The following is a 115,350-nucleotide window of genomic DNA, read 5'->3' as shown; positions in this document are numbered from 1 at the left end:
CACCATTTTTATGAGATTCGAGGACGCTATAGTCTGGGATTTCAAATCCCATGAAATTCAATTGGGTTTTAAATTCTTGTAAGTTATAATCCGCTACATGAAATTTGAGTCAATTTCAATTTCATGCTACCTTATGCTGCATTTGGTAGAGGTTCATAAAGCATCAATGGAATCGGAGTACCGGTCAGAACCGAACAGAACCAGTGCTTCAATTTCGATTCCTCAACGATTTAGTTCCGGTTCTGGTTTCAGAAATGAGGAGTCGTTGAATTTCAGTACAGTTCCAGTTTCAGACCTTTCAAAACCGAACCGAATTAAACCGATTCCGTTACATATATAATTGACGTAGTGATAAGCACTGAATATTGCATATTCGAGTCCTTAAATATACGCATGTTAAGACCTAAAATGACATTTCTATCAATTGTTAGACTCATTTATGTGTATTTCGTGTTTTTAGGTACTTTCCAAAGAAACAGTTAAAACCGAGCTTTTATGATAAAAAGAATGATAAAGAAGTTTACCGAGTTATTGCTGGTCAATCAAGGCAAGCCGAGAGTTAAAATGGTGAATTTTGGAGAGTTTCAAGTTCAAAAGCTCAAGCCTCAGCTCTATGGCTCGAGCTTAGCAGAAAAAGACAAGAAATTCCAAATGTAAGAACGCTCAAGCCCTGATCTTTAGAGCTCAAGCCCAACTTAAGAGTGATCGAGCCTTTGCCTAAAAGCTCGAGCACACGATGCGTCAGAATTGAAAAGTTGATCCAAGCTCCCAGGACCTCGTGCCAAGCCTCAAGGATCGAGCACTAACACCTAGAGCTCGAGCCCACAGCCCTAGAGCTCGAGCCCAACACCTTGGGATCGAGCACCATAAAGAGATGATCGAGCACCATCAATAAAAAGACGTTTCGGACAAATTTTGCTCCCATAGCTCAAGCCTAGGCTTCAAAACTCGAGCTCAACTCAGAAAGCTCGAGCACAACCACTCAGGGCTCGAGCATTACTGAAAACTCTGGACTTGCTTCAGTATTTTGAGCATAACTTTTGACTCGAAACTCCAAATTGAGTAAACTCAGTGATTCTATAAATAAGACTCGAGGCCCGATGTTTTGTCTCTAATAGCCATCTCGAGATTCGCGCTCTAAATGTGTCAAAATCGCGTTACAACATCATAACAAGTTGCTGACAGGTTAAACTAGAGCCCTAACTCCAGATCTCGAGCTCTAACGTCTTGGAGGTTAAAAATACATGCGGGAATTATATATTTTGACTTCTCTTTGTTTCCTTATTGGCCAAATTGTTACAAAAAGCTGTAAAACCAATCTAAAGGGGATTGAGACTTGTTCTCCACTATAAAACAAGAGGAGAAGACACATTAAGGGATCCATCCATCAATTTCATCATCCATTAATCTCTCTCTCATGGCGGCTTTTAGGGTTTTAAAGGGAAGTCCCCAAGAGAGAAGTACAGACCTTTACAATAAAGACTACGCCAACACAAATGATATACAGCATCATCATGAGTGGCTAGTTCCTCTCTTATGGCATTGACGTAACCCGATCCGATTACTATGATTTGATTGTTTATCTGTTGGGAATTTAACAATTTATATACTTTGATTATATGATTTTAAGCCATTGAGCCAATTCAATTGGTATTTTAATGAATTAATAATTTCTGAATAGTTATTACCTTGTATTAGATATAATTGTTCATGAACTGTTCTCAATCCATTCTTATTGGACGGTATTTGGCGAAGCCCTACCGGATATAAGAATGGAGATCATGTAATGGTGTTCAAACATTTTTTGTGAATGAATGTTTTCATAGTCTTTGCCTAAGGAAGACGAGTTATACTGCAAAATTAGTTAGAAATAGGTATGTAGATAATTCGTGCAAACCGAATATAGGTTATTATTAACTGAAATTCATAAAACATCTTTCTTTAAATCCGAATTAAATGAATGTTATTGAGTTTAATTCATATGGTTTATAAATTGCTGAAATCCCAAGGTTGAATAGTCGACCATAATAGGAGAATCGCGGTGAAGTCAATCCCTAAATACCTCTACCCTTGATCGTTTCTTTTTTACTTTATTTATTTTCTATTTATGTTATTGCAACACAACAAATCAAATCATCTTTCTAAATTAAAATAGTATTAATTGAAGACTTGATAAACCACCACAGTCCCTGAGTTCGACACTCTCAACATATGTAATACCCCTAATTTCAAAATGATAGTCCTGGTATTTAATTTATGTCCCCACGATTTCAATTTATGTTTTAATTGACTTTTTAATTGTTTAATTGTTTTTGAATTATTTGACTTACTTGACTTATTTGTATTATTTGAATTAATTATTTGGTTTACTTGTTTTCTTTGATTTATTAAATTGTTGAATTCTTAGATTTATTTAGCTTACATTAATTGCTGCATTTTTGTGACTGGATTTATTACCTGTTTAATTGTTAATATTGCTTAAATTGTTTTATTTAATTTTGTTGATTTTTTTTAATTGATTTATTTGTAATTGGTTTAATTATTTTAAAGGCAACTTAACTGTTTTAAATTATTAGGGTTTTGTTAATTTCATCGTGTTTTAGTCTGAGCCGACCTGTAGGTGGGTTAGGATTAAGGTTAGGGTTTCAACTTAAGCCTATAAATACATATGTTTACATCTGCTAAGGGTTTTTGTAAACCCTATTCACCATAGTCACGTATATAGTGATACAGAGGGTTGTGAGGGCAGAGAAACAGAGAGTGAGTAATTTACAGAGAGGGCTTAGGAAGGCAGAGCAAGGAAAACTAAAACTCAGAGATGTGGATTTAGTGTTTCAACTTTAAACTTAAAAGCAAGTTCTGTTCTATTATTTTCCGTTAATTCGTGTTCTGTGCATGCTTAGGAAGAATCCAGGGATTAAACTAATGCTTAAACAATCTATTATGCATGTTTAAACTAATAATTAACTTCGTTGAATGAAACGGTTATACCAAAATTCTTTAGGTTTCTGTTAGTTGGTTTCTCCTATGACATGTTTATTTTTCTTGTTCAATTGAGATCAACGATTTATATGGTTGCCTAGTAATTAATCTATGACTAAGTTTGAACTCTAGAACAGGTGCTTAGAACAGTATTTAATTGCATCAAATTAATCCGTCGCAGCTTGCTTAAAATTGGTTAACAGAGGTGTTGTGATTGTTGCTTTAAAACTTATGTTCCTACGCATGTTAGGATTGGATCTCAGTGGTTTAATCTTATTTAGGACTAATATTGAACCTAGAATAATAATTAAAACACACCACAGAGGCTCTGTAATCACCGGAGTCGGAGAAGATGAAGCTGGAACGGGCAACAGGCTGCTAAAGGGGATAAAGTAGGCTCCAAAACACAAAGGAGCCGGCTCATAGGCAAAGGAGCCGGCTCTATTCGAGTTTGGAGCCGGCTCAATGCTAAAGGAGCCGGCTCTAACCTAAAAATGGAGCAGGCTCAATGTTTTAATTGAGCCTGCTTTTTCTTGAAACGCACTGAAATGAGTTTTAAGGGCTGTTTGGGCTGCACAGTGTTTTCTAAGGCTGTTTAAAAGCTACTGTGAGATGTAATTAAATGTTAGGGACTTAAATAAATATTGAAAACATTTAATACAATAATGGTTTAGGGAAAGGAGTAATGAACAACTCAAATAATGGCTATACGTTGCACTGTTTTTGCTAAGTTTATATGACTGGAACTTGGCAAAGTTTTTATATATAATTCAATTATATATAATCCTATATTTTTATAGTGTTATAAGTATGGTGAATTAATTATATTTAACTATACTTAATTTGGATTTAATTGATATTTAATTTGTATCAATTTGTCGGTTGTTTTGGAGGATTTAAACGCTATGATTTATTTTAGCAATTTAAATGATTGGAGCATGATATTTAGGTTTTTAATGAATACCTAATATTGATATATGTATGAATTTATACAAATGCATATTCTGGAGTATGGTTGTTGATAAACGCCGAATATTGCATATTCAAGCGCCCTAAATTGCATTAGTTAAGTCCATTATTTGATTTTATTATGTATATTATCTTCATTTGTGCATTTTTGTTTATTTTCAGGTTCATTGGTTTACAAGAAGCAAGAATGATGTTTTTGTTGAAATTTTGAATGCAAATTGCTCAATGCTGAAGCTTGGCAGCAGTGGAACCTGACTTTTGTTGCCATTTTTGACCTAGCAAACTCAAGAACTGGACTTCTATCATAACATGAAAGATTTAGAGCTCTGAATCAGCTTTCCAAATCTTCAAGCGGTTCGTCATTCGGAGTTCGGAGCAGAGAGTTATGATCTTCTTATTAGAGGTGCTTAGAACTGCCTGACAGCAATGAGTTTCTGCCTTGATCTTCAATTTTGACCAACCAGACTTGAGAATTGGATCTCCACCAAAACATAAAGTTTTTATAGCTCTAAATCAGCTTTCTAAATCTTCAAATGGTTTGTCATTTGGAATTCAGAGCACAAAGTTATAGCCATTTTACCAAAGTAGGTATGAGCGAAGCAAAACAAGCATGGAGCAATCTGCTCTATTTTCGAGTGCTCGAGGCCTTATTTCAAGCACTCGAAATTCAGGCAGAATGCAGCTCGAGACTCCTCATTTTCAACCACTTGCTTCATTGGTTTCCTCAATTTGAATCTCCCTCTTTTATGAAGTGGTTGGGAATGTTTTTGGAGGAGATAGAGGGCTTTGTTGGAGGAGAGAAGGCAACCAAAGGCCACATATATCCTATCCTTCATGTTTAGAAGATTAGAGGAGAGAGAAGAGAGCAAAGAGGGTGGTGTTCTTGAGTGCTACAGTAGGAGCTCGAAAATGGAGATGGAGGCTTCTTCTTCTTCTTCATTCCTTGTAGTCATGGGTAACTAAACCACACCTAGGGAGGTGATGAAGCCTCCCCTTGTTGTTCATGTTTTAGATTAGGCTATGTTGGGGATTATGATGTATACTTTTGGCATTTTCATAGTTAGAGCATATCATCTCATGTAATGAACTCTAACTCTTTTAAATGATTAATGCGAGTTTCTTTTGCTTGTTTTAATGATCTTTGTATTAATCTTATTGCTTGCATTCTCATAGTGACAATGGGAATCAAACTATGATTTGTTTTCAAGGCATGTTGTTAGAAAAATGGATAGTCCATTGCTTAGGAATTTCCTTTGATGGGTTATGCTAGTTTCCTACCTCATGTGATTTATCATTTGGTTATAAACTTGATAGTTCTTGCTTGAGTGAATATGTTGAGGGCTACACTTTAGTTTAGGTAGCTCAAATGTATGAATTTTTGAGGGATTATTCTTGTTTAATGATTTAATGAACTTTTCCAAGAGTGTATGGTAACATAGTGTTGCTATATATTCCATGACCATTTTATACATTGTACCTCCCCAATTTAGCCTTAGTCTAGCATGTACTTAGGGTGTAGTGTGGATTCATCTTCCTAGTATTTTCTACTTGTATCTCACTTCCTTTAATTTAATTGCAATTTATTGTTTTATGCATTTCAATTTCTTAGTTTAGTAACAAACACACAAACCTTTTATAAACCTCCTTCATCATTCTAGAATGATTCTAGACATTTAGGTTGTATTAGACTAGCGCAGTCCCAGTGGTTCGACTTACCCGACCAATAGCCCTATTTTATAATGATTCGTGCTATTGCGAAGGTTGATGTTAATTGACCAACCGATCAGTTGTTAATTATATAGTGTTGTTTTAATAACCATGCTATATGGAGGATTTGTATGTACCGGTATGGGACGCTGACATACTAAGTATGGATTAGTCAAACACTAAATCCTACCTAATTTAGATTGAGGTATGGCTTAACCCTATGAGTTAAGTCCATCACCTACTTGTGTCATATCAACAAAATAGTTGAATGACTTAATATGGTTTCAGGACGGATGGATATACATATACCAGATCACTACACAGATGGATGGTATTTTGTACTAGGAGGGGTATGACTTTATATATTTATTTTATGTGTCATGGTATGAGCTCGAGTTTTAGGACCATGGTTAGGGTGCGTATATCGCCTAGGATGGATAGCTGGACAGAGGTATTGTTCCCTGGTAGGTCTAGATACACAAGACCACAGTATGTGCGATTTGCATGGTATCTCTATTCAGGTCGAGACAAACCTTTTTGGACCAGTGAGCGTCCTATAGTGTGTATTATATACATATATGGACTACTCTAGATATTGTTGAGTCTTCTTATGATGTATCTGCGTATCGGATTACTGTTTGGATTGTAGTAGATCAAGACTTGCATGTGGGCCTGACCCACTTCTTTATTTTTCAGGTGCTCGTCAGTTCCAGGGTTAGAGTTTGGACGTGCATAACATATACAGCTATTCATTCCTCCGATTATGTAGGAATCTTCTATATGTTAGCTTTGAATTTTATTTTTATTATTATTTCAGTATCTTTTGGAGAATTTTAATAAGGGGTCCAATGGATAGATTCCCGAGTTGTAAACTTATGGAGTTTTGGATTATTAGGTTTTAAGTATTTAATTATAAAGGATTTTATTTCTAGATTCTTTCAGCTTATTATTTTTATTTCTTATTTTATCTTGTATTCTGTGTTCAGTTACATATTAATTGTTTGATATTCCTCGGGTTTGGGCTTGGGCCTGATCAACCCGTGTTTCGAAATTGAGGGGTATCACAACATACCCCTATCCTGCAAGGATTCGTTCTATTGCGAGTGATATTTTATTATTGATAAATAAAAACACACATCAATTTTTAGCGCCGTTGCCGTTGACTGTGTCACGGATTTGTTGAGTTTTAAATTATTTCTAGTTTAATTTATAGTTTTAGGATTTTGTAATATCTCACCTTTTTCTTTTTCTTTTTTTCTTTTCAAGTGCAAGAATCTAGCAGCAAAGACGAAGATGGCTAAGGAATAGATGCTTCGGTTTTAAGACCTTTTGTGAGTTTTTGTTGTTTTTCTTCACTTGAAATTTTTCTTTTTGTTACTACTTGTTACCATAAAACTTAGCTTAAATTGTTAAGAGAATTATCTAAATCAGATATGGCTAATGATGGTGATATCCCAATGGGGCATATGTGCCACAAGCACCTGTTCCTCCACCACAATCACAATTGAGGGATCACTTCATTCCCACCTCGTATACATCCCCTTGCTATTTTCAATTTCCACAATCTGATGCAACCCACTTTGAGATCAAGCCAGCTATAATCCAAATGCTTCCAACTTTCCATGGGTTTTCTACTGAAGATCCCTATAAGCACATAAATGAATTTCTAGAATTGTGTTCAACTACCAAGTTGTTCACTATCTTTGATGATGTTTTTAGGATGATATTCTTCCAATTTTCTCTCAAAGATAAAGCTAGAACTTGGTTGCACTCCCTACCTCATAATTCCACGAGCACATGGGATAAGTTGCAATAAGAGTTCTTTAAAAAATACTACACTGTGTGTAAAACCATACAAATGAAAAGAGAGATCACGGCGTTCTCCCAATCCTGGGTGAACAACTTCATAATACTTGGGAGAGATACAATGATATTATGAGAAAGTGTCCACACTATGATATTGCTAAATGACATTTGATGCAATTCTTCTATGATGGATTAAATGATCCACATAGGAACATGGTAGATGCTTCTAGTAATGGTGGTTTATTGCATAAGAGCCCATATGACGTTTGGGAACTGATTGAGGCCCTAAGTGAAAATTTTGTACAACATGCTTATTCCTCTAGGTCTAGGTCCACTTCTGGTGTCCTTCAAGTTGAAAGTTGGTATAAGGACGAGAAAACTAGAGAGATAGCCACTCAAAATGGAAGTATTGAATCGAAAGTTTGACCAAGTCTTATCAATTGTTAGTACTCTAAGTTCTTCTCAGCACTCCTCTTTGCCAAATGAGGTGTATTCAGTCTATGCTAGTCTATCTCATTATGTTGACAGTTGTCCTCTATTGGGTCACTCTTTCGAAAATCCACAAATGCAAGCCGATGATGCATTCTCCAGTTCGAGTTATAATCCAAATTCCAATACTTATAACCCTGGCTAGAGAGATCATTTCAATATATCATGGCATAATCAAAGCCAAGGTAATACTGTTCCCTAATCTCAGGGATAGTACCATAATTTTTTTAATCCTCTGTAAAATAATTCTTTCAATTAATCTTCCATCTACTGTCCTTCTCAATTAGAAACCAAGCTAATCTAGATTCTCCTCCTCCTAAGTACTTGTCTGGATTTGAAGAGAAGGTTTTGGCTGCAATTAATGACTTTAATTCCACCGCTCAACTGGTACATTCCCATTTCCAATCTATAGCCAAGATAGGACTCAAGTTGGGCAAATAGTTAAAGTGTTGACTCGAAGAGATAAAAAGAACAATGCCAGGTCAGCCAATTGCAAATCCAAAAAGGCAAATTTACATGATTGATGAGACTACTCCTTCAAGTTCTCGTCATGAGCAAGTTAACGCCATCACTACTTCGAGGAGCAGAAAGATCATTGATAATCAAATTGAGGAAAAAGTGATAGAAAAAAATAAGCACATGATTCCCATTAATCCCATTTTTCCAATTCTACCTCCCACAGATGTTCCCTCACATCCTACTTCATCAAGCTCCAGAGGAGTTGAAGGTGAAGTTATTTATTCATCTACTCCCAACCTTGAGACAGCTTATGAGCCATGAGCGCCTTTTTTTGAACTTCTCAAGGGACCCTGTTACTTTGGTAATCAATGAGAGAAAATCCAAGATATGATGAATGTCTTTAAATAGGTAAAAGTCAATATTCCTCTCCTAAATACTATCAATCAAATCCCTGCTTATGCTAAATTTCTGAAAGACTTGTGCACTCAAAAGAGAAAATAAAAAAGCCAAGTCTCTTAGAAAATCTATCTCACTGAGCAAGCCAGTGCAATCATTCAGCACAACACTCCTCCTAGGTTTAAAGATCCTGGTACTCCTACCATTTCGTGTATCATTGGAAATAATGTGATAGACCGAGCACTTCTTGATCTTGGAGCGAGTGTTAATCTTTTTTCTTACTCGGTGTATGAGCAATTAGGCTTGGGAGAGCTTAAACCCACGTCAATGGTGTTGCAACTTGCTGATCGATCTATGAAGCAACCACGTGACATCATTGAAGATGTTCTCATTAAAGTAGACAAGTTATATTTTCCGGTTGACTTTCTTATCCTGGATACATAACCCGTCCATGATCCTAATTGATGCACTCTCGTAATCCTCTGTTGTCCATTATTGGCTACAGCGAATGCCAACATTAACTGTAGGACTAGGGCTATGGAGATTTCTTTTGGGAACACGAAGCTCAAATTAAACATTTTCAATGCCACTCCATATTCCTCAGAGAAAGATGAGTACTTATTTCTTGATGTCATTGATGATGATTCAGTTACCATCTTTTCAACAAAAGATCCTCCTCATTTTATTTCGAATCTTTCTTGTCCTTCTTGTGAGTCTTTTTACAAACTTGAGCCTAAGCCACCACCGGATAAGCTTGAGTATTATTTCTTAGGTTTTGATGGAACCACACTGGTTCTTTCTGTTTCGAATTTCATAATCACGCATAGGACTGGTTTTGGGATGAGGGAGGCAGTTGAGTTTTTGGATACAGGCTAAGGAGTGGCCTAACCTCGAGCTATCGACGTTAAACTTAGCATGTTGTCGAGCTATCGATGTTAAACTTAGCACTTGTAGGTTTGTACTTTAGTTTGATTTGATTTATTTTCTTCAGATTATTTTATTTTCTAGGTTTTTAGTTTATTTGTATATTTTTATTTTATTTTAAGATTATGTTAGTTTAGGTTTGTTTTGATTGCAAAAAAAAAAAAACTTGTGCATGATATTGATATATCTGTTTTACTCAATATGAAACCTTATGCATTGTAGACTAACCCTGATTTAATACCGAATAATATCTTCAGTTAGGAACCGCCCTTAATTGTAGCCTAATGTTCGGAATAATATCTTATCCTAATCCAAGTTAAAAGTTTAAATTCCCAAACACTTGTTTTAAAACAACTATACACAAACTCAACATACCTACTTGTGTCTCCATTGTACTATCCTATTACCACCTAACCATAAATTAATATATATATATATATATATATATATATATATATATATATATTTACACACACACACACACACACACAATATATATAGTTACACATAAAATATCCTAATTACAAAAATATTAGGTGTTACATATATTGTGTGTGTGTGTGTATTTATATAGAGGACTACCAAATATATATATATACATATATATATATATATATATATATATATATATATATAAATACAACCCATTTAAAAAATAATAATAATTTTCAGGCCTATTTCTTGCCGATTTGTCATGCCTATTAATTTTTATCCTTTGATACTAGTTGTCGCTACCCAAATCTTTTCCTTGTTTTATTATTTTTGAACTTTAGATTTTTTTTCCACTTATATATAAATATATATTGACAGTATGATATTAGTGTGGAGAGAGACAAAGAGAGAGGGGCCTAACTCATTGGAAAAAAGAAAAAAAGAAAAAAAAAAGGGTTAACCCAGACAACCCGACCGACCCGAAAACATTTGGGTTGGGTTTCATGGATTGAAGCCTGAATTTGAGTTACCTTGGGCCAGCCCAACCCAAACCGAAGCCGGGTTGGGCTAAGTTGGGCCAGCCCAAGTTGCACCCATAGTTTGAATAGATGGAAAAAGAAACGTAATGATTTTTTTTTTTTCTAGCCTATTTTCTTCCAATTTTTCGCGTGTAAGGAGCCTTTTTATTTGACATTTCTATTTTACCTAATTAATTTAATCGTGCAAAACTTCTTTCTTTGTTGGACAAGACTTACCTACTAGTAAGTCATCCCAGCTCACCGCACAAAAATAATATGTAATTACAAAATCAAGAAAGTGATGAATATGGACAATCAATTTTTTTTAGAATAAATTCACTTACCCTCTCTAATTTTTTTATTTATCACTTTCTTAATTTTATAATTGCATATTTGTAATTGGACCACATGAGCAGTGAGTAGGCAAATCTGGTCCTTCTTTATTTATTTACTTTTTACTGGATTTCAAATAGGCAAGTTCTCTGCAAAACAACTTTTTATTTGTTTTCCCACAAGTTCATATATAATTGACAATCAAATCTCTCTCAAAAAGTAGTCTTGCCATCCGTTTCTTTACCTCCGTATATATATTTTTTTAAGTTTCGTTTCCTTAAACTAATAATTAGTTCTACTTCTATCTAAGAAAATATTATAAAGTCTTATTTTAAATATAAAAAATATATATTATTAAATACAATAATCCATCATTTTACTATTTCTTTATTATAAATAGAGATCATCAAATACAAATTTATTTATTTTTTAGTATTTAAAACCATAAGGGTAATTTTTGATATGTTCAGTCACTTGCTTTTCACTTTCATGCTATTCAAAATAACAAATTAAAATTTTCCTATAATTTTTTTAAATAAATTTTTATGCTAACCAAATTTCACTTAACTTTTTTTTTTTCATTTCACTTAACTTTTTCTTTTTTTTTTTTTCATTTCATTTCTTTCTTATTTCTATGTAACCAGAGCTCAAGGGTATTTTGAATTTTTTAAAAAAATTTAGTCGAAATTGATGGATATTTGCTCCAAATATTGATAATACAAAGATTTATATACAAAAAATAAAAAATACGGGTACTTTTTGCACATGTTTTGTATAGCTGTTTGTTGTTTTTTTGTTTTGTTTTGGTTTTTTTTTTTTTTTTTCACTTTACCCTTTAACATAAAAGATGATTTTTGTCTTAATTCCATGTGCATACCAATTTCATGTACTGATACTTGAATACTACTGTGATAGAATACTAGTGTGATAAAAATTGTGTAGCATTTTCTCAGATTTTGTGCGTGCGATACATATTTGAACAACACTTTCGGTTAGTTTGTCGAAGCTCTATCTCTGTTCATAGAAATCTCCGGAACTGTTGCTGCAATTGGGTCGTCTCGCTGATTTTGTCACTGCAATTGGCCGTCAAGAGCTCAAGTTTCTCACCGGTGTTGTTGCTGGAAAGAGAGACTTTCACCGTTCTGCCATTGTTGCCGGAGTTGTGTCTCTGCAACTTCACTAGAGCTCATGGGTCTATGAAGGTGAAGCTGGCCGGACCTGTTCACGTTGATGAAGGAAGTTGTAGCTCTCATTGAAATTCACGATGAACACGCTTCCTGGTCTCGACGGTAGGTCTCGTCGGTTTTTGCTGGTCTGATTCGGTTGAGGAGTTCCGGCTACGGATGGGTCTTCAATGCTGTTCCGGCCATGGGTAGTCGCCGTCCTCATCGCCGTTGATGCTATATGACTGTTATTGGAGGGCCGATGCGGCAGAGTAAATTGTGTATTGTGTAAGGTATTATTTGTCAGTAAATTGTGTATTGTGTAAGGTATTGTTTGGCAATAAAATGATAAGGGCAATTTCATAATATAGTATTTCCGGTTAGCTCCGGTGCCGGAAAATTTGAATTTTGCCCTTAAATGCACAATTTAAATAGTTTAGGGGGCCACTACTTAGTTGAGGGGAAGGGGAGGGGAAGAAGAATAGAGTGGTTGTCAGCTCCACTAGCAGCACACCACCACAACCACCATCACCATGGCGCCCCATGTCAAACACCAAACATGACCAGTGGCGGCATACAACCAGAACCACCATAGCCCCATGTGCAACACCAAACATGACCACTCCAAAGTACGCCGGCCAATTCCCCTCCATCAACAATCAATTGGACACCCTGATTACCTAAAAAAAATTCTCAATCCAATATATACCCACCAAAACACGTAATTCATCATCTTCAACCTCGATTCCCTGCAACCCATTGAAAACTCCCACCAATGCAAAACACCCTGAATCGCTGATCAACGATTCGCAAATCATCAAACACCAAAGTGACCACTGCAATTAAAGGCCTAAGTTGCCAACATCAAACGCCGAAACCGTAAGTGGCTACTGCAACCTTCTTTGTCGCCGTCAACAACACCAGTGCTCACCAACTGATATACACAGAGGCGGTAGTGGTTAGTCGACTCCGGAGAGTGGGGGTTGAAGATGGCCATGAAAACCCAATTGCCGGCACGTCGGATTTTGAGAGTGACGATTGCGAGAATGATGATGTAGCGTTTGCGAACAATGAACTCTCCAAGCCAACCTCAATCTTCGGGCTCAGACTACGACTATGGGTGGTGATTGAAATATTCATCGGATCGAAGCAACCATCATTCCTCCTCTCTGCGCATCACCTCTCGCGGCCGCAAATCCTTGAATAAAATATATAGTATATATACACACAGAGAACCCTACCCTTGTTGGACTCTTCTGGATCGGATGGAGTGAAATCGGCGGTGAGCAACGACGCATTGGCGGAGAAGTAGCGTGAACCAAGGAGAAATTGGGATCCGACGGTTGAGAATCCGCAACTGGGTACCGACACTATAGTGAGTGGAGAGAGAAAAATTAAGAACCGGGTGGTAGTGTTGGAGGTGGAGGTTGTGGTGGCGGCGGCGTGAGTTGTGTCGATGGTGGGTTGGAGGATATTGACCTTAGAGAGGGAAAGTAGGTAGGTGAGTTAATTTTTTATTTTTTAAAAAAGAAAAAAGAAAAAAAAAGGCATTTAGGTAATTTAACGGTTCTGATATTTTGGATTAAGTGTGAATAAAATATTAAAGGGTAATGTAGGCATTTTACTTCCTTTTAGGATTTATTTAGATGAAAAAATTAATTTGTTTTTTGATTGACATCAACTGCTTAAATTTCAACGTGTGCTCTTTTGTACGGCATTATTATAGTATCATAATATATATTAATTATACATGTTTAAAAATATCAAAAAGAATATTACAAATAAATCATACATTTATTATTAAGAAAAATTAATTTATTTATTACGAATAAATAATTATAAATATATTTAAATCATAAATATATTTACATTTGGAAATATATTATTAAAAAAAAATTTCAACTAAAAAATATTACAAATAAATCATACATCTATTAATAGTAAGAAAAGTTAATTTATTTATTACAAATAAATAACTCTGTTGCTCTATATTGTTGTTAAAAGATCCATTATTGTTGTGGTATCAAAGCCATATGTAGGCTTAAATTTATATTGTTAATGTTTTAAGTTTCTGGTAGCATGATCATTATCATAATTATGTAACGAATAATGAGACTACTATCTTGTCTAGATTCTGTTTAAATCACCTTCTATTATGGGGCGTCCAAAAGTCGCGTTGGAATTCTAGACCAATTTTTGCATTAAATTGCTCAACAAGTCGTTATTTCCAGTAAACCGTTGACAGACAAGTAATAGGGCATTTCTTAAGCAGTACACCGATATAATAGTAACTTACTATTCATTACATAATGTTATAATGATTATCCTATTCAGATCTTAAGCATTAACAATATTTAACAGTCATGTTAAATCCATCTTCAGCATGGAAGACTAGGATTTACAGGATTCTGAATTTATCAAGAATTCGGAATTAATTGAATTTACAGATGTTTAAAATAAATTGAACAAGTGGACTATTTCTCCAATAAATGCAAGCAACATTTACAAAATTGTGATGCTCCAAAGCTGGATACTGATCGTCTATTAGTGGTATAACTACTTTGGCTTTTGCCTTGCCTTTGCCACGGCCTTTTGTGGTATTACCACGGCCCTGCCTATTATGGGGCTGATTCATGAACTCTGTAAAAATTCATGGGTTAAAAAGTCAGATAAAGAGTTAGAACTACCTTTAATATGTTCAATTGAAAAATCAAAAGCAGATAAATCAGCTTGCCAACCAGCAAATATTTGTTTGGAAACTAAATTTTTGACATCCTTTTCCAGGACTTGTTTAACAGCACTACAATCAATGCGTAACAAGAATTTCTGATTAATTAAATCATCTTGGAATTTATAAATGCATTTAACTAAAGAAAGAATTTCTTTCTTAATAGTGGAATAATTTAATTGTGCATTTTTCCAAGTTCCTGAAGTGAAGCGCACAAGCTTCTCTGTTCCTGTTTTTGGATTCTTCTGTTTAAGAATACCACCATATCCAATGTTGGATGCATCTGTTTCAACAATTTTAAACCATAAAGAATTTGCAAGATCCAAGCAAGGAATTTGTTTAGCTTTCAATTTAATCTTCTTGACTGTTTTGGTATGTTCCAAAGTCTAAGGAGAAGGTGATTTCCTCAACCTTGTATACAAAATTGATGTATTCTGTGCAAGATTCTTGTAATGGTTACGAGTATAATTCAGACTATCAATAAATCCTTGAAGTTGAGTTTTGTCTTTAATCTCATTAGAGAATTTAAAGGCAAACTCAATATTGCGATCAATAGGTCTAATTTTCCTAGCACAAATTTCTTGACCCAAAAATTTTACTCGAGTGAGGAAAATTTTCAGTTTAGGAGTAGAAACTGCTAAACCACTTCTGTAAATAACATCTTTGAAAATTTTCAAATTTTATAATGTTGATTTATTGATTTTGAAAATATTAAAATATCATCAATATAAATAATATAAAATTTGCTTCTGGTAAAATATCCAGATCTGGTCAAAATATGGCCCACCAGGGAATAACCCAATTTGGGAACTCAACCTTAATGGATTGAGGGCATATCTTAAAAAACCAAGAATGCTTGTGCTTGGGATTCTGATAAAAGAACGAATATGTCCAGGCTGAGATATAATCCTAGTAATTGTAACTGTATCCAAAAGCAAACTTTCGAGATAGGTTGGGATTTAATCCCCAATCAGAAGGCCTCGTAAGTCTCTTAAAGATAGTTTTACTATAAGTAAGAGGACCATATTTGGAATTAGGAAATTGTTTCGTGTGGGTGAATTCCACAGAGGAAGTTTCAGTAAGCATGGCTTCATAAACATATCTATGGCGCCCATCTGGTACTGCATATTGCTGTGTTTGGAAATATCTGGATTTTACTTTCCAAGGGTCCGGCATCTATTGTTCATCCTGGGAATCCAGAACCAATATTGTTTGAATATACCTTGCATTAGGTATCCATGGAATTTATGTTATAAGAACATCTTTCATTGTTTTCTTCTGTGAGCTTTTTCCTTTATTGGGAGTGCGAAGCAAATAAGAGGATGCTCCAAAGTTGGATACTGATCGTCTGTTAGTGGCATAACCAATTTGGCTTTTGCCTTGCCTTTGCCACGGCCTTTTGTTGTCAAAGAAAATATTTATAAAGTATACAAATAAATCATACATCTATTATTGAGAAAAGTTAATTTATTTATTACGAATAAATAATTATAAATATATTTAAATCATAAATATATTTACATTTGGAAATATATTATTAAAAAAAATTTCAACTAAAAAATATTACAAATAAATCATACATCTATTAATAATAAGAAAAGTTAATTTATTTATTACAAATAAATAATCATAAATATATTTACATCTGAATTTAAATAAATAAAAAAATATAAAATATATATGTCATGCCCTCATATAATTTTTGCTTTCGCTCCACTTTTGTGAGTTAGGTCGTGACCGTAATTATTCTTTTTATTTTTTATTTTTATATGCGAAATAATTAATCTAATAATAGTTTTATATGGAGTAATTTATTTATTTTTTTGCTTCTTGTTGCAGTAGCAACGAAAAGAAGCGGCGAGAAGGAGTGCTACAAAAAGAAGATCTCAGGTGAATCGGCGCAACTCGTATAACTGGAGGAGTACTTCATTTCCGCATCGGGGCATGGGCTTGGGACGCGACGTGAAGGACAGCCGGAGCTTCCGCACAGAAAACCTTTCCAAACCCGCATAGTTGTATCCAGATTAGGAATAACCAAATTAAAGAATTTCTTCTAAATTTTTGAAACGATTTGGCGCCAAACAGTATATGATTTCAATATCTTGCGCTCTTTTTGGGTAAGTTCCCTTACCTATTAGTTCTTTTTCGATTCTCTCTAGAACCTTCTAATTATCTGGTCAACTTTTTTTTAATTTAATTTATTTTATTTTATTTTTTTGGAAATCTCTCGAACATTCCTTTTTAATATATTAGATTTTAAATTTGAAGGGTTGTTTTGGGAAGTAAAAGTTTTTTGTGCCGTATCACTTCTTTGGCCACCTATTTAAGCGTTGGGCAAGGGGTTTACCGGTGGATGTGTTTTTCGTGGATCTTTTTGAGAGTAGATGTAGGCCTTTTATCGTCAAGTTGAAGTTGATTTATCGTCTTCCATATCACCAGGTAAGTTAGAATAGTGATTCTTTTGTGGTGGTTTCTCCATTCTTTTTTATGTTCTTTATGTTAACACGAAGTATCTAAATTGTTCTCCTAATGATTAGCCATGTTATTTTTTATTAATTTTTTTTTTTTTTCAACAAATTTAATCTCAATTCCAATTCCAATTTCAATTCCAAGTCACCAATTTTATACTTCCTCATTGAATTTTTTTTTTGGAAACAAAGATCATGACGAGGGATGGTAATAGGCGGATATTGCTATGATAAACATCCCAAAATGCCAAGAACACTATCTTGAAAAGATCGGTAAAGGGATTTGATTTAGTGTGTTGGGGTAATTTAGGATTATAGTAATTTAAAACTTCTATAAAAATCTCAATTGTTTTCTCTCATTTCTTTTACCCATATTTGAAAGAATGAAAATTTGTAAAGGAGAAAGGATGATTCATCCATCCTATTAACCTTACTCTCTTTTGTCCATATTTAGAAGAATGAAAATTTGTAAAGGAGGAAGGATGATTCTTCCATCCTATCAACCTTTCTCTCTTTTGCCCATATTTGGAAGAATGAAAATTTGTAAAGGAGGAAGGATGAATCATCCATCCTACTATCCTTACTGTAATACCCCCACATTTCCACGTGTAGGCTGGCCAGGCCCACACCCGAAAATGCGAGAATATCAAAACAATATAGTATTTAAACGAACACAGAATACAAGAGGAATAAAAAAAAAAATGATTAAATCGCTGAATGGAATTCTATTAATAAAATTAAATCTCTTTTACAAAAATATTTCCATGAGTTTCAAATTCTGAAAATATTATACAACTCGGGAATCACATACGTTAAGGACCCCTAAACCAAAATCTTATAAACCACCAGTTTATACAAAACATTTAACAATAATTAACTATACTAATTAAAGGTAAACAAGATGAGTAGATGAATGACAGTCTCCCAGCTGTGGATCCTCAACCTCGAGACTGGAACTTCTAATAACCTGAAAAATAAATCGTGGGTTAGACCCACGAGCAAGTTCCCTCTACCAAACCTCTGAAAACCAATAAATAAAGCATCTCTAACCAACATCATCCTAATTAAAGTTTTAACCTTTAATATAAGATGTTACAAATATATATAAAAACTTTTATATAAAACAGTAATCCTATCAATTAATAGGTTCACTAATTTGATTAAACCATTCACCAACGATTAATTCTTAATCATCCCTAGACCAAAACCATCATTTATAAATATTTAAATCACACAACTAGGCTTTGACAAATCATCCATGTCACCACCAGTAATATTTTGTTAACATGTATAAAATAATATACTATCCTGAAAATATTAGACTATTCTAATTTAAGAATATCTAATTAATCATAATCAACCTATACATGCAGTAACCATAGATGATATATTTTAATCATCTAACACATAGCAATAATTGAACTTTGGCAAATCAACCATGCCATTAAAAATATATTTATTTATATATTGACAATTCAACCATGCCTTCTTTAAGTATATTTATTTATACCTTTGGCAAATCACCCATGCCTCCTTTAAGTATATTTATTTATACCTTTGGCAATTTAACCATGCCTCTTTTAAATATATTTATTTATACATGTGGCAATTCAACCATGCCTCTTCTAAGTATATATATTTATACTAATAACCTAGCAACTCATCCATGCTTCCGATGTATATATTTTTATTCATACAAATACCTAGGCAATATAATTACGCCTATGGCAACTTATCCATGTACAAATTGTAAGTTTAACAATAACTAATTTATACATAGATATCCCCTACTGATTATAAGCACATACCTAATTTAATAACCAGTCTATCCAAATATATCAAATAAGAAAGAATAATACTAATAATCTTAATTCACATACATATATATACACATATTTAATATAATATATATGTGTATAATCTTTCCCTAATAACCCTTGGTTATTTCAATCCTATATATATATATATACATCCTTCCTTCCTTACTAATCATAACTTAATAAAATCCCTTTTATACACACATATAGGTAATTATATATATATACTTATATATACATATATACATATCCTTCCATAACAATATAATAAATTATTATATTCACTCAAAAGAAATGCTACTAATCCTCGTAGTAACACTCTATGGTTTTCAGAATACCAAGACACCTCCTCTAGTGGTTGTTTTCAACCCCAATAAGCTTAAAACAAATTCTGAAAATTCACCGGACCTCACAGGACCTTAATGGAACCCTAAACAGTATCTCACGCGCCCCCACGCGCCACTACAAGCTCCTAAACACATCCCACGCGCTTCCACGCGCAACCACTAGCTGGCAGCTTCCTTCACGCGCTCCCACGCGCCTCTTACTTCTCTCTGACTGATGTGGCACACCTGCATTCGCTGGATGCATTCTTCTTTATGCAGCGCGATGCACAGGATCGGCCGCCCTTCTTCAGCTAAATCTAACCGCCATATCCGCATGTGTACCATCTTCCTATGAACCGTACCACACTGAATCATCCCACACCCATCTACTTTAATCAACAGCCCAGATCAGCGATTGCAACCTTTCCCATGTATACGCTAACACTGGATTATTCGTTGGTCATCATGACCATCCCATGGTCTTTATTTGAGGCGCACTGAAGTTCTTTATACCGCACCACACCAGATCCCTCTCCCTATGATCAAACCGCATCCAAGGGTCAGATCCGCGGCACACCATAGTTCTTTGTACCGCGCCGCACTGGATCACACTCTCTTTTGAGGCACCGATTCTACAGATGCCGCCTCCAGTGTATACAGTGTATATATATATATAATAATACACATAAATAATTATATATATAATTTCTAAAATATCAGAAAAATATAAATAAAATCCAGAAAAATATAGAAAAATTTCCAGAAATCCTAGAAAAATTCCAGAAATTATAATTAACCCTCTTGGTTCACAAATCAAACCTATACTTAATTTTAAACAATATGCACACATATATACATAATTAAAATCCAACGAATCCACAAATTAAATATAATAATTTACGTTTTTTTTTTTTTTTATTTCGATCTAACATGATTTCATTAATGATTTTAAACTAAATTCTGGCACCCAAGGTGATAAATTTATGGGTCCTAAGAGAAGAGTTAGAGACAGCTTGCCTGAAGATTTCGAAACGAAATCGAAGCTTTAACCTTTGATTGTCTCTTCCAATTTCGGTATCCGCTTTCTCAGATCCGGCCTACTCCTTGTCCGTTCTCTCTTCTTCTTCCCTCTTTGTCTCTTCTATTTTTCTAACATGAAAACTTCTTAACCCTAAACCTTATGTGTATATTTATACACATTAAACCCTAAATCCTATTCCTAGTAGGATTACAAAATAAAATAATAAACTAATATTATTTAAATAATATAATATATATATATAAACATATATTATATTACTTATGCATATATATATCTCCCATAATTAACCATCGGTTAATTAAATCCTAAATCCTATATATATATATCCATAAATCTATATCCTTCTGTAACACTTATCAATTAATTATATTTATATATAATTAAATCAATAAAAATGATTATTTAAATAATCAAATACCCATTGGCCTTTATTAATTAACCCATCAAGGCTTCATCCAAGCCCAAGACCATATCCTTTGGTCCAACATTCCTTAAGCCCAAACCAATTAATCTAAATAAATAAAATAATTAAATAAATACTTAAATTAAAATACGAATTACATAAAACACATAAACAAATAAGAATTTACAACTAAGTCACATCATATCAATACGCCACAATTCAATCAATAATTAAATACACACACATCAATCATCATATCAATTCAATAAATATATAATCACAAAATAAAATTTAACTAAAATGAGACAATTAATCTAAACACTCAATTAAATAAAATAAATCATTTAAAAATAAAATAAAATTCATTAATCCCAATTAATAAATCTTTTAAATTATCGGGGTATTACACTTACTCCTTATCTCCTCTTTACCAAATGAAGGAGATTTGTTCCATCCTTCATATCATCCCTCCATACATCTTCCTTTCTTCCTACTTAACAGAGCATACAAGTTCTTAAACTCTCAATCCTTGTCTTTCTTTTGTTCGGCTTTCTGTGTTATCTCATACCATTGTGAGAGTATAATTTGTATGTTGGAAATTTTCATGAGCAAGAGGTTGTATGTGTATGTGTATGTTAGACGCCACATAGGCGACACATGCACGTTGAGTATGATGCTGCATGGTGTCTGCATGGCAAGTGTATGGAGTATGTATCTAGAGGCTTCTGGAGGTGTGTGAGTACTCTAGAATAGTGTAGTAATGTATAGATTGTTGTAGTAGTGTATAGAAGTGTTAAGAAGTTGGGAGAGAATTATAGAGAGATGATCTCCACTGTAATGCATTCTAGCTAGGGCTGCAACTCGGGCGAGTTTGAGGTATGACTTGAGTCCAACCCACCATATGAATTGCTAAACCCAAGTCCAACCCTAACCGTATCCTCAACCTTAATTACTCAACCCGAGCCCAACCCATCTTTTTACTTTTAAACTCGGGCTTAGAATTCGGGATTAAAATTTCGGGTTACTCATATAGCTAATTTTTATACCGAAAATTTAATATGATATTGAATTAGTTTTAGATTAAACTTTTTGTAGATTTTTAATAAATTACAAACAAATTTTAAGAAAATTAATTCTCCTAAATGTTAACATACAATAAGTTAAGATTTAACAAAAAAAATTTGAAAAGAAAAAAAATAATCATAGTTTAAATATTATATATAATGTATTTAAAAGTAAAAATGTATATGAAAATAATATTAGAAATCGGGTTTGGTTTAGCTCGGGTTGCTAGCATTTAACCCAAAGCCCAACCCTAATTAAGTTTCGGGTTGAGATTTTTCAACCCAAGGCCAACCCTAATTGTAAAAATGATTGTCCAAATCCGTAAAAAGTCGGGCTGGGTTCAGGTTACCCAACCCAAGTTGCACTTCTAATCCTAGCCATTCGTTAGGGAGGGGATGTTTATAAATTAGGGGTGCAACTTCGGCAACCTGAGCCCAGTGGGGATAGCCCAACCTGTTTGCTAAAAGAATAGAATAATCCAAACCCAGGACAAGACTTAGGATATCGAAGAATATGATATACTGCATCCATATGAGTTGTACAAGGAGCATACATAAACCGGCTCACAACACTAACCGCAAAAGCCAAATCAGGAAGGGTGTTGGTAAGATAAATCAATCTTCCTACCAAACGCTGATACTGCGAGGGATCAGAAAGGAGATCTCCGGATTCAACCGAGATCTCCACATTAGGATCCATAGGAGTGGAAGTAGGTTTACACCCAAGCATACTTGTGTCTCGAATAAGATCCAAGACATACTTCCTTTGCGATAAAGAGATGCATTGCTTAAATCTAGCAACCTCAATTCCCAAGAAATATCTAAGCTGCCCAAGCTCTTTCACATCAAAAGCTTTAGCCAATTGAAGCTTTAGTTGAGCAATCCCAGGGATGTCATTGCCAGTAATGATGATATCATTAACATAGACAAGAAAAATGATACATCAACTAGTGGAAGAACAGTGGATAAAACATATATGGTCAGAATGGCATCTAACAAACTCCATGGATAGAATTACATCACTAAAGCGGTTGAACCAAGCTCTGTGAGACTGTTTTAATCCATACAAAGACTTTGCAATCGATAGACCTTTCAAGCATACTCCCCCTCAACCTGAAAATCGGGTGGCTGATCCATGTAAAATCATAAATAGTCTTAAGCTACGTCACATAAAGCGGGAGCAAGAGCGAGAGCGAAAGCGAATTCGAGAATGGGAGTGGCTAAATTAAGTTATAAATAGGGAGAATTTGAGTCAAAACGTGCGCAGAGCATAAGAACGGGAGTGCGCTCGGAGCGTGAGAGCAACACCCGTTGAGAAGGATTATGTGACTTAGGTCTTAAGAAGATCACTGTTAAGGAAAACATTCTTCACATCAAGGCTGATGAAGAGGCCAATTGTGAGAGGTAGTCAGGGAGACAAGCAAATGAACTAGGTTAATTTAGTCACTAGAGTGAAGGTATTATTAAACTCTTTACCAGGAATCTGAGTAAACCCTTTGGCCACCAAACAGGCCTTATATCGATTAATAGAGCCATCACCCAGATATTTAACACTGAATACCCATTTGCAACCAACAGTCTTTTCACCAGGAGGGAGGGATACAAGCTCACATGTTTCATTATGCTGCAAAGCATCTATTTCTACCTTCATAGCAGATATCCAATTGGAATTCTGGAGAGCCATAGACACATTTCTGGGAATGAAAATGGAATTAAGTTTGCCTAGAAAGGCTCGGTAAGATCCTAAAAGACCATCAGAAGAGATATACTGCGAAATAGGATGATTAGTACTACAAGCGAATCCAAATCGAGCAGGGGGTTTGTGGTCCCGAGTGGGATACCGAGACTCAGGAACAAGGTTAGGGCAATGTAAAGGAGAGGGAGATGTACTTGAACCTGAATTTGAGGACGATGCAAGCAGTGGAGGCGGAGCACGAGGGCAACGAGAATAAACTTGCAAAGGGGGTGAGGAAACCATAAGAGAAGACTTTTCTTGAAAAATAGGAAGAGGACGGGCAAGAGGAGAAGCCTCTTGATCGAGAGTAGAAGTTTCTTGCCAGATAGTGTTAGAACTATAAAAAGGGTTATGCTCATGAAATTTGATATCAAGAGAGTGATACATGTGTTTGTGTACTGGATCATAACACTGGTAACCTTTTGACATGGAAGAGTATCCTAAAAAGATACATTTAATGGCCTTGTCATTAAGTTTAGTATGAGAAGGGTTACGATTCTAAACAAAACATGTACATCTAAACACCCGAGGCATGATGGAAAAAAGAGTAATATCAAGCTGAAGCGCTTATAAGTGGGCCTTACCATTTAAGACTCTACTATGGGTACAATTAATGAGAAAAGTAGCTGTAAGAACCGCCATGTGCTAGTATAACTCTGGCACATTCATTCCACTTAAAAAACATCGAATAACTGACATTTGTTGGCAGTTTTTAGCTTTACCACACCATTCTGTTTAGGGGTATATGGGCAGGTAAGTTGATGAAGAATACCCTATTGGTTAAGTTGAGACCGAAATTCAATCAAAACATATTCACGACCACCTAATATTCCTAACAACAGTTTTATATTGAGTTTTGATCATTTGGAGGAATTGAGTGAACAAGGGAAAAACTTCAGATTTCTTTTTAAGTAATTTATCCATGTACTTATATAAAAAAAAAAGTAAATATATCCATGTGCAGCGGGAATAATAACGATGCCCCGAAAAAGCAGCAACAGGAGAAGGACCCCACGCATCAGAATGTATGAGATCAAACATACTAGGTGCACGATGCATATGAGAAATATAACTGGTTCTAGTATGTTTAGAAAGCTCACAAATCTCACATTGAAACTTAGTATCCTTACAAGCCGTTATTAATGAAAGGAAAACCAGTCATGTGATCATTGGCCTCGGAATCCAGAACCTAAGTAGGTTTTCCCGCTTTAATATAAAAAGCAGAAGGAGTACTTGTAGCTATAGTAGCCATGGGAGAAAAAGAGCTAGCCCTGGTAGATAAAGCTTTGAATTGCTCCTGAAGCTGACTAATTTGGGACTGTAACTGATTGAAGTTCTGAAAAGATGGTCTGGGAGGAGTTGAAGCAGGGGGGACAACAATTTGTGGAGTAGTATTGCCGACTGCGGCAGTACGGCCACAGCCCGAAGAAAAAGTGCCTTTTTGGCTACCAGAATCACTCATAGTACCAAAATAAGGTTGGTCCACACGTCAAAGAGGGAGGAAAGAGAAAAACAAGGCCGAAAAAATCGGTGTTTTCCTCTAAATATGTTGCCGAACAAACACCGGCAGCCTACAAAGGGAAAAAAACCACCCGAAGAACCCTTAGGTCATAAACAAACCTAAGGGAATTCTCCTAAAAAAGGAGTCAAAAACAGAGGGTTAGCCCTCTGTTGTGTGCGCAAGCCCCTGTTGTGGTTGTCGCACCAAAAGAGAGAGAGTGAGGGGTCCGACGCAAGGGCTGGGAGGAGATGGAGGTGCGCCGGAGGTGAGGGAAATCAAAGAGAGGGAGAGAGAAGGTGGCGGCATTGGGGAGGGAAGATGAGGAGGCCTTTTGTTTTAGCTCTGATACCAAAAAGAAATTGTTTTGGGTTTTGGCTTATTCAAACCGAGAGCCAAGAGCTATATTCATATACAAGAATAGGGTACAAAGAAAAGAAACCAAATCAAAGAAAAATATAAAATATACCAAAATTTACGTGATCCCATAATTACGGGAATTTTATTTACGTGATCCCATGATTACGGGATCTTTTCTATGTGATCACGTGATTATAAGGATCTTATATAAAATACCTAATAGAAGGCCAAAAACATCTAGTAAAAATAAAAAAAATAATAATAAAGATATTTCAACACGTTTTATTTGCGTAAAATTAGGTGAGGAGAATTTTTGTTAGGTTGTGATTTAGTGCTCATGGTTTTACCCTTGTGAATCATAACATCATTTTTTATTTTTATGTTTTGTGTGGAGAAGTTGCTTTGATAGCAGGAATATCTTTGATGCAACTACAAGTTGTTTGAGATCCATCATGAACAAGGATGTCCTTCTGCCTTTTGAGGTTGGACAAGTGGCTGAATCAAGATCATTTCAGTCAGGGTATCGTGGTGCGTGGTTCCGATGCAAGGTAATCTTCAATGCAACTACGATAATATATTTAGATTATATTCTTAATTCTTCTGGTGCTGACTTCTGAGATGTTTAATCTTACATTGAATTTGGCTATATTTATCATAGAATAATGTTGGCTGTACTTAAATGCTATTGAGGTATACTTGAATGACAAGATAAGGGATGAACGATTTGTTATGGTAGAATCCATAGCTTTTTTAGTGCTTTGAATTTTTTCTTAGTACAACATTATACGTTTATTTACAGTAAAACATATAGTTCGAATGTCAGAATATCTTCGGATCATTATTGAAATATGCTTTAATCTCCATTTTATATCTGGAGTTGCTTGGTTTTCTGGTGATTTAGTAGCATCATCCACTTAATTAGGCTGTGAAATTTTAATATTTCATCACATGTACCGGTACATCTGAAAGTAAGTAACGAAGTCCATGCCCCTGAAATCCAGCGCCCGACTCCCAGAAAAGTTTTTGAATTTGAGTGATACGAGAGATCATGTTTGTCCAGTTCAGTCCCCTTTTTGTTTTTTAACTATTTTTTTTTTGAGGCTCTGGATCATTCAGGATAGGATTTTTTACTTTCGATCCGCTCCTTGGTTCACATGATTAATCTACACTAAATTTGCTGCTTCTCTCTAAGTGCTTCATGTGCGTGGAAGCTTAGAGATTGATGATAGTCTGACCAAGATAAATGCAAAATCTGATGTTGAACATTGGCTGGATAGAAATGATTGATCTTGCTACATTTGCTTTGCTGTTGAGGATCTCCTTTTTCCTTTAAATGAGATCTCAAAGCAGGCTACTTTTGATGGAATGGTGGTCTCAAGGTACTAGGGGGTATGAACTGTCATCATGGCCTCCGAGAGATTTAAAAGGTGAAATGTTTGACGAGGCACCTGGCTTGCAGTTCTCATATCTCCGCACTCGGGCTCTATGTATACTAGATAAGAAAAAGGAGACGATAGAAAGTGGAAGACGCTGTTCTTAACCTTGATGGATTCTCTCTCTTGGATTGTTATTTGTTACTCAGAGTAGTATACAAATTAAATAATCCCTCATTTACCGGGAAAAAAAAATGATACTCTTTGTTGTAAATAATGAAATAGAAGTGTAGAGAGAAATGAAAGAAGACGAACACGTATATTACGTGGTTCTGCCACTAGGGCCTAATAGCACAAAGAGACTAAAGGTCTATATCACTTTTATAATTTGTTGATTAGCACTTCATCTGAGAGAAAATCATCGCTAGTCAGATTTGCACTCCATTTGTCACAAGCTCTCAATAACAAGATTGTTTTTGAGAATGCATTGTCCAAGTTGGGTGTTTCAAATATCCACGCACCAACTTGAGGGGGAGTGTTAGCAAATATGATAGCCATGATTTATGTAATGACTTACCGTATTAATAGAGATTTGATTGTGCTATAGAATATGTCATAGAATATGTTATGATTTGATTTAATTTCTTTTCTTGTAATAGGAGCATGTACTTTTTTTATTTGTAAATACTAGAGTTGTGAATGAGTGATTTATCGCATTCAAGTCTTTTTATATTTCTACTTGTTAGCAAATATGATAGCCACGATTTATGGAATGACTTACCGTATTAACAGAGATTTGATTATGCTATAGAATATGCCATATAATATGCTGTGATTTGATTGACTTACCGTATTAACAGAGATTTGATTATGCTATAGAATATGCTGCGATTTGATTTAATTTCCTTTCTTGTAATATGAGCATGTACTCTTTTTATCTATAAATACTAGAGATGTGAATGCGTGATTTATCTTATTCAAGTCTTTATACAATTCTCTCATTTCTCTTCTTTTTATATTTCTACTTGGTATAAGAGCCTAATTTCTCTTCCTAAGTTCGGACCTCTATTTTGGGGTATTCCCTTAGCATTTGAAATGTTGCTAAGGGTTTTCTCGTGCTATTTGTGACTTGTTTGGGCTGCCATTGTGTTCGGTAGCATTGTTCTTTGCCTTTGTCGTGTCTCCGACAGTTTTTATTGACTTGTTTGCTGTGTCTCCGGCAGTTGTTTGTTGAATTGTTTGGACTGCCGATGTGTTCGGTAGCATTGCTCTTCACGTTCTATTTTCATCATTCACACTTGTTGCTAATCGTCATCTCAATGGCAAGTTGGGCATTCATGCTCCAACTTGATGGGGAGTATTGAAGATTTGATGGAGGAATGACTGGAGGAAAATCTTCTAGTAATTTATGTTGTTTCCTATTATTGAAGATTTATTGTTACTATATGAATGAGTGGAGAAAAATTCTCCTTGTTTCCTATTTTATATTTCTTTCCATTCTCATCAGTTATTCTCCTATATAAAGGAGCCTCCACTATTGTAGTGCGTATGAGTTGAGAGAGCATTATAATTAACAGTGTCTCCTCAGACCATAAACAACCAATCATGTCTCCTTAGACCGTAAACAACCAATAATGTCTCCTCACACCATTTCCCTTCATACACATGTTTAAAACATGTAGATGGAAGAATCAACAATGTCTCCTCAGACCATTCCCCTTCATACATATGTTTAAACTATAATCAGACCATAAAAAGAAACAATTATGTCTCCTCAGACCATTTCTGAATAGGTAGTGCCAAACTAACAATGCCCTCATTGAGGTCGGACCAATCTGCCCACCCGACACCTTCCGGATGGGCGATGTCACCTTAGACCATTCTCGAATGGGTGGTGCCGGACTCGCAATGCCGTCATTGCAGTCGGACCACCCTAGCTCTGATACATATATTACGTGGTTCAGCCACTAGGGCCTAACGGCACAAAGAGCTTGAAGGACTACATCACTTTTATAATGCTCTCTCAAATTATACACAAAACAATAGTGGATGCTTCTTTATTTAGGAGAATAAATGATGAGAATGGAAAGAAATATTAAAAAGGAAACAAGGAGGATTTTTCTCCATTGATTCATCAAGTAACAGTAAATCTTTAATAATAGGAAACAACATAAATTACTAGAATATTTTCCTCCACCGATTCCTCCATAAAATCTTTAATACTCTCTCATATTCTGGTTTTGATCACTCAGATTAGCAAGCAAACGTGGATATGTTTTTGCTAATTTGCTGCAAAATCCAATCTGTGCATTTCCTACCTTAACATTTTTTGAAACTAATACCTTGTGAATGTTGCTGAACAACCAGGATGTCGGAAGATATAAAAGTTGATGAGAGAAATTAAAACATGAAGAAAACACGAATATAATGTGGTTCAAGACTTACATCTACGGCACACAAAGCCTAAAGGGCTACATCTCTTTCATTACATTCTCTCTTAATTTTGTTTACAATAACCACCTCTATTTATAGGTGAACTGGGGAAGACTTGTAGCTAGAGAATAGAAATTTCTTGCTCTACAAGTATTTTGTAATAAAGGAATTATACAGAAAGTCAAATAGAAATATGGTAACAACTTTTTGCCCAATATAACAACTTTAACATTTTGTCAACGCTTAAATCACTCCTATAATTATTCTCCAACACACCCCCTCAAGTTGTACAAGGAGATTTAACTCAAGTGTCCAACTTGAAACTAAATATGAAGTTGTCGAGATTTGAGACGAGACGAGTTGATCCGGAGATCCGAGACAAGTTGATCCAAAGATCCGAGACGAGTAGCATATAGAGCAGGGTATGATAAACCTGCTATGATACTATCTTGTAAACAATGAAATAGAAGTGAAGAGAGAAATGAAACAATAACACATATATTACGTGGTTCAGCCACTAGGCCTTACGTCCATGGCATAAAGAGCCCAAAGGGCTACATCGTTTTTATAATGCTCTCTCAACTCATATACAATACACTAGTGGAGGCTCCTTCGTATAGGAGAATAAATGATGAGAATACAAAGAGATATAAAATAGGAAACTAGGAGGATTTTTCTCCATCGATTCATTTAGTAACAATAAATCTTCATGTTCGATAATAGGAAACAATATAAATTACTAGAAGATTTTTCTCTACTGATTCCTCCATCAAATCTTCAATACTCCCCCTCAAGTTGGAGCATGAAAGCCCAACTTGCCATTAAGATGACGAGTAGCAACAAGTGTGAATGATGAAAAGAGAACGCGAAGAGCAATGGTACCGAACAATTCAACAAACAACTACTGGAGACACGACAAAGGCGAAGACAATGCTACTGAATACACCGACAGCCGAAACAAGTCAATAAAAATGCAAGAGACACGGGAAAGGCGAAGACAATGCTACCGAACACATCGGTAGCCCAAACAAGTCAATAAAAACTGCTGGAGACATGGCAAAGGTGAAGAACAATGCTACCGAACACAATGGCAGCCCAAACAAGTCACGAATAGTACGAGAAACCCTTAGCAACATTTCAAATGCTAAAGGAATACACCAAAATAGAGGTCCGAATTTAGGAAGGAGAAATTAGGCCCTGATACCATGTTAGAAGATATAAAAGTTGAAGAGAGAAATTAGAACATGAAAAAAAAAAGAATATAACATGGTTCAGGGCTTACATCCACGACACACAAAGCCCAAAGGGCTACATCTCTTTCATTACATTCTCTCTTAATTTTGTTTACAATAACCACCTCTATTTATAGGTGAATTGGGGAAGACTTGTAGCTAGAGAACAAAAATTTCTTGCTCTATAAGTATTTTGTAATAAAGGAATTACACAGAAAGTCAAATACAAATATGGCAACAACTTGTTGCCCAATAACATTCTGTCAACGCTTAAATCATTCATATAATTATTCTCCAACATAGGGAAATGGTACTCTATAAATATTGTCCTAAATTCTTTAAGTTGTCTATCCTCTATAGCAAAGTCAGAGAATAACTCAACATAGCTTGCTGGATAACTCTTTTCCTAACTGTATCTTCAATCTAACATAGCCATTTTCCTAACGAGTGTTCTTCACGTTTACTGGTGGAAGCATCTCTTGGATTCCTTCCATTCTTCCCTTACAAGCGCTTTCTTAATAACCAAATGATAACTAAGCTAATATTTTCTTCTATTGAGAAGGGAGTTCCCAAGACTTTTTAGGATTGCTGTGGATAGAAATACTTTGGTAGCAGACTGTTTTCGGCTTGATAGCAGTAGGCTTACTTCGGATGTGCGATTTCAGCGATCCTTTCAGGATTAGGAGCTCAACAATGTTTCTCGCTAGCTGTGGACCTTTTGTAGAGACGGGAGGTGGATGGTATAGGTTCAGATTCCTTGATTTGGGGGCCTTCTTCTCATGGGAGGTTTCAAGTCCGTTCCTTGTTCCTCTGCCTCTCCGGGTTTCTTGGTTCCAACTTCTCGTGGAAAACGGTTCATCGCCCGAAGGCTCGTCACAGGGTGGCCTTTTTTGGATTGCAGTTTGGGGCAAGATTCTGACCTTGGAGAATATGAGAAAGGGAAGACAAATAACAGTGAATTGGTGTTGTCTGTGTAAAAATGATGGAGAGTCCGTGGATCACCTTCTTTTGCATTACCCGGTGACTCATGATTGCTGGAGTCTTATTTTTGGTCTGTTTGGTGTTCAACGTTCATTGTGTTATGCCTAGGTCCTCAAGGGATTTGATAGACGTTTGGAGGGCTACAGTGTGGGGGCACACGCTCATGATTTTTGGAGGGCGACCCCCTCTATGTTTAGTGGTGTATTTGGAAAGAGAGGAATAAACGATCTTTTGATAGGAATCCTCCATTGGTATGCTGAAATTTTCTGTTATTAGTTCTCTTTTTAGTTGGGTGATGGGGAGAAATTGTATATCTTTAGATGAAATTGTGATTTTTTTGGGTTCTATGGGTCATTGGACTGGCTTCGGCCCTTGCATAGCTTTTGGGATGCTTTCCCCTTTTGAACACTTTAAATTTTTTTTTTTTTTGTTACATTAAAGTGATTGTGTTTTTGTTTTATGGAAATCAAAACTACTTGTAACATTTCGATCATTTTTTTTCTTTCATTTCTTTCTCAATTTTCTCTACACATAATAAATGATATCAATTTGGAGTAACTTGATCTTTTTCCTTTAAGGGAGGTTATCTTGATAAGATAATTCTTTTACATTTACATCTATATTTTCCATTAGATAAAAGAGATTGGCTGGAGACAAGGGCATATTGGGCATGCCTTGGAATTTGTTGATTTCCCCGATGAAAGTAAGTAAGATCTTTGTATGACTTCTTTAAAGGTTCAGGTTATTGCTTTTGAATATATGATGTTTCTTCTTTTAGGTCATGTTATTTTTTTTTTAACATTTCAAAACTAGTACTTTGATCTTTTTCAACCTGCCATGTTTAATATTTTTCCACGTGAACTTTTTTATTCTAGTCATGAACGTGCTGGAATAAAATTGTAATGCAACATTTGAATGCTACGTCATATTTTTCAAAGTAGAATTAATTTACTTACCAAGTCTTAGGGTACATGGGCATGGGCATACAAGTTAATATCAACACGATTATATGCGGAGAGGATCATGATCTGAGATCAAGCGTCCTTTGGCTTGCGATTCTCATAATAATAAATAAAGAAAAAACATGTCAAACATTTTGCAAAAATTATCAAATTCAAAATCCATGGGCGATAGCGAGTTGATTGGTTCCAGTGAGAATTGGCTCTTTAATGAGTTCCCACATCTGTTCAGCAAAAGAATTTTTTTGTCGAATAGTTGTTATGCCAACTATTCTATATGGTTCGGAGTGTTGTGCATTTAAATGGAGGAACAACAAATTCATGAAGCAGAAATGAGGATGTTAACACAGGATGACTAGAAAAGATAGGGTTAGTAATCAAAATGTGTTGGAGAAATTAGGAGTGACGCCTATTACTAATAAGAAGTAGACTTAAGTGGTATTGGCATATCCAAAGAAGATCTATAGATGCTCCGGTAAGAAGATGGAGACTAATTTGCATAGAAGGTCAGAGACAAAGAGGACGACCAAAGTTAACATGGGATGAAATCATTAGAAATGAATTAAAAAAGTTATATATTATAGGAGAGATGACTTGCAATGGAACAAAACCAAGAAGAAAGGAACTTATGTGGCCGGCCCTATTCATATGGTTGTAAGGCAAGGATGATAATGATGATGATTTCGCTAACTTATGCTGCCGACCCTATTCATATGGGAGTATGGCAAGGATGATAATGATGATGATTTGGCTCCAGATAAAACCTACCTTCTGGTCTCTATCATTCTCCAGCTTGAAAGGCCTCCATGTGCTCCTCTCCTTCACGATAGTAGATGAAATAAAAGTTGTGGATCTATGCTGAAAATGCGAAAGAAATTTTGTAGGCTTTATGAATGGGAATGGTTTATTGTTGGACAAGCTTTGACGCTTTTTGATTGCTGGTAATTAAGGTCAAAATGCTGTTAGAATTGCTGCACAACCTCCTTTATGCGGGTATTAAGTGTTAGGGAAGGTTATGCAGTTAGGCTTTCGGATTTGATATACGAAGAAATTGGTGGCTATTCCAGGGCTGCAAATTTTAGCCTGTGAACAGCAATCTTGGCTGGTTTGTGTTGTTTTGTGTCGTTGATTTGTTGAAAAAAGAGGGATTAATGCTAGTAAAATAGGATTTTTAATTATAGAAAGGAGATTGACAAGTGTCAAGGTATAGTTATGGATTATAGAAACAGAAGCATTATGTGCATAGTCTTGTAGGAATAATAGGTTGAGAAACCCAAGCCCAGGACCGGAGCGGACCAAACCAGACCGAACAGCTGGGTCGGGTCGTGCCCTCACACTTGTGTGTGTTTGATTGGGTTGGAAAAAACTTGGGTAGGTTCCTCCCCATTCCACAAAATTGCGGTGCCCTTTGGGGCCACACCTAGGATTGTATTTGTTATCACATCACCATAAAGAGCCTCAAGAGGTATTTTAAAATTCTCTAAACTTGTTCTCCCTTTAATTGAAAGCATTACACAGTTATATTGAAACCTTCAAGTGTCATTTATTTTTCTTTCTTTCTGATGAAACCATCCTCCTCCTCTACTTCACTGAAGAACTTCATATGATGATTGAAGACGGGCTCCTTGAAGATGAAGACAAAGGGAGGGATAAAACTCACCCAAATATAGTGATACAGAGGATAAGAGTTCTTCCACTAAGATGCTTGATGCAGCCAAGCCAAGGAGGCCAGTCGGCTCCCTCCCAATCTGGATGAAGATTCATGGTTTGAGTTATCAAAAAATGAAGCCCTTAAGGGATGTTTGGCCCAGTTTACTTCGACTATAGAGAGAGAGAGAGAGAGAGAGAGAGAGAGAGAGAGAGAGAGAGAGAGAGAAAAAAGAAGGAAAGTGAGATGTACTGTAAAGAGGGATGAGGGTTTTAAATGACAAGTCATTGTGTCTTCTTTTGAAGTGGCTGCTTCTGCGTGTTTTGACAATTTGAAAACTGTAACTCCAAAACTCTCAAAACACCTTGTACTAATTTTCTAAAAATCCATATTTTTGTCACTTAATTTTCTAAAAACAAAATTTCAGAGGTTCATAGCAAGGGCCAGAAGCTGACTGGGCTTATCCATTCATGAAAAAGGGGAAAGCTACAATCCAAATTTTCGATTAAAAGAGCTTTTTCGCTTAATCAGTTACTGTTCTGCATCATTCCCCTCTACTTCAGAAGAACTCTTCCTCGAGGATGATATTCGAATAAGTCTGCCCCATTAAGGTATTAGAAATTGTCTTGTTCTCGGGAAGCTTTACCACGTAAGCGTTGTCATTTATCTTTTGCTTAATGCGAAGTGGTCCATACATCTTGCTTGTCAACTTGCCATACATTCCAGCAGGAAATCTGGTTTTGCACAAGTGTACCATCACGAGATCTGTCGCTTAATTTTTAAAAAAAATTTCAAAAACTTTTCCTATCAGTTTCAAAGGAGTTTTCTGAATTTTTGTCGCTAGATTGAAGTGTTTTTTTTTTTTGATAAGTAAAAATAACATTAAAAAAAGGCGTTCAAGAGGGGAACGCTTCCCAATTACAAAAGTGGAACCGGAACTAAGCCCCCAAAGAATCCAAAAAAGTAATTAAATCATATGAAGAAGAACAAAAGCTCCTCTCACATAATTGAAGAGAGAACGAAGAATGTAAAGTTTGACTGTTTCCGTAGGCGACTCTTTTCCTTCGAACATTCTGCTGTTTCTCTCCTTCCAAATGCACCACCATACGCAATGTGGTACAATTCTCCAGAAATCGCGAACGTCTCTTCTCACTCGACAATCTCTCTAAACATGAATCAATTCCTTAGTAGATCGTGGCATAACCCAACACATGCCAAACAACCCAACAATAAGATTCCAACAATCGCCACAGGGCAATGCAAAAGGAGGTGATTAACGGACTCCTCATCATCCTTGCATAGACAACTGCGATTAACTATACAATTGCCCCTTTTTCTCAAATTATCAATTGTCAGAATCTTTCCCCACACAGCAGTCCAAACAAAGAAAGCCACCCTAGTTGGAGCCATAGACCACCAAATAGTTTTCCACGGGAAGTATTGATTAACAAAATTTGACAAACATAAGAACAAAGATCTAACTTCGAAACGACCATGAGAAGAGGGAACCCAACTTAAAACATCATTACCTCTGCCAACGCCCTCCTGTCGATACAGAAGATCCAAAAAAACACATACTTCGTCCATCTCCCAATTCTGAAAAGAGCGCCGAAAATGCACATCCCATATAATCCCGCTGCTATCAAGCTGATAGCAGTCGACTATGTAGGCGTGTTTATTAACAGCAATACTATATAATCTTGGAAAAGTACGAGAAAGTGACTGATCCCCACACCAGAGATCTTCCCAAAACCGAATGCAACGTTCGTCATGGAGTTTGAATCTGATATGAGCCGAAAAAACATCCCATCCCTTCCGAATAGCCTTCCACATCCCTACTCCTCCCACTAGGGTAACCGGACGCGTAGACCAACCTCCAGCCTCTTCGCTAAACCGACAAGAGACTAACCTGCGCCATGGTCGATGTCTTTCCCTCCCATATCTCCATAACCACTTACCCAAGAGAGCTTGATTGAAAGGAACTAAACGTCTTATACCAAGTCCACCCAATTTCACAGGCTTACAAACTTCCTCCCATCTGACAAGGTGGTACTTGAACTCATCGCCCTTACCACCCCAAAGGAAATTCCTTTGAATTTTTTCAATCCTGTCTGCAATGGAACAAGGGATTTGGAACATAGAAAGAAAATAAGTGGGGAGGCTCGACAAGGTGCTCTTGATAAGAGTAACTTTACCCCCTTTTGACAAGTATTGCTTCTTCCAACTTGCTAATCTCTTCGTATACCTGTCAATCACAGAATCCCAACTCCCCACTAAACTTGAAGAGACCCCTAGGGGCAAACCCAAATAAGGAATAGGGAATGAGCTCACCCTGCATCCAAGGACTGCAGCCAAAGAGGAAATATCCGAAACATTCCCTACTGGGACAAGCACACTCTTTGCCACATTGACCTTTAGCCCGGAAACTGCCTGAAAACAAGTCAGAACACACCTCAAGTGTCGAAGTTGAGACACATCAGCATCACAGAAAACCAGGGTGTCATCTGCAAAGAGTAAATGGGAAATCTCCATCTGATGGTCTAAATCTCTACCCACTCTGAAACCCAAGTTGAAGTGTTCCTATGAGGAGTTGTTAATGGTTTTCAATAATATGATGGTTATTATATAATTACTTGAAACTTATTGGGTTATAAAACAATTTTATATTAAACAACCAGATATCTATGCATATATTTAGTTCAAAGGTTCAAATACTTGCATATTTATGTTTCTTTGTTTTCTCCTCTTTCCCCTGGCAAAGCACAATATTTTTTTCATTATTAGGTTGATAAAAAATAATATTACTCTTAATTTCTTAATGTACAACATCATGTGTGTATATATATATATATATATATATATATATATAAATATATAAAAATTTATTAATCACCATGTCCCCGTTGTATCCGTATCCAAATTGTTTAGGATTTGCCGTGTCGCCGTGTCCGTGTCGCATCGTATCTGTGCTAGTGCTTATATAGGTAACTAAGTAGTCTAGAATCTGGATAGGGTCGGTCTTGTGGTTATAAGGGCAAGTAGGTAGCTTCACCTCATAACTTGAGCTTTTGGGTTGAATGGCAGCGCCTAGCCCATTGCAAGTGGAATCAGAGCTAGGTTCAATCCTTGATCCAGTGCCACGACAAGCGCTTACTCAGGTCCGGGTCCTCCCATCGTTAGGGTGGACGGGTAGGTAGGATCGTTTAACTGTAACGAGGGGGTTGCGAGTTCGGGTGGAGGAGAATGTTAGAGGGTTCTTGTCCCACATCTGATCTGGATAGGGATGGTCTTGGGCTTATAAGGGCGGTTATGCAGTTCCGCCTAATAGTTTAATCTTTTGGGTTGGATGGCAAACATCTGGCCCGATGATTACTTGATGGATCAAAGTTTTTTGTAGGTTTATACTTGGAAACATTTCAATAAGGAAGTTCCTAAAACATTTTTCATGCAATATTAAAAACAGTTAAGGGAATCAAAGTAAGATTGAAATATGAAATTTAGAAACCCTAGATTAGCATGCATAAACCCTAATTTTGTGAGTGTATCACTGTGTTAATTTACCTTTATATCCCTATAGATGAAGATTACCAAATTACCCTTTAATGTAGCATGCATTCCATCTTTGACCTTGGGAGGTGTTGCATGATGTTATTTTTGGAAAATATCATTATAGGAGTGATACAGGAGGTAAATAGCACCAACTAAATTTTTAAAATTCTAACCTTCACTAGGAATTGAAATAAAAGTTACTGACTCTAGTTTAATTTACGAAATTTGTCAACATATGTTATGATGACTTAACACATTCTTTTTGAGTAGATATAAACACACTCTTTTTAAATTTTTTTTAGTTTTTTTTTTTTTTTATTTTATTTTTTGAAAAAAATAAACACACTCTTTTTGAGTAGATATACTAATATGAATTGGGCTTCATATTAGAAATTAAGTGACTTTAATTAGTATAATCCTAAGAAGTATGGACATGGACACGATACAACACGAATACGCTGACACGTCAAATTCTAAAAAGTAGGACATGGATACTGCGTGAACATGACTAATGTAAATATATATTTTTCGCTAGCATTCTTAAAACTCTTTTTTTTTTGTTTTTTTTTTTTTTAATTTTTTTTATATCTATTGAGTAAGAAAATTATAGAATTTTAGTTACTTTATAATTTTTATACTAAAGTTAGAAGGTGAAAATATTTGAATATCACAAAGAATATATCATATTATATGTGTGTTATATAGCTATTATATCTTGTCATTGTAGTTATGTTTTTGTTCATATTACACACTATGACATGTATTTAGTGTCATTTTTTTATTTATAAAAGGTTAAACACTTTGATATATGTTTATAATGTTGTTTCTAGGATTGCCAAGTCTGCCATATGTTCTTTTTATATAAGACTAGAATATGTTATATAGTGTTTGGAATGTGTCGACCAAGTGTCTGAGATGTGTCAATCAAGTGTCTGAAATAATAAAAATTATTTTCAAATTATGGACATGCTCATGAAGCTTTGGAAACCTATCCGGGAGTGTCCATGAAGTATCCGTGTCCAACACGGACACGACACCTCATAGAAGTGTCCGTGCTCCTTAGGTATAATCCATATGAACTTATTAAAGTCTAAAGATAAATACACAATAGGACAATTTCACAGAAAATACGATTCAAAGATTGTTTTACTTCCTATGTCCAGTAAAATTAAAAAAATAATTTTGATTCCTAAAACATAAAAAATAGAGATAAGACTAAACTTGCGGCAATCTAGCTTCAAAATAAAAATAAAATTTGACTTGTAATTGTTAGGGAAATGGATATTTTCAAAAATTAGAAGAGGGCTTTTCATCAAATGATCTTGATCCATCTCTAGGAGCTACTTTAATGCATGAAGAAGATGATGATACAATCATTAGATTTAGTAAACTTAGAGGCTTGAGTAAGCCTCCAAATCATCCACAAAGGGAATGTTCTCCCTTATGAAGATCACTTTAGCTCCTTTCTTCCTCATTAGGTCACCACCTTCATCATGGTAGTCTTGCCTTTAGGAATCACCTATATGCTTCACTGAAAGACCTTGGATGCATAGCTTATGGGAGCCTCCATTGGATGAGAACACAATTCCTAAAATTGTAGAGAGAAATATTTATCTCCACACACTAATGATGCCCAAAAGCCTACTAATCAATACATAGTTACATGTATATATACTCATATGGTGTGTCAAATGTAATTCTCAATCCCTACTATTAAAGTGCTATCTCTAATCTAATGGGCCTCTAATATCAAGTTGGGCTATAGGTGAGAATCCTTTGGGCTTACTATTTTCTTGGCTCTAATGAATTAATAATTGACCCGATCCATTATACCATGTACCTAATTCAATTAATTCATAAATTAATTTCTACTGCCCAAAAAAAAAAATTAATTGACCTCCAATCAAATAGTAAATAACCACTAAGTCAATATTGCACTTTTATCCTTCTATGCATAATTAGCTATCGCATAATTGAATCCATCAATCAAACCACACAATTAATATATTTATTTTGGTTCCTCTATGCATAATTAGCTATCACATTATTGGCTTGATAACAATAAAACATTTGTTTGACAAAAATAATAATTTAGTAAATAAATACATTAAAACCATTTGACCTAAACACATGAATGCCTTGGAATTTACTTTGTGATCGACCATAATCAACACAAAATAAATATAAGTAGCAACGATGCAATTATTGAGAATATAACCCTCTAACTATTAATTACATAACTATCCTAAGTGTCGGTAGGTTCCGCTAAACAAATTAAAGTAATTATTAATTAATAAAAAGTCTATACTTCATGCCATGAAGATGATAGGGAGCAATTGCATACGATGGCTCTCGCAATATATCTCAACCTATCGCGGATTCGGTTCAAGTCTTAGTTAATTAAGTGTCCATCCTTAATTACCGACTATTAACTATTTATGATTGCTATTTACATTCTAATATTGATTGCCATCACATACATATAAATATATCTTGCAACCAAGTGGACATATTCAATCCCATCATGAATCGAAAATATAATACATTAACATTCACCAATTTTATAATACATAAATCTCATTTCAGATAAGGAACAATGCCTCTGTAATCCAAGTATGATTTTGCTATGCCAGGGCATACAAATCCCTACAGTAATGCCATCACGTTAGGAATAATCATGCTTAGCTATCGCTACGGGCAAGTATATTAGTGGGAGTGAAATTGATAGTTGTATAGGTTGTTAAGGACCACGCTGGTCTTATATACATCATTATGGTCTATTATAGTGTCTTCATTGCCATTACAGACTGTTAGGACCAATTATAGTATTTTAATTTGATAGTAACCTTAAAATATGCTTAATCTTATAGGATAATCATCATTTAAGAACTTTTACTTTGTCAAAATCCTCTGAGCTCTGAAGAAATTCTTATGCTTTTTTAATGAAGATTGAAATAAAGGAAGTGGAGATTGACCAATAAACTTCTTCTTTTTCTTAGTGTTGAATGGAGTTTCTAACTCTCATGGACATATTCGTTTTTATTATGGCAAATGCTGTGAATCAAAAACAAATCACGAAACACGTCGAAAAAGTAAACATGCCACACACAAAGAACACAGTTTTTAGTGTGGTTCGACAGAAGTTGTGTAAACCCTAAAAGATTATATATATCGGGCTACAAGACAGGACTAAACTGGGTCCACGACCATCAAGCAAAAAAAAGGGCAAAATATATATATATGTTTTGTTGGGGGGTGAGGGCACACAAAGCTCAATCATCATTTCGAAACCGGGTTGCAATGCGACCCGGAACCTAATTTGGGCCACAACATCACAGTTTTCCAAACACACAATTATCATCCTCTTTTGACAAGGAAAATATCGCTTGATTATTTCCACCTCACACCAATTATCTAAGCAAGAGAAAATTTTCATCTTGGGATAAATGTAGTTTGGGTGTTGGAAAAAATACGAGAGGACAGTATTCAATTTCGATGCTAAATTTTTTAAAAATATTATGCAATGCCTTCCAAGCAAATTATTTAGATCAGAGTTATACGGGCCATCCTGCCTTATCTTATTGCAAAGCGAATGAAGATGGCTTTAGCACTCTGAAAATAGCAAAGTGCTGAATTTAACCATTTCGTGTTATTTATTTATTTATTTTTGAGTGACAGGCAAAAGATTTTTGGTGTTGGAGCTTTATGACTCTTCAAAGAGGGTGTCACAACCATGCTTCCTTAGCACAGCCGATAAACAATAGCAGTGTGCCACATCCAATTGTTTAAAGTCCTGTTGTCACATTTGTTACTGCTTATCTCTTGCAAAGTTAAACCAGTTACCCTTTTCCTGTTGCTCAACATTCTTATGTGAATTTCATGAAAGAGTTCATGTTTCCTTCCACAGAACTCAAAATCATCACCTTACCCCATACGTTGATACCCCCCTTATGGTGTGGAGTTTACGTTTTACTATTTCCACCTCCACCCCCTCAACACACCACCACCACCACCACCACATGTAAAACTTAGGGAGTTGGATAATTTGAACCTTGTTTGCTGCTTAAAGTTGAATGCCAATAGAACTTGTTTTTAGTGACATCTAATCGTTCCTTGCATTTTTTAATCATTTGCCATCTTATTCAGTGTTAGTTATTGTGCTCTCGCAACAGTAAATAGGACAAAGATATAAAGTCCTCAACCCATAGAAGTAAGAGGAAATTGGAAGGCAATTGAAGTGGGTCATGGCTTTCTTTACTTTTTATGGTTTTAGTTTATAGAATCTGTTGTACTTCAAATATTCTTTGATTTTAAAGATATAATAAATTAAATGTCCACTGCTGTAGAGTTCAGTTGTTGGAAGAAGACTTGGGTAGCCCTGATTCAGGTCAATTTTGCATTTAATTCATACTATGAGATGATATAACTTGCTTGAAGTACCAAGGATTTGTGGAATGCAGCAAAGGTCAAAAGGGAGAGAGGGCTACCTTGAGGTTTTAATTTTCATATATAACGACTCAGTTAATCATGGTCCTGGTTTGATTTTTCACATTTTGTGCTAGAAGAGTTCAGTGGATGATGATTGTTGTTCTGTTTCTTTAAATATGAATATTTGTTATCTATTTAACCTAAATTGCATATATGCAGAAATAAATTGGACAAGGTTATATCAAGTTCCCCCAACTAATGGTAGGAAGTCAAAGGTGATAAAAAGGCAACTGATGGTGCGTCCACGGTATCCTCCTATCATCTATCATGAAAGTGAAATTCCTAATGTCAAGACCGATTCAGAAGTGGCAGTTATCGTTGATGGTGCCTGGAAAGTAGGGGACTTAATTGATTGGTGGACTACTGATTGTTATTGGTGTGGACGAGTGACTCAAATTTTGGGCAACGACAAGGTTCAGGTAATACTTCTAAACTGTTCCAACTCATACACACTGCCATTCAGTTAGCCAGTTTGAACCTCTTATGATGTTAATGTCTTTTTGTTGTAAATTATGAAATAGAAGTGAAGAGAGAAATGAAACAAGAAGAACACATATATTACGTCGTTCAGCCACTTGGGCCTATGTCCACGGCACAAAGAGCCGAAAGGGCTACACCACTTTTATAATTGCTCTCTCAACTCATTCACAATACAATAGTGGAGGCTCCTTCATTTAGGAGAATAAATGATGAGAATGGAAAGAGATAAAATAGGAAACAAGGAGGATTTTTCTCCACTAATTCATCTAGTAACAGTAAATCTTCAATAATAGGAAATAACTTAAATTACTAGAAGGTTTTCCTCCACTGATTTCTCCATCAAATCTTCAATACTTTTACATCATGTGGATGCGGTGTTTAACATATAAAGATTTCATGATGTTTCTTAATATTTAATTTATGACCTTTTTTGAATATTTACTCAAGTAAAATAAACCACTTTTTACTTCTTTATTTATTTATTTCATTTTATTGCGTCATGTATTTTGCACTCTCGAAGCTACTTCATATTTTGACCATTTTATTTTGAGTACTTGCTATCAATTATATTTGTACATATGCATAGAGATCTAGATTATGATAACAAGTCCTCGTAGAAGAATTGATGATGCTGAATGTCCTCTTGATATATATATGCCCTCTCTCCGGAAATTGTATCAAGTGTTCTGCCAAGGTCACTAGAGTGAATATTTTTCCTCATTTCTTTAATCTCTCATTTAATGTTAGATGAAAAGGTAGTTTTGATGACCGATTTTCTTGTAAGCTTGCGTTAATTCGGCCCTCTTTATTCTTGTTAATATCTTAATATAACTTAGAAAATCCAGGTGTGACTACATCGGGGCATTTAAGTTGCTTTTAGAAGTTCTTTTTATTTTTGTACAGATTCTCCTCAATTGAAGCATCAATTCTATATAACATCGACAAAACTCATGAATTGTCACTTGTTAGTAAATACAACAATTGTACTTGGAGATTGGGTAACTTGTTCATAAATACCAACCTGGAGACTGGGTGTGGTAATGTCGTGATTAAAAGAGATTGTTCTGTCTTGGATCCTATGAGATATTAATTCCTGAGATATATTTAATACTGAAATCAGAATTTGCTTGTACTGTTCATTATTTTTAGTTTTTGTATGATCGTGCAAGTGTGGAAAATGGTGGCAGCAGCCAGTCTTCTTTAACTTCATGTTTTGTATATAAGAGTGATTTTTCTCATAACCAAGGATTCGCCCATGTCACCATATGAGCATGAGTAGGAATTGACCATTTTATAGAGAATAAATCATCTTCTAGTCTTTTTATTGCTTATAATGTTCTGCGAGTTCATGCAAGGTACTTGTATAAAAGATATAGGTTTATTAATATCGTATTTATATTTATAATTTTTGTAGCCTTATTTCTCTAGATTTATTTGCTACCGCCTCCTCTGGGTGAAGGTTTATCATATGAAGTTTTCTGCAAGGATCTACGCCCATCCTTGGATTGGTCTCCAGAATGTGGTTGGACAGTGCCTACTCCAATGGTAGCTCCCTTTGTTCCTCTGTTTGCATATTTGTATCTACGTGTTTTTTCCTTTTTTCTTTAATTCAATCTTAATTTCAATGTTTTGTATTTTCTGTTGTTATTCTACTTGCACATTGTTCTGTTAGTATTCTACATAATCAATACTTTTGTGACGACCACTATGGGCGGGTGTGATGTAGGCGAGTACTGGCAGGCTATAGGGTGTCATGATTCCACATCGCTTGGGAAAGGTGAAGTGCTATATGTATGTTCTACACCCTTCTTTTAACATAACACGTTTTAAAGCCGTGTTGGCCATGAACCCATCACGGAGTTAAGCATGCTTAACCTGGAGTAGTACCAGGATGGGTGACCCTCTGAGAAGTCTTTGGTCCAAGGGAACCAAAAGCGGACAATATTGTGTCTGGATTAGGTGAGGATTGCTACAAATGGTATCAGAGCAGGAACCTCGCCGGAAGTGTGGCTGGGAGGACGTTGGGCCCATTTGCCCGGGGGGGGGGGGGGGGGGTTGATTGTGAAGACCTATGTGGGCGGGTGTGATGTAGGCTACAGGGTGTCATGATCCCACATCGCCTGGGAAAGGTGAAGTGGTATTTGTAGGTTTTGTTGACTTTGAGAATGATCAAATCAAGAGTAAATTATAAGAAGAAGAAGGAGGATAAGAGAAAAGGAGAAAGAGATGGGGAAAGATAAAAAGAATACTTTCATCTTTCCACCACATTCTATTTATACTAACAAGTTTCAGAAATTACACATAAGCCCCAATATGATATAAGTAATAACAAATAAACCCTTGACAACACAACCCCTCAAGCCGGTGCAAAGATATCTACTATACCCAGCTTGACTAACATATTTTCCAAGCAAGTCTTGCTCACACCCTTAGTCAAAACATCAGCAACCTGATCATGTGTGTTGACGTATGGAGTACAAATCAGCCCAAGATGAAGCTTTTCCTTGATGAAGTGTCGATCGACTTCAATGTGCATTGTCCTGTTATGTTGAACTGGATTGTGGGCAATGCTAATAGCAGCCTTATTGTCACAATACAACTTCATTGATTCGCAAACAGGATAATCCAACTCACCTAACATCGTTCTTAGCAATAACAACTCACAAACTCCTCCATGTGCCATGGATCTGAACTCCGCCTGTGCACTAGATTTGTTTCTTGATTCGCCATGAAACAAGATTACCTGCAACAAACGCGCAATATCCTGAAGTAAATCATCGATTTGTCATAGACCCTTCCCAATCAGCATCAGTATAGGCTTCAATACGCAAGTGGCCATGATGACCAAATAATATCCCCTTACCAGGTGAACCCTTGAGGTAGCAAAGAACATGATGAGCTGCCTCAAGGTGAGGTGTACGTGGAGTATGCATAAACTGACTAATTACACTAACAACGTAGGTAATATCCGGGCGCGTGAGAGATCGGTAAATCAGTCTCCCAACCAATCGTTGAAATCTTCCCACATCATCTAATGGGTCTCTATCTACATCATTAAGCTTATAAATTAATTTCTCCAAAATAGAATAACCATTCTCATTGCTGTGTTTGATTAGATCAAATAAAAAGCTGGAATGGAATGATTTATAAATTAATTTCTCCAAAATACCCTTACTTGTAATATATCAGTTATATTAAAACATATTCTTATTATATAATAAAAGTAGCTTATACCAATTGATGCTTGTGCCGTTGACTAAAGATGGTATGACTGACAGTTGGTGGGTGATGTTATAGGTAGTGTTTATAGATATATGTGTATATTTAAATTGATATACGAAGTATATGTTTATATATTGTATATACATTTATATATATATATGTATATCTGCAAGTGAATCAGCGGGTAGAGCCGAACAAAAAAAAATCCATAAAAAAAGAGAGCAGCTAGCAACAGTGCAGATGGCATAATCTAGCGACCAAACGCGGGTGAACCTCTTATATTCTTTTCTATCTTTGGTTTTTCATCTATTCCATTCTTCGAACACTCTTTTTTTTATTTTTATTTTTTATTTTTAATCCCATGGCAAGACGGTTGATTCCTTTGATTCAAAATATCAATCTTACAGAAGCAGAAAAAAGCAAAGAATGGTTGCAGATGGCCCCATTCAAAATATCGACAGCCCTGCGCCACTTTCTAATAAAGAGAAAATCAGGGTTTCGGTGGGAACAAATTGCAAAGCACAAACTGCAAATAGAGAGCGAGATATATATATATATATATATATATATATATATTCTCCATGGTATACAATGTAGTGTGAAGAGATAAAGAGGAGAGAGAGAGAGAGGGTGTATAGTCACAGTGATAGAGGAGATATGGAGAGAGTCTGCCAGAACTGTAGAAAAGAATGCATATGGGTTTTTTTGTCTTTGCATTTTATTATTTTAATTTAGTGGGAATGGAATGCCATTCCACAAGTCCAAAAGAGGAATGGTTATTCCATCTAAAAGCTAGAATGAGCATTCCAAGGGAATGGCCATTCCACTTTTAAAGTGGCAGTGCTTCTTGATGAAGAGAGTATGATGTGCCTGACTCTGTGTGTACTTTACTCTTTTCACAGAAGTGCTGAACCTCTCAAACCAAGCACATGGCGACTTTTTTAAGCCATACAAGGCTTTATTTAGCTTGCACACCAAATTCTGACCATTTAAAAGCTTAAACCCCGATGGCATAGTCGTATACATCTCTTCCTCCAAGTCACCATGAAGGAAAGAATTCTTTACATCCAACTGATGTAAAAACCAATTCAAATTAGCTGCCAAAGAAAGGAGGACACGTATAGAGTTCATCTTGGCAACTGGAGCAAATATTTCTAGATAATTAGTCCTATAGGTTTTTTTTTTTTTTTTTTGATAAGTAAAATGTATAAAAGGCGTTCAAAAGGGGAACGCGTCCCAAGCTATACAAAAAACTGAAACTATGATCTCAAGGAGCCCACAAAGTCCACAATATCCTCAATGGAGGAAAAATCTCTCCCCCAACCCTAACAAAAAAGAGTACAAATAATAGAGAATTTCAACACCCTAATGGAGGCCTCCTTCCCATCAAAAGATCTTTTATTCCGCTCTTTCCAAATGCAATCAGTCCCATAGGTTTGAGTGAAGCCCTTTGCAACTAACCGGGCTTTATATCTCTCAGTTGTTCCTTCTGCATGATACTTTATTGTGTAGACCCATTTGCAGCCTACTGGTTTCTTACCCCTAGGTAATGAAACAATATCTCAATTACCATTCTTCTCAAGGGCCTTCATCTCTTCAATCATAGCTTCCTTCCATGGAGTTTGATTGAGAGCATCTGAAACACTAGAAGGAACAGATACAGAGGAGATACACGAAGTGAAAACACAATATGTTGGAGATAAGGCATCATAGAATACAAACTGAGATATGGAATGTTTTGTACAACTACGAACACCCTTATGATAGGCAATAGGGACATCAAGATCAACAAAAATGCTATTGGGAAAAGAATCAGGAGTATCAATGTCAACTGAGGAATTACCTGGATCGAGGGAGACTTTTTGGTCCTGGGGTGAGTCAATGACTTGTTTTGCCCTCCTAGTGTAGGCAATTGGCTGCTTTCCTTGCTGCAAATCATTATTGTTACGAGGACTTGATGTAGGCACCTTAGTTAGAAGCTCCCCCTGAATGGGAAAAGGCAAAGGAAGGGGGCATTCCCTCTGAATGGACAACATATTCTCTACCTGTATAGTAGTCTCCCCCAGTAGAGAATCCCGAGCAGTGGAAAAAAAAAAGGAACAGACTCAAAGAATGTAACATCCATGGAGACAAAGCGACGACTAGTGGCAGGGTTATAACACCGATACCCTTTCTGAGTGGCAGAGTATCCAAGAAAGACACATCGGATTGCCTTATGGTCCATTTTGTCCTTGCGATGATGAATGTGAACATAACAAACACAACTAAACACTTTCGGTATGTGTGGATGTGATTAACACTACTTCCTTGCAAACAAATCCCATCTTGGAATTTCTTCAAAACCCTTCACACCCACTAGGGTTTACACAAACTTGCCCTAAGGTTTCAACTACACACCTAGAGCTTTACAAACCAAGCTCTGATACCATGTTGACTTTAAGATATAATCAAATCAAGAGTAAAGTATAAGAAGAAGAATAAAAAGAGTAGTAGGAGGAGGATAAGAGAGAGAGAGAGAGAGTAAACTATGCATATTTGTATCTCCCTGTTTTTTCATTTTTTCTTTCATTCAATCTTAATTTCAATGTTGTGTATATTCTGTTGTTATTCTACTTGCAGATTATTCTGTTATTATTCTACTTAATCGGTACTTTTGTATCCCATTACCAATCTAAATTATGAACGTAGCTTATAAAAGAAGGAAACAAGATAGTACCAATGGTGGTCCTTTGAATTGCCGTATGGGTCTCGGTTGTTCTCCACAAAATTGTGATATTCCCATAGGTTGCCATTTTCTATTGCCGCTGGTTATGCACGATTTCATTAGATTTTTTTATTTTATTTTGTTTACAAGTAAGATTCTATTAAAGTTGCTGAAGAGGGGAGCGCTCCCAAGAGAATACACAAATAGCCGAAAATGGTTTAACAATAATTTATTCCTTACAGTAGTTGTAATGCTTTAACAATAATTTATTCATTAAAGGTGCTTAAGAGGGGAGCGCTCCCAAGAGGGGATGTTGTAATGCTTTTGGATAGCAAAATTTTGGTAATACACTTGACCACACTTTGAGCTTGACAACTTTTTGGAGACAAATAATCATTCTTCAATATCCATTGTTTGTTTAGTATTGGCCTGACTTTTTACTTGGTTGTTGATGCATAGCCATATAACAAGAGAACATAATGGGAGAACTTAAACAAAATATCGGAACTCCCTTGTTTGCTGTTTTGGAATTTAACTCTAGATTGCTGGCATTTTGTTGTAATCTCTATTTTGACTTGACAACTTTGCCTTGGAGTAAATTTTTGACTCAGCTTACCCTTTAATCACTCATGTAATTTGACTGGCTTTATGATTATGCATACCAATTGCAATTTCCAAACAAGTACTTGCTAGTTGTTGAAGGCTTCGAACTTTTGATTAAAAAAAAAGATATCTTTTGAATAGAATTTGAAGGATCGAGACTTGTGTTCAGTTCTAAGTTATATAAACCTAATAGTTATTTTTGCTCATCTTTCATTATTACTGATAATAATCCTATTTTCTCGAGTCCTTTGGCAGCTGCTTAATGATACAGACAGCAACTTTTACTTGCTACTATTATCTGTACCTTGTCTATTTGTATTTCTACCTTTGTTTATTATGTAATTGGGATGCTTCTTCTGCCTTGTCATTGCTAGAAACGTTTTTTGTCTTTTGATGTTGCACAATATTTACATGGCATTGATTCTCTCTTTATCATGTGCTGATCAGGCTCGGCTGATTCAGGATGATGAAAACTTTCATCCTTGTGCTCGGCTGATTCAGCTGGTGAATCAAGGTAAGATATGAAGCAATCTAAACATTTATGGTGCAAGTTTTTTTTTAAAACTTAGTTTCTTTTATCTGAATTGGATTCAGTTCAATTAAATTAGCGATCAGGCTCTCTAGAAACTGATTGAAATATATCAAGTTCTGAATTTGGCAGAGGTAAACAGTCTCTTTAGTTGGGAGACCATTTTTAGGCTGGTATACCATTTATAATGTCTATGACTAACAAAAATCTAGATACTGATTAGATACTACTCAGCATTGAAGTCTGGCATCACTCTTCTTTAGTGGGAAATTTGGTAACATCTTGAATGGATCCTTCATCTGCTTATTTCTGTGCATTTTGTCATTGGTGCTTTGAGAGTTTAACGTATAGTACAGCATACTAGTATCTCTTTTCAAATGAAAGGTCGAGAGTTCAATCCCCCCCCCCGCCCTCCCCCTTTTTTTTTTTTGGGGGGGGGGGGGGGGGGGGGGGAGGGGGGTTTGGGGTTTGTTTGAGTGACTTGCATACCAAATATATACACATATTATAGCATCAGTTGCGGTCCTTTTTCCCTAGTTCATCAGATGCAGTATTAGGCTGGATTGTCATTTAATGATTCCTCTTTTAATCATATTTCAGAGAAGTCATTACCAGCTCTGGATGAAGCAAAGCTGTCTGTACCAAGGGACGTGCTGAAACAACCGTTAAGCATCCCTGTTTCCAAGGAGGCGATGCACATGCCAGAAACAAATACGGAAACTGAAGGGCATGCTGGGGAAGACCTTTATTATCGCGAGGATTCCTCAAAGAAGATGAGAACTGGTGGAAGCATTTCCATAAATTCTATGTGCTCTGACACTTTAGAAGCCGCAATTATGGATTTGGAGGAACTTGCAAATAGGGTCAAATGGCTTAGGAGCATTCTAGAATTTGGAATTCCTTTGTCCAATGCCGTGAGACCTCCATGGAAGTTTGTGGAACACCGTGCATCATCTGCACCAAAATGAGTGATTAAAGAAACGCAAGTATGTATATTTCTTGGCTCTTGAGATGTGATTTATATTTGTGTGGATTGGTACACCATATTCTATGCCATATTTTTGACACTTCAATCTTACCATTATTTCTATCATTTTTTACTAGGTTGCATTGCTAATTCACCTTGGGTTGCATGTAATTCATCTTTTTGTGTTTTATGAGAATATAATGATCTGAACAGTTCCTTGTTCATGGTGTATGCTCGTGTAAAATAATGCAACACAACATTACAAATTAAGATCTGCATTATGGAAAATTCTATAAGGTGCTGTTTGATAAAACTGAAAATTAAGTGCTGAAAATTTCAAGAGTTAAATTTTAAGTGCTAATATAAATTGAGAATTTCTTTAATACTACTACAAATTTTAAGTGTTCAGTGACAAGTGAAGCCCCCCTCACTTGAAAATTTACCCCAATTTTTATTGCAAAAGTAGGAGCCACACTGCGTTATCAAACACTTTAAAGTACTTTTGTATTGAGAATTAAGTACTAAACTAAGTCATCAAACGGATATTAAATCTGGATTATCATTTTGTATAACATCGAATCAGGAAGTAAAAATCTTATGTCGTCGTCGCTATCATCATCATCCTTGCCTTTATCCCGTACAAAGGGGGTTGGCCACATGGATTCTCATTATCCACTCTTTTCTATCTTAAGCCATATATGCTACTAGACATAATTTTTTATAATCATTTCTTATCACTTCATTCCATGTTAGTTTTGGTCGACCTCTTTTTCTCTTACCCTCTATGAAAATCAATCTCTCTCCTCTCGGGTGCATCTATAGAATATGTCCATACCACCCACGAGAGTTAAATAACCTAATTATATAATCTCTTCAACCACAAATTTAATGTCAGAAGATTAAAGAAAATTTTGGAGAGAATTGAAATGTACCTACTAGTAGCCATGGTATGAGCTTCCTGTTGTATATGTGCATAGCTATTTACTCAAATTTCCTAGATGCTTCCCACGTGTGGATATATTTGTGTATATTGCACATGTTCATAAATATGGATCTTTTTAAACCTTCCTTTAAACTGTTTTCTGGGGCAGGTTAATTATTTACCTACGTTTGGCTGGAGGAAGTTTCCTTTTTTTTTTTGTTTTTTGTTTATTTTTTTAATTAAAAAAACTTGTGATTGAGGTCTTTGTGGTCATTTAACATGAAAACTAATTTCTCCTTTTTCTGCTCTTTGATCCTTTTAGAAGTTTTCCTGGGATTTTGAATTATGCAGCTCGTTATCCCATGTGAAACAGATCCGTTATGATCTACAACCTAGTCTATCTTGAAGCAATGAATATAGGTTTATGAGACGGTAAAGGGTACACACGGGTGGGTTGTGTGCATTTTTTATATCTTTCAACATGATATCAGAGTAGGTTTATCTGTTGAAAAAGAGATATTTGGTTTTAATAAGACCATGTTTTAGGGGATATGATAGGCGTGTAAATATAGATAGTCAATGACCAGATTTTAGGGGATATTTTAGTGTATAACCTATAGCTTCTATTAGTGCACAGCCTGTAGCTTCTGTTAGTATACAGCCTGTAGTTTGCTGTCACAGCTTGTAGTCAGCTTGTAGTTTCCTATTTTTAGCCCCTTGTATGTCCTATTTAACTAAAGCATTGTAAACCATTCAAAGGAAGGCAATATACAGATTTTCTTTCAATCTTGAAATCGCCTATTTGGTATCAGAGCATCTTACCGATTCTTCTGAAAAAAAAACCCCTAGCTGTTCCTTTTTTTTTTTCTCTTCCAAACAACTCTAATCACCATGTCTGATGACATACCCGAGTCCAAGACCAAGACCTTTGAGTCCCAAGTCCAAAACTCTCAGACACACTCGGTCCAGATTACCACAATTCGGCTAAATGGTGAAAACTTCCTTCGCAAATCCCATGGGCGAGTGCTCTGAACTCGGCTTTTGCACTACTCCTCGCTACTACATTTTGTTTCTTGCTTCGCCACGTGACTAAAGTTATCAAATGGTGCTGTTGAGACCTCTGCCTTGGTCGCATCTGAAGCGAATATTGGCAGGAAACATAATGAAAAGCCCCGTCTTTGGTGTGACCACTGCAACAAGCCTCACCATACCCGTGAAACCTGCTGGAAAATTCATGGTAAACCAGCGAATTGGAAGAGTAAGCAGGAAGGCAGATTCAACCAGGAAGGCAGATTCAACCGAGCCCCATCAGCTTATGAAGCCGAGGCACTTCCCTTCAGCAAAGAACAGATGGGTCATCTTCTAAAATTGCTGAAATTCAATTCCTCATCTGGTACTCCTAATGTTTCTCTTGCTCAAACAGGTAACAACCCGAAGGCCTTATCTTGTCGTTCAAATTCCAGTGTTACCCCATGGATCATTGATTCAGGGGCTTCTGACCATATGACAAGTTGTTCTCATTTATTTCAAACTTATTCACCCTGTTCTGGCTCTGAAAAAAAAATCAGAATAGCTGATGGTTCTTATTCTCCTATTGCAGGCAAAGGTTTAGTGAAACTTTCAAAAATTATTGATCTTAAGTCTATCCTTCATGTCCTTAAGCTTGCTTGTAACCTTTTATCAGTTAGTAAATTGTCCAAAGACTCTAATTGTCGTGTTATCTGTTTTGAATCCTATTGTGAATTTCAGGACCAGAGCTTGGGGAAGACGATTGGCAGTGCTAAGATGATAGATGGTCTCTACTATTTTGAAGATGATATTTCAAGTAATAAAAAGGCTCAAGGTTTGAGTAGTTTTCGTTCTATCCCTGTTAGAGAACAAATAATGCTATGGCATTTTAGACTAGGGCATCCTAGTTTCCCTTATCTTAAAAAATTATTTCCTTCTTTGTTTAAAGGATTGGATTGTTCATCTTTTTATTGTGAGAATTGTTTTTTATCAAAGAGTCATCGTACTACGTATTCTCCTAAACCTTACCAAACATCAAAACCATTTTATTTAATCCATAGCGATGTTTGGGGCCCTTCTAGGATCACAACTCTTTCTTGAAAAAAATGGTTTGTGACTTTTATTGATGATCATACACGTTTGTGTTGGGTGTATTTAATGAATGAAAAATCTGAAGTTGAAAAATTATTCAAGGATTTTTATATGATGATTGAAAATCAATTTCAAACAAAAATTGGCATTCTTCATACTGATAACGGCACCGAATACTTTAATGAAGTTTTAGGAAGTTTTTTAACAGAAAAAGGAATTTTTCACCAATCCACTTGTGTTGACACACCCCAACAAAACGGAATTGCTGAAAGAAAGAATAAACATTTACTTGAAGTTTCTCGTGCCATCATGTTTTCAATGAATGTTCCTAAGTATTTGTGGGGTGAAGCCGTTTTAACAGCAACATATTTGATTAACAGGATGCCTACTCGTGTTCTTAACTATTTTACACCCCTTGAAAGCCTTAAAAAATCTTTTCCTGAAACTCGGATTTATTCAAACCTGCCTTTGAAAGTATTTGGGTGCACTGTCTTTGTCCATTTACCTAGTAGACTTCGATCTAAATTGGATCCTCGGGCTGAAAAATGTGTATTTGTTGGGTATGCCCCGAATAAAAAGGGGTACAAATGCTTCAATCCGACAACAAAAAAAATGTTTATCAGTATGGATGTTTTTTTTTTCTAGAAAATCATCCTTATTTTCAGAAAACTTTTCTTCAGGGGGAGAAAGAGAGTGAAGAAAATTTTTGGGAGATTTCTACTAATATTCCCTTACCTAAAACTATTGTCTCACACTCTATTACTACAAACACTGATCTTTTTAAACAAGAAAATGATGTTCTAGAATCAGGAAACCCGGGGCCTCCTAGTCCTAATCTGCCGAGCCTTACTGTATCTCCAATAGGGGGAGAAATCCTACCAACGGTTCCAAAAAAACCGAATCCTGAGCTTCTGGTTTATAACAGAAAAAAGACTCATCAAAAGAGTAGAGAGCCTATTATTGTACCTGAGCAAGGCCAATCAGAGGTCTCGAGCAATGACTCCCTGAACACTCAAGGTACTCTAAATCCTAACTTGTCTACAGTTGTCCCTACTATTTCTAATCGTACAGAGACACCTAGCCAAGTTCCTGTAGACCTTGATATCCCTATAGCTGTTAGAAAAGGAATCCGAACCTGTACCCAGCATCCCATTGCCAAATACTTGTCTTATGATAAACTTTCCCATAAACATAGGGCCTTTACTTCAAATATTTCTCACTTGTTTGTTCCAATAAACATTCAGGAAGCACTAGATGATCCGAATTGGAAATCAGCAGTGTTAGAGGAGATGAATGCTCTTAAAAGGAGTGGAACGTGGGAGATAGTTGACTTACCCAAAGGAAAGAAAACTGTTGGGTGTAAATGGGTTTTCACTATTAAGTGTAAAGCTGATGGTAGTGTGGAAAGGAAAAAGGCAAGACTTGTGGCGAAAGGTTTTACGCAAACGTACGGCATTGATTACCAAGAGACGTTTGCTCCTGTAGCAAAAATAAATTCTATCCGAGTCTTATTGTCATTGGCAGTCAATTCTAATTGGCCATTACATCAATTGGACATAAAAAATGCCTTTTTAAATGGAGACTTGGAAGAAGAAGTGTTTATGAGCTTGCCACCTGGGTTCGAAGGAAAACACAGTCAGAGCAAAGTCTGTAAACTCAAAAAATCCCTGTACGGTTTGAAACAGTCTCCAAGAGCGTGGTTTGAACGTTTTGGAAAGGCTGTGAAGAGTCATGGGTATCATCAGAGTCAGGCAGACCATACCATGTTCTACAAACACGGTGAGGAAGGGAAAATTGCCATTTTAATTGTGTATGTGGATGATATAATTTTGACAGGTGATGACATTGAAGAGTTGACCAGACTGAAGAAGAAACTTGCTAAAGATTTTGAAGTCAAAGATCTGGGAGCATTAAAATACTTCCTTGGAATGGAATTTGCCAAGTCAAGAGAAGGAATTTTCGTGAATCAACGAAAATATGTACTTGATTTGCTTAATGAGACAGGACTACTCGGGTGTAAAGCTGCCGACACTCCAATTGAAGTCAACCTGAAGTTAGAAGCTGCCGAACCCGAGAATATGGTTGATCGTGAAAGATATCAGAGATTGGTGGGAGGACTAATTTACTTATCTCACACACGCCCAGATATAGCATTTGCAGTCAGTATGGTGAGTCAGTTCATGCACTCTCCTGGACAGGAACACTTTGAAGCAGTGTACAGGATTCTGAGGTACTTAAAGGGCTCACTAGGTAAAGGACTTATGTTCAAGAAACAAGGTCATTTACAAGTGGAGGTGTACACAGATGCTGATTGGGTAGGCAGTATAGTTGATAGACGATCTACCTCAGGATATTGCACCTTCGTTGGAGGAAACTTAGTCACGTGGCGAAGCAAGAAACAAAATGTAGTAGCGAGGAGTAGTGCAAAAGCCGACTTCAGAGCACTCGCCCATGGGATTTGCGAAGCTATATGGTTAAAAAGACTCCTTGAAGATTTGAAGGTTATTGTTTCTCCTCCAATGAGAGTCTACTGTGACAACAAAGTTGCCATTTCAATTGCTCATAATCCAGTCCTCCACGACAGAACCAAACATGTGGAAGTTGACAAACACTTTATTAAGGAAAAGCTTGACTGTGGTATGATTTGCATTCCTTATGTCTCTACTACTGAACAAGCTGCAGACATCCTTACCAAAGGACTACACAAGAAACAGTTTGAAGTTTTAAGAAGCAAGCTAGCAATGGAAGACATCTACAAGCTAGCTGGAGGGGGAGTGTTGAAAAAGAGATATTTGGTTTTAATAAGACCATATTTTAGGGGATATGATAGGCGTGTAAATATAGATAGTCAATGACCAGATTTTAGGGGATATTTTAGTGTATAACCTATAGCTTCTATTAGTGCACAGCCTGTAGCTTCTGTTAGTATACAGCCTGTAATTACAGCCTGTAGTTTGCTGTCACAGCTTGTAGTCAGCTTGTAGTTTCCTTTTTTTAGCCCCTTGTATGTCCTATTTAACTAAAGCATTGTAAACCATTCAAAGGAAGGCAATATACAGATTTTCTTTCAATCTTGAAATCGCCTATTTTATCATACCCTACTTTATACTCTCCTTGTTTCAGATCTTCGAATCAACTCGTCTTGGATCTTCGGATCAACTCATTTTCGGATCTCCGGATCAACTCGCCTCGGATCTTTGGATCAACTTGTCTTGGATATTCAGATCAACTCGTCTCAGACTCTCGACAACTCCTATTTAGTTTCAAGTTGGACACTTGAGTTAAAATATCCTTGTACCAACTTGGGTGGGGGGGGGGGGGGGGGGTGTTGGAGAATATCATAGGGGTGATTTTAGCTTATTATAGAATATTGATTGGAGTGATTTATGTAATTGATTTTAGGAATCCTCCATCATTGTATTTCCATATTTATCACTTGTATTTTTTCATTCACCTGTAAATAGAGGTGCTGATTGTAAACAAGATTAAGAGATAATATAACAAAAGTGATGTAGCCATTTGGGCTTTGTGTGTTGTGTTCTTCATGTATAATTTCTCTCTTCAAATTTTATATCTTTCAACAAGGGTTATATGCATTCTGCACCAAACAGAAAATGAAGGCGGCCCACTTACTACTGTTGAGGAAGACTATGATTACTTCAATCTGCGTTGAAGCCTAGATTCTAATGGAGAATTTGGGAGAATTTTGGGAAATTATTATTAAAATGATAATATATAAAAATTATATTGATAGACTTGTTGCGGCAGATTAAAGGGGCTGTTCTTTTATAATACAATCAATAATGTATAGTCTTTCTTTGGCGGACTTTAGAATCTCCATTCAGCTTTAATAACACCTTTTTAGTTTCCTAAATAATAACTTAGTAATTCAAAGCAAGCTTAATTACTACTTGTTCAAATAAAAAATGACTATTATACTTCTTCAACAAACTTTCTAAGACAGGATTAATTATTTGCACAACACATATATACATATGTAATTATGTAGGTATGTGTATATATTGTATAGGGCACTCATGTATGAGCATATATTTGAATGCTTTTACATGAATATGAATACAAATATTTTGACATTATTCTGTATGCATCTATGCATGTGTATTATGCACATATTGTTGACTTTAAGAGATAATCAAATCATTCAAAGATTTTTCAAATGTGCCATGAGAATAAAAATCCTGAAAAGTACTCATCACCTCCTCTCGCACCACCTCCCAACTCTCCTTAAAAAAGCGCATAGTAAATCCGTCTGGCCCTGGTGCTTTGTCCCCGTTGCAACTAGAAAGTGCCTTAAGCACTTCCTCTTCCGTGAATGGAATCTCAATACTATCCCTATCCATCGCAGAAATAGTATTAAATGGAAGACCATCAAGAGTAGGTCTTCGATCCAAAGTTTCAGTGTAAAGCTGCTGGTAAAAAGAAGCAATTCCTCCGCGCACATCTTCTTCTCTCCACAAATCAAAACCATTAACCCGAATACTTCCGATATGATTACACCTTCTGTGAGCATTGGCCAGTCTATGAAAGAATTTTGTATTCCGATCACCATCTTTTAACCACAAAGCCCGAGACTTTTGACGCCACGAAATCTCCTCCATATGAGCAATCTCAGCAAAAACCGCTTGACAAGAGGCTCTTTGAGAGCGTAAAGACTCCCTACTCTGTCCCACCTCAGCTAAACGATCAAGCTCAGCAATATCAGCAAGGGCTCTATTCTTTTTCCATTCAAGATTCCCAAAAACTTCTTTATTCCATCTCTTAAGCTCAGTTTTAAGAAACTGAAGCTTTCTAGCTAACACATAACTAGCAGAGCCTGTGAAAGACCCTTTTTGCCACCAAGACTGAACCTTCCCTTGAAAGTCTTCAGATCTAAGCCACATGTTTTCGAATTTGAAAGGAGTGCGTCTAGACCTCAAACCACCACAATCCAAAACAAGAGGTACATGATCAGATGTGACTCTAACCAACACAGCCTGAGAGACATCCGGGAAATGCTCTTCCCAAGCCCCAGAAATCAGGAAACGATCCAATCGAGAAAAAGTAACCGGTTCCCTACCATTAGACCAAGTAAAAGCCGCTCCTTCCAACGGAAGATCGATAAGAAAATTATTGTCAATAAATTCTGAAAACATGGTCATTTTTGAAGACCACCTACCTCCTGTGGATCTCTCAAATGGGGATCTAACAGAGTTAAAATCCCCACCTAAGCACCAAGGCAATGACCATAAATCCTTAACAAAGCAAAGCTCTTCCCACAGGACTGGTTTATCACTATCAGTAACAGGCCCATACACACCTGAAAACGTCCATTTGAAATTGTCTTCTTCCATCTGAAACATGCATGACACCGAGAAAATACCCTTCCAACAGTTCAAACTTGACAACCATCTACGATCCCACATGAGGAGAATACCACCTGAAGTGCCTGTTGCATTTAAAACTTCAAAGTCCACAAACCTACATCCCCAAAGACTCCTGACAATCTCAACAGTAATATCAGCCAATTTAGTTTTTTGTAAGCAGACAACATGAGCACTCCACTTCCTCAATATAAGCTTATTGCCAAGGTTCTTGTTTCCAGGATGAGTAAAGTGTTGGATGGTCTTATCTTAGAATCGCAGAACGCTTTTGTTGGTGGAAGGCAGATTTTGGATTCTGTTCTTATTGCTGGGGAATGTGTTGACTCTAGATTAAGAAGCGGGGTTCCTGGCGTTTTGTGTAAGCTTGATATCGAGAAAGCTTATGATCATGTTAATTGGAAGTTTGTTTTATATCTTCTTCGGAGGATGGGATTTGGTGATAGATGGATAAAATGGATTGACACTTGTATCTCATCAGTTATGTTTTCTGTTCTTGTGAATGGCTCTCCTGCGGGTTTTTTTGCTAGCTCACGTGGTCTGCGACAAGGTGATCCATTATCTTCTTTTCTTTTTCTCATCGTTATGGAAGGTCTGACTAGATTAATGAGAAAAGCGGAAGATTTGGGTTACATTAGGGGGTTCAGAGTTGGCAGAGATGTTGATCATCAGATCCAGATTTCCCATCTTTTATTTGCTGATGATACTTTGGTATTTTGTGATGCTGATATTTCTCAACTCAGATATCTGAGGTGCACTCTTGCTTGCTTCCAAGCAGTTTCTGGGCTTAAGATTAATGTCGGAAAGAGTGTGCTTGTTCCAGTGGGGGATGTTCCAGATATTTCCTCCTTAGCTGCTGTTTTAGGGTGCTGAGTTGGTTCTTTTCCTCTTCCTTATTTAGGATTGCCTTTGGGAGTTTCTTCTACTCTGGTTGGGAATTGGGACTCAGTGATTAATAGATATGAGAAAAGATTAGCAGGATGGAAAAAGCAGTATCTATCTAAGGGTGGGAAAGTCACACTTATAAAGAGTACTCTTTCATCCCTTCCTACCTATTTTTTATCTTTGTTTCAAATTCCATGTTCTGTTGCTGATAGAATTGAAAAAATTCAGAGGGATTTTCTGTGGGGTGGAAGGGGAGAGGAGTTTAAGTATCATCTTGTTAATTGGGATCAAGTTTGCCAACCATTGAGATTCGGAGGGTTAGGCATTCGAAAAATTGTTCCTTTTAATCGTGCTCTCTTAGGAAAGTGGTTATGGCGATTTGGAAGGGAACGACATCATCACTGGAGAAGAGTTGTCTCGTGTCGTTTTGGTGAGGGGAGTGGGGGTTGGTCATCTCTTCCAGTCACTATTACGGGAGGCGTTGGTTTGTGGAAATTTATTCGGAAGGGATGGGATGTTTTCTCTACTCTTATTAGATTCAAAGTTCGTAATGGCAGGCATGTTCGTTTTTGGGAGGATCTTTGGTGTGGCGACCAGTTGCTTTCACACTCATTTCCTAGGCTTTATAGCATTGCAACTAATAAGCATGTTTTCGTGATTGATTGTTATCATCTTGATAACAATGGAGTTACGTGGGATGTGCGGTTTAGGCGGTCTTTTCAGGATTGGGAAATGGAGGAAGTTTATGCTTTTTTGGATATTTTGTATAGGCAGAAGGATATTGGCAGAGGGTGTGATGATATTTTGTGGGTTCCTTTGGCTCATGGTCGGTATGATGTCCGCTCTATGTTTATTCATTTATCCAATTTCGTTGGTTCCGAGTTTCCTTGGAAGTCCGTGTGGTGTTCTAAAGCCCCTCTTCGAATCGCGTTCTTCGTTTGGACAGCCACATTGGGGAAGATTTGACTTTGGACAATTTGAGAAAGAGAGGCAACATCATTGTTAATTGGTGTTGTTTATGCAAAGATGATAGTGAATCCGTGGATCACATTCTTTTGCATTGTCCTGTGGCGTTTGGTTGTTGGAGTTTTATTTTCAGCATTTTCGGCATTTTTTGGGTAATGCCTAAGCACTCCTCTCAATTGATTAACGCTTGAAAAAGCTGTCCTGTTAAGAAACAAGCTCGTGCTTATTGGAAGATTGCTCCTCATTGTGTCTAGTGGTGTTTGTGGCGTGAGAGAAATAACAGATCCTTTGAAGGAAAAGAATCGTCCTTAGCTAATTTAAAAATTCATATTCTTCGTTCTTTATTCTTTTATGTTAGAGGAAGTACATGCTCCTCGATTGATGATTTCTTTGATCTCTTGGATTCTATTGGTCCTTAGATCTTTTCTCTTGTATTAGGGATGCGTTCCCCTTTTGAACGTTTTTCTAATATATTTTTACTTATCAAAAAAAAAAAAGAAGAGATAATCAAATCAAGAGTAAAGTATAAGAAGAAGAATAAATAAAGAAGAAAGAGGATGAGAGAAAAAGAGAGAGATGGGGAAAGAGAGGAAGAATGAAAGAATACTTTCATCCTTCCACCACATTCTATTTATGCTAGCAAGTTTCAGAAATTACACATAATCCCCAATATTATATAAGTAATAACAAATAAGCCCTTGACAACACTCCCCCTCAAGCTGGTGCAAAGATATCTATCATGCCCATCTTGACTTACATATTTTGCAAGCAAGTCTTGCTCACACCCTTAGTTAAAACATCAGCAACTTGATCATGTGTGTTGACGTATGGAGTACAAATCAGCCCAAGACGAAGCTTTTCCTTGATGAAGTGTCGATCGACTTCAATGTGCTTTGTCCTGTCTTGTTGAACTGGATTGTGGGCAAGGCTAATAGCAGCTTTATTGTCACAATACAACTTCATTGATTCGCAAACAAGATAGCCCAACTCACCTAACATCGTTCTTAGCAATAACAACTCACAAACTCCTCCATGTGCCATGGATCTGAACTCCGCCTCTGCACTAAATCTAGCTACTATAGACAATTTCTTGCTTTGCCATGAATCAAGATTACCTCCAACAAACATGTAATATCTTGAAGTAGATAGTCGATCTGTCACAAACCTTACCCAATCAGCATCAGTATAGGCTTTAACACGCAGGTGTCCATGATGGCCAAATAATATCCCCTTACCAGGTGAACCCTTGAGGTAGCGAAGAACATGATGGGCTGCCTCAAGGTAGGGTGTATGTGGAGTATGCATAAACTGACTAATATGCATAAACTGACTAATCACACTCACTTGGCAATATCCAGACGCATGAGAGAGAGGTAAATCAGTCTCCCAACCAATTGTTGAAATCTTCCCACATCATCTAATGGGTCTCCATCTACATCATTAAGCCTATGGTTCTGCTAATGGGAATATCAATAGGTTTAGCTCCAAGCTTGCCTGTTTCAGCCAACAAATCTAACACATACTTTCGTTGAGAAATGAACACCCCTTTCTTCGATATGCACACCTCGATGCGAAGAAAGTATCTCAATAATCCGAGGTCTTTAACCTCGAACTCTATCCCCAAGAATGACTTCTGTACACAAAGTTGAAAAAGAATAAATTATGGTATTCTCTTTTTATATATCATATTTTAGTTTACAGGCCTATATATATAGGAAGTGTATTACAAATTCTATCTAAGGAAAAGATATATACAAATCATAATTTAAAAAAAGTCAACTATCTAACTATGGATAATTCCTAAAAATCCTCCCTAACTAATTTTCTAACAATTCAGCCTAGATCTTTCCACACTTCCCCCTCAAGCTGGCTCGAAAAAATATCTTGCATTCCGAGCTTGCATATAAGATTGTCAAATTTCCCCTTCGGTAATCCTTTAGTGAGGATATCTGCTACTTCTTCCTTTGTAGGAATATAGGGCGTACATATCATTCCTTCCAATTTCTCCTTAATAAAATGTCGATCAACTTCCACATGCTTAGTCCAATCATGTTGGACAGGATTGTGAGCTATGTTGATTGCAACTTTATTATTAGAGTAAAGCTTCATAGGCATCGGACTTGAGATTTTAAGATCTTCAGGTAATCTTTCCAGCCACAAAAGTTCACAAATTCCATGTGCAACTGCTCTGAACTCAGCTTTTGCACTACTCCTTGCTACAACGGTTTGTTCCTTGCTCCTCCAAGTTACCAAGTTTCCACCAACATAAGTACAGTAACCTGAAGTAGACCTTCTATTTGTTACACTACCTGCCCAATCAGCATCGGTATAGGCTTCAATCTTTAGATGGCTGTGGTTTTCAAACAACAAACCTCTTCCAGGGGATCCCTTTAGGTATTTGAGAATCCGGTAGACTGCCTCAAAGTGTTCTTCTCCTTGTGAGTGCATAAATGACTCACTACACTCACGGCAAAGAATATCTGGCCAAGTGTGTGAAAGATAAATGAGTCTGCCAACCAGCCCTTGGAATTGCTTTCGGTTCACCACTTTTTCTGCACTTGCTGCCTTCCACTCAGAATGATTCAAGGCCTCATCTCTTCCATAAGTTTTGATCTTATCAAGAGCCCTCATCTCTTCCATACCTGCTACCTTCCACTCAGCATGATTCAAGGCCTCCTGTATAGTTCTAGGAATTGAAACACTAGAGAGATTAGTGGTAAAAGCTCTATAATTTGGAGACAATCTATGGTAGGACACATATTTAGCAATAGGATGCATGGTACAAGAGCCCGTACCCTTTCTAAGTGCAATAGGAAAATCAAGGTCACGAGAAAGGCCCTCTTCATTGCTGGTTTCAGGAATTAAAGATGGAATACCTATTTCATTCAAGTTGCCTTTATTCGGAGAATTTTTTTGGCAATTTGCTGGTTTTCCATGTAGTTTCCAGCATGTTTCTCGCGTGTGCCTTGGTTTTTTACAGAAATCACACCAGATCTTGGTTTTCTCTTCAATCTTCTGATGTGGGTGATTTGTTGGTTTCGGATTAACTGCAGCTGCTGCCATTTCAGTGGTTGTTACATTGAGTGTAGAGTTCTCACTATGAGTGCTAGAAGATTTCTTTCCCATCATCACCAACCTGCGGTTCTCTTCCCTCCTAACTTCCGAGAAAACTTCTTTAGTGGTAGGCAGTGGCTCTTTGCCTAGAATACGTCCTCTCACTTTGTCTAACTCAGCATTGAGTCGAGCCAAAAATTCAAAAACAAGGTTGTTCTCAACTTTTTTTTTGAACTGGGCACTATCACCTGCACATTTCCATTCAAAATCATAAAACAGGTCAAGTTCTTGCCACAAACCTTGTAATATGTTGTAATACTTTGTAACAGTATGATCTCCTTGTCTTGTTTCTCGGATCCTTGTTTTAATTTCGTAGACTTGTGCGGAATTGCCTAAGTATGTGTATGTCTCACTCACTGTGTCCCACAATTCTTTGGGAGTGGAGAGATACATAAATGTCTGGCCTATCTCCGATTCTATGGAGTTCACTAGCCATGACATAATCATGGAATTTTCTGCATCCCAAACGGCGTATGCTGGATCATCTTCCTTTGGGCCCTACTTTGCACTAGTTAAATAACCAATCTTCCCCTGCCCCCAGACGAACAACTTTACGGATTGAGACCACCGTAGAGAATTCTGTCCATTCAGCCGATGAGTGGTAATTTGGAGGATTGGGTTGTCATATAAACCAAATGAAGTGATTTGGGATTTCTGAGCATTTGAAGAATCGGCCAAAACTTCCTCAGTGGAGATTCCAGACATCGCGGATTTAACCAAAGAAATGATCCAGAAACGACGAAGAGAAATATAAGAATAAGTCTTCTATAATTCTAGTATAAACGATCAGAATTAACGATGAATATTTGCTAATTTTATCAGATAATCAGCAGAACAATGCAGTAATTTACTGTCCTAATGAGGGCGGCTTTGATACCATGAACACAAAGGTGAAAAAGAATAAGTTCTGATATTCTCATTTCATATATCATATGTTAGTTTACAGGCCTATATATATAGAAGTATATTACAAATTCAATCTAAGCAAAAGATATATACAGATGATAATTTTAAAAAAGTCAATTATCTAACTATGGATAATTCCTAAAAATCCTCCCTAATTAATTTCCTAACAATTCAGCCTAGATCTTTCCACATCTTCATTCAATGAATCTCTTCTGGATCATTTCCAGTGGTAACAATATCATCAACATATACAATAAGGGCAGTGGTGCAACCCAGGTGCTTCTTTTGATGAAGAGAGTATGATCTGCATGACTCTGTGTGTACCCTACTCTTTTCACAGCAGTGTTGAATCTCTCAAACCAAGCACGTGGCGACTTCTTTAAGCCATGCAAGGCTTTATTTAGCTTGCACACTAAATTCTGACCTTGTGGCATAGTTATATTCACCTCTTCCTCCAAGTCACCTTGAAGGAAAGCATTCTTTACATTCAGTTGATGTAAAAGCCAATTCAAATTAGCTGCCAAAGAAAGAAGGACACATATAGAGTTCATCTTGGCAACTGGATCAAATGTTTCCGAATAATCAATCCCATAGGTCTGAGTGAAGCCCTTTGCAACTAACCGGGCTTTATATCTCTCAATTGTTCCGTCTGCATGATACTTTATTGTGTAGACCCATTTGCAGCCTACTGGTTTCTTACCCCTAGGTAATGGAACAATATCCCAAGTACTATTATTCTCAAAGGCCTTCATCTCTTCAAGCATGGCTCCCTTCCATAGAGTTTGACTGAGAGCATCTGAAACACTAGAAGGAATAGATATAGAGGATATACACAAAGGGAAAGCACAATATGTTGGAGATAAGGCATCATAGGATACAAACTGGGATATGAGATGTTTTGTAAAACTATTAACACCCTTACTATAGGCAATAGGGACATTAAGAGCAACAAGAATGCTATTGGGAAAAACAATAGGAGTATCAATGTTAACTCAGGAATTACCTAGATCGAGAGAGACTTTTTGGTCTTGGGGTGAGTTAATGACTTGTTTTACCCTCCTAGTGTAGACAATTGGCTGCTTTCCCTGCTGCAAATCATTTGTGTTAGGATGACTTGACGTAGGCACCTCAGTATGAAGTTCCCCCTTAATGGGAACAGGCAAAGGAAGGGGGCATTCTCTCTGAATGGACGGCATATTCTTTACCTGTATAGTAGTCTCCCCTTGTAGAGAATCCTGAGTAGTGGGAAAAAAACAGGAACAAATTCAAATAATGTAACATCCATGGAGACAAAGTGATGACGAGTGGTAGGGTTATAACACCGATAAGCTTTTTGAGTGGCGGAGTATCCAAGAAAGACACAACAGATTGCCTTAGGGTCCATTTTGTCCTTGCGATGATGAATGTGAACATAACAAAGACAATTGAACACTTTCGGAGGGACATTAAGCAAGGCAGTGTTATGGTGTAAGAAAGAGAAGGGGGATTGATAGCCAAGATCCTTAGAAGGCATGCGATTGAAAATGTATGTAGCTGTTAAGGTTGCATCAGCCAAATAACTTTTGGGCACTCCCATCCCAATTAGAAGAGAACGGGTTGTTAACTTTAAGATATAATCAAATCAAGAGTAAGTGATAAAAAAGAAGAAGAAAAAGAGAAGAAAGCATATGAGAGAAAAAAAGAGAGAGAGATAGTGAAAGAGAAAGAATGAAAGAATACTTTCATCCTTACACCACATTCTATTTATAATAACAAGTTTCAAAAATTACACATAAGCCCCAACATTATATAAGTAATAACAAATAAGCCCCTGACAACACTCCCCCTCAAGCTGGTGCAAAGATATTTATCATGCCCAGCTTGACTAACATAATCATCAAGTAAGTCTTCCTCACACTCTTAGTCAAAACATTAGGTCATGTATGTTGACGTATGGAGTATAAATCAGCCCAAGGCGAAGCTTTTCCTTGATGATGTGTCGATCGACTTCAATATGCTTTGTCCTTTCATGTTGAATTGGATCGTAGGCAATGCTAATGGCAGCCTTGTTGTCACAATACAACTTCATTGACTCACGAACAGGATAACTCAACTCACTTTACATCGTACGTACCCATAACAACTCACAAACTCTATGTGCCTTGGATCTGAACTTAGCCTCCGCACTAGATCTAGCTACTATAGACTGTTTCTTGCTTCGCCATAAAACAAGATTACCTCCAACAAATGTGCAATATTCTAAAGTAGATCGTCGATGTGTCACAGACCCTGCCCAATCAACATCAATATAGGCTTCAACACGCAAGTGGCAATGATTGCCAAATAATAGCCCTTTACCAGGTGAACCCTTGAGGTAGCGAAGAACATGATGAGCTGCCTTAAGGTGAGGTGTACGTGGAGCATGCATAAACCGACTAATCACACTAACAACGTTGGCAATATCTGGGCGCAAGAAAGATAAGTAAATCAGTCTCCCAACCGATCGCTGAAATCTTCCCACATCATCTAACGGGTCTTCGTCTACATCATTAAGCCTGTGGTTCTACTAAATGGGAATATCAATAGGTCTAGCTCAAAGCCTACCTGTTTCAGCCAATAAATCTAACACATACCTTCGTTTAGAAATGAACACCCCTTTCTTCGATATGCACACCTCGATGCAAAGTATCTCAATAATCTGAGGTCTTTAACCTCGAACTATGTCCCCAAGAATGACTTCATTCGACAAATCTCTTCTGAATCATTTCCAGTGATAACAATATCATCAACATATACAATAAGGGCAGTGGTGCAGCCCTGGTGCTTCTTGATGAAGTGAGTATGATTTGTTTGACTCTGTGTGTACCTTATTCTTTTCACAGCGGGGTTTAACCTCTCAAACCAAGCACGCGGCGACTGCTTTAACCCATACAAGGCTTTATTTAGCTTGCACACTAAATTCTGACCGTTAACAAGTTTAAACCCCGGTGGCATAGTCATAAACACCTGTTCCTCCAAGTCACCATGAAGGAAAGCATTCTTTACATCTAACTGATGTAAGGGCCAATTCAAATTAGCTGCCAAAGAAAGAAGAACACGTATAGAGTTCATCTTGGCAACTGTAGCAAATGTTTTCAGATAATCAATTCCATAGGTCTAAGTGAAGCCCTTTGCAACTAACTGAGCTTTATATCTCTCAATTGTTCCGTCTGCATGATACTTTATTGTGTAGACCCATTTGCAACCTACTGGTTTCTTAACCCTAGGTAATGGAACAATATCTCATGTACCATTCTTCTCAAGGGCCTTTATTTCTTCAAGCATTGCTTTCTTTCATGGAGTTTGACTGAGAGCATCTGAAACACTATAAGGAACAGATACAAAGGAGATACACGATATGTTGGAGATAAGGCATCATAGGATACGAGCTGAGATATGGGATGTTTTGTACAACTACAAACACCCTTACGATAGGCAATAGGGACATTAAGATCAATAGGAATGCTATTAGGAAAAGAATCAGGAGTATCAATGTCAACTAAGGAATTACCTGGATCGAGGGAGACTTCTTGGTCTTGGGGTGTGTCAATGACTTGTTTTGCCCTCCTAGTGTAGACAATTGGCTGCTTTCCCTGTTGCAAATTATTAGTGTTATGAGGACTAGACATAGGGACCTCACTAAGAAGCTCCCCTTGAATAGGAACAGGCAAAGGAAAGGGGCATTCCCTCTGAATGGACAACAGATTCTCTACCTGTATAGTAGTCTCCCCTTGTAGAGAATCCGGAGCAGTGGAAAAAAAAGAAACAGACTCAAAGAATATAACATCCATGGAGACAAAGCGACGAGGAGTGGTAGGGTTATAACACCGATACCCTTTCTGAGTGGCAGAGTATCCAAAAAAGACACATCGGATTGCCTTAGGGTATATTTTGTCCTTGCGATAATGAATTTGAACATAACAAACACAACCAAACACTTTCGGAGAGACAGTAAACAAGGCAGTGTCATGGTGTAAGATATAGAAAGGGGGATTGATAGCCAAGAACCTTAGAAGGCATGCAATTAATACGGTATGTAGCTGTTAAGGTTGCGTTGACCCAATAACTTTTAGGCACTCCCATCCCAATTAGAAGAGAATGGGTCACCTCCGTAATATGATGGTGTTTTCTTTCAGCTAAACCGTTCTGTTTTGGTGTATTGACACAAGATGTTTGATGGACAATCCACTATACATAAACTCACCTCCATTATCAGATCGAAGGATTTTGAGGCGACAACCAAACTGAGTACATACCATCTTATGAAAGGTTTTAAAAATGGAATGAACTTCATCTTTGGTTTTCATAAGATAAAGCCAAGTATATCGACTGAAGTCATTAACAAACACAACAAACTGAACAAAGTAACGAAAACCAAGTAACGAAGTATAGATTTAGGACCCCACACATCAGAATGAACAAGATGCAAAGGAGCTGTACTTTTATTAATACTAGTAGGATAAGAAACACGACATTGTTTGGCTAGAACGCATGTTTCACAATTTTACTCAAAAGATTCAACAGAAGCAAACTGGGGAAGCACATGCTTCAAAACAGGAAGGGCTAAATGACCTAGTCTATTATGCGATCGCATTAACATATCTTTATTGACATTACTATTCCTAACACTAGATTGATTTGCAACATAATAAGAAGAAGTTGGCCTCGCGTTCAGCAAATACAAGCCATTGTCCTCATGTTCACTTCCAATCGTTTTCCCTGTGTCCAAGTCCTGTAACACACAATGAGATGGAAAAAAGGTTACACTACAATTCAAGCCTTTTGTAATGTGATTGACAGAAAGGAGGTTATTGGTAAACTTTGGGACACGAAGAACAGAGGATATAGTAAGATTAGGAGAGGCAGAAAGTGTGCCCTTCCCCGCAATGGAGGTGAAAGTGCCATTAGCCGCTCTAACCTTATCCTTACCAGAACATAGATTGTATGAAGAAAATCAGATGCCATACCAGTCATGTGATCAGTGGCTCCTGAATCAATGATCCAGGGTGGCCCACCAGATAATGTGGAAACCTGATGTGCCGAATGAGAGGTACCTGTTTGAGTGAAGTTAGAGGTCGAAATGGAGGCATGTTGTGTTAGTAGATGTCGGAGAGCATCAGTTCAGCCCAGACAAAGAACTCGGTGGCCCTGAGGAGGCATGACCAGTAGAAGCAGTCTCACGCTCTGCAGTATGTGTCGTAGATAACCCCTTAAATGGACTGGGCCTAGCATTCGCATGAGTAGGAGCTAGAGTAGGGTGACCGTGTAGATTCCAACATGTTTCCCTAATGTGGTGCGTACGCCCACAGTGGTCACACCTCAACTTATTCTTGTCATCTTGCTTCCCTCCTTTTGGAGGACTGGGCTTGTTCCATTGTTGTGTGGCAAGAGCAAACCTCTTAGACAATGGTACTTCTAGCTCAGGCTTAGTGTATTCAAGTGCATACATAACCTTCATTCTACTCTCCTTAACCTGGATATACGAAAACACATATCTAACAAAAGTAGGGGCTAGATACCTGCCTAACACTTGTACCCTAGCATGCTCATATCTAGGATGCAACCACCCAAGAACTCATAGATTCGATTCCTTTCTACCATAGCATGAAATGCTTTAACATCAACTACACACAGGTATGTAGTCTTGGTAGTGATCTAACTCTTCCCATTTACCACTTAGAGTGGTAATATGTGGCAAGAGTTTGGTTTTTCTTGCTTGAATTTTGAAATCTGTTGTTGGAGTTCATACAATTTTGCAAAATTACCAAGGAACGCGTCTCTTCCACAGTCGTCTATAGCTCTTTAGCTGCTTTCACAAACAGAATCCCTTTGCTGATCTGTGGTTGCATTGACTGCAACAACCACGTCATAACTAGTGCATTATTTTCACTCCACTCTTTGAATTTAGGATCACTCTTGGAGGGATACGTGACAGTCCCTTCGATATGGTTGATCATCGTACGACCAGTGATATGCATACGAGCAGATTTAGCCCACTCCATGTAATTCGTCTCATCCAGTTGCAATACAAAGGCTTGGATGGTGATCACTACTACCTCCCAATACTGGAGTCAGACTAGGAGAAGACCCAGCTTCTTTTGAAGTCACCTCTGAGCGTCTTCTAGGTATACAATTAGGGGTGGCAATTCGTGTTCGTGGGTCGTAATCATGTCGTGTCAACTTAAGGGTATTATACTAAACATCTTAACCCGAACACGACCTGTTTAATAATCGTGTCAGGAACTCTCAACATTAACCCGACCTGTTTATTAAACGGGTTACATGTGTAACCCGTTTAATGACCTATTTACCAATATATATATATATATATATATATATATATATAATTTAAATTATTAATAATACTCAATTACAAAAAAATACTAAAAAAAATATAAGTTTTAATCAGCCAAATTACTAAACAGTTTATAGTTTATAAAATATTAAATTATAAGATACAAGTTTATATAATAATTTTAGAACTTAAATAGAAATTTATTTACGACATATATAGTTAAACGTGTATAAACGAGTTATATGAATTGAACCCCTCAACCCAAACACAACACGATTAACTAAATGGGTTAATCGTGTCGACTCATTTATGACCCGAACCCGTTTAAGGTCAACCCAAACCTGTTTAACTCGTGTCGTGTTGGCAGGTCATGTCAACTTTTGCCACCCTTATATAAAATCCCCAGAAACAAAAGCAATAACAAAATATATAAAGAACCACAACTAAAGATTATCGTCTTCTGAGATGCATAAAAAAAGCGACCACGCAGTCACCGCACAAATCCTAGAAAGCAACAAAGTAGACCATACCAGAATCATGAATGACGAAGAAAAAGCCGTTGTTACAGAATCACGCGAACACAAAAAAAAACCAATCGAGAATGCAACAGATCAAAAACACTACTTCCTTGCAAACAAATCCCATATTGGAATATCTTCAAAACCCTTCACACCCACTAGGGTTTACACAAACTTGCCCTAGGGTTTTAACTACACACCTAGAGCTTTACAAGCAATGCTTTGAAACCATGTTGACTTTAAGAGATAATCAAATTAAAGTATAAGAAGAAGGAAAAAAAGAAGAAGAAAGAGGATGAGGAAAAGAGAGAGAGATGGGGAAAGAGAGAGAGAATGAAAGAATACTTTCATTCTTCCACCACATTTTATTTATATCATAAAGTTTCAGAAATTACACCTAAGCCCCAATATTATATAAATAATAACAAATAAGCCCCTGACAACACATATACATATGCATTTGTGTGGTATATCAATCGATAGGTTAATTTGTTTATCTAGAAAGCCAGAAAAATAAGATAAAATTCATTGCTTGTTCCTGGATTCAAATGGGACTTTCTTTTTCAGTTTAGAAAACTTTAAATTTTTTTTTTTTTTTTGATAAGTAATAATTAAATAAAAAGGCGTTCAAGAGGGGAACGCGTCCCTTATACGAAAGTGGAACCGGGGTCTAAGGCCCAAAGAATCCAAAAAAATGATTAAATCATCGGAAGAGGAACATGACTTCCTCTTCACGTAACAGAAAAGAGTGAATGATGTGAAGTTTCAGCGTCGCTGTGGACGACTCTTTCCCTTTGAACATTCTTCTATTCCTCTTCTTCTATATGCACCACCAAACCAAACACAATGTGGTACAATTTTCCAATAATTGCGTACACCACTTCTCACACGACATCTTCTCCAAGCATGAATCAAATCTTTAGAAAAACGAGGCATTACCCAACGCATACCAAACAGACCAAAAATAAGATTCCAACAGTCGCTCGCCACGGGGCAATGCAGATTATATGATCAATTGACTCACCATCTTGTTTGCATAGGCAACACTAGTTAAGAAAACAGTTACCCCTGTTCCTTAAATTATCAATCGTCAGGATCTTACCCCATATAGCAGTCCATACAAAGAATGCCACCCTAGTTTAAGCAATAGAGCGCCAGATGGTCTTCCACGGAATCAACGAAATTAAAATTAGATAGGCATAAGAATAAGGAATGAACTTCGAAGCGACCATGGGAAGAGGGAATCCATGTCAAATCGTTACTACCTCTACCAACTGCCTCCTGTCGATACAACAAATCCAGGAAAACACATACCTCGTCCAACTCCCAATCCTGAAAAGAACGCCGAAAGTGCACGTGCCACGTAATCCCACTACTATCAAGCTGATAACAATCAGCTACGTAGGCATGTCTATCAACTGCAATACTGTATAATCTGGGAAATATACGAAATAAAGGCTGGTCTGCACACCAAAGATCCTCCTAGAAACGAACACATCTGCTATCACGAACTTTGAATCTGATGTGAGAAGAGAACGCATCCCATCCCTTCCGAATGGATTTCCGTGCCCCAACTCCTCTTACGAGAGAAACTGGACGAGTAGACCAACCACCACTCTCTTCCCTATACTGGCATGAAACTAGCCTACGCCAAGGGCGATGTCTTTCCCTCTTGTACCTCCACAGCCATTTACCCAAGAGAGCTTGATTAAAGGGAACTAATCTTTTGATGCCAAGACCACCCAACTTCATGGGCTTGCAAACTTGTTCCCATCTGACAAGGTGATACTTAAACTCTTCGCACCTTCCGCGCCAAAGGAAATCTCTTTGAATTTTTTCAATCGTAGCTGCAACAGAGTATGGAATTTGGAACATAGATAAAAAAAATATGTGGGAAGGCTCGATAAAGTGCTCTTTATAAGCGTAACTTTTCCCCCCTTAGACAAGTATTGCTTTTTCTATCCTGCCAATCTCTTCACATACCTATCAATCACAGGGTCCCTCCCCACTATCCTAGAGGAAACCCCTAGGGGCAAATCCAAATACGGAATGGGGAAAGAACTCACCCTACACCCAAGGACTGCAGCTAAAGAGGAGATATCTTGAACATCCCCTACCGGAACAAGCACGCTTTTAGCCATGTTGACTTTCAGACCCGAAATAGCCTAAAAACAGGCCAAGATGCACCTCAAGTATTTAAGTTGAGACACATCAGCATCACAGAAAACCAGGGTGTCGTCCGTAAAAAGTAAATGAGAGATCTCCATATGATGGACTAGATCTCTTCCCACCATAAAGCCCTTAATAAGACCAAGATCCTCTGCCCTTCACATAAGTCTACTTGAACCCTCCATAACAATAAGAAAAAAGAAAGATGACAAGGGATCTCCTTGTCTTAAACCCCGAGTGCACCAAAAGAAACCAGCAGGAGACTCGTTCACAAGAACAGAGAACTTGACAGACGAAAGACATGTCTCAATCCATTTCCTCGATTTACTTCCAAACCCCATTCTTTGTAGCAAATATAACAAGAAATTCCAATTCACATGATCAGACGCTTACTCAATGTCAAGTTTGCATAAGACTCCGGGAACACCACTTCGCAACCTATAATTCACACATTCGCCTGCAATAAGAATTGAATCAAGAATTTGCCGTCCTCCGACAAAAGCATTCTGGGAATCAGAAATAATCCCCGTCCATTACTCCCCTCATCCTAAGAGCAAGAACCTTAGCTATGAGTTAGAGATACAACCCACTAAGCTAATAGGTCTAAAGTCTTTAATGTCAGAAGCACCTCCCTTCTCAAGGATAAGGGCAGAAAACTTCATTTTAAAATAGTTTGAGCCTTGATTACCTTTTTTACCCCCATAAATTTGCTATCATTTAGGAATCAAGAGTTGTACAATCTTAAGCTAGGAAGCACATGCACGTCTATAAGTGTGTAGTATCTGTGTCTATCATGTGTTAGACACGTGTGAAATGTTTCTTGTCTTTTGTTTCTTAGTCTCTTCTAAAGATTTGACATGTGATGGGCATGCAGAAGACACGAGAGATAAGATGGTGTAATTTAAAATGGATGAAGCAAAAGCTTGAAAATAACAAAACTCTAGAATGAGAAGTAAACTTCCTCCCCAAATCGGACAACATTTAAAGAGGGAGGGAGAGAGATAATCCCAGACTCTGAACCTGATTCGAGTTAATCCAAACCATACTCTCTAATTTGAATCAATTGTTTTTCTTACCCAGTAACATCTACCTTCGTTATCACCTGTATCAGCCACAATCGCCACCACCCCTATAGTACACCATCACAAATATATCCCAACCTTGCTGTATTCTATACATGTTAAAGTATATATCAGTATAAATATAAAAAGAAGAAATTGGAGAGAATTGTGTGAAGTCTTGAATGAGATAAATCACTCATTCACAGCTCTAGTATTTATTGATAAAAAAAGCATATGCTCGTATTACAAGAAAGGAAATTAAATCAAATCTAAATCGAATCACAATATATTCTATGGCTATCAAATCTCTGCTAATATTGTATGTCATCCCATAAATCATGGCTATTATATCTGTTGACTTTAAGATATAATCAAATCGAAAGCAAGTGATAAAGAAGAAGAAGAAAAAGAGAAGAAAGCGGATGAGAGAAAAAGAGAGAGAGATGGGGAAAGAGAGAGAGAATGAAAAGAATACTTTCATTCTTCCACCACATTCTATTTATAATAATAAGTTTCAGAAATTACACATATGCCCCAACATTATATAAGTAATAACAAATGAGCCCCTGACAACACTCCTCCTTAAGCTTTTCCTTGATGAAGTGTCGATTGACTTCAATGTGCTTTGTCCTGTCATGTTGAACTGGATTGTGGGCAATGTTAATAACAGCCTTGTTGTCACAAAACAACTTCATTGACTCGCGAATCGGATAACCTAACTCACCCAACATCGTACGTAGCCATAACAACTCACAAACTCCATGTGCCATGGATCTGAACTCAGCCTCTGCACTAGATCTACAGACTGTTTCTTGCTTCGCCATGAAACAAGATTACCTCCAACGAATGTCTAATATCCTGAAGTAAATCGTCTATTTGTCACAAACCCTGCCCAATCAGCGTCAGTATAGGCTTCAACATGCAAGTGGCTATGACTGCCAAACAATATCCCCTTACCAGGTGAACCCTTGAGGTAGCGAAGAACATGATGAGCTGCCTCAAGGTGAGGTGTACATGGATCATGCATAAACTGACTAATCACACTAATAGCGTAGGCAATATCCGGGCGTGAGAGATAAGTAAATCAGTCTCCCAACCAATCATTGAAATCTTCCCACATCATCTAATGGATCTCCATCTACATCATTAAGCTTATGGTTCTGCTCAATGGGAATAGCAATAGGTCTAGCTCCAAGCCTGCCTGTTTCAGCTAACAAATCTAACACATACTTCTGTTGAGAAATGAACACCCATTTCTTCGATCTGCACACCTCGATGCCAGGAAAGTATCTCAATGATCCAAGGTCTTTAACCTCGAACTCTATCCCCAAGAATGACTTCATTCAACGAATCTCTTCCGAATCATTTCTAGTGATAACAATATCATCAACATATACAATAAGGGCAGTGGTGCAGCCCTGGTGCTTCTTGATGAAGAGAGTATGATCTGCCTGACTCTGTGTGTACCCTACTCTTTTCATAGCAGTGCTGAACCTCTCAAACCAAGTATGTGGCGACTGCTTTAACCCATACAAAGCTTTATTTAGCTTGCACACTAAATGCTGACCATTAGCAAGCGTAAACCCTGGTGGCATAGTCATATACGCCTCTTCCTCCAAGTCACCATGAAGGAAAGTATTCTTTACATCCTGCTGATGTAAGGGCCAATTTAAATTAGCTGCCAACGAAAGAAGAACACGTATAGAGTTCATCTTGGCAACTTGAGCAAATGGTTCCAGATAATCAATTCCATAGGTCTGGGTGAAGCCCTTTGCAACTAACCATTTATATCTCTCAATTGTTCTGTCTGCATGATACTTTGTTGTGTAGACCCATTTGTAATCTACTGGTTTCTTACCCTTAGGTAATGGAACAATATCCCAAGTACCATTCTTCTCAAGGGCCTTCATTTCTTCAAGCATAGTTTTCTTCCATGGAGTTTGACTGAGAGCATCTGGAACACTAGAAGGAACAGATACAGAGGAGATACATGAAGTGAAAGCACGATATGTTGGAGATAAGGCATCATAGGATACAAACTAAGATATGGGATGCTTTGTACAACTACGAACTCCCTTACAATAGGCAATAGGGACATCAAGATCAACAGGAATGCTATTGGGAAAAGAATCAGGAAAGGAATTACCTGGATCGATGGAGACCTCTTGGTCCTGGGGTGAGTCAATAACTTGTTTTGCCCTCCTAGTGTAGACAATTGGCTGTTTTCCCTGCTGCAAATCATTATTGTTAGGAGGACTAGACATAGGCACCTCAGTGAGAAGCTCCCCCTGAATGGGAATAGACATAGGAAGGTGGCATTCCCTCTGAATAGACAACGGATTCTCTACCTGTATAGTAGTCTCCTCCTGTAGAGAATCCCGGGCAATGGAAAAAAAAAGGAACAGACTCAATGAATGTAACATCCATGGAGACAAAGCGATGATGAGTGGTAGGGTTATAACACCGATACCCTTTCTGAGTGGCAGAGTATCCAAGAAAGACAAATCGGATTGCCTTAGGGTCCATTTTGTCCTTGCGATGATGAATGTGAACATAACAAACACAACCAAACACTTTCGGAGGGACAGTCAACAAGGCAGTGTCATGGTGTAAGACAGAGAAGGGGGATTGATAGCCAAAAACCTTAGAAGGCATTCGATTTACAAGGTATGTAGTTGTAAAGGTTGCATCAGCCCAATAACTTTTAGGCACTCCCATCCCAATTAGAAGAGAACGGGTCACCTCAGTAATATGATGGTGTTTTCTTTCAGCTACACCTTTCTGTTGTGGTGTATCGACATAAGACCTTTGATGGATAATCCCGTTATCAGCAAAAAATGAGGCAAGACCACCATACATAAACTCTCCTCCATTATTAGATTGAAGGATTTTGAGGGGACAACCAAATTGAGTATATACCATCATATGAAAGGTTTTAAAAATGGAATGAACTTCATCTTTGGTTTTCATAAGATAAAAGCCAAGTATATAGACTAAAATCATCAACAAACACATCAAAGTAACGAAAACCAAGTAATGAAGTAGTAGATTCAGGACCCCACACATCAGAATGAACAAGCTGCAAAGGAGCTGTATTTTTATTAATACTAGTACGATAAGAAACACTACATTTTTTGGCAAGATCGCATGTTTCACAATTTAACTCAAAAGATTCAACAGAAGCAAACTGGGGAATCAGACCCTTTAAAACAGGAAGAAATGACCTAGTCTATTATGCCATCGCATTAACAGATCTTTATTGACATTATTATGCCTAACACTAGATTGATTTGCAACATAATAAGAATTTGGCCTTGCTTTCAGCAAATACAAGACACTGTCCTCACGTCCACTTCCAATCGTATTCCCCGTGTCCAAGTCCTGAAACACATAGTGAGATGGAAAAAAGGTTACACTACAATTCAAGCCTTTTGTAATGTGACTGACAGAAAGGAGGTTATTGGTTAACTTTGGGACGTGAAGAACAGAGGATAAGGTAAGATTAGGAGAGGCAGAAACAGTGCCCTTCCCCGCAATGGAGGTGAAGGTGCCATCAGCCACTCTAACCTTATCCTTACTAGAATATAAATTGTACGAAGAAAAATCATATGCCATACCAGTCATGTGATTAGTGGCTCCTGAATCAATGATCTAGGGTGGTCCACCAAATAATGTGGAAGCTTGATGTGCCGAATGAGAGGTACCTGTCTGAGCGAAGTTAGAGGTGGAGACGAAGGAATGTTGTGCTAGTAGATGTCAAAAAGCATTAAGTGCAGCCCCGGACAAAGAACTCAGTGGCCTTGGGGAGGCATGACCAGTAGAAGCAGTCTCACGCTCTGCAGTATGTGCCGTGGCTAACCCCCCAAATGGACTAGGCCTTGGCCTAGCATTCGCATCAGCAGGAGCTGGAGTAGGGCGACTGTGTAAATTCTAGCATGTTTCCCTAATGTGCCGCGTACGCCTACACTGATCACACCTCAACTTGCTTTTGTCATCCTGTTTCCCTCCTTTTGGAGGATTGGGCTTGTTCCATTGTTGTGTGGCAAGAGCAAGCCTCTCAGACAATGGTACTTCTGGCTCAGGCTTAGTGTATACAGGTGCAGACATAGCCTTCATTCTACTCTCCTAAGCCTGGATATATGAAAACACATCTCTAACAGAAGTAGGGGCTGGATACATGCGTAACACTTGTACCCTGGCATACTCCTATCTCGGATGCAAACTACCCAAGAACTCATAGATTTGATTCCTTTCTACCACAGCATTAAATGCTTTAACATCAGCTGCACACACAGGTATGTAGTCTAGGTAGTGATCTAACTCTTCCCATTTACCACGTAGAGTGTGGTAATATGTAGCAAGAGTTTGGTCTTTTTGCTTGAATCTTGAAATTTGTTGTTGGAGTCTATACAGTTTTGCAAAATTACCAACCGAGGAATACGTCTCTTCCACAGTCGTTCATAGCTCTTTAGCTGTTTTCACAAACAAAAACCCTTTGCTGATCTATGGTTGCATGGACTGCGACAACCACGTCATAACTAGTGCATTATTTGCACTCCACTCTTTGAATTCAGGATTGCTCTTGGAGGGATACGTGATAGTCCCTTCGATATGGTCGATCATCCTACGACCAGTGATTTGCATGCAAGCAGATTGAGCCCACTCCATATAGTTCATCTCATCCAGCATAATAGTCGTAATACAATAGTCGTAATACAAAGGCCTAGATGGTGATCACTACTACCTCCCAATACTGGAGTCAGACTAGGAGAAGACCCAGCTGCTTTTGAAGTCACCTCTGAGCCAGACATTTTATCAAACAATTTCTGGATATACAATCCTTAGAAACAAAAACAGCAACAAAATACGTAGAGAATCACCTTTCTAACACAAACTTCAACTAAAAATATTACTGTCTTCTGAGATACATAAAAAGGCGACCACACAGTCACCACACAAACTCTAGAAAGCAACAAAGTAGACCATATCAGAATCGTGAACGACGAAGAAAAAATCGCTATTGCAGAACCTCGCGAACACAAAAAAAAAACACCGATCAAGATTGCAATAGCTATAAAAAAAATCCCATCTTGGAATCTCTCCAAAACCCTTCACACCCACTAGGGCTTACACAAACTTGCCCTAGGGTTTCAACTACAAACCTAGAGCTTTATAAACCATTCTCTGATACTATGTTGACTTTTAGATATAATGAAATCGAAAGTGAGTGATAAAGAAGAAGAAGAAAAAGAGAATAAAGCAGATGAGAGGAAGAGAGAGAGAGAGATGGGGAAAGAGAGAAAGAATGAAAAGAATACTTTCATCCTTCCACTACATTCTATTTATAATAATAAGTTTCAGAAATTACACATAAGCCCCAACGTTATATAAGTAATAACAAATAAGCCAGTAACAACAATATCTGCTAACACTCCCCTTCAAGTTGGTGCGTGGATATCTGAGACGCCCAACTTGGACAATGCATCTTCAAACACGGTCTTGTTAGCACCCTTCTTCAGAATCTACAAGTTGTAGAGGGCAAATCCGAATAGCGATGATTTTCTCTCAAATGAAGTGCTGATTTACAATTAAAAAATGTCTCCTCAAACTATAAACAATTAACAATGTTTCCTTAGACCATAAACAACTAATCATGTCTCCTCAGACCATAAACAATTGACAATGTCTTCTCAGATCATTTCCCTTCATATACATGTTTAAAACATATAGATGGAAGAATCAACAATGTCCTCCTCAAACCATTTCCCTTTATATATATGTTTAAACAATATAGATGAAAGAATCAACACAGTCTCCTCAAACTATAAAAAGAAACACTTATGTCTCCTTAGACCATTTCTGAATAGGTGGTGGCAAACTCACAACAAGTGTGAATGATAAAGAGAGAAGATGAAAAATCATGCTACCGAACACACCGACTACCCAAACAAGTCAACAAAAAATTGTCGGGGACACAGTATAGGCGAGGACAATGCTACCAAACACACCGGCAGCCCAAACAAGTCGATAAAAATTGTCGGAGACATGGCAAAGAAGAAGACAATGCTACCAAACACACTGGTAACTCAAACAAGTCAATAAAATTTTTTGGAGACACGGCAAAGGCGAAGAACATTACTGCCGAACAAACCGGCAACCCAAACAAGTCACAAATAATACCGAGAAACCCTTTGCAACATTTCAGATGCTAAGGGAACACCCCCAAAATAGGGGTCTGAACCTAAGAAGAGAAATTAGGCTTTGATATCATGTTGTAAATAATAAAATAGAAGTGAAGAGAGAAATTAAACAAGAAGAACACATATATTACGTGGTTCAGCCACTGAGGCCTACATCCATGACACAAAGAGCCCAAAGGGTTACATCACTTTTATAATACTCTCTCAATTCATACACAATACAATGGTGGAAGCTCCTTTATATAGGAGAAGAAATTATGAGAATGGAAAGAATTAGATAATAGGAAACGAGGAGGATTTTTCTCCACTGATTCCTCTAGTAACACCAAATCTTCAATAATAGGAATCAACATCAATTACTGAAAGATTTTCCTCCACTGATTCCTCCATTAAATCCTCTATAATACTCCGTATAAAAATACGTATATTTATTTTGAGTCGTGTTGCCACCATATCTATGTCCTTTTGTGTTGAGAACTTTTGTGATGATGTGTCCTTGGCACCTTGCCATGTCATATCTACATTCCTTATCATCTTCGTTTCTTGGACCTTAAGAGTGACAGTGCTGGAGACGTGTAACCTTAAATCTGTCTGATTTAAATCCATACTCAAAAGTGGAATAGGTAAAATATGAAGTGCCTGCCCCTTTCTGTGGTTTAGGATGTCTACATTTTCTACGATATTGACATAAGTGAAAGTTTGCTTCATAATAATCTAGCTGCCGCTATATTTTTTGTGTTTTTATCACAACCAGAGGGGGAACGCCTGTAGTTAAAAATGAAATTTGAATTTTTTTTTTACTTTCTATTCTTTGTAGCATTTGGCCTTTGACCCGTAGCGAAGTTTGGCTTGCCAATTTGTTGGAACCCAAAGTTTACATCCTACATATTGATGCCTAGAGTGGCCATCCAATGCATGGATGTTTGGATAGATTATATTCAATGCAATGAAACTTTTATATATTTTTTTCTTCAAAAAACCTTTTTATTGCTTCAGAATTGGGACTATTATTTGTTTGTGATTCAATCTTTCAAGTTAAGAGCTTAAATAAAACTTGTATGCATGATGCATGAAAAATTGGAGAGATCTTTTAATTCTTTCACATTTCAGTGCTTTAAAGTTTCCAAACATGTATATTAATTAATTTAATAAAGTTCCGTTGTTACCTTTCACTGAATATTAGTTTGTGTGTGTGTGTATATATATATATGTGTGCTATTTCATGCTTCTTAGGTGGTGTTTGATAAATTAAAAGTTAAAAAGTACTGGAAATTTAAGTGCTGAAGTTTTAAGCTGTAATTATAAACTCAGATTTTTATTTAATTTTTTTTTTTTTGCTCCTTTTTTTTTTTTTTTTTTTTTTTTTTGCTCTTTTAAGTGTTCAAAACATTCACTGATAAGTGAAGTCATCGTCTAAGTGATTTAAAATGCGTTATCAAACTCAGTTAATCGGATAAACACTTAATCCATTCAGAATTAAGTGATTAGGTTATCAAAAAACATTTCAATCGCTCTGTTTTGTGATGTCAACTTCCAAAGTCATGGATTAACCACTCCCTTTAGTAATATTATGTTTACCATGAAATCCTCTGTACAATATCTGCGGCTGTTTTTATTACAATATGTGGTAAACGTTTGAAAGGGAAGGTTTATATATATCTGGTTGTGATAGGCATATTTGGTTTCATATGGATAGTATGACTGGAGAGCATGCATCAGTTTGACCAAACCATTGCATCCAGACTTGTTTCTCTTGCTCATATGTTTTTGCTTTCGGACCTAGCAATTAGAAAATAATGTGATTGAAAGTTTGATAAAGTTTGTTATCATGATGTTTGCTTCTAGTTACTTATTAAAAGAAAAAAAAAAAAATAATGTTTGCTTCTAGTTGAAGTACAGTTAGAAATATGCGAATTATACAGTGCCATCTTCAACCCTGATGTCATTGACTGTCAATTGAATTTTTCAGGCCTCCAGCAACATCTTGGTTCTCTGGTCAAGCAAGCAATCTCTCTCCTCTGCTTAGTATTTCATAAACCTTTTGTGGTGGTGTTGGTTGGATTTCTGATTTGATTGAAGTAGGTTTTGTTTTTTTTTTTTTTTGTTTTCTTTTGGTTGTTTTTATTTTCTTTCCCTCCCCTCTTTTGCTTCTTATTTCAATAAATATCATGCATATAAGTATGACAAATATGCTAACATTTATATTTCTGGTTATTATATTGTTTACAGGAGATTACTGGACGCAGCATCGTCTACTGAAAGAATGTTCCAGTTGTGCATGGGGAGAACCTTACAGATGTATCATGATTCTGATTGAAAAGTATGTCATTTCTTGTAGCTACTTCTGTGCAGTCAGACTTGTGAGTGCTCTATTTCAGTCTGGTATCACTTCCTTTTTCATTTTTTTTTTCCCTTTTAAAATTTCCTTGTGTAAGCTCCACGTGTCAATGTGCAAAATTGTATCTAAGGGTTCTTATTTCGGATTCAGTCAAAAATTGCTACGTGGGACTTGTACTGAATTCTATAGTGCCATTTTAGCATGAAGTTCTAAAATAATGGCACTTGAGGGTTTCAAATATGGCCTCTATTGATTCTTCTAATGTAGTATTACCAAAATTTCCATTGATCCCTGTATGTTGTGGATGGATTCTTTATTTGTACAAAATTAAGCTGATCTTTGAATGTGCCATTGCAGATTTAGATTGAAATGTCTAAATTATAGTTGGTCAAACCAAGTAATGTTGTAAAGTGTGCTTTAGAAGTACATTTTTCTTGGTCTTTAGACTTCTACTTTCAGTGGGCTTTAAAATTGTATTCAGGGGCAGTTTGATATCTGATTAATCTGAGTCTGGATCTACTAAAATCAGCTAAAATGATCATGTTAGTCAGCAGTTGGGTATGGCAACCTGTTCATACATCAATGCAAATAAAATTTTGTGAAAGGTCTGCTTGGTTTGTAACTTTGAGAACAGTTTTTTGTTTTTCAGAAAACTGTTCAAAAATTCTGTTTGGTTCAGTTTTTTTAAAACTCTGTAATAAAAAGGCAGTTATCTTAAAACAGTTTCCTGTTCTCTGAATTTTTGAGAACTTTTTTCAGAGTTACAAACCAAATAGGTCCTCATTTTTCGCTTGAGTGGATTCTTTTGATATGGAGAACAGAAAAATGTGTTGTCGCTTTTGATATGAAGAACAGAAAAATGGGTCGAAGACAGAGACATCAAATTGGTATGAGGCGTGTTCTCTTTTCTCTTTGTTTGTTTGAGGGAAGGTAGTGGATGGGGCTGACACCCTCATTTGTTTGGTAGGAGTGGTCTTTTCCATTTGTTTGGTATCCGTATCTAGTTTTCTTGACATTTGTCGTATTGCTATGTTTTAACAATTGGTTGAGCAAACCAAATGGTGTTAATATGTAACCAAATCTTTGAGGAGGAGTGAACGTTGAGTGAGCACATAGTATGATATTTTGCTTTGGGCCTGAGCCCGACAAGTTATATAACTTCTTTACGTTTACCTTATTCAGACGATGTGGATTGCAAGAGTAGCTCTTTTAGTGTCTCAACATAGGTCGTCACAATGAGTGTTTCCAATTGATAAAGAAGATGATGCTATTGTCAAACTATTTTGATATGGTGGCAAAACAATCATTCCTGATGAATGAAAATAAAGCTGACTTGGTGATCAAGCCAGTGATAGATCAACAAAAGATATTCGGATAGGGGTGGTGGTTGTGGTGGTGCTAACTAGCGTGAAACGAAAAGAAATCCAAGTTGGTGATAGTGATGGATCAAAAGATGTTTTGATTGGGGTGGTGACGCTGAAATTGGTGGTGCTACGGAGAGAATGGGGAGGTGACTGAATTGGAGGAGAAATTTTGAAATGGAGATGAACAACTTTCAATAATCTTAGTAATTTCGTCATTTTATAGTGAATGTGGAAAGCATATTTTAGTTTTAATAACGTGAAATTACAAATTAATTAAATTTATTTATTTATTTTTTTCTTCAAGAAACTAGGTATTTACTGATATTAAGAAACCTAAAAATCCAAATATCATTGCAAATGAAATTCTGTGAAAAGTAACTGATTATTAATAGTATTAATAATCAGTATTAATATGTAATCAAATTGGAGTGAATGCTGCGTGAGCACATGGTATGATATTTTGCTTTGGGTTTTAGTCTGACAACACATATAATTTTTTCACTTTTAAAATATTTAGATTAATGTGGGATTGTACGTGTAGCTTGTCTAGTGTCTCACGTCTGTCCAAATAGGTCGCCATAATGAGTGTTTCCAACTGATAAAGAAGATGATATTGCCGAACTACCTGATTTGGTGGCGAATAATCATTAAAAAAATAAAAACCTATAGACCATACATGTAGTATATGCATGCTCAAAAGAGGAAATATCAGCTTTGAAATTTTAGATACTGTTGCAATTCTGTATATTTTCCTCACCAAACAGTTTTCGAGCAAGGCGGTGAGCCTCAAACAAGTTAACTCCTCTTTTATTTCTGTTAGTTTCCTGCAATACCGTATGGATTCGATTCGATTCTATCATTTTGATGGAAAGTTAAAAACAAGAAAATGTATTCTATAGCTTAAATTGATATTTAACTAACATGCATGATACTTGCCGAAAAAATCATGGATGATCAGTGTGATGATTTTGATGAATCACATTGAAATGTTCAAGCTCAAATTTGATGCTCTAAATAAGAAAATGTAAGATTAAAGTAATGTGTATGAGCAGTGTGATGATTTGATCACAGTAATCACACTTGATCACATAGTACATGTTAGAACTCCCCCTATACATAATTTGGGTTTGGGTTAGAACAAAACGGGCAAGGCTTTTCTTACAAGTTCGCTATAAATAATTTTCTTTGTAGTTCAAAAAAGATGAGTTGGGTTCATGAACCAGAATTAGGTGTATATATATCACATGGTAAAAATAGAGGAAGAACAGGATAATCTATTACCAACTACTGCTTCTTAGTGAAACGCAATTATAGTAATTGCTAGTAGATCATTGTGTTTTAGCTACTTCCAAAACACTAAATTTGCAGCTAATCAGTTCATGAGTCACAAAATAAGAAATCAAACAGAAACTCTCACGTTTTTGTATGAAAAATCAAGTCTATTTGAAAGGCTTAAAAATTTTAAAAAGAACATTCACAACAAAAAAGAATATTCTTTTCGGTCTCTAATTCAAAAGAATGCAATGGTTGAGATAATAATCACAACTAAAAAAATTATAGGGCTTAGCGAGAGATGAGATGTGCAAGCTTTGATTTCGTGAAGCGGTGAGATAGATGTGAAGAGAGAGGGAGGGGGTGCTTTTTCACCATCTCCCTCCACTCGCGCGGGTTTTCACTATACATAAGTTTCCATTGCCGCCCAAAATCAGTTAAGCATGCCCCCATAACAATTTGGAAACCAACGGGTCAGGCTGCGATAGGGACTTTGTTGCAATTTTGACCCAAAAAAAAAACAAAAAACAAAAACTTTGCAAGCAATTCAAGAACTTATGAAGGTCATAAACTATGTTTTTAGAATCAATCTGGATTTAAAAGTTCATGAAAATGTTCACAAAACTTTACCAGTGTTTCACAATTCTGACAATTAAGTTATATTAAAATTGTAATAATATTTAAAACCAAATTCTAAGATTTTTAAAGAGACTTGAAAAGTAACATGGAGAAGTGAAAATCTCCCTAAAAATTGTAGTAAACCATGGATCTTCTTACAATATAAAAATTTGTTAACGATTTTGGAACACGGGTTGATCAGGTCTGTTCATGATATCGAGAGATAATCAAACAATTAATGCAATAAACAAACACGGATTACAAAAGATAAATAAATAATAAATAATAAAACTGAAAGAAAATTAATATTAAATTTTCCAAAATAATATCCCAATAAAATAATCCTCCAAATACTTTGATACAAATAATCCTCTAGATTACAACTCGGAAATCCATAATGTGGACCCTTAATAAAATCTTAACTAAATCAATAACTGAAATAAACAACTAAATCCAAGTCTAAAAGCATAAAATAGAATCCTAGTAGATAATCAGAAGAGTGATGAAGACTAGTCGCTTTACACAAACAATCTCTACACCTGACGAACACCTGAAAAAAATAATAGTGGGTCAGGCCTATGAACAAGTTCTACTCTACTATATCCCAAACAGAGACCCGATAAACATATGCATCATAGTCAACTCATACAATAACCACATAGTCCGTATATATATAGATACATATTAAAAGACTCTCACTAGACTATAAGGCGACCTCAACTGAATAATGGGCAACATGCAATACGCACACATAGTGGGCATGAGTACTAAAATCTACCAGGGCACTCAACTATCCACTATATCTAGCTATGCATCCCGGGCAATATACGCCCCCTAAATCCTGAGAACTCAAGCTCACATTGTGGTACATATCTATATATATATATATATATATATATATATATATATATATATATATATATATATATCTGTATCGTATCCAAAACTTAAAATAAACTATCCGCTATAGTCCTTCAGTGGCATGTCATCCACATAGTTCCGTGACCTAACACGAATAGATGAGACTTAACTTATTAGCTAGTCTATCCATAATATGCCCATATATCCTAATAATGGTACGTTAATCCATAACCAAACAATGGTTTCCACACAATCCAATAATTGATCCAAACAAATATATATACATCAAATAATTCAAAAATAAAACATGATATAAATTATATAGATATCTGTTGCATTTATTTAAGCAATATAAACAATTTAAATAGCATGTAGTTAACTTACATCACAAGTAATTAACCTATATCTCACTTTAAATAATATAAACCTCCATAGTCAATATTATAATTATTTAAATAACCTTTTTTAAATGTTAAATAATTTAAATCCATATAATCATCCATTAAACAACTTATAAGTTATTTAAAATTCCATATTGTCCAATTCCTTAACATATTAAGGTATATTATACATTCTGGGAATTTACTAAGCCTATTTAATCCATTAAAATTAAATAAATTAGGTTAAAATCAATTCTGGGCATTCAAAACGTCGTACCCAAGTTCCAGCCTAACTAAGTCATCTCCTTCTCAGAAGAAATCGACTCAGTTCCAACTGAGTTGACTCGTTTAGCAATTGAGCCGACTTAGTTGGAACTAAGTCGAATCGTTCCTGCTGCAAGTCGTTTTCTCCAACTCCAGTGACCTCTGCTCGCTCCGATCTCCTCCGTTAAGGGTCCTATGTGTTTGCACTAAGTCCCATACAATCCATAATAATTATTTTAAGCCATTATGCATTACTAGAACAAATTAAAACAAGTTTTCATACATCAAAGTTCAAAATCAAACAAACATAAACACATAAACATATATATATTGTTTTTAATCCGTTTAAGCATGCAAACATGGTCGATTTTAATATTTAATTATCCTGGAATTGACCTAGGCATGTATAGAACACGTGATCAAATCAGAAGAGTTAGAAGAAGAACTTGCCTTAAAGATTTCGGATTGAAAACCTTAAACCTCCTTTTCTGCGTTCTTCCTCTGATTCTGGGGACCTTTGGTTGCCTTCACAGTCCTCTGTTGCTTTTGGTCCAACCCATGAGCAACCCTTCTTCCTCCTTCGGGTTCGGCCTTCCCTCCTTGGCCGGCCTTTCTTTCCTTCCTCTCTTCCTCGCTCACGTTCTCTCTCTCTGCCTCTACATATTATGCACGTAAAAACCAAAACCCCTTGCAAACTTATACGTACATACATATATATATATATATAATCTACTAAACTTACCCTAATCCTAATCCTACCCCAAGTGCTCTGCCTTAATGGAAAAGAAAAGAAAAAGGAAAAATAAAATAGAAAAGGAAACTATATATATATACACACAATTGACTGTCCATAATATTATTATTAATACTAATAATAATAACAACAGTACTGCTAATCTGATATACATATATACCCATATATATATATATATAACTAATATTCATAAGTAATTAAACATACCCATCAAAACTTCTTATCCAAGTAGTCTATGAGACCCATTTGGTTGGTCCATTACAACTATCCAAATCCAATCCTGTTAAAATTAAAATTAAAAATAATATAAAAGAATCAAATCATTTAAACCCTAACAATTAAATGCAAATAAATACACAACATTTAAACAATCAAATAAACATATAAACAATTACAATTAAATACAAATAAATACACAATATTTAAATAATCAAATAAACAGATAAATAATTAACCACGTAGTCAAATAATTAATTAAAAATGCAATAAAATAAATAATTAAATTCCAATTATATCCTTTCAAGATTAAGGGTATTACAGATGTTGATTGATGTCAGGCATAAACTAGAATTGAGAAAGAATTTGATTTCCCTCATCGGGTGCACTTACGAGGCTGGAGGTGAAGTCATTCGGGTTTTCAAGGGTGCTCTTGTGGTGATGAAGGGACCGAAGAAGCATGTTCATATGCTCTGCAGGGTAGCATAATCACGGGTTCAGTTATTGTATCATCCTCGGATCCAGATTCAGATACTACCAGATTGTGGCATATGCGGCTTGGGCATATAAGTGAAAGGGGGATGGATGTTTTGAGTAAGTAGAGTTTGCTTAGTGGTCAGAAAATTGGGAAGCTAGATTTCTGTGAGCATTGCGTCTTTGGGAAGCAGTGCAGAGTGAAGTTCAATACAGGAATTCACATGACCAAGGGTACGGTGGATTATATTCATGTTGATCTTTGGGTTACTTCAAATGGTTGTGGTAGATATATGATGACACTTATTGATGAATTTTCTAGAAAAGTTTATGTTTATATTCTGAAGCACAAGAATGAGACTTTTGTTATATTCAAGCAATGGAAGACCTTGTTTAAAAGCAGACAGGAAAATAAGTCAAGCGCTTGAGGACAAACAATGGCTTGGAATTTTGTGATAGAGAATTTAATGACTTCTGCAAGACTCACGGGATTATGAGACATCACACAGTGAGAAAGACTCTGTAGTAGAATGGAGTTGCAGAACGGATGAACATAATGCCATTGGAGAGGGCACGGTGTATATTGTCCAATGTAGGGGTAGATAAAGTGTTTTGGGCTGAAACTTTTTCTATAGCTAATTACTTGGTGAATCGATCTCCATCAACTGCTATCGACTGTAAGACTCCAGAGGAGGTATGGTTTGGTCCTCCTTCTAGTTACAGTAATATGAGAATATTTGGGTGCCCAAAGTATGCTCACGTGAATGAGGGGAAGCTTAAACCGAGGGCTAAGAAATGCATATTTCTTGGTTATCAGCTTGAGGTCAAGGGATACAGATTATGGTGCCCAGAGGCTTCGGGAGAGAAGATACATGTTAGCAAGGATGTGACCTTTCATGAATCTGTGATGGTTACTCCATAAAAGGACGTAGTTGATTCAGGGAAAGCTCAAGGTGTCAATGAGTAGGTTAAACATGTAGAGGTTTAGTTAGAGGATAGTCCTATTCGGTCGACTCATAAACATGTGTAGTTTCAGGCTAAGGGAGATGCCCAGTTGCAGTAGTATAGTATGGCTAGAGACAGGCTTAGTTGGGATATTATGCCACTTAAGAAGTATGGGTTTTCACATGTTGATTCGGTTGCTTATGCACTTAGTGTGGCAGAGGATATTGATGAGTCGTGTACTTATCATGAGGCCATCACAGGTGGGAGAGTCAGCACAGTGGTTTGTTGCCATAAGCGAGGAGATTGAGTCTCTTCATAAGAACCAAACTTGGAAGCTAGTTAAGAAACCTAAGGACCAGAAAATTGTGGGCTATAAATGGGTCTTCAAGAAGAAAGAAGGAATTCCAGGGGTGGAAAATGCGAGGTGTAAGGTACACTTGGTGGCAAAAGACTATACACAGAGGGAAGGGGTGGACTTCAATAAAGTGTTTTCTCCTGTGGTGAAACATAGCTCAATACGGGAGTTACTTGCTATGGTCGTTCTGTATGGCTTGGAGCTTGAGCAGTGTGATGTTTCGCACTTTTTCCATTTTAAAGATATTCTACGATTTTTTGAATTAATTTTTTTTGCACCTCGGTTTGCGTGCCACGCACCGGTTAGCATACCACAAGGGTTCCGAGAGTGATTTGGGGTATTTCTTTGAGTTTAGAACTCTTAATAATGCATTTGGGAGATTTTGCCATTTTTCAAATTTTAGGCTCGGGAAGCCCATGTGGGTCCCACACCCGGATTTTTGGATCACAAAATTATTTTCCAACGATAATTAACTGTTTTGTATATTATTTGTTCACTATGTGAGGGTAAAATGGACTTTTGATATAGATAGGCATTGTTGTGAATTAGTAACATTGGAGTGGTATTTTAGTCTTTTACATGGTCAACATTTGACTATGCATGTGTGTTTGTAATGTCCTAAATTTTTTATGGGTTTTTTTTTTTCAAATTTTTATTTATTTATTTTTTGTGCATCATTTTACATGTCACGCGGGCCTCGAAGGTCGTTTTGGTCATTTGCTTGAGTCGAGAGCTTAGAAATGTATTTTTATTTATTTTAAGACAATTAGAGGCGATGGAATAATTTTTAGAATTTTTTGAAGTAGGGACGACTTTTGCGCACAGGAACTTCTCCTGGTTTCCTCATTTCATTTGAGGGGCATTGTTGGTATTTTGCGCACACACACACAAGTTTATATGAGTTAGTGGAGTGTGATTTTTATTGGAACATGTGTGGTATTGTTGTGATGAGGAGGGTAGTTTAGTATTTGGCTTGGTCAAAGATGGAAAAATCATTTTGGGCCACTCATTTTGGGAGGCTAGGATTAAGCCTTGGGATTATTACATCACCCACCTCACTCATTTCCCCTTCATTTTTCATCATTCTCTCTCTCTCCTCCATCTTCTTTTCTTCTTTCTTTCTCTATAATCCTCCCCATTCCCCATTCTCTCTAGAATTTCTCTATGTTAGAGAAAGAATTGTAAGGAGCTGTAGTTATAGAAATTGTAGATCTCAGTGAGGGCAACGTTTTAGCACCGACCTTGTAAGCATTTGGTAAGATTTAAGTTCGGGAGCTAGGAGCTTGGGTAGCTTTCTTGAGGTAAGGAGGTCTAACTCATTATACTTTGCCTTCTTTTTGAGTTTAATATTTTGATTTCTTGAAAGGTATGATCTATGTACTTATGTGATAAAATTATATGTGAAGGTGATGTTAATTGTGTATTTGAAGGTAAATTGTTGAGAAACATGTTATGTGTATAAGTGTTTTCTTGAGAACATGTTTGTGATGATGTTGATGATGATAATTGTGATGAGCATGTTAGCTTAAATTAATAGAATTGCAAAGCATGTAAATTATTAATATTGAATATGTATGATTTCATTCATGGCATGGACATGGTTGGGGAATTGGGGAGGAAATATTACACGATTTGTGTTGAAAAATTTTGTGGAAAGAAAGAATGTTTTAAACGTTTTGAAAGGAAAAAAGATTTTGGGAAAAAAATGGTTTTGTGAAAGGTACCAGATTTTGCGAGTCCGAGGTTAATTCGACTTAAAGGGAGCGCGTGCCAGATTTAGATGTATAATATTGATTACTAGGCCCCAAATGACCGTTGGATTTGGAGCCAGGGATAGTTAATCAATCTCGTCTCAGTAAAGTCGGTTAACGGTTTTCGGTGTGAGTTTGGACGGGGTGGGACCGTGTCGCGATGGTGTTGTATTTATGTCATTAGTGTATTTATATGCATGGTTTAGTCTTGTAAAGAATGTGTTGTGAATGAATTATATTGATTGTAGTTTTGACATCCCAATTAATGATCCCGACTTCTTTCCTTCCCATTTCTTGTCGACTCAAGGGAGTCCAAAACCGGTACTTTAGGCACTTTTTATTGAGCTGTTGAGCTCACTTCTTATTTTAACATTTTCAGGAAAACTGGAGAAGATTTTGCGTAAGGCTTGCATTTACGGACTTAGACAACGCTAAGATTTTTATTGTATTATAATGTTGTATTTACATCCATGGCGGCCTCAATTATGTACTTAAGCCCCTTTGAAATGGTGTAAAGATGATTTGTATAATTTGATTCTTAAAGATGTATAAAGTGACGATTTTGATGGGTATAAACATGTTGATTTTGCATATTTTGATGATTACGGACTTTAATTATCGATGATGAATGTATGAGGTCATTTTGTTAATTTAACATGATGTTTGCATGTTATATAATAATCTTGAGACTTACTTTCATGTTGGGATGCCTTGGGAGTGCTTTGGGAAGGCTTGGAGAAGTGATCTAATCGATCACATTAGAGCATCTCCAATGCTAAAAGCCATTTTCGCATGCTAAATCTATATTTTGACAGGTGGTACAGTGTCAAAATGCTACATTTTAGCAATTCTGCTCCAATGGTGCATTTCATGCAAAATGCTATTTTTTGACACAACCACCATTCTTTTTCAACTAGCATTCCCACCATTCATATTTGCATCATCTTTTTATTTTTTCTATTTTATCCTTAAATTCTAATAGTAAAATGCTTGCTTAATATGCATGTCATGTGAGTCTTTACTCTGTAATTGCAGTCAAATGAATTTGCATGTCATGTTCAGACCCTTGTTTTGCTTCATTGTGGTTTCATCCATTACTGAAAATTCCTTAGTACTGCTTGCCGTAGGAGTCTTAGTTGTGTCTCAGTCCTAGATGGGTATGATGTTTTCATTTGTACAATAGCGATAATTCAATTCACAATTATTTTGTTTTGTTTGCTTATAATTCAGTTATCTTTTTCTATGATTGGTTTACAGAGCCAGAGGTCATGTCACAATAATTCTTCTTAGTGGTGTGGTTGCTTTTGTTCAATGCACACTAGTTGTACATTGTTATTAGTGGTTCAATGCAACTGTGATATGGCCTAAGAATAAGGTTGAAGTTTCCATAAATTTTATATAATAATAATAATAATAATAATAATAATAATAATAATAATAATTTAAAAATGGTGGGTGTCTCCATTTATTTGAGAAATCAAGTAAATACAAGAGATTGAAAGAGTGAGAAATAACAAGCAATATGTACAATGACATTACAACAATCAAAGCTATTGAACTGATGAGTTCTATAAAAAGTCTGTAATACAAGAAATGGGGGAAGAGGAACAAATTCATATGTATGTATTGGAACATTAAATAGGAAATCATGCATATCCTACTAAAAAAAAAAAAATGGCATGCTTTAAGTAAAAATTGAGTTGCCTTAAAACATTGAATCCATTTACACAAAAGATTTATTTTTGACAGCCCATTTACACAAAAGATTAGCAACTAACTGCAAAAGTCTCAACTTCACGTGTCCTTCATGGTGGAGATGGGGGAAGAGGAACATAATAATCAAAGTTTGTTGAGCGTGTTTGTAGTTTGACAAGAATCTCATCCTTGCGCAGCTGGTATTAAACTTTCGCCTGAGGGTCCATGTTGGAAAGGTCCATCATCATAATCTTATCATTTCTCTCTCTTTTTCCTTGGTTTCTTTCTTTTCTTGATCCCTTTGATTCATTTGCTCCATTACTTTAACTTTTCTTTCTTTTATTTCAAACTTTTTCATTCTACTCTCAGCTATATTTTCGTTAAATTTTTCTATCAAATCACAAAAACGAGGGTCTGAAGTATCTGCTATCTTGCTTTTCCTATGTGCTTCTTTTGCAGCTTTCCTTCCACTAGGCATTTTGGTTCTTGGGGATTCAACAGATTTTTCGGTTCGATCTTGATCGAAATAGAGAATAATGGGCATCTCAGGAATTTCGGATGCGGAAGAGGAAAATGGGGAAGAGAAATATGGTGTCATTGCAGGAGACTTTGACTTTTTGGAGGATCCCAATCTTCCCATTTAATGGCATGTTCCAAGATCGCCCAATAGTGATCCAAAGAAAAATGTTTCTTCTCATTTGTATAATACAAACTTTTTGCTTGAAAAACCTAGAAAATGATATGAAACAAAATTAGATGTATAAAAATTAAAATTACAACTAACAAGAAAAGTAGAAATCTCACCTTATCTGTTTCATTGATTCCACTTTGTTGCTTATTTTCAATTTGTCTGAGGCACCTACTATATTTACCGCAACACTTCATGATTATGCCTCAACGAGATTGGATAGAAACTTGTGTTCTACCATTTTCGTCATTGCTGTGATCAAGATAATTTTGGAATATCCGATTCCAAAACTTACTTTGTGATTGCGAGTTACCAACAATTGGATCTTGGGTGATGCTCAACCAAGCATTGCAAATTGCTATATCTTGATCCGGCGTGAATGCCTTTCCCCGCTTTGTTGATGATTGAGAGACTTCCATTGATAGTTATCAATATGCCAAATCAAAGCAAGGGTCTGTGAACAAAAATGAACCTAAAATTAAACCTAATTTGGCTATGATAACTATTTCAATTTAGCTATGAACCTACTGATATTTTATATAGTAGAAAAATAGTCCGTAACAACATATAACATTGTAACCTAAACCAACTTTTTCTATGTTTCATCTAAACAAAAATATTAAAGTTTGAAAATTCTATAATTCTAGAAATTGTACCATTTTTTTTCTATTAAGAAAAAGTGACTCATTATATTAATCAAGATAGTTTCAAATATACATACACACATGCATACAATTTTTTTCTCTGGGTAGCAGATTGATTGTTATGGTAAAATGTACAATTAGCACTAGCACAAAATAAAATTAATTCGGGAACTAGCATACAGATGAAATAAGAGCAGGGAAAAATCAAATTAACACTAGTTTCTTTCCTTGTTTGTCAATCAAGGGTTCAACACACAAGGTTTAAGTAGAATCACCTAATAATAGTTTTTGACACAATGCAGATAAATGGAGCAGCCAACACAAGAGCCAAATATCAATTAAAATTAAAATCTGCACCAACAATTTCGGGAATGAATTTTCCATTCACATGAGAAAATGAATTTCCAAATAGATGAATATCATAACTAACAATTGAGTGAAATAATTGGGGAATATTTAAACAAATGAATGTGTAAACAACACATGAATTGAAATAATCTCACTGTAAACTAATGACAACTTAATTGACTGAAATTATCACCACATAGTAACATTTATAGAGAGACTCTACAATTTTATAGGGGAAGGTAGAGATGAAAAAGAAATTAGAAAATAGTACCTGGGTTTATGTTGCTTGACTATAGTATTCAGAGGCCCAAGCCATTAGAAAATTTGTAAACACAGTAATAATTAAATTTCAAGAAGAAATGAACAGTAACCAAAATCATTGAGCACGAACAAGAAAATACCCTCAAAAATTTAAAATCATGCCCACAAACAACAAAGTAGGCCGGAGAAGAATATGGCTTATATGTGGAGAAATGTGAAATCAAAGAGAAAAAGAAGGAGAAAGATGGAGAGAGCCTATCGAGGAACGACAGAAACGAAGAAAGAGTAAATACCCCTGGCCGCCGTTCTCTTCTCTCTAGTTCGCTGGTTGCCCCTTGCTGCCGTTATCTTCTCTATCTCTCTTGCCCTAGCGAAAGAGGAGCTGACCCCTTCTATTTCTCTAGCCCTAAAGAAATAGCAATTGCTATTTCTTCTGCCACAATTGGCGTAAGAATTAGCAAAGGCAAAAATTAACAGCCCAATTGATATTGCATTGGAGAGCCCAATTTGAAGCCCACCTGCTATTTTTTAAAAATAGCAGCCCATTTGACATTGGATTGGAGATGGTCTAAGGTTTGGATCCCATCTAATCAAGTAGATGGGCCATCTACTCGATTAAATTAGATCTAGGAGGCCATCTAATCGATTAGATGGATCATTTACTCTATTAGATCAGGATTTAGGTGGTGTGTCTCGTCGTGCCAATGCACCAAATTGCAATGAAGTGTGGCCAAGTTTGAATTTATAAAATGCCGCTACTACCTCTAACTTCTAATATAGTTAGGGTGAGTAGGGATCATCCCAAGGGATTAGTTGCGTATTTGAAATGGAAACAAGGTTGGATTAGTAAGTCAAATGATCAAAAGATGGTTTGATTGGTTAATTAAACTACAATGTAAATAAATTCAATACAAAGCAACTAAGTAAATAAAGAGTAGAGAACAAGAAAAAGGGATCTTGGGATTTAGAGGTTACCACTAAACATTACCATTCTAGATACTCAATGTATAATGAATGAGGGGAAATATGTGTTACAATACAAAGAGGTGTGATTGATTGAATCAACAAACATGGATGACTAATTAAGTATATATTATCTAGACAACCTAGTGAATATCACAATATATCAAACTAAGCCATTATTCCTTCATTTAAGCTCACAATTAACACACTAACAAGTTAGAGAATTATATTACTTGTATTCATAAGCATGGAACATCAAACAAGAAGCATGGATTGCCCTCACATCTAAGAAAGTAAAGCAACTACACTACATCTAAGCTAAGGACATGAAAATTAAACTAAGGTAGAGGCACAATCCATCAAGATATGAGTATAAACTATCAAACAAATTACAAGAGTATTCTATTTAAGCACTATGCCTTGACAATCTCTAGATTCATAGCATCAACACACATAGACATGCATCAATATCACAAAACCAAGAGATAAACACATGAACATCTATTCTAGCATATATAGACATATGAATAGAATGAAATGATCAATTGGAAGTATTAAACAACACAAATCATTGTAAAAACAAGATTCATATATAAATCAAATGTTAAGACAAGATTACAACACAAATTCCCTCAAAATACAAAACATCAAGATTTAAAAGGCATGCTTAGGGTTAACTAACATCAAGATCTAAAAGGCATGATTAGGGTTAACTTTAGCTCCAAGAAGATGTTTAGCCACTCATTGATGTAGTCATCCAACCCTCAAGGGCCATCTCCATGGTAGGAATGATCTTTTTCTTGATGGAAACCTTAGATGAATGAAAGAACTCCTAAATGGTGTGTATCTCTCTAATCTCTAGCCTCCTCTCTAAGATTGTAAAAATATCTATCTATTCATTCTTTTATGTAAAATGGCTCAAAATCCTTATATATGTAGCTCAAGTGTCACACCCAATGGTTAGGTCTCGTGCACTAGGGCCCTCTCAATGATTGCACCACGAGCCATCTTTTAATGAGCTGGACTCTATTTTATTTTGGACTTGAGGAGGTTCAATCGATCGAATTCTGATGAGATCGATCGAACTCTGGCCAGATTAATCGAAGTATGACCAGATCGATCAATCCTTGGTGGCGCCTTTTTGGAATACGACAAATCTGAGATATTTTTGGGATATTTTGGGGAAAAAGACAAAAGTGGTAGGTGGGGATAAGATCAAAGAAGTTCGATCGATCTGAAGGAAAGTTGGATCGATCGAAGATGGAAATTCTTGGGGATAAGGACAAGGGTTTTGATCCATCTTGGCAAGGCTGGATTGATCACTGTGAGATCGATCGAAAATATGTCTGATCGATCGAAGCTTGCTGTTTTCCACCACTTTGCTTCCACTTTGCTCCTTTCTTCTATTTAGCTTGAGATTACTTCTTTTATGCTTTAATTTGGCTGAATTGACTTATTTTGGGGATGAGTGCCTGAAAAGAGCAATAACATGAAATTAGTCTAAAACGAGAAAATAAGATAGATAAAGATCCTAGAATACTCGAGCTTAAGGGGTTTAAATGCGCATTTTTCAGCGCTCATCATTAGGAACCATCTGATTAATTACATGGGGTATGTACTTGATTAGATGGCTTGGGCAGTGAGTTGGGATTTCTAGGTTTGGTCATCTAATCGAGTAAATGGGACATCTACTCGGTTAGATGAGTATTGAATCGATTAGATGGATTATCTACTCGATTAGATGGTCCTCTATTTGTATATTGATCCCAAACGTTGGTATAATTACACAATTACCTCCAGACTTCAACTAAAACATATAATGGACATAGAAAATGACATTTCTACCCCTGAAGTGTCTAGAAGCTACAATTTATGTAGTAAATGACTATTTTGCCCCTTTAAGTTTCAAAATCCTTAAATGACCATGGTAGAGGACTATTTTACCCTTTTTGGGGTTTGAGGCATTATTTGACTATGTCAAATGACAATTTTGCCCTTATGGGCTCTAGACCCACTATGACGTTGTAGAATGACTTTATTGCCCTAAACCTCATATTAATCATCGAATGACCTTCGTAAATGACTATACTACACTTTTTAAGCCTTGAACTTTTATAAGTGAGTTAGAATGACTGTTTTACCCTCGGTGGGTCTTAAGGTATTATTTTTAAGGTGAATTGATTATAGTGCCCTTATGTAACCTCGGGTTCGGGTAAGGACCTAGGTAGCGATCCGAACCCCCGAGTTTGGGTTGTTACAGTGTTGACACCTATACATATAGATGGCTATACTTCCTCAATGTTTTGACTAAACTTTTGATAGCATGCATCAGTTTTCCTTCTTCCTTTTTTCTTTTTATTTTTCTTTCTTCTTCCTCCTTAGCTTTATTTCTTCTTCCATTGTTGCCCCTTTTTAAGCTTAGTTTTGAAGGCTTTTTAGGAGGATTTTGGGGTTGCCATAAGAACATAAAATATTCCTTAGAGAGATGGTATCCATTGATGTAAAAATCAGACCCATCCCTTCAATCTTAATTTTTCAAAATTCCCTTTGGCATGGGAATTTGGTTGGGCTTCAAGAGAAGATTTTACTCCTCTTGTTTTCCTCTTCACATTGGTGCTTATTGGCTGCCATTACGTGATCTTTGGAGTATGAATTTTGGGGCTGTTTTTGTGTGTTTGGCTTGGCTTGGCTTGAGGTAGGGGTTGTCTTATTCCACAATTCCTTTATCTCTTGTGAATTAATTTCTTAAGTTTTGAACTATTACATGCCTAGTATTGAAAGTTTTAGAAGCATGCTTATGTGTTTCAAATATGAAATTTGTAGCTTATATATTAATGATGTTTTAAGTGATTTAAATGCTGAAATTTAGCTCCTCTAAATATTGGTTGCTTTTATGTTCACAAAACTGAGAAATTGATAATTGTAATGATGGTACCAAGCTAATTTAACTCAACTATATAACTGTTTTGAGGTGAGCTTGTTATTATTATTGTTATGTTTCAAAAACTAAAATTTTGGCTTCTAGGATGGTGCCTATTATGAGCTTAAAAAATTGAAATTTAAGCTTCCTAAATGTTGGTTTCGTTATGTGTTTAAAATTGAAAATATTTTACTCACTTGTGTTGTGTAAAGTAGCATGAACGCTGAAATCAATACTTGTTGCTTCCGTTTAAATCACCTTAGTTGTACCGCTGATTTCTACAAGAATGACTGTATTGTTGTGTTTTAAAAATTGACATGCTAGTTGTTATCATGGCATAACTTATAATCGTAGTGTTTAAAGTTGAAATTATTATGTTTACAAGATATTGAAGTCATGTAAGGGTCATACATTACATTGGGTATGAAATGGGCAAAAATAAATTTTTGAAATGAAAGAAGTTAAGTTTTGAAAAGATAGAAGACTGATTTTTGGGAAAACTGATTGAGGCGTTAGATGGAATTTTGAAAAATGGGGAGAGTCATTGGCACCTCATTAACATTGAAATCCATTGTATTCGCGGGATTGCATTATATGACGACTATTAATTCCCAAATAAGCATGAACCCTTTCCTTGTCGCTATTCTTTGTTTGGATTTACGGAAGTATTAAGGAGTGCGTTTTAGGCATCTCCTATCGAGCCGTTGTGCTCACTCTTTACTATTTCTCAGGTCATGGAAAGGAGGTTATCGAATACATTTCTCCACAAGCATAGACGAAACTAGAGATTACTAGTTGTGACATCTTTGTTGTATAAATGTTTATATTCTTGACTTATGCTATGTAAGAACTATATGAACTTTGGTTTTGTAATGTAATGAAGTATCTTTAAGACTTGTAATCATGGACACTAGAAACTCTATGTTTTGAATATATAATGGGACAATGAATGCATGATAATGCAAGTTCATTTTGAATCTTTAAGTATTTGATTTTTTTAATTTATAATGATGTCATGTGGTTATAAACCTTGGATTATATGTTTAGGACAGGTTTAAGGGGTTTGAGATGGACTTATAACCAAAGGGGTACCCTAGAAACCAAGCCAAGGCCAAAGTATGGCTTTGTGCTCGAGCACAGGACCTAAAATGGTGAAATCCCGAGAGTAATTTTCTGCACTTTGACCCGAATTTCAAATGACCATAACTCCTTTATTTTAAACCCAAATTGGGTCGTTCTTGAGTCTAAACTGATAGGCTCGAAGTCAGTTTTCCAATGGTACTTCCCAGCCATAGATTCTATTTGTGGAGATAGTTATGGCTTTTTAGTGCAGACTACTCCAAAAATCTTTGAAACCAAAAGGTACAATTGTGTGAAACCATCATTCGTATGTCTTGAACTTTGTGACATGAGCCCAAATGACCAATTAGACTTATGTTGATCTTGTATGACTTACTTAGAGTCATCTCATTCACTTTCATACATTGAGTTAACCATTTTACCCTTGGGTGTTTTCGGATTCGGGTAAGGACCTGGTTAGCATTTCAGACCTTGGGTTTGGGTCGTGACAAATGTGGTATCAGAGTTTTAGGATCAAAAACTTAAGGACGACGGGTAGGGTTGACCTAGGTGGCATTAGAATTGTCTTTGATGACATTGCATGCTTATGTGGTTATTGTTTATCTAGTTCAAATGCATAATTTGTTATTATGCGCTTACATGTAAATTAATTATAAGATTTATGAAACAATGATTGAATTTAAGCATGCTAAATGGTAATATGCTTATTGTTCTTAAGTTATTGTTTAGTGTATGTGAAAGCATGCTCAAGTGTTTAAAGTTAAATGCTTATGCACAATTATTTATATGATTAATGACATGATTAAAATTTGCTTCAAACATGCTTCACCACTAAATGCACATATGTTTAAATGCTAGTAGATGTATGTCATGGCCATGATTATTAAATGCTTACGTGTTTGTTGTTTATTGAGTTGTTGTTTATTGGATGTGATAGCATACAGAACTGTTAAATAAATATATGTAAATTAGATGCGTAATCCATGAAATGAGTAAATTTGTTTAAAGCATGCTCAATTGACTATGTATTTAACTGTTAAGTTTTTATTATATATAAAAACATGTATGCATGATATTATTGCAAGTGATCGAGCATGATATATATAATTCTATTTTTTGACTTAGTTACCTATTTAGAGTCACGATGTGGTCACTTGTTCATTAGTGACACTATTTCATTTTGGCGAGTGTGGGTTATTGACGACGGGTAGATGTTTTTAGCGACGTTATTTCTTTTAGTGCGATTTGTCATATCCCGTGTATGCATGGGATTTGACAGTTTTTGAGCCAGACGTGTTTTGGTTCTTATCGAACTAATAGTGTGAGTACCATAGCTCGTGAATTGAGCTATGCCATATGTCCTTGTTTTGATCGTATTGCTGCTTTTGTAGTACCGCGCTTAAGGACTACATGAGGAGATAGATCCTAATGGAGTAAGAGAGCAAACGGATGAAGGGCTATCCCAACCAAATAGGGTTTCATTGGGACATGACCAAAATAGAGAAGTGGGTGGTAATCCACAGGTACTGGTGGACGAAGTTTTATTAGTAAGGACTGTAACAACAACTTTTCAGAATTTCATACGTACTACAGCTTCTCAATAGGTACCACCACTGATTAATAGACCACAGGAGTCGGGGATGGATTGAAATCTTTAGTATCTCATTCAGTTTGACAAGCTTATGAAAGTAGCATTTGAAGGAGGTCCAGATCCGTTGGTTACGGAGACTGGTTTGATCAAGTTGAAAAGAATTTTAGGGTAATAGTTGTGCCCGATAACAAGTTGAAGATTACTTAAGACACGTATAAGTTTGTTAGCAATGCGGCAGTATGGTGGAAGATGATGAGCGCTGAATATTGCATATTTGAGCCCCTAAATACACATATGTTAAGACCTAAAGTGATATATCTATCCTGTTTTATATTGATTTATGTTTATTTCATGTTTTTAGGTGTTTCCCAAAGAAATGGTTAAAATCGGGCTTTTACGATGAAAAGAATGATAAAAAAGTTTACACAGTCATTGTCGGCCATTCAGAGCAAGCCGAGAGCTTAAATGGTGAAGTTTGGAAGAAGTCAGAATCCAAAGCTCGAGCCTAAACAAAGGTTGCTCGAGCCTGAACAAAGGATGCTCGAGCCTGACCATAGGATGCTCAAGCCTTGACCTTTCAGCTCGAGTACAAGGCATCGAAATTTGAAGGAATTGATTTCCAAGCTCCAAGACCTCGTGCCAGACCTCAGGGATCGAACACTAACACCAAATGCTCGAGCCTGAACCCAAATGCTCAAGCCTGGGACTCTAAGGCTCGAGCCTGGACGTCCTAGAAGTCGTAAATACATGCGGGAATGACCAAAAATCATATTTCTTTATTTCCTTATGGGCCTAATTGTTACCAAAAGCAGTAAAACCAATCCAAAAGGGATTGGAACTTGTTCTCCACTATAAAAGAAGAGGAGAAGGCCACAGAAAATCATCCGATCTTTCTCATATCTTTTTCTCACGGCGGCTTTTAGGGTTTTGAAGGGAAATCCCTAAGAGATAAAAACAGACCTTGACGATGAAGACTACACCAACACTGATGATATCTAGCATCGTTATAAGTGGCTAATTCCTCTCTTAGGGTATTTGTGATGGCCCAAGTTTTTCAACCCGGTGCGTCCGTGATGAACCGAAAGTTGATCCGATAACAGATCCGAAATGCGGAAGCAAAAGATGAAACCAAAGTATTTAGAGATATAAACCATCTCTAAGACACCAATGTGACCTTCCATGAAGCCATAAAGCTCAAAGAAGACGAAGGCAGAAATAAAGGTCAAAACGGCCAAAAACCGTGAACCAAGGGGCAAAATGATCAACTCACAATTAAAAGGATAAATATGACTCTAAATAAGTCAAACAAGGTGAAAACAACCTAATTTATTCATTTAATAACTTTTCTAGAAGTTCTAAGAACATTGGACAAGAATGCCACAAAACGCCCTTTCTTGGTTTAAGCGAAAACCGACACCCTCTCACTAAATTGTGAATAACTCCCACTGTGATTAGAATCTAAGAATGGAATTGGTACCATTGGAAATCTGACTCAAAATCCATGAATTTAGGCTCAAGAATCACCGTATTTGGATTTAAAACGAAGGAGTTATGGTCATTTGAAGTCGGAAGAACAGTGCTGAAACTGGACTGAAGCTACTCTTTGGATCTAGCTATTTCGATCGACCGAAATGAGCCATCGGATGACCGAAATGAACAAAATTTATGCTGAAAACATGTTTTTGAGGTGTGGTTACTTCGGTAGACCGAAATGAACCATCGGTCGACTGAAATGGCCCTTAACAACACTTTTGGCTACTGGAAATGGGTTTTTGAAGTTCAAATAAAAGCCAAAGGCCATCGGTCAACTGAAATGAAGCTTCAGACAACCGAAATGGCTCGAAAACATACTGAATGGCCTGTTATGAACCAAAAACATTAAGGCTTAACCCAAGCCTTGAACCCCTATATGAATATAGATTAAAAACAAGATTTTAAGCTATATGAGCATGCTCGCAAGTGTACTTTACATAATGAACTGTGTTACAATGGCTCATGGCCTCATTACATGTCATTTACTCAAATTCATATGTCAAACCTCAAAGTTGGAAAAGTTTATATTTCAAAGACAAAACTTGGAATTTAAGTACATACATTTGAAATTTAAAGTCTATGGCCCTTAGTTTCTTGTCATATATATCAAATAGATCCCAAGTAGTGTATCTAAATACACCTTACACATAAAAGGGCAAAAAGAGCATGTTAAACCTAACGAAGTGTTATAACATCAAAAGTAAGACTTAAACATGCTAACACTTGCATGTGAACAAGAATGCTTTGAAAGAAACTTCAAATCTCCAAACCATCAAAGATAAATGCCAATCTCCATATCTTGTAACCTGTACCTGAAATATGCCCCAGTGACTTAGGGGTGAGCAACATAAAGCTACTTGTAGGAAATGAACATACATCGACCTACGTTTTACAACTTCATCACCTTAAGGTGAAACATGCTAAAGGGGTACGTCAAGTGAGATTCAGGGAGCATCCTAAGGTACTCATGCAATTGAAATGAACAACGACAGACAAGTATACATAATGAAGTCCGATTGTACAAATCAAATGTACGATGCGTAAGTATACTATCTAGGGTTTAGATACACAACCAAAGATACATGTCCAAGCATGGTACATGAGATCTAATTACACAAGACAAGTATACAGTTTCAAGTATACTAAATAAGATCTAAATACAAGGAGCAAGTATACAGTTTCAAGTATACAAAATAGGATTCAAATACCCAAAGTAAGCATCAATTCTTAAGCTACAAGTAATCCATGATTAACAACTTGAAATTAAATGTGAAATCAAGTAGTGGAAAGACTAGGATCCGTGGTTGCAGACCAATCGAGTTATTCCGGGTTACTAGCCCGCAAGGTACTACCTAGTGCGCACGTGTATAAGTTATTCCGGGTAATTACGACCCATAAGGTATTACCTACTGCGTACTTCATATAACTTAGGAAACTCACGAATCCGTACTAGGGTCAAACCCTAGCCATCACATGAACATGATCCTTACAAGCCTCTAAAGACAATAAGTTCAAAACTTATGCAAAATCAATAAGTTAAACCAAACTTATACATTCAAATAATGTCTAGGAATCAATTTACATGCACAAGTAAGGTTGAAACCACGCAATCCATGCCTTAGGATTCAAATTCTAAAATGGCATACATAATCTCAACACCAAGTGCACAATTCATTACACAAGTCAATCATATATTCAATATTGGAAACAAGTTCTCATGAATATAAATTTAACAACAAGGTACTCAATGCTTAAAACATAATCAAGTGAATACTCAACAAGTCCAAATCCATGATCTCAACATAGAAGCAACTTCTAAAACATGATTAAATCTATGGATAAACAAGATAGAATTTAATTAAATCAAAATAATTAAACTCTCTAGATTTCAATTTGTTTCCAAATGGCCTTAATTTAATATATGTTAAAGGACAATTCATGGTCATTACATACATGCATTCAAAAGCTTGATTAGGCCAATGACACCACAAAATAGATTTTAATTTATTCATTTAATTAGAGTCTTTAGAATTTCAAACTCAACCAAATGCTCTCAAATTAAACTATGTTAACGAACATGTCAAAACTTAATTTAGAAGTATAATACAACTCAATTTCATACAAGGTACGGCCATGAATTTTAATCTTTCACAAAAGATAAATATTAATTAAAAAGTGCAATCTTTATTTAATTAATCCAAATTTAATATATGTTAACTAACACATTAAAACAAGATTTTCTAGCATGCCACGATTTAAATCAAAGTTACACATCATCATGAATTTTAAATCTTATACAAAGAAATAAAAATTACTAACTTTCTAGATTTGATACAAGGCATACATATATGTTGTATAATCATGGCAAACACACAATACAACACACAAATAATCCTGAAACATTCCCTACCTCCATTTGAGATGAAATCTCAAATCCCCTCCAAATGGAAACCGCTCCGAATCTGACCAAACTCCTAGGTTTTGTCGGGGACAACACCACGAACAAGAATCCGAAGAAAGCCCCATCAAAAAAGCATCTTGACTTCAAACCCAAACTCAAGAAGTGGCCAAAACTGAGTTCTAATAAGGGGGAAAGGTAGAGCACGGCGAGGGGAACAATAAACATAAAGGTACTACACCTTTTCAACCAAGGGAAGTGACCGGAAAAAGAAGAAGAAGACCGGCAGCCATGGCTGCCATGAGATTTGGCCAAGAGAGGAGAGAGAGAGAGAAAAAATATCTGATTTCTCTTGTCTCACACCTTATTTATAGAAAAACCCTAAAAGTTTCCTGAAAAGGCCCCGCCGGGTCCGGAAAAGTGGAATTTGAGCAGACACACTCAAATGACAAAATTTTGTGAACAAAAAAGATTCAAAATGAGAAAATATGAACAACAGAAGAAACAGTGTCAAAAACTGAGTTCCGAGCAGAAAGTTATGCCCTGAACAAGTTCAGTGGCAACCGGGGCCAGAAACCCTGAAACTGGAAAGCAATGACCAGGAGGAAATTCTATGAGTACATGTCTCGACAAAAAGTGAAAATGAATCTCGTACGAGGATCCAAGCTCAAAACAAGGCATTTAGCAATAACTTTCATTAATTGCACAATGGCCCCTCCAAAAAGTGAAAACTGCGAAACTGTCCCAGAATGAAAATATCTTCCAAAAGACATTTTCTTAGATACCCCTGAAATAAAATATCTTCAAAATATATTTACGAAAAACACCATAAGAAAAGAAAAAGTTTCCAAAGAACTTTGCATCCATGCCCCTATGGACACCGGGAGCAACCATAGTACTTTCTTGCAAAAGTAAAGATACGTATTTCATGAAAACTATTTAAGATGAAGCAATGTTAAGTCAAAAACCAACTCCGAACACAAGAAGTGTGGTTATGGCAACAAAGTGACAAACGGGGAAAAGACAAAATAGGGAAAAGGACGAAAAGTGAATAGTGTCGAAAAATGAAAAATGTGAAAATGACTCGGTTTTCAAAGGAAGTTGTCATTCCAAAGAAAAGAGTCTCAGAAATCACTCCAGAGCACTCAAGATGACATTAAGCGACGAGGAACTAAACTTAGAAAGGAAAAGATCAACGGAAAAAAAATATCAGTGAAAATCTGGGTCATTACAGCATTGATGTAACCCGATCTGATTACTATGGTTTGATTGTTTATACTTTGGGAATTTAATAATTTATATACTTTGATTATATGATTTTGAGCAATTGAGCCAACTTAATTGGTGTTTTAATGAATTAATAGTTTTTAAATAGTTATTATTTTGTCTTAGATATAAGTGTTTATAAACTGTTCTCAACCCATTCTTATTGGACTATATCTGGCGGAGCCCTACCGGATATAAGAATGGAGATCATGTAATGGTGTTCAAACATTTTTCTCGAATGAATTCTTTCATAATCTATGCTTAGGGAAGACGAGTTATATTGCAACATTAGTTAGAAATAGGTAGGCAGATAATTCGTGCCAACTTTTGATAAGTTATAGTTAGCTAAGTTCAATGAAACATCTTTCTTTAAAACTGAATTAAATGAATATTGTTGAGTTTAATTCATATAATATATAAAATTGTTGAAATCCCAAGGTTGAATAGTTGACCGTAGTAGGAGGATCGTAGTGAAGTCAATCCCTAAGTATCTCTACTCTTGATCTTCTCTTTTACTTTATTTATTTTCTTTTATGTTATTGAATTGCAACACAATACACAAAATCAAATCCTTTTTCTAAATTAAAATTGTATTAATTGAAAACTTGATAAACCACCACAGTCCTTGAGGTTCGATACCCTCAATATAGCCCTATCCTACAAGGATTCGTTCTATTGCGAGTGGTATTTTATTATTGGTAAATAAAAACACACATCAAAAGACCATTACTAGCACTCAGGATATCGATAGTACGAGTTGGGATACTTTCAAGGATATTTTCTTTGGCAAGTATTTTTCGCAGACTAAAAGACATGAATTAAGAATGCAGTTTGATAGTCTTAAGTAGGGTGATATGTCAATGACGGTGTATGAGAATAAGTTCACCTCTCTTTCACGTTTCGCTACAAGTGTGCTAGGAAATGAGGGGGAGAAGACGCGACGATTTGTGTATGATCTAAATTATTTCAGTAGGCCTGGGGGTGACGCTTTTGGGATTAAAGAATTATGTAGAGGTAGTTACGAGAACACTTATGGCTGATACAAAAGCCAAGGATTGGTAAGAAATGAGTGGTATTATAGATTTTAAGAAATGAGATTTGAGTGCCGGTACTTCTTCTAGGAGTCAGGGAAGAAGGAGGCACATGGGTGTTTCATCGTTTTCACAAGAGCAGCATATGATATATGCTCCTCCTACTTTTAGTGGGTTTTTAGGATCTTTTAGGACGAGCGTGGTGTGTTATCATTGTAAGCAGGCTGTGTATTACAAGGTAGGGTGTCCTTTTGATAGACCTAGATTTGGAGGTTGTTTTCGATGTGGTCAGCCAGGCCACATGAAGAGAGACTATCCACATATGAAATGAGGTACTGTACGTCGTTGATTCTTGCTATAAGGTTACCTGTGACTGTGATGTGTAACAGGGGATACCTGTGAGTCGTGTTGTGTTGTAACGGGGGATACCTGTGAGTTATGTGTATGCATGTATGTGTGTTGTAATGGGGGATCCCTGTGAGTTGTTGTGTTGTAATGGGGGATAATTGTTAGTCATGTGTGTGTGTTGTAACGGGGGATACCTGTGAGTCACGTGTGTGTGTATGGGTGTGGTGTTGTAACGGGGGATACTTGTGAGTCATGTATGTGTGCATAGGTTTTGTGTTGTAATGGGGGACACCTGTGAGTCGTATGTGTAGTGTAACAGGGGATACTTGTGAGTTTTGTGTTTTAATGGGGGATACCTATGAGTTTGTGTTGTAACGGGGGTTACTTATGATTGCTTTGTGTAACGGGGGATACCCGCAATGTTTGGTGTGACAGGAGTTACTTGTACATTATTACTCACTACAAGAAAATGGAGCTTTAGGGACAGTTAAACCCATCCCTAAACAAAACCTTCCCAATGGTCGAATTCGTCCGTCACTAATTGTTGCGTGCCAAAAAGTCTTTAGGGACGGTCAAAAGTGACTGTGACAAAAAAGCTCACCCTTTAAGGACGGACTTACCGTCCCAAATAAGACCATCAATAATAATTTATTAGGGATGATGTTATACCATCCCTAATACCATTATTTTATTACAAATCAAATTTTTTTTTTTTTTGGGCACTATTTAATTTTTTATTTTCCAATTAGCGTTTATTAGTTAGTTTACATTTCTTGAAGTCCGATCCACATGTTATTAATATAAAATCAACATATATAAAAATACAAATCCAAAGTAATTAAATTGTTAACCAGATATTCAGCAAACTGAAACAAACCATGATGATGTGATCTATGCAATTTGAGGGAAAAGTGATTGTAGAGATCGTGAGGGGCATGTCTGTGAAGAGCTTGAGGGCAAAGTACTAATGAAATTTTTTTTTTCTCGAAAGATTAGTACTGAAGAATGTTTTAGAGATAAGAAATTGGGAGTTGGGTTAAACTTTATACCCAAAGGACCAAAATGACTACGTCTTGCCTTTATCTTTTTATTTTATTTTATTTTGTATCGTCAAAAGTAAGGGCGCTAAATTGTTAAAAATAAGGGCACTAAAATTCCCCGCTTCAAATATTAGTGTTTTCGTCATTAGAGATGATATACAATAGACTGTCACTAAAGGAGGCCTATTTAGGGACGGTTTTTTGAATTATGAGTCATGTGTGTATGTTGTAAAGGGGGATACCTGTGAGGCACGTGTGTGTGCATGGGTGTGGTGTTGTAACGGGGGATACCTGTGAGTCATGTGTGTGTGCATAGGTTTTGTGTTGTAACAGGGGACACCTGTGAGTCATATGTGTAGTGTAACGGGGGATACGTGTGAGTTTTGTGTTTAACGGGGGATACTTGTGAGTTTGAGTTGTAACATGGGTTACCTATGATTGCTTTATGTAATGGGGGATTCCCATGATGTTTGGTGTGATAAGAGTTACCTGTACATCATTACTGGTTATGACAAGAGCTACCCGTAAGTTTTGTGTAGTCGTAAGTTTATCTGTGAAAGGATAGTGGACAAGTCCAGTGGTATGGTTTTGGATTGGATGATGTTGATGGTTAGTGGGTGAACCTATGAGGCAAGTTATGATTTGTGGTGTGTATTACGGACATCTTACTGTAATGTTGTACTGATTATGACTATTTTGTAATGAGATAAGGATATACTTATGTGGTTCTGTATATGTTCACGAATTGCTTCATTAGATGATGATGTAAGTATGTGGTTGCTTAACGTTATGTGGTTGTTCCTAGAAATGAAAAGTCTAGATTATCACTTGCGAGATTTTCCTTTGAGTATGAATTATTCTTTCATCCGTTTGAGTTGATCCCGGCAAGGACATTATTACTTGTGAGTTTCGTATCTCTACATGGGAGTTGTGTATGTCAACCAATGAGTGGATGATAAACGCCGAATATTGCATATTCAAGTGCCCTTATTTGCATTAGCTAAGTCCATTTAGTTGATTCTAATGTACATTTTAGCTTTATTTATATGCTTCTATCTTTTGTCAGGTTGGTTCCCCAAAAATGGTTATTAGTGCGGTTTTGAGGAATTCTTAAAGAATCGAAGCACGCCGTTGCTGGAAACCGCCATTTTGGCTAAGCTAAGGGATTCATTGAGCTGATGAGATTTACTGCACTGCACCCAGGAGAAAGAGCATGTGCACAGGCCGACCTAAGGAAGTTTAAGGAAAAAGGGGTGAGGTTTTGTCAAGCCAGCAGATGCGGATGCTCGCAGGAAGTCCGCGGGCGCCCGCTGAATAGCCGAGTAGTATCCCCTCATCCGCGGGGCCCCACTGTGTCTCACGGGCCCTCACCATCAAGCACCGCGGGCGCCCGCCAAATCCTCCAGTGGCCTCCTTCGAGATTCAAGCACCCGCGAGCGCTCGCCGATCTGCAGACAAGTGGGTATGGCTTCATTGTTTCTTCCAATGCTGTCCCCTTGACCCTTTTTGTGTGGTCCTGATTGCTCCTAGGGTTGTAGGAGGCACGAAAATGGAGGGAAAAGGAGGATTGGGTGGCTAAATAAGGGGCTAGAGGTTTTGGAAAGGGAATCTCACATTTTTTGGAAGGTTTAGAGAGAGAAATATTGAGTGCTGAGTGTATGGGTTGTTCTTGACCCTTAAGGTGAGAAAATGGAAGGCTTCATCTTCTCTTCTCCTTCCTCCATTGCTCCTATGGGTAACTAACTCCATTTCTAGGGAGGTGATGAAGCCCATCTTTGTAAACATGCTTTAATTTTGATTTATTTTGGGGAATGAAATGTATGTATGGGCCAAGTTTCATAATCTAGAGCATTTTACAATGTGTAATAAAAATTATTTTGTATAAATGATCATGTTGAATTAATTATCTTGTCTTAGATTATTTGTTCCCATGGTTGTTTGGCTAGCATTTTCATAGTGACAACGGAAATGAGATTATGAAATGGTTTTAATGGCATGGTATATGAGAAATTTGTTAATCCATAGCTTAGGGCTTCCTTTTGATGGGTTAATCTTGTCTCTTGACTCTATGTGCTTTTATCATTTGATTGAGGGATTGATAATCTTTAACTTAGTGAGCATGTCGAAGGCTACACATTAGTTTAGGTAGTTCAAGCATGTGAAGCTTTTGCCTTGTGATTTAATGAATTTCTTGAAGATATTGTAGCAACCACGTGTTGTTACATATCATTGTCACATATGTATATTATTTCCCTGAATCAATCATATATTAGCATGTGTAAGGGGTTGGGGTGGATTCATTTCCCTAGTCATTTCTATCTAAATTTCTTACCTCTAAATTTCTTGCACATTATTGTTTTATGAAATTTTAATTTAAGTGACAAATCAAGCACAACTCTATACCCCTTTCATCAAACTAAAAGTGAATTTAATGACCTTGGTTGCCATAAACTAGCAATCTAGTGGTTCTACTTACTCGACCAATAGCCTTATTTTACAATGATTTGTGCTATTGTAAAGGGTTTATTATTATTGTGATAGTCGATGACCGATCAATTTTTGGCACCGTTGCCGGGGATTGTAAACGGTTTTCAAAATGAGGTTGAAGGATCAACTTTGGTTTGATTGTTAATATTGTGTTTTGTGAATATTTCCTTGTGTGGTTTTGACTATTGTTGTGTTTTAAGTTCTTGTGAGATTCTAGGGACTCAAGGCTCGCTGAGGGAACGCTAGCAAATTTGTAAGTCTAGAGGACTCCCAGTAAGTCTTTTGAGCTTCTAGTTTCAAAAATTGTTAATATCTTGCATGTGGTTAAAATTAGAGATAGTTAGGTTGTGTAGCCCTTGTCGAGGCTATTTATTGTTTCTTTTCATTGCAAAGCATCGGTTCTTGTCGTGGCCATTTATTTTCTGTATTAGTAATTGTGGAGAATGGGAACATCGTATGTGGAGGTTATGGTAATGAATTATTGTGTTGATTGTGTTGTGTGCTGTTGATGTTTGGCCGTAGATCACTTTCTTTACCAACACTTGACTCGCTAGTTGACATAAATTCACTTGAAAGGACTCTTAGAAGAAACCTTAGGGAATCTGCTAGCATAAAAGGAATTGAACTTGAATTTAATACAATGGCCGGTAATGAAGAAAATTTGGGGAATGAGGGAATTAACAATGATAGGGCCAACATTCTAAATGTAGTTCCTATGACTATTCGGGACCACTTCATCCCTACCACTTATGCTTCTCCCTCTTGCATAGTGATGCCAAATATCGAGGCCGCTCAATATGAAATCAAATCTAGCACAATTCAAATACTTCCATCCTTCCATGGCTTTGATAACGATGATCCCTATAAGCATCTTGATGAGTTCCTTGAAATTTGCTTTACCATCAAAATAAGGGGTTTCCTTGAGAATGCACTCCACCTGCGTCTTTTTTCATTTTCTTTAAAAGATAGGGCAAAGTATTGGTTGAACTCCCTTGTTGCAAATTCTATCACTTCATGGGCTCAACTGCAGCAAGAATTTCTTAAGAAATATTATCCGGTGAGTAAAACCAATCAAATGAGGCACTCCATTCTTAGCTTTTCTCAAATTAATGGGGAACAACTCCATGAGACTTGGGAAAGATTACAAGATCTCCTTAGAAAGTGTCCGCACCACCAAATTCCAAAATGGCAATTGGTGCAAGCCTTCTATGATGGTTTAACCGAACCACATAGACTCATGGTTGACTCTTCATTTGGAGGGATGTTCATGTCTAAGAATACGGATGAGGCTTGGACCTTACTCGAGAATTTGAGTGAAAATTCGTTACAACATAATTCTCGTAGGGCTCCGACCTCAACCAATGCAAAGAACACCAATCCTTGTTAACCAAAAATAATGAGGGAAGAATCTTCTCGAGTGGATGCCATAGCCCACAAATTCTATTAATTGATGGCACCACATCTCTCCCCTTCTTTGTCTCAAAATTCGGCAAGTACGGCATGTGCATCATGTACTAGCCTATTTCATCTCTCAGAAGATTGCCCCACATCGGAGCAATTTCCTAGCCCCAATCAAGAACAAGCAAATGCCATGTTCTCAAGGCCCGGAAATAATCCATACTCCAATACTTACAATCCGAGATGGAGAGATCATCTGAATTTCTCGTGGTGGCAACAAGCCCCACAGAATTCACAATTTCAAAATCAAGGGCATCAAAATCAGCCCTCTTCTGAATTCCAAAATAGGCAATTTCAGGCCTCTTCAAGCTACCATCCACCTTATAATCCAAATGTCTCTACTCAACCCCCTGTGTTTCCAACTGATGAGATTCTGGCTGCAAATAAGCAAATGATGGAATCCTTAAACAAGCAAATGATGGATTCCAATAAGCAACTCTTGACATCTTTGCAGCCCACTCTCCAAATGGTTCATTCTCATACTCAGTCCATAGCTAAACTTGAGAATCAAGTGGGACAAATAGCTAATTCCATGAACCAATTACTTCAAAAGGACAAAGGTAAGCTTCCCGCTCAACCATTTGAGAATCCTAGAAGGATGCATGTGATTTATGAAGCTACTCCTCCAAGTGCGCCGAGTCATGAACATGTCCAAACAATCACCACTATTCGGAGTGGTCGAGTTTTG

At 36.6% G+C, this 115,350-nt stretch overlaps 2 protein-coding genes across 4 annotated transcripts; both read left to right on the top strand.

The window, feature by feature from the left end:
• Positions 1-25,970: 25,970 nt before the first annotated feature.
• On the top strand, positions 25,971-83,945 carry LOC132297535 (uncharacterized). 3 transcript variants are annotated; one of them, XR_009479245.1, is made up of 8 exons: positions 25,972-26,167; positions 32,272-32,341; positions 42,442-42,701; positions 44,191-44,307; positions 49,739-49,805; positions 50,421-50,806; positions 83,289-83,397; positions 83,549-83,945. XR_009479245.1 is itself a non-coding variant. In XM_059794924.1 (7 exons), exons 1-6 carry the CDS (start codon positions 26,072-26,074, stop codon positions 50,786-50,788), a joined length of 978 nt encoding a protein of 325 aa, XP_059650907.1. In that variant the 5' UTR covers positions 25,971-26,071; the 3' UTR covers positions 50,789-50,806; positions 83,549-83,945. The 3 variants fall into 3 exon arrangements, 1 of the variants encoding a protein (XP_059650907.1); XR_009479261.1 differs by lacking the exon at positions 44,191-44,307 and having other exon boundaries at positions 25,971-26,167; XM_059794924.1 differs by lacking the exon at positions 83,289-83,397 and having other exon boundaries at positions 25,971-26,167.
• LOC132272538 (uncharacterized) lies at positions 59,359-61,038 on the top strand. Its single transcript, XM_059773669.1, has 2 exons — positions 59,359-60,053; positions 60,147-61,038. Exons 1-2 carry the CDS (start codon positions 59,359-59,361, stop codon positions 61,036-61,038), a joined length of 1,587 nt encoding a protein of 528 aa, XP_059629652.1.
• Positions 83,946-115,350: the final 31,405 nt, after the last annotated feature.

The sequence above is a fragment of the Cornus florida genome, unplaced genomic scaffold (genome assembly GCF_030987335.1).
Source record: "Cornus florida cultivar Cherokee Brave unplaced genomic scaffold, ASM3098733v1 CherokeeBrave_3.0.0_Hap2_Chr01, whole genome shotgun sequence".
Taxonomy (NCBI): Eukaryota; Viridiplantae; Streptophyta; class Magnoliopsida; order Cornales; family Cornaceae; genus Cornus; species Cornus florida.
This window is presented reverse-complemented; position numbering and strand designations above follow the sequence as displayed.

Excerpts from the sequence above, each read along its gene's own strand:
- LOC132297535 (XM_059794924.1), top strand. The coding sequence starts at position 26,072 with ATGAACAAGGATGTCCTTCTGCCTTTTGAGGTTGGACAAGTGGCTGAA. Across the intron at positions 26,168-32,271 it reads GTGCGTGGTTCCGATGCAAG|ATAAAAGAGATTGGCTGGAG; the intron begins GTAATCTTCAAT and ends ATTTTCCATTAG. Across the intron at positions 42,702-44,190 it reads TGGGCAACGACAAGGTTCAG|ATTTATTTGCTACCGCCTCC; the intron begins GTAATACTTCTA and ends TTATTTCTCTAG.
- LOC132272538 (XM_059773669.1), top strand. The coding sequence starts at position 59,359 with ATGAGCACTCCACTTCCTCAATATAAGCTTATTGCCAAGGTTCTTGTT. Across the intron at positions 60,054-60,146 it reads TCCTTAGCTGCTGTTTTAGG|ATATGAGAAAAGATTAGCAG; the intron begins GTGCTGAGTTGG and ends AGTGATTAATAG.